The sequence below is a fragment of the Prionailurus bengalensis genome, chromosome B1 (assembly GCF_016509475.1).
Source record: "Prionailurus bengalensis isolate Pbe53 chromosome B1, Fcat_Pben_1.1_paternal_pri, whole genome shotgun sequence".
NCBI lineage: Eukaryota > Metazoa > Chordata > Mammalia > Carnivora > Felidae > Prionailurus > Prionailurus bengalensis.
In genome coordinates, this window is record NC_057344.1 from 196,772,276 (window position 1) to 196,916,454 (window position 144,179).

Sequence of the window (144,179 nt, forward strand, 5' to 3'; positions counted from 1 at the left end):
TTGACTCTTAATTCTATCCATTGAATGTTTTATTACCTATTTTACCTGAATCTAAGATTTTCCTGTTGATGTATGAAATATCTGTGTTCCTCCTTGGATTAGTTTCCTGTGGCCATTGTGACAAATTACCATAAACCTGGTGGCTTAACACAACACTTATTCTCTCATAGCTTTGGAGCCCATAAATGCTAAATCCGCATTCACTAGACTGGCGTCAAAGTGTGGACAGGGCTGCACTCTCTCCAGAGGCTCTATAGGGAGAATTCCTTCCTTGCCCCCGCCAGTTTCTGGCGGTGGCTGGCATTCCTTGGCTTGGGGCTCTATCATCCTAGTTACTGTCTCTGCGGTCACATTGCCTTCTCTTTTTTGTTTGGGTCAAATTTCTTTCTGTCTCTCTTTCATAAGGTATGTATGATTGCAATTAAGACCCAACCCAATAATCCAGGATTATCTCTTCATCTCAAGATCCTTAATTTAATCACATCTGAAAGATACTTTTTCTGAACAAGGTAATATTTATAGGTTCCAGGGATTGGGACCTGATAGCTGTAGGACAGTCACCATTCAGTCTACTATACCTCTCCACCAAGTTGCAGGGACCATGGGAGCAGAGCCCTTGTATATTTTGGGTGCTCTCATTGCTTAAAACAGTGCAATGAGAATGTCTGGCACATAGTAGTCATTCACTTAATATATGTCAGGTAAGTAATCATAATGAGTAAATTTGAAGATCTTCTTTTAGAATAGAGGAGATCTGTTTTACTCCAAAAGATAGCCAATACCATTAGTTGGGATTTATAGTGAAGGGCTTCAGTTCATCTCACAAAGAATATTCTAATAACTAGATCTATCAGTCCACAGTTCGCGTTGCTTCATGAGGGAATAAACTCCTTGTATCTGGATGTATTCCAACAAGGTTTATCATCTGTTAGGGAGGGATGCTACAGAGGGTATTTTAAAATTAGTTGGGAAGGTGGTAGCAGAGAGCAGTCAAGTTTGTCTTGTGTAAGTACTTTTACTTCTTCATATCTAAAGAACCCTAATCTCCTGAAATTTCTAGAATTCTTCTTTAAGCATTTTGTTAAATTGTTGGTTTTATGACCACTGAAAAAGATTCCCCTAGTTTATGGCCCTGTTGTGGCTGTTTTACAGAGGCGCCACAGAAATATTTTTTTTTTCCCATGGATCAGCTCTATGTCTCTGTAGACTGGTAACACCATACTGGAAGTTTTCAGTGCTAGCTAGCCTGAAAGAGGAATTTTTTTTTCTCTTTAATTTACAAATATGGCTCCAAGTCTTCAAATCTAATTTTCAACCTGGAATCTTGCCACTGATGTATAAAATATGGTCACTAAAATAATGCAATTGGCTTGTTTCATGTAGCAACACTGCCCAGGGATGAATCCATATGCAAATAAGTGAGGTCTCTCCATCAGGACAGTTGTCTCGAAAATTGATGATAGGAAAATGCAAAGTTTTCTTCTAAATTTCCTCTCACATGAAGCCACACACGATAACTGATCTTATGATCTTAACTAAATCGAGCTTTTGGCCAACGTAGTTGTGCCAGTTGGGATGTTTCTATCTGCAAGTAATGGAATTCATTGCCAAAGTGCCCCATGACAAGAAGCTTGGAAGATGGGCTGAAGCAAGTTGAGGCAGTTCCAAACATTATGTCCTCACCCAAATAATAACAGCAAGGGAAAGGAGGGGGAGATGTTGTTTCCCCGCATGTCGTCGTCGTCTTCTACTTCTTCTTCCTCTTCTTCTTCTTCATCAGGGAGGAAAATCTTCTCCAGATGTTTCCCAAAGCATATCCTTTTCTGTCTCATTGGTCAGAACTGGGTCACATAATCATTTCCATTAAGGATGAGTAGAAAAGCAAATTTCTATAACGTTAACTCCCTTCATTGACAAGAAGGGGTTAAATCTGTCCTCATTAGAAACAGATGCCTCAAACGAACATTTAAAAATAACTTTGCAGATCCCTTTGAGGTACTTTTTCTGATTCTCATTAACACACCTAGTAATGTAGGAAGTTGTTGTTAGTGGTGGTGGTTGGGAGTAGGGAAGGTACTGGGAACTACTACTAACTGGGTATCATGGACTAACCGTATCTACAGATGAAGAGACTAGACTCTACATAAGAAACCTGTCTAAGGTCACATGGCTAGGAAGCAATGATGCTCCAATATGGACCATCGCTAATGATGATGATGAAGATGGTAATTACATCAGTTAATATTGAGTGCTTACTAGTATATGCCAGGCATTGCGCTGTTACTTTACATTGATTACTTCACTTAATTTTCAACCTTATGATGGAGGTAGTGCCTCTGTTTTGTAGATAAGGAAACTGTGGTTCAAGGTCACACATTTAGTAAGTGTGGGTCTACGATTAGAACTCCAATGCTCCCCTTAGGGCTGGGCACTTCTTAAAACTGTACTGGTTTCCTATTCTACTTCCTACATTCTTTCCAGGACCACTGCCTCTGAGCTAGGCTTTCTGTCCCTTAAGCTCACTCATCTGTAAAATGAGATAATTCTACCTACTTTATGGGGTTCCCGCGAGGAATAAACCGTGATAATCCCTGTAAAGTAGTTAACAACGAGACAAGCATAGGAGTAAGTTGGCATTATTATTGTAGAATTTATCCTACTATCTTGAAATTTTCAGTTATGTCTTTTTACCTACCCTAATGGACTGAGATCATCCAGGACAGCAGTTCTTGTACTTTTGGGACTCAGGGCCTGTCTACACTCTTAACAAATTATTGTAGGCCCCAAAGACCTTTTGTTTACGTAAGTTATAGTTATCATGACTGCTTTGCAATTAATACCAAGAAATGTTTGAAACTTCGTAACAAGCACACGCTTCCTTAACTGTCCGAGCAATGATATCATACACATCATGCATCCCCTGGAAAACGTACACTCGTGAGAGAAGGAACGCAGAAAAGGCAAAAAGGTGTTTGTATTGTCATGAAGATAGTTTTGACTTTATTGGGAACCCCCCAAGGGTTTCTCGTACCACACTTTGAGAACTGCTGTTCCAGGGTACTTGCTAGATTAATGAAACATCGGATTCTGTTCGTCGAGAAAATCCATGGTTCGAGAGGTCAGAATAAGCGCTAGAGCTCCGTTAAACGGCAAGCCACTATCGCTGTGTCCCCGAAGGCAGCGCGATCCCGAGCAACGTCCGCGGCGTCCACGCTCCTCTGGGGTCTCCACCCCCGGCGCCCACACCACTTTCAGAGGCCCCGCCCCAGTGCGCTGCCCCTCGCAACCGGCTTCCCGGGCGCCTGGAGACAGGCCCCGCCCCACCGCCTTCCATGGCAACCGTGGCGCGCAGCCCAGGCGTCTACGCGCCCCCCTCCCCTCGGGCTAAACCATTTGCTTCAGGGACCTTCTCAGGAGGTGACGGAAACACAGGAATATGATACGACGTCTGAGAGCTCCTCAGCTTCCACTTTTCTACCTGGTTGGGACGCTATATTTTAGTTTTATGCTTCACAGCTGCCCCTGCGAGAGGAGCAACCATCTCTCCCTGCTCGGTTCGAATGCCTCCCCCATCCCAGGCCGGCGGATGGGTCGGCTCGCCAGGGAGGCTCGCGGTCGGCGCGGGTTGGCCCCGAGGAGGGGGGGGCGCGACCGACGTAGCGCGCGGGGGGCGGGGCCGCGCTCAGGGGGGAGGGGAGGTAGGCAAGATGGCGCCCGGCGAGTGATTCACCCCAGATACGTCCAGCGGCCGCTGAGGCACCGGGGCGGGGGGTCCTGCCCCCACGGTCGCCCTTCCTCCTCTCCCCCACCCCCGGAGACCCCCCCCTACCCTTCCTCCCTCTACCTCGGGGTGGGGGTGGGGGGGCGAGCCTGGTTCCCGGGACACCATGTCGGACTCTGAGGAGGAGAGCCAGGACCGGCAACTGAAAATCGTCGTGCTGGGGGACGGCACCTCCGGGAAGGTCAGTCCTCCAGCGGGCCCGCCGTCCCCGGCCTGCAGGAACCCCGGCGCGGCCCCGGCACCCCCCTCCCCCCCAGCCTTCTCCCCGCCGCTCTGCGTCGCCTCATTACCCCAAGGGCGGGGGCCCACCTGGTCGTGTGGCCTGGGGCCAGACACGAAGTAGGCGCGGGGTGAAGGCTGACGGAGCTGTCCAGCTCCCATTAAATTAAAAAAAAAAGAAAAGAAAAAAAAAGAAAAGAAAAGAAAGAAAGAAAGAAAGAAAAAAAAAAAGTCACTCCCCGGCTCGCTCTGCCTGGATCTCGAACTCCTACTTCTTCAAGAGTCGGGCCAGCATCGCCCTCCTGGGAAGCTTTCCAGCTTCTCGCCTCCGACGACTGGCAGACATCTGCCAGGGCCTCTTACTTGTTCTTCCTTTAGTCCAGGTCGCACTTTGCCTCCGCGCCCCCCGCCCCCGCCCCCCAGTCTCCGCGCCCCCGGCCGCTTTACGGTTTCGGATGCCAGCACTGAGCTGGCGGCTGCCAGGAACTTGGCTCTGGAGTCAGATTCCCTGGGTGCGCCTCGGGGCTCCATCGCTAACTGGTCGGGGCAGCGGAGGGCAGATTCTTAACCTGTTTGGGCTTCATCGGTCAGGTGGGTATGGAGAGGGGTCGCCTCAAAGGGTGCAGTGTGCAAATGCACATGAGATGGGAAAAGCCACGTAAAGCTTTCAGAACGCGGCGTGCACCCAATAAACGCCAGTTGCTGTTTGATGGCGTCATACCTCGTCGTCGCTGCTGCTCATGCAGCACCTGTCCGCACAAGCATTCATTCAACAAGTACCTGGGCGCTCCTAGTGAGGGCCGGGTGCCGAGGGGTACGGCCGCTCTCCTGCCAGAGGGGGTCCTTGCTTAGGGTCTAGTCTAGCCTTTGGGGACGGTTGGTTGAGCCCGAGTGCGTGAGAACATCCGACAGCCAGTCTCCTGGCTTGTTAGGCTGAGGCTTTTAACTCTGGGTCGTGGAGCTCCGCAAATGGTATAAAATCCTCTCGGTGCTTGCTCTTTGGGGAGGGTCCACGGGATCCCGAAGGGTCAGTGACTCTCCCCCAAATAAAGCGAAGAGCTGCTGCCCGCGGTGCCTTCACACCTGTCGCTTCTGTCAAAGGCGCCCACAGTTTCTGGAGTCTTGCTGCAGCCTGTCTCCGCTCCTCCCCTCTCCCTGTTCCCAGCCAGAGTCTGCAGAAACGCAGGTGGTTAGTGTCCGGCTTCACCGACCCGTGTGACTGGTGTAGCTCGGACCCTGGCTTCTGTGGCGACGCCTGCTCGTTGCATCTTCCCTGGCAGTCGGCCCTGCAGAGCTGCCCCTGGCTTTTGTGGGATTCGAGTTCCCTGGGGCACCTGGGAGAGGTGGCATCCACATGCAAAATGTGCAGCATTCCGTTGATTTCCTTCTGCCTTCCCGGGTGGAGATTTTGTTACTGATTTTTATTGCTGAGGAAAAGCGTCCTCGTACCCTCTAATGACCTTTGAAGGTTTTGGGGAAGCAACGTTTTGAATAGTTCGACTGTTTTAAATAAATCGGCATTGTTTCTAACACTCTTATTTAATAAAAAAAAAATTTAAGTTGTGTATTTGTATGGTTTTATTCAATTTCCTTCTGAATACCTTCTAAGCTTTCGTCTCCTAAATCTTTTACAGTCAGCTCATAACTGAATTTATTTCCTGTTTCAAGTTGTAATGACAGTCTATAGCCCCAATACACTTGTTTAAAGAGACAAAAATTGCCCTTTATCCTGCATTCTATCATAAGTCTTTAAACTTTTGCTCATTTTTTTTCCCTCCTAGTATATATCAGTCTTCATACATGTGTGACTCAGTTGAAGTTTGTTCATCATGTTGTATGTGGGTTTTTTATTTAGCCTGCCATATGTTTTTTTTTTTTTCTTATTGCTAATTTAATGTGAATAATTGCAGTTTTTCATCTCTTTATAAAATTCCGTCTAGTGTAGGACAGGGCATACTTTCTCTCCCTTCCATACTGTTGAATTAGTACTATCATTCTGCTTCAGAGGGTAACAGTGGTAACTCTTTATGGTGTTCTGATTGAGCCTATCATCTCGACTAATCTATTTGGAAGCTGTAAAGGCATTTTCTGCCCGAGATTCTCAGACACAAACATCAGGAACTGAACTTTTTTTCTGTTGGTATACCAAGCTTTTTTCTCCTCCATACCCTGTCCAGCCCTCAAGTTACTGGCTGCTATCAACATCCCCATTCTGTTTCCTTTACTATCCTTTTATGAATTCGGCCTCCCTTTCATTCTTATTTGTATCCTGATTCAACGCCTGACTGTTTTTTCTAGCATTATTTTTTCTTGTTAGTTTTAACTCCTGGGATTTAGATACACATGGACGGAGGCAGTGGAATATTGAGATAATCACTAACAGTTTCTCCAGGAGAAATACAAGCTCCTCCTCCTAATAACATGTGTTTCTATTTCTTTCTGTTTTGATTCATACTTTTGATTTTATTACACATTTCTTAAGATTTTTTTGAGGCAAAATGTTCTTTTTTGGTCCCTTTTTTTTTGGTTTTAGTAAATGTAATATTGGTAAAAATTATAAGCAGAAGTTCACCCCCAAAAAACCAATATAAAGAATCAGATAAAAATGTTTCAGATGTGGTAGATGATTGTTTAAGAATGATATTTATATAATGACTTGTGAGAACTTATTTGAGTATGAAAGAGGCAGAAAGTCCAGAGGATTGAGGAAGTGCCTACCACTGATTCAGCCGATTCTCTGTCCAGAGATGGTATAAGAACACATGTTAATATTCTGTGTTCCCAGTGACCTATGCTTTTGACAGATTATACTTTATTCCAGTAAAAATCCTAGCTTTACGTTTGCCTCAAAAGTGTGAGGGTAGGGCTTTCAGAATCTTGCAGTCCTGTTTCCAAGAAAAGAACCTTCGAATTTTTCTAAATACTCATCAATGTAAAAATACTGAACTTTGAAAACCCTAAATGAATGGGAAAAATTACCTTAAATGGCACGATGCTAATGCTATATGTGCCTTGAATTTCTCTTTGTCTTATAAAAGTATATCAACCATCCCTGTGTTAAACACTTTGAAACATCTGTACTAAATAGTGGTATTTTTCTCTAGAACTATGAGCCTCTTAACAGATTTTGCACTCTAAGTTAAACAAGCTCGGTGGCATAAATAAAGCTAAATGAAAAACAAGCTTTAAAAAGGAATGCTTACCTTTTTCATTCTAATCTCTTAGTTTTTATACTATTGTTCAGGGAAGCCAAATAAATTTTCATTTGGGTGTAGTGAGTTTATTTCTCAGTGCCTGGCAGAACCTCTTTCCTATGGTGCTCAATAAATATTTGACCAAATATCTTAGAAATTTATTACAAGTTCTGAGTGTTTAAATAATAAAAGAATTGGAGTGAGGGTGTGCAAATTGTTCTTTGTGTGAAAAATCTGGTTCTTGTGTCAAAAGGAATTTTAGGTCTTTTTGTTTGAAGGAATTGAAATGTGGCCAAGTTTTCTTTTGCATTACTGCACTTATGTCATAATTAATTATACTAAGTTATCTTCGAAATTTTATTTTAGTTTTCGTTATTTTGGGAGTTGACATCTAATTTTAACTTTCAGAGTAAAAAAGGGTAATTTTCACTTAACTTTGGGAGTCTTGCTTAAAGAGCATAAAAGCTTCGCGAAGCTGCCTTTCTCCTTTTTGGTGAAGTGTACAAATAAATAGTGCATTTAATGTTTAAGAAGCCTTTAAGTTATTGAGTTGTTTCACTTGTTACCAGAGTGATGATTCTACTTTGATATGAAATGGTACTCTAGAGTTTTGAGTACAACTTTGAGTTTTTATTTAAAAAAAAGTGTATATATAGATATAGATATATATATATCTATATATATCTGTTCTGGTTATAATAATCTTGTGACTTTTAATCTTTATGGTTGTTGGATTGAAAATACTTTTTTTTTGCCTATAACATTAGTCTCAAAAATGCTTTTTAATTTTAAAGATAAATATTATCACAGTCATTCTATAGGATCATTTTCATTTAACATCTTTAATGTAGAGAAAATTAGACATTTAAAGACACTTTTTTGTGGGGGAAAAAAGAAATTATATAAATAGTCTTTCTCCCTTTTAAATTAGTACTGCTTGTTATTGGCTGAGGGCACAAATACTCAGAATATTTAACCTCAGAAATGAAACTTAGAATTCTCTGAAATTTGTATTCAACTGATATCTATAGATATACATATCTTTAGTCGTGTTGTTTTAGTTTTCTTGTTGATATATCTCAAATTCTGATTTCCAGCAAGAAGGAGCTTGACTATCTGGGGATTTAAAGAGATCCAACCCATTAGCCTGTTGTCCCCACTGATAGTAGTTGCAAGTGAATTTACCTGGTGGAGTGTTAAGTCCCTCCTCCCCTTGCAACTGATTAGAACTGCTTAAAGTTGCTTGTTGGATTAATGGGAGTGTAAATACTAAGATTACTTAATAAGGTTTAGTAGTGATTTTATGTTTACATTTCTAAAACAAAGACATTAATTTTGGTTTTCTATGCATCAATTTTTTAGACCTCCTTAGCTACGTGTTTTGCTCAAGAAACTTTTGGGAAACAGTACAAACAAACTATAGGACTGGATTTCTTTTTGAGAAGGATAACACTGCCAGGTAAGAGACTAAAAAATCTTAACATAGTAAATTGTATATATCTTACAATAAGAGACATAGGGAGACATGCAAAATAAATTTGGGGGTCGCTTCTGTGTGAAAATATATATAATTAGCAAATCTATCTTCAGAGGTTAACTTTCATCAGCATCTACCATGAAGACGAGTTGTCTAGGGGCGTGAGAGAAAAGTTTATATACTCCCCTACTCTCCTGCTATTTTTGACCACTCTACACATTTTTTTGAGGATACATAATAGGTGTTTATAAAATTCTAAAAAGTTAAAAAAATCAAATGCTGTACAATTATAAACAGATATTGTATAAACTAAATGTGAAAAGACTGGAAAGGATTATTTTTTTTAAATATTATTTTGATTAGCCTCTGCTTCAGTTTTTTGTTCGAGAGAAAGTTGGAACAGAAGTATAATGTAGCTATGGAACTTCTGTGCTCTAATATGTGAATGCTGTTTTATGCAAGGCAGCATGAAATTGCTGGCATTTAATAGACCACTAAAATTTAGGGTCCCTAGGCACTCATAAAAATACAGTTTGAGCATTCAAGATGTTTCAGTTCACCATGCAAAGAAACTATTTAGATGCCAGTTGCAGCACATTTTGTGGGAAATACAGGGAAATAATAACAAAAAGAGAGTGGTTTCTGTTTTAAGTTAGTTTCTGAACAATTGGGGCTTTAAAATGCTCTGTCCATTCATTTGTAATGGTTAAATTATATGTTTAAAGTATTTTATTAAAACCAGTTTATCTTGATTGACTTTCTGAACCAGTCCATCCCTCTCCTCTCTGAGGAAACACATTTGAGTAAAAACGGTTGCAAGTATAGCGTCAGATTCATATACTGGAGCATGAGTGATACAGTGGGCAGGGGTTTAATAAATTCCAATATTATTGAAATATGTTAACCTCTCAAGCATCCCATCTATCAGACATCTCTCCGTGAAAGTTTTAGAGCAGCCAATGAAAACTCTTGGTAATTGAAGGTATTCTGCATATCTCACTGGTAATATGCTCTGTTATATTTTGTGACTGAATGCAGCTACCAATGAAGAATGCATTAAAAGATACAGTGTGACAAAAGATTTCCAACTTTCCATTCTAAGTTATTGTTCAGCAAGAGGCTTAATGAGAAACATATGCATATTTTGTTTCGATTGTATTCACTTTTAATCTATTCAAAACTGAAAATCTCATTTTATTATTCTCACTAGTGTGGATAGGTCAACGCTACATTCAGAATTTTTACAGTAGTCACTAGCAGAATACATGCTCAAATCATGTAATATACGTGCTGGAAGCTTATTTTTTGCAACAGTGTTTTCAGGGATGCCAATTGTACAGAGAACTTTAATATGCATATAATTATTGACTGTTTTTGATGCTAATCGGCAAAAGCATCAGCTTTCTGTACCATTAATGTTAGTTTTTCTGACTTTTTAGTTCAAAGGCTTAAATAAAGGAATAAGCACCATGCAGATATTAAGATATTTTAAGACTGGTTTTGGACATATTATATATATATATATATATAATATGTATGTGATGATTTCGGATTTGTTGCACAGTGTGACCCATTTTAAAGTTTTGATGACTTTGTAAAAATACTTGGTATTTTTTGAAATCATTTATAGTATAATATTTTAGAGTTAGAGAGTACTTCTATTAAAAATGATGTTAGGAAATTGATAGTCCAATGAATGTGTATTTTAATATTCCTGATTAAGTTTTTATTTTGATGGGTAGAGTTCCAGAAGAAAAAAAAAATTTTTTTTTAAGGCAGTTGGTTTTATGCTGCTTAATAGACTCAAAATATGTTAGAAATTTCAGCAGGAAAAATTATTTTAATATAACTTGATTTTATACAATTAATAGTATATTAACAAATGAGATAAGTAAATTACAAGGTTCATAGTATATCCTTTATAACTTCAACCTTAATTTTAACTGTGTCAAATGTAGAATGATTAATATTTGTATCGTTAGCTAAAACATTATAGACAGCATTATTGAATTTATAGAGTGTACTAGGCAAATCTAATGTTTGTTAAGTATTCTGGTAAGTCTTCTGTCCATTCAGATTGTTAGAGGTGTAATACCTCCTGTCCATCTATTGACATTCTCTTCATGCAAGTTTTCAAGGTCATTACTTTGTAAATATTCATCCATTTTAGTATATTTCATGTTCCGGTATGCTGTATAGTCTGGATGCAACCACTGTGCAGATTTTACTGCTTAAAATAGTGTATCTGTTAGTCAGAGATTCTGCTGATAGAGCTTCTTAAGAGCCTTAGTCAAAATACTTTCAGGAAGCTTGTGGGTACAGTCCAGTAAACAGCGTTCTACTGTGAAAAGGATTTCTAAGTCTTTAGTACAAGAAGTGGGCAGACTTGTGTTTTTAGTTCCATCTTGACTATGCAGCACTTTAAGTAAGGTTAACCAAGGCTCCAAGTGTACTTTCACAAGGTCACTGTTGAATCCTCTTGGTGGCTTTGATTCATACCAAAAGCAACTTACCTGTATTTTGTCACCTCATTTATTTTATTTTTTTCCTTGGTTACATGTCATTTCTTACTGAGGAGCAGGAATTTTGTAGCATTTTACATTCAAGATTAGATTGCTGACAATTTCCTTAATGTTGTTAGTTGGAAATTTATGTTAGATGGATTTTTGGTTTTTAAAATTTTTATAGTATTGATTACTTGAATACTCATACATAGGTTATTAGGTATGTCACTTTGAAAATATACTTACTTGGAAGCTTTATATGTTTATGTTTGGGAAAAGTAAAATGAATATTAACTTGAATTTCATCCGTATATGACTTTGTCTCCCAAATAGAGGACTCTCATTTATTTTTATTTTTATTTGTTAATAAGCCTAAAATTCAAATGTGGAAGTTAAAAATATGTTTCTAGATATATGAAATGAGTATGAAATTAGTATCATTTGTTGAAGCTATACTGATAGCAAAAATGTTTTTTTTTCCCCCCCAGCTTTGGCTAGCATTGTGGGTTATCAGTAATGCGTAACTATTTTTATTTCTGAGGCACTAGAATATGTATATTAAGGAAATAAGAAATAGTAAAGAAATAAGCCAACAACAACCAACACTGTTTATTTGGAAAGGTATGGATTTAAAAAATACCTGCAACACATGAATATAAATCAAAGCTTCTTGGATGGGGGACAATTGAATAAACAATGTAGAGTCTTGAAATGATGTTGTCAGAATTTGGAAACGTGTAATGAAACTCATGTTCCTAAAGTTGTAGTTAAGGTGTTCACAATAACTAATTCAGATAGGATCTCGCTATTAGAATTTAAAGAAAGAAAAGCTTTCTATTTCTTGATATAAAGTTAAGTGATAGGAGTTATTGACCTTGAAGAAAATGGGATTAAATGCCTTTTATTAAGTGTTGCCTAAAATCCTGTAAGAAAGTTAATTTTGTTAAGCACTGTTGGTTTGAAGTAAATAAATGACTGTAAGAGTGTGCAAGTAAACTGGATAGAGTACTGCCTGTTTATCTAGGGGCTTCTGAAGCTGTCTGACATAGATCTAGTGACTTCTGGCCCTTTCTCACCTGCTTAATTTGAGGCCACATCAGAGGAGAATGAGTTCAGCTTTGAATCTTGAAAAATTTAGATTTTTAAGTAAGTGGGTTTATCCCAGTTATTGGATACAGTCTTAGTTTGTGACATTTTGGTTTACACATTCATAGAGCTTTAAGAACATTTTTGTCATTACTCTGTGAGCCTTGACGGTGTATGTGGGAATGATGACGAGTGATAAACTCCAGGAGCTCTCATTAATGCTCATGGAAGTTCCCCATGTAAATCCTTTGCCCATTGGCAGATGCAACAGACCCACCTCAAAATAATGGAAAGACTGTATTACAAACCCAACAAAACTTAGAGTCAAGGGTAAAACTTGGCTGGTTAATCCAGTGTTATACTTGCTTTTCAGTGGAATGGTGAAACTGACATTCTCCAAGTTGAGTGTTTTGCATTGGTATAAAAATTCATGTCTTTATAATCTTTTTTATTGTTGCTTTTGAAGCAAGACCATTTTTTGCTGTCTTTAAGTTTTTATTTTGAGTTTTCCTTATTTGCAAATCATTCAGAAAGATACATTTGTAGTATGGGAGTTCATTTTGAAGGTACTAATTGAGACTTTGTCTAACTTTGGAGAAAACTGTATGGTTTTCTTAGGAGAAACAGTTTGAAATGTTAAAAGCATGTTGGACATGGTCTTTAACTTCTGGGGTTCTGCATTGATAAGAGAATAGCTTATCTCATAAATTTTTGGATCAGCCGAATATTTTGCAAAATAGAAAAAAGAAATTTAAAGATTGCTTTTTAGTATTTTAAAATGCTTTCATTATGCTTGTGTGGGGAAGATTTACACCATTTTATGAAGGCTTCGAAGCACATGTAATAGTTTGTTTCACCGGAAATTCTTTGAACAGTTATAAATGTATAATAATATTTAGTGAAATACTGGGTATCTATCCTGTCTGTTATGAAGATAGCTATCATATGTGTTTATATTTTATAGCTTAAATTTGAAAACATGTAGTTTTAAAAAAATGTGTTTACTATTGCATATAATAGGTGACATTCAAATTTTAAAGGTCCATTAATTTGAGTTGAAACTCTGGGTCCATTTTTGTACTCTATTATTAATCTATGAGTATTAGAAGCTATGGAGTTTAGATTACAGCAAAATTCATTATGTGCTATAGGGTAGGTTAGTATATACGGCTCTATTTTTATTTTTTAAGTATATTTTTTTTACCCCACATATAAGTGCTTTATTGTTCTATTCTCTGTTTAAGGAAATTACTGTTTTTTTAAGTTTTAAGAGGTTTATGAAATTAAATCTTTCTTTTGTTTTGAAGGTGATTATAAATACGGTTCTATAGAAATGGGGTAAAAGTATAAACCTAAATTCCCCCACTATAATATCTTTTGGCAACGTTTTTTCACAGTTCCAAATATCTGACCATAGGAACATGCAGAATAAAAGGCAAAATAGATTCATAGTTTATCATTGTGACTTAGTGTTCTCTGAAACTGTATTCACTTATTTTGTTACTTATCTTTTCTGCATTCTTATTTTTATATTCAAGGAAACTTGAATGTTACTCTTCAAGTTTGGGATATAGGAGGACAGACAATAGGAGGCAAGATGTTGGATAAATATATCTATGGAGCACAGGTATGACATTCTGTGATTATTCCAGTATTAAAATATCCTCTCCCAAGCACATATAGCTGGGTACACGCACGTGCACACACACACGCACAGACAGACACACACACACACACACACACACACACACACACACTATAACTTGATTTTTATCTGATATGTGGAGATACTGATTTTATCTTTGTGCTAATCCTTTGGTTTCATCGTCCCCAAATTATGTTTGGAATGATTTGGGTCAGGGAACTGGTGTGACTGTAATACCTTTTGTATGCTTACTTATATTGTTAGGTATTATGTCAGCAGTTAAATAAATGCATGATAAGTGATATATTTATTAGCTGATTTGGTTATAGTGACTGCTTTCAGAATATTCAAACTGAATGAAAAATATAGAAGGGAAAAATTTAATTTCATTTTAAGTTGTAAGGACAAAAAGCATATTTACATATTTTTGTGCTATAAAATGGTTTACTAAATATTTATAATTCTTCAGATTTAATACATATATGAATCTATTATATGAGCAAACTAAGTATGAAAAATTATATATATGAAGCACATACAATATCTTAACATAATATATGATATCTTTTCAGAAGAAAATCTATATAGAAGGAGAAAAATCACTCAAATAATTATATAACACTTTTTTTTGGCGACATGAGCTTATATGGACATAATTTATAAGTTGCTAAATTATTATGCAAATAGAAAACGTGCATGGTAGTGATATACTTTAAAAAGTTAATTATTGACATGCTATTTAGTTTTGCTTTTTCTTCCACTCTAGTGTGTGTCTTTTACACCATCATGAAGCATTAGAGGGGGTAATAGCCATAACCCTTATTTGGTTCTCTATTGGAGTTTAATGTTTTAAGTGGGAGGATTTTACCTTGGTTATGTGGAACTATGTTTATAGGAAGTGACAAAGACAGGAGACAAAGTCGGACTGTTAAGCACTGTTCTGTACGCTGATTCTTGGCATATGCCATTGCCTTAATTTTGGATGGAAAATAGATTCTGAATTATTTTCTAAAATATTCAGTGAAAAGTACATGAAGCTCATATGGTTCTGAATCATTTGTGAAGGCCCTAGAGTATTGGTTTTTGCACTATTAATATATAGATTTGGATCTTAGAACTATTTTTTCTATGCCTTTTCTTCTGCATTGTTCTTTGTCTCCTGAAACTCTTGTTGGTTATTTAGCATTTTTCACTTGTAATGTATGACTTAATATTTTATGCGTATTCATTTTTCTTTTAAAAGATAATCAAGATTTTTGTGTCTGGCTTTTTGTTGTTTAATTTTTTCTGTTTTAAACTGATTATATTTGAGGTAGGTATTAAGCTAAAGAAAAATTTGTGGACAGAGATGTGTGGGAAGCCATAGTTGTTATTTTACTCCCCTTTTTGGTAAAATTGGTTTCGAAAATAGTAGTCTCTTTCCTCTTTGTCCATTAAAGTATACCTTCAAGGGTGCATTTTGGACTTAAAAAAAAATAAATATTAGATGTGTCAAGCTTCTCATAATATTTGACTCTGAATGTCAAATAAAATAACTTTTTATTATTTAGATTTATCTAGAGAACAGGAAATTTTATGACTCTCAGGGCAAATAATAATATGAAATTCAATTAATGAATTTTTTTTGACTTAAAAATTGAGAGAATATAGTGCTCATGATTTGGATTCTCTTAAATTTACCTTCAGATCATTAAAAATTTATTATTTGATTTATGTAAATTAATTCAGTTTATTAATATAAAATTATATATAAAACTAATGATGTGAAATTGACAGGATATAAAGTTAACCATTTTAAAAGTATGTAATCAGTGGCATTTAGTGCATTCACAATGTTTGTGGCCATTCTTTTAAATCATTTTTTTTTACAGTGCATATTTTATGCTATTATGTAACTGCTTAAAAATCAGATATTATTGGTTAAATTTGTAGAAATTAAAAAATTTTCATCTTTTCTGAGAGGACCTGACTTCAGTAGGATGTCTTCATTCTCTTCTTGTACCTCATATCTTGTGAGAAAGAGCTTGTTATATTTTATATTCCTTCTTAGAACTTGTCAAATAAGATTTCTGTTTTGAAGGTACATGGGACGTTTTTTTTCCTTTGGATGGTGCCTTATATTTATATTTTACAATTTCTGTGAATGTTATAAGCGTATGTCTTATTTCATTAAACAACAATGTAGTACAGTATTTCTGAGAAGTTCATGGACATTTCCATGAAATTGTGCCAGGAAATGGGGAATTCTGAGGTGATAAAATGAATTATCATAAATTAATGATAACATAGTAAATTTTCCCTGCTTTCCAGAGATTCTAAACTAAATTATGCGTAATACATAAACAACATTTACTAGTAGTTTCTTTTGTAAGATGTATGTAAATTAAAAATTTTTTTTAAATGCTTATTTATTTTTGACAGAGAGAGAGAGAGACAGAGCATGAGTGGGGGAGGGACAGAGAGAGAGGGAGACACAGAATCCGAAGCAGGCCCCGGGCTCTGAGCTGTCAGCACAGAGCCCGACACGGGGTTCGAACTCACAGACCGCAAGATCATGACCTGAGCCGAAGTTGGATGCTCAACTGACTGGGCCACCTAGGTGCCCCAATATATGTAAATATTTTATCTAGGCCAGAGAAGCTCAGACTACAATTCACTACTATAAATTGGAGGAATGTTACTTTTTAAAAATATTCCTTTCAGAAGCATTCTAAATAGTATTTTAATATACTCAATCACTTTATATCGTGTAGTCATATAATTATTGTTCAGAATGAATCTGTACTTTTTCCAGAGTTCTTGTAGATGCTTATGTTGGTTATGAATACTTTGTATTTTGGTATACATGCTACAGGATAGAAATCTTTCAGAAATGATGTTTTGATTGGCTGTTTTGAGGAAGGACATCAGTTTACTGTGTATTTAGGATTTTCTTTTAGGTTCTCTAACTTCTGTATGGTGTATGGAAAGCCTCATCTTATACATACCTGGGCTATTAAGCTAATGAATCTATTTTTCTTTTTTTTTTTTAATTTCTTTTAATGTTTATTTATTTATTTATTTATTTATTTAACATTTATTTATTTTTGAGACAGAGAGAGACAGAGCATGAACAGGGGAGGGGCAGAGAGAGAGGGAGACACAGAATCTGAAATGGGCTCCAGGCTCTGAGCTGTCAGCACAGAGCCTGACACGGGGCTCGAACTCACGGTCCGTGAGATCATGACTTGAGCTGACGTCAGACGCTTAACCGACTGAGCCACCCAGGCGCCTCAATGTTTATTTATTTTTTGAGAGAGAGAGAGAGAGAGAGAGAGAGAGAGAGAGAGAGACAGAGAGAGACACCGAGTATGAGCGGGGGAGGGGCAGACAGAGAGGGAGACACCGAATCCGATAAGCTCCAGGCTCTGAGCTGTCAGCACAGAGCCGACTCAGGGCTCGAACTCACTAACCGTGAGACCATGACCTGAGCTGAAGTTGGACGCTCAACCAACTAAGCCACCCAGGCGCCCCTTGAATCAATTTTTCTGAAAACATTTCTTAACATCAGAAAGAGGTTTACTTGTAGGCTGGGAATGAACTTAGATTCAAATGGAACTGATTATTTCACCCCGTTCACATTTTTCCCCTAGTAGCATTAAACTTCAGCAATCGTCTGTTGAACAGTGTTGGTTGAAACAAAATTGGATTGACACCCAAGAAAGAATTAATGAGGTATTTTGACAAGAACTAGTTCTAAGAATTGAAGTATTTCCCAGTTAAATTCCCAGATTTTAAATTAACTTAAAATTTTCTAGGAGTCTTCAGAAAGATGTTATAGGCTATTTTTCATAGTGGTTACGAGCAAACACACAGTACATAGTGTTTAGTGCCCTGTAACCTGTGGCTAACAGAGGCTAATAACAAACCTCAGAGAAGGACTGGGTGTTTCATTTTTGTAGCTCTTTCCGTCCTGGAATCTAAGTGGTTTGCAAACACTGCCCTACTGAGCATAAACTCAATGAAGTGTAGTCACTTGTAAGGCAGAACATAACTACTATTGTGTGCCAGTGCCCCCCACAGATGAGCTTGCCTGTTAACCAGCTACAAAAGGATTTGGTTGCCTGGATGGCAGCTGGGGAGAGAGCGCATCTCAAAGATGGACTCTCTGAGACCCTCTGCTGTCTTTTACTATGCATTTTTAGTTGGCTATTTGCCAGCTTAGAACTGATTATACACCTTTCTTGGATTAGTGTTCCTTCTTACACAGCAAAGTATGTGTTGTTAGGACTGTGGTATAATCTGTATGATCTAATCCATTTCTGCGTATAAAAGGCTACTGTAGATTATTTGTCATATAAATCAGGGAGAAAAAAATACCTGCTTTGTGGGATTTGGGACCCTTTCACTTTTGGGAAGGTTAAATGGTGTACGTACTGTGTGGGTTGAATTTTAGAACTAAATCTATGGAGTCACCTACAGGACTTAAATGTTGCCACCAGTGCTCACGTTTCCTTGAAGACTTCAGTGTTCCTTGGAGAATGGTTTCGGCCTGGTTAATGACTCGTCGTGTTCATCAGATATGATGATCAGTAGAGAGATGAAAACAGAGTGCTGTGTGAAGAGACTTTATGTAATATTTACCAAAAGTGTTGAGGTTTATGAAGAGAAGGGTGATAGTATCTTCTGGGGAATTGTAGGTGGAAAAAGTGAAGTGAAGGCATAGAAAATATAGGGAATTTTTGTTGAAGAATTTGAAACTATAGAAGAATGTATTAAACTTGAAATCTGATTTCCAAAAGTCCTGTCAAAAACGAAGAGGAGCAGTTGGAGGGTAAGATGGGAAGAGCAAGCATGGGGCATTGTGGGGAAGAGATGGAAAAAGATGAATGGTAGATAGGAGGGTGATAAAAGCCCATCAGGGACAGGAGACGTGATGATGGATTTCGATGGCCACCGGCTTGCCAAGAAAATGGCTTCCAGCAGTTCCTGGTAGATTCTTCATGGGTTTCCCCTGTTGCCAAGATGTGTTGCATTTCTGAGGGAGTTACACCTTCTTGTGGCTGAGAGGATTCTGATAGTTTTCTGGAAGCAGTCAGAAGAGGTCTGGATTGATGGATGTGGGGAGATACTTAGGCATTGGGGGTGCTTGTGTTCTAGGCTCCTGAAGAGGTGAGTACTTAGAGGTCTGGCTCTGGGGTAGACTACAAAGGAATTAAACTGGAAATCAGTAATTGAAAGATAGCTGGAAAAACTCAAAATCTATGATGATTTAAAAACATGTTTTTCAATAACACAGAAGTCTCCAGAGAAGTTTTAAAATATCTTAAATTAATAAAAATTGTGGGAGATAGCAAAAACAGTGCTTAGAGGAAAATGAATAGCAGTGAATATATATATTAGAAGAGAAGAATCATCAGTAATCTAAGCTTCTACTTTGAGAAACTGAGAAAGAAAAGCAATTTAAGCTTAATGAAAGCAGAACCAAAAAATAATAAAAACTAGAGGAGAGCTCAGTGAAATTTAAAAAAAAGAAAATAATGGAGAAAATCAATGAAACCAAAAGCTGGGAAACCTCTAGCCAGGTTAACAAAAAAAAAAAAAAAAAAAAAAAAAAAAAAAAAAAAAAAAAAAGACAGAGAGAGAGAGAGAGAGAGAGAGAGAGAGAGAGAGGAGAAACACAAATTAATGAGGGACCATCACTACTAATCCCATAGGCATTAAAAGAAAAATGAGGGAGTAACATAAATAACCCTATGGCCAAAAATTTGCTCATGTAGATGAAATAGACCAGTCCTTTGAAAGACACAAACTACCAATACTCATACAAGCAGCCTGACTCCCAGGCTTGGTATGATTTCCAGTCTTATAAATTTGTTAATGTATGTTCTGTGGCCCAGAATGTCATCTGTCTTGGTGCATATTTCGTGTGAGTTAATTGTGAGTTAATTGATTTTCTCCTTGCTTAATGTAAAAGTCAATGAAAAAGGGGCATTGAAGTCTCCAACAATGCTAGTGGATCTGCAGATTTACAGTTCTATCAGTTTGCCATTACATATTTTGATAGTCTGTTGTTAGGTGGGTATACATAAAGGGTTGTTATGTCTTCTTGGAGAATTAACTCCTTTATCATTGTGCCAATTTCTGTACCTAATACCTTTCCTTATTCTGAAGTCTGCTTTGTCTGAAATGAATACGAGTACGCCAGTTTTGTTTTCATTAGTGTTAGCATGGTATTTCTCTATTCCTTTACTTTTAATTTGTGTCTTTATATATAAAGAGAATTTCCTGTAGTCATCGTATAGTTGAATCTTGGTTTTTCATCTATTCTGATGATCTGTCCTTTAATTGATATATTTGGATCATTCACATTTAAAGTGATAATTGATGCATTTTGGTTCATTTCTATCATATTTGTTTTTTATTTATGTTTGCCTTTTTCCTTTTCTCTTTCTCTTACTGTTTTATTTGAGCATTTTACCTTCTCTCTTAGCCTATTAGTTATACTTGAACAATTTTTTTTAGCAATTGCTCTAGCGTTTCCAGTATACATTTTTAACTAGTTTAAGTCCACCTTCATCTGACAGTGTATTGTTTTTCATGTAGCTCAGATACTTCGTGAACGCATATTCTCCATTCATCCCTCTTGTCCCTGTGACATTGCTGTCATTCATTTCACTCACCCATATGTTATAATCACTCAATACATCGTTAGTATTGTTACTTTAAACTGTTGCATTTTAGATTAGTTAAAAATAAGAAAATAAATGCTTTTGTTTTGTCTTTACTTATTCCTTTTCTGAAATTCTCCTTTTCTTAATGTAGAAATGAGTTTCTGACCCATATCATATCATTTCTTTCTCCCTCAAGGGCCTCTTTTTTTTTTGTTTAAAAAAAATTTTTTTTTAATGTTTATTTATTTTTGAGAGATAGAGACAGAGCATGAGCAGGGAAGGGGCAGAGAGAGAGGGAGACACAGAATCTGAAGCAGGCTCCAGGCTCCGAGCTGTCAGTACACAACCTGACGCGGGGCTTGAACTCATGAACCATGAGATCATGACCCGAGCCCAAGTCAGATGCTCAACCGACTGAGCCACCCAGGCACCCCCTCAGGGGCCTTTTTTAACATTTTCTTTGGGGCAGTCCTGTTAGCTCTGACTTCTCTCAGGTTTTGTTTATCTGAGAAAGTCTATTTCTCCCCCACTTATAAAGGATAATTTTACATATAGAATTCTAGATTGGTCTTTTCCTTTCTTTCAACACTTTAAATATTTCACTCCATTCTTTTCTTATATGGTTTCTGATAAGAAATTCACTGTAGTTCTTATCCTTGTTCCTCAGTAGATAACATATTCCCTCTCACCACCCCTTCCCAACCCCTAGACTTCTTTCAAGATTTTCTCTTTGTGTTTTGTTTTACACAGTTTGGATGTATGCTGTGCCTACATGTAGATTTTTTGGGTATTTATCCTACTTGGTGTTTTCTGAGATTTCTACATCAATGGTGTGGTGTCTTTAATTGATTTTGGCAATTTCTTGGCCATTATTACTTCAACTATTTCTTAAGCTCTGTTCTCTTTTCTCTTCTGGTGTTCTAGTTATACGTATGATATACAAATCAGAATTGTCACATAGTTTTTTAATGTTCTGTTTTATTCATTCTTTTTTCTCTTTGCATTTCAGTTTTGGAAATTTCTATTAGCTTATCTTCAGGCTCATGGATTCTTTCCTAGGCTGTGTCTAGTCTACTGATGAGACCCATCAGTGGCATTCTTCATTTCTGTTACAGTGTTTTTGATAGCTAGCATTTTCTTTTTGTTATCCTTTAGTGTTTCCATCTCTTTGTGTACCTTATCTACCTGTTCTTGCGTGTTGTCTACCTTTTGTACTAGAACCTTTAAAATATTTATCATTGTTGTTTTAAAGTCATCATCTGATCATTCCAAAATCTGTATCATATTTGAGTCTTACTCGTATTCTAAGGCTTACTTTTTCTCTTCAAAGTGCCTTTTAATGTGCCTTCTAGTTTTCTGTTGAAGGCTAGATAAGAACTCAGGTAAATAGGCCTTTAGTGTGGAGCTTTATGTTAATTGGGCAGGAGTTGGTCTGCGTTTAATGTTTGCTGAGGCTCTAGGTTCCAGAGACGTCAAATTCCTCTAGTGTCCTTGTTTTTTTTCTCCCCTGTCTTTTTAGACATCTCAAAGCACTCTTCCTCAGTTGAAGTTTATGTTTTGCAGCTCTTTCAAATGTAGTGTACTACTATTATGCTGGAGCCCAGTTGGTGTCGTGGTGAAGTGTAGGGAGGGGGAGGGAATTCTCTCATTCTGTGCTCTTATGACTAAGTCATAGCCTTATGGTGGGCCTGTGTCCCTGGGCTGTGACCTTCACAGGTATTTATTAGCTCTTCCCACTTAGGAGACACAGGATGGCTAGAAGGAGCTAGAGATGGGAACTTGTCCTACCCCCATGTGATATAAGACACTCACTAAGCTTTATTCCTGGACAGTATGCCTTTTTTATGGCTAATACTCTGGGCATATTTACAGTGGTAATTTCTCCCTCCCCATGTCAGAGCCATGTGGGGATCTTTCTTGATTCTACCGAGAGGATGTGGTAGGGTTTCTGGAGGTAAAATCCATGAAAGTGTGGGGGTACCCCCACAGACTGTGTCGCCTGGTAGTTGTTCATTCTCACAGTGGAACACAGGCAGCCTCCACCAGTTTATCAAAATTACCATTTTTAAAAAAATTTTTTTTTCAACGTTTATTTATTTTTGGGACAGAGAGAGACACAGCATGAATGGGGGAGGGGCAGAGAGACAGGGAGACACAGAATCGGAAACAGGCTCCAGGCTCTGAGCCATCAGCCCAGAGCCTGACGCGGGGCTCGAACTCGCGGACCGCGAGATCGTGACCTGGCTGAAGTCAGACGCTTAACCGACTGCGCCACCCAGGCGCCCCTCAAAATTACCATTTAAATGTTCCCACCGTTTCCTGGCTGTGGTGGCTTCTGCGCCAGGTTAGCATATTTGGGCTGTGACTCTTTGGATTCACCTGTCTCCCCAGATTTCAGGGTGGCGATTTACCCTGCAAACTCAGCTCTCTGTTTTGTCCAGAAGAGTCATTGATTTTGTTTGTTTGTTAGATTTTTTCTTACTGTAAAGACAGACATGATGACTTCTTGGGTCTTTACGTGTCAGAATTGAAGCTGACAGTTCTAGAACTTTTTTTGTGTTTTAATGTCTTTTTGGTTTTCCCATTTCCCTTTTTGGATTTTGACCACATTGGTATAGGTTAGAACTGATGAAAAATTGCCATATTAGGAGCAAAGATGGAATCATAGTTTTTACATTAAGTGGTACTGAGAATGGGGTATATGACGTTTGGTTTGTGGATAGCTAGATTAATGAAAGGCATTTAACCTTTTGCCTTTCTCATGACTTCTGGAAGATTCATACTTATTGATCTCTGAAAAATACTGACACACACTGGTTTAGCCCTGGAATTGGCCAGCTTTTCCTTAGAGAGCCAGACAGGAAATATTTTAGGTGTCACAGGCCGTACTGGCTCTGTTGTAGCCACTCAACTCTCCAGTTGTAGTACAGAAGCAGCCCTTGATAATACTTAACCAGGTAAGTATGACTATATTTCAATAAAAGCTTATTCACAAATATGGGCTTTGAACTGAGTTTGACTTGGGGACCATAGTTCACTGACTTCTGGTATATAATAGATACCTATTCTAAGCTTAGTGTTTAGTTTTCATTCTAAGCTCTGGTCTAGTACTGGTCATTAAGGGATTGTGGCCATGTTTTATTTGCATCATATGCACGTACTGGCCCATGTTGAGATGAAGATTTTCACATATTGATTTAGAAGGGTTCCAAACATCTTAAGGTTTAAGAGTCATCGTGGGTCAGCAGCTCAATCTATGAGTTATAAAAACTATCACAGGGTTGCCTTGAAAAAGTGATTCTTACACAGAATAGTAAAAATTCCCAGTAGTTGTGTAGTATGTTAGTTTTTAAATAAATCTTTTTGTTACTTCCCATAATCGCTTAGACATGGCAGCTATCATCAAGGTAGATTACAGAAGCATTGCTCAAGATCAGTGGATGGTAGGGCCAGGCCAAGACTGCAGTCCAGCGGCGATCTGACTTTCAGGGCAGAGCTCCTTCAACACAATATGTGGTATCATTCGAGTCAACTGAAGGTGGAGTCAGTCGTTTGAAGATTAGCTTCCTTTCTTCCTCTCTTCCTCTCTATACGTGCTGCCAAAATGAGTACTGAAGATTAGTTTTCTTCAGAGGCCAGTTCTGGGGCGTTATTCTTAATAAGAAAAGTGGGCTTGTGCTGATTATTTCAAATAATTCTATTGCTGGGCATTATTTCAAAGCATTTAGGAAGACAGAAAGAAGTGTCTAAGCTACCAAAATGAATCAGACAAGTGATTTTGCATAAAAATTATAGAATATTTAAACTGGAAGGGATGTTAGAGACCATTTACTTTCAGTGATCTAATTTTAGAGGCAAACAACCTGAGACCCAGAGGAGCTAAGTGACTTAGGGGCCAGTGTAATTTAATAAAAGAACATGGTCCTAGAAGGTTATAATAGTAGTATGCTATTCTCTGGCTTGAGAAAGGCAGTTGTTAAATTTTCGGGAATTTTTGTGAGCCAGTCGTTAAATACATTCATGATTAAAAATACATAAACTCATCAATTATATTAAAAACGAAGATATATGCTCAAAATTCATCACTTACTAATCATTTTACCAGATATTTTCTTAAGTATGTTCTTGAAATTATTGATGTCTAATGTACCTGTATGGTTCAGATGCAATATGGCGATGTCCTACCCAGCTTTGTTGAGTGAAGTGACATTGATAGCTTGAAAATGGCCATAGGGGAGTATTTATACCACAGAAATAGGCAAATGAGACAAATAACACTCTACCCTTCCCGACCCCCACCACGGCGCTAGCCAGTTTATTAATATTTACCAGCATATCACTGGTCATTACTTTTGTGTTCTATACTTGTCTGTTCATGTGCCTGGCTGCAAGACTGAGTTTCTTGAGGTTTGGAATTTATATCCTTAGGACCCAGCACAATGCTTGGCATATAGTTGGCAGACAAATGCTTATAGAATGCATGAGTAGACTTTATATTCACACAGCCCTTGATTCAGATCTGGCTTCCTCACCTACCCTAGTGGTAGTGGTATGTGACCTAAGTATGGTTGACCTTCGTTATTGTAGCTTCTCCTTATTAGTAAAATGAGAATAAGAGCAGCATTAGATGATTATTGTAAGGACTGATGAAAAGATCTAAATATATGTCTAGATGGATAGTAGGTACAAAAATGTAGTAAAAGTTTGTGATTATATCCTAAGAAGGAGGAGACGTAAATGCTATTAGGGTCCAGACTTAGACTATATGCAGAGCTTTGTATTAAGTGTTTGACCACGAACTGGATGAGAATCAAGAATGTGGCACTGTTATTTTTGTGTGTGTACATACTTCTCCTTCCCACACAAAATAATGGGATATATTAAAAGGAATATGATATATAAGAGGCAGGAAGCAATCCCTCTGTTATATTTGGCTTTGTTCAGGCTCTTATTACAGTATCATGTCCAGTTTTACATTGCTCATTTTAAAGAGGATGTCAAAAAACTGTATGTAGTGTGTCCTGGGAAGAACCCAACAACTATGATTAAAGGGATAGAAAATAGGTCCTTTGAGGCAAGTTTAAGGAATTGAGTTTGTTTATTCTGGAAAGGAGATGGTAAAGGAGTCACTTAACTATCTTCAAGTACATGAAGGGTTATTACAAGGAGGATACCCCAGTGTTGTTCTCCAAATGCACAGAGGACCAAAAGAGGAAATCGACTTACTTCATTTAAAGAAAATTGTGTTAAACACTAAAATTGACTATCAAGGGATGTCATGGAATCTCATTTTTGAAAATATTTAGAAAGAGCAGCAGCAGATGGTTATTTACTGGAAGGTTTACATGTTTGACCTCATGAAAGTAACAGGCGGGATTGTAGACCTTTGCAGCCTTTTCACCCATGATAGGATTTTTTCGTATTTGTGGTGGCTCACCACGTCTATGCCAGGTATCTTACAAAAAGTTCTGTAACTCTTTTGTGACAGGGAATCCTGTTGGTATATGATATTACAAATTATCAAAGCTTTGAGAATTTAGAAGATTGGTATTCTGTGGTGAAGAAAGTGAGCGAGGAGTCAGAGACTCAGCCGCTGGTTGCCTTGGTGGGCAATAAAAGTAAGTCATTAATGCTTCTTTCTGTATCGTTGTTTATCTGCCTATCCTTTAGTCTTTACAAATTTATTTAGTCTAAACAAATTTTGATGTGTAGAAACATAAAAGATACAGCTTTCCTGGAGTAAGTAAATTGCTTGAAGAGAAAGTTTGCATGGATGTATACGATCTTTTCAGTGACAGTTCTGATGCTTGATCTCACTGCCCTGCTGCTTTGGCCGATTCCCGTTAAGGTAAGTTCTGTTCTGACAGTGTGTGTTTTGGCTTCCTGTGGTCTAAGGAAGCAGCACGGACTATTAAGAACAGCAACACAGCTGCAGATTTTATGATATTGCACTGCAGCTTCAGCTCTGCCCCAGAGATTTGGAGAGAGAGATTTCATTAAATGATCGCCCATTGTAGGGAAGAGAGCAGCGTCGGGTGGAGTTTTGGGTGTGTGGTTCCTTGCTCCTGCTTCTCGCAAACGTCTCTCTAAATTTTGAGATTAGTTCTAAAGTACAGATAATTTCTTGTGTTGTTTTGTTTTTTGAGAAAGAGTGTATTGGGGGAGTTGTCGTGCGTGGTGAAAAGGGTGGATAATTTTTGAGATCTGTCAGCTGGGCTATTATATACAGCATATAAAATTAATAAGGCTGAATTTTGTACAGGACTGTTGGTTCATAGTCCTGCAGTGCATTTACCTGGAAAAGGAGACCTTAATAAGGGTTTTTAAATATATAAAATATTATAATATGACCTAATCTTCTACAACTATTTGAGGTCACAAAAAGAGAAAATGAATTTAAATTATACCATGGAGGATTTAGGTCAGGAAGAGTTTCCTGACTACAAGCGTTGTTAAACCAATACCCAAGTATACTACCAAGAGAATTATCTTCTCCAAAGGTCTTTAAAAGTATAGTGCGTTTTTTTGGTCTGTAATTATTTAGGAAATAGTACTTCCTGAAGGACTAAACCAAGATTTCTTCATTATGTGGTTTTGCACACTTAGATGAACATTTAATAAATCCAAGCCTTACTTTAAAACCATTACAAAACAGGTGTGGACATCATTTCTCTGAAGAGTTAAAAATACAAATTTTATAATAGTGTCTAGAAAAATAGTATTACATATCATGAAATGGATGCCTTGGGTACAGTTTTTTTTTTAAGTTTTAGGTGAATTTTACTTTTCTGTTCCGTAAATAATTCTAATTGAGTGAATCTGATGCTTTTCAATTCATTGAAATTCCCCTTTAGAAATCATAAGTTTTGGTGACCTTACCTTCTATTTCTGAGTGCAGCTTTTCATTTTAGGAGACCCTTCCTTCCTTCCTTCCTTCCTTCCTTCCTTCCTTCCTTCCTTCCTTCCTTCCTTTTTACGTTTGTTTATTTTTGAGAGAGACAGACAGACAGAGAGAAACACAGAATCTGAAGCAGGCTCCAGGCTCTGAGCTGTCAGCGCAGGGCTCGATGTGAGGCTCAAACTCATGAACCCTGAGATCATGACCTGAGCTGAAGTCGGACGATTAACCGACTGAGCCACCCAGGTGCCCCTAAAATTGTTTGTGTTTTTATGAAAATACAGCAAACTGAAATTTGGACTGAAGATTGAGGATACTCTTAGGTAAGGATGAATTACAGGTTTATTTTTACTAAAAATTGTGTTTTATTATGTTTAAATATAAACAGTAACTAGAGTAGGTTAATGAAGTAGCCAGTAGAGGAAGAGACTTGCTTTAATGAAATAGAATTAGTAACGACTAAACTATTTCAGTGTATAATACTTAAAACAAGTTTATTTTTTCCATATTCTGAAAGGCTGTAAGACACTAGTTAGTGATTTTTTTTGTAGTATAGAAGACTTTAAATGAAGTATTGAGTCATGGTTAAGATCATAGGACTTTGAATTTAGAGACTGCTTTTACAAGGCCGGGTTTTTTCACTTAACAGCAGTGTGACATCAGATAGGTTACTTTATATCTTTATACCTCAGTTTCCTCATCTACAGGTAAAGATAGTAGTTTCTGTCTGATAAGGTTAAAGATTAAGTGAGATTTACATGGAAAGTGCTTAGCATGAGGTCTGTATACTGTAAATGCTCAGTAACTATTATCATCATTATTATTATTAATCATAATAGCCTTTAAAAAACACTAACTATAGCTTCAATTTGAGTGATCACAAATTACAAATTAGTACAGCTGAAACAGACATCTTACAAAAGTGGCCTGGAGGAAATGGTTCCTAGAGAATTCCTTTGTCACTATTTTATGCCTCATTTATTTCTTAAAAAAATTTTTTTTTAAGTTTATGTATTTTAAGAAAGAGAGGCAAACAGGGTGGGGGCAGAGAGAGAATCCCCAGCACTCTGTACTGAAAGTGCAGAGCCCGACGTGGAACTTGAACTCACGAACTGTGAGATCATGACCTGAGCCAAAATTAAGAGTCTGATGCTTAACCGATTGAGCCACCCAGGCGCCCTCCCTCCTTTTTTTTTTTTTTTTAGATTGATACTTCTTGTACCATAAGATGGGTAGGGCGGTTCAGTTCAGCAAACACTCTTGAGTGCCATTTATGTGTATTCAGTTAGTCATTGTTAATTTGCACAAAGTTTGAGCTAGAGTGCTTTTAAGTAGTGAAAGGGCCTATTAACCTTACTCTTAGTTTTTTGAGGTTGGTTTTTTTTTCCATTTTTTTTTTTTTTTTTTTTAGCTGACTTCAAGTTTTCTAAAAACTTGACTGCCTTTCTTTTGCTCTGTTTGGTTGTTGGGATTAATAAATACAATTATGTCCAAATCTTCATGGAAGGCCCTACTTTTTCCTAGCAAGGTAAATATAAATTCCTGCTAGGTCTTTTCCAAAATGGGAAAGAGGGTAAGTCAACTGTTTATTCTGTGTAGTTTACAGAAGTTCTCTGTTGAAGTTTGATCGTGTCTGTAGCCCGATGTGGGGGGAGATGACTGATAGGCACCTGGAAACAATTGTATTACCATCTAAAGGCAATTTCTGCAATTCACAGAGCTGTCTTTACCAGGTCTGATACCTGGTTTCCTGGTTTTGAAAGTCTTGGTCTCCCACTTGACCAGAGCCTATACACTGCAGAACCTGGGGGTTTTCCATTCATGTCCGCTTTATGGGCTTATTACAGGTGCACCTGGCCATGGCCTAACACTGCACCATCACCTCTCACACGAATACTGCAGTAGCTTCCTAACTGTCCCTCCTGCTTCTAGCTTTGCTCTCGTACTATCCAGTTCTCTAATGGCAAATCATGGTATGCCTCTTCTAGTGCTTTCTCATCACACCTAAAATGAAACCTAAACTCTTCATCCAGGTTTACCAGACACTAGGTGATCTGGCTCCTACCTGCCTCTTAGACTTCGTCTGTGTGTTCCCTTGCCCACTCTGTGCTAAGACACACTTGTATTTTTTCCTCTACTTTAACATTCCAAGTTAATTTGTATCATAGGGTTTCTTCTGCTTGAAATACTTTTCTCTTCTGGTCTTTACTTGATTGGCTCCATTTTATCATTTGGATCACATCTTAGGTGTCATCTCCTCAGAGCTGCTTTTCTTGACCACTCAGTGTAAACGAGCCATGTAGTCCCTTTGTCTCAGGACATTCTGTTTCACTTCTCTATGTCACCTCAGTGCCACCTGATGTTTCTTGTTTGTTTCCTGTCTGTCTTTCCCTGCTAAAATCTAAGCTCAATGAAGCATAGGGACCTCATCGCTTAGAATAGTGCCTGAATGAATGAATACTGAATGAATGAATAAAAGCCTTTTCATGAAGCCTCTGTTGGAATTAGAAGTGTTTATGGGCTGGGATGTGTTATTAAAGGCAAATGGTTTTCTTAATGAGGAAAAATACATACGTAGATACAGGGAATCTATTAGATGGCCTTCAGGCCCGGCTGGCCTACTGAATTCCACTTTGGTTAATAATGTCAGAGAGTTTCTTAGGAAATATTCTGAAGTTATATTATGCTGGATTATGTTCAAGATAAAATGTCATAGATTTTATATCATGATTTTAGGTTAAATAAATACAAAAGAATTAAGAATTTTGCTTTTTCCTAAAGTGACCTTTATGTAATGATAGAAAACCTACACTTTTGACTTTTTATTTATTTTTAATTTTTTTGTTTAATTTCAAAAACCATCTGCATTGAAGTAACAGTTTTCATGTTTCTTTCGGTGTTTCAGGGAAGGTTCACATTGAAATTAAATGAACATTCAGGAATATTCATTTTTTTGGAATTAATTTTAAATTCAATCCATGTTGTTATAAGCACATGGCATTTTAATTTGTCATTTTGTTATTTTCTATCTTTAAGCTGTTATGTTTTCCTACTATCTGATCCATCAGCTAGTTTCTCCCCTGACTAGCTAACATTCTCGGTTGGATAGATTGTAAACAGAAATTAACAGGGGTTGCATAGAAGCTGCCCTCTTCCTGATTTATAGTTTCTTAGTCAGTGGAGGGGTGGTGGTTATCAGTAACTTGTATTGGGGGTAGGAATTATCACGCTCCAAGATAGAGTGGATAGATGAATGATTTCTGCTCTTAAAGATATTAACCAGATCCTTTCCCAAATAAAGACTAATAACTCAGATTTTTAAACAATCTTCATGACAGATGAGGGCATCGAGAAGAGTGCATCAACACTAATTAACAATGTTGAGTGTATATTCTTCTTAACAGTGATTGATTGTTCTTGGAGTACTATCTCTGCCCAGGAAGTGATGTGTTGCACTGCGAGGTTCAAAGGTCACATTTTAATGTACTCTGTAGTTGTGTTCCCTGAACTCAATGGAAATGTATTAGTAAGACAAGTACATTTCAGGTTGGAAAATTTAACTGATACCCTCAATAAAATTATGACAATTTTTTTAAAGATTATTTTTAGTGATAGAGGAGTGTGAAGAAATGGTTATGCATCCGGCTTGAAAAGTTTCATGGGAATTTACATGAAAGTGCTTGCCTATACTGTGACTTTTTGAGTCTTCAAAAATCCTTATTTTATCTGGAGAGTAGAAATAGGAAACTGTGAGGTAGGTGACATTTACTCTGATTCCTAAGTTGAAGAGTTCATATCAACTTCTGTAAAATTTACCATCTACAGTATTATAACAAAGTGAACGAGTGAGTCCTTATTATCAGTTTGCTTAAGAGAATTTGTAATTTATAAAGCATGAATCAAAACTCTCGAAGATTTGAAAAATTCATTCTGTTTATACATTGTGAATTAAAACATTCCACCTCTTTGCCCATTTGTTTTAATACTTTTTTGTTCTGGGAATAGTAATCCCAAAGTATCAGATCCAAGTGTCTTTTTCAGATGGACTTTATATTTTTGTTTCTATTGCTTCTTCTTTTTTTTTTCCCCCTCTCTTTATATGTACATTTGTTTAACTAGAGCTATGGTTATTTGCTAGTAGGTGCTGATAGCATCTGATTCTGATAGTGACAGCATCAGTATTTTGTGTACTGAGAGTGAGCAGGGAAGGGGCAGAGAGAGGGAGAGAGAGAATCCCTGTGTTGACAGCCCGTTGCCTGACACAGGGCTTCATCTAACAAACTGTGAGATGATGACCTAAGCTGAAATCAAGAGTTGGATGCTTAACCAACTGAGACACCCAGGCGCCCCTAATACATGCTCTTAAAACTATTCTTTTACATGATACTTCACACTTCTGCTGAACTTTCAGAACATTTTGATAGTATTTCCAGTTTAATTGGTGGAGTTGTTTCCTCAAATGCATAAGCTTGCATTCAGACTGGTATTAGGACTGGTAATTATTGGGGAACAAAATGTCAGATGAGTGCTTTTTCATAATACTAATCAAAAATCATTTTCACCTGACAATTGTTGCAGTGATGTTACTATGTCATTTCAGAGTAACTTTTTTTTAGATAGTCTACTTCAAACCATTTGACAGTATTGTAATTTCCTTAGCCTGAGAAGTATTAAGATTTCTGTGGTTTTGCTTTGTTTGGGGCAATTATGTAAGCATTGTATATGTTATAACAATCGGTTTATATGATTTCTGTCCATCTTCTTGTCATGATAGAGTTTATTAAATGCTAAAGAAAGGATCATCCACTTTACTTTTTATTTCTTTTATGATGAATCTCTGATTTTAAAAATTAGAAGACATAAAATATTAAACTTAATTTTAATCTATTAAAAGTTAAAAAATATATATATTTCTTTTATGATGAATCTCTGATTTTAAAAATTAGAAGACATAAAATATTAAACTTAATTTTAATCTATTAAAAGTTAAAAAATATATAGTAAAATGTATAAATTAAACTTTTATTGGTATAAAAACAGATTTTGTGAAAAGATTTAAAATTTTCATTAATGTAATTTAAGTCCCTTTACTAATTTAAATTTATTTGCAGTGATTGAGGAACAAATCCAATACAGATTAAAGGAACATTTATAGGGAGGATCAGAAAACTTTAGCTTCTGTGCTAGGGCTGTCATTTTATCTGGTTATGTCACCTTGGGCAGTTTACCTAATCACTTAGGATCATCCTCATGTATAAAATGAAGGATTATACTCGGTAATCATAAGCACCTTCCATTCCTAAAATACAATGACCCAAACATGTCCAGTAATAAGTCTGCTTAATTGAACATATTTACTGCCATATATATTTTTTTATAATTTGTTTAATGTTTATTTATTTTGAGAGAGAGAACACTCACATACAAGCGAGCAGAAGCGAGGCACAGAGAAAGAGAGAGAGGGAGAGAGAGAGAATCCCAAGCAGGCCCTCCCACTTGTTAGTGCAGAGCCCAATGTGGGGCTTGAACTCATGAACCATGAGATCATGACCTGATCCGAAATGAAGAGTAGGATGCTTAATCGACTGAGCCACCCGGGTATCCCTGCCATATAATTTTTTTTTTTAAACGTTTATTTATTTTTGAGACAGAGAGAGACAGAGCGTGAACGGGGGAGGGGCAGAGAGAGAGGGAGACACAGAATCTGAAGCAGGCTCCAGGCTCAGGGACATCAGCCCAGAGCCCGACGCGGGGCTCGAACTCACGGACTGTGAGATCATGACCTGAGCTGAAGTTGGACGCTCAACCGACTGAGCCACCCAGGCACCCCCCTGCCATATAATTTTAAGAGAGTTTAATTTTAACTTTATGTGTATTGTAAACACTGTCTTCTTATCTTTGCAGAGATGGTTTCTTAGGTCATTTTATTCACTTGTTAGATTATTAAGCATCTATTTTCTTGATACATGGATAAGTGCCCATACCTAATAATAACAATAATAAATCTAGCTAAGATTTATTGACTTCTTACTACTTGCCAAGCACACCCTGGAACTATGGTCAACTTTGGAGTGTTTTGGGGGCTCTAAAAATAGCATTTCTTCTTAATTTAAAATTGTTCTTGAAGTTAGATTTAATTATTTTTTATATTCTATGACATTTTCTCAAATTTCACATGAATGTGTAGTTTTGCAGTATAAATAGAGCAATTCAGCATGTATTTCCTTTTTTTTGCTTTCTTATGTCTTCTTTCATTCATTTCATTTAAAAGTTAGTGATTGAGCCCATACCTGTCTAGGTGTTAGGGATACAGAAATGAAGAGACAAACTTTTTTTGCCCTCATCTAGCCTGGTTCCAGTAGAAGAAGATAGTAAATAAGTGAATCAGAAAATATATAATATGTTAAATGATGGTAAGTTTTGCATAGACAAAGCAGGAAAGGGAGAAAAAGGAAGACTTGGAAGAGGGTGTTAAAATTTTAAATATGGTAGCAAGGAAAGTTTGAGAAGATGACATTTGAACAAAGAGATAAAGGAAGAGACAGTGCCATGTAGATATTTGGATGAAGAGTTTCCACGGCTCCTGCGTGGCTCATTCGGTTGGGTGTCCGACTTTGGCTCAGGTAATGATCTCATGGCTCTTGAGTTCGAGCCCCGCGTCAGGCTCTGTGCTGAAAACTTGGAGCCTGGAGCTTGCTTCAGATTCTGTGTCTCCCTCTTTCTCTGCTCCTCCCCTGCTCACGTTCTCTCTCTCTCTCTCTCTCATTCTCTCTCTCTCTCTCTCAAAAAATAAATAAATAAATAAACTTAAAAAAAAAAAAAAAGATTTTTCCAAGTAGGAGGAAGAGTAGGAACAGAGCCCTGAGGTAGTATTTTGTTTTTGATTTTGTTTTTTCTCCCTAGGAGCTATAAAGAGGTGTGTGTGTGTGTGTGTGTGTGTGTGTGTGTGTGTGTGTGTGTGTAGGTAGCAATTAGTAGGGAATAGTCAGCAAAAGAATAGTGTAGGACATGAAACTAGATATAAAGAGGGAAGGATCTAGGAAGAGGACAAATCAGGAACAGCTTTGTAGGCCATTGTCAGGGCTTCAACTTTTACTGTGTGTGAGATGGAAACCCACTGAGGGATTGCAGCAGAGTGAAGTGATTTAACTTGAAAGGATCACTGCAGTTCTTGTTTTGAGAATTTACTACAGTGGGTAAGAATGGAAACAAAGTAAACAGATAGGAGACTGGACATATTTCAGGTGAGAAGTAATGGTGGCATAGACTAGGGTTACAGCAGTGCAAGTGGTGGAGAAAATGAGTTGGTTTCTGGATATATTTTGAAGGGACAGGTGATGGATTTTCTCATAGGTTGGCTGTGGAGTAGAGGAGAGGAGGCAAGATAATGCCAAGAGTTTTGGCCTAGGCGTTTGGAATGCTGAAGTTCAGGTTACTGACGTCAGAAATTGAGTGCAGGAAGAACAGATTTGGGTGAGGATCTCAAGTTTCCTTTTGGACATGTTAAGTGTGAGGTACTTCTATTAAGCATCTCTGTGGAGCTACTTAATAGGTAGTTGGATATATGAGTCCAGAGTTCAGAGGCAAGAGAAGGTCTAGAGATAAAAGTCTGGGAGTCAACAGCATATTGATGATATTTAAATCCTTGAGACTGGATGAACTTTACATAGGAGTGAGTATAAAAAGGGAAGAATTACAGAGATTAATCCTTGGGTTACAGCCATGTTTTAAAGCTTGGGGAAATAGATCAGCAAAGGAATTGGCATGTGGCTAGTGGAGGTACGAGGAAAGTCTGAGAGTGAAGTATCCTGGAAGCCACATGTGAAGGTGTTTTAAGAAGGGAGTGATCAACAGGTGAGCTCTAAGAATGGTTATTAGATTAAGCAGGCTGAGGTGATTGGTGATCACCTTGGCAAATGGATTCATTGGAGTGGTGGGGGTGAGAGCTGAGTATAGTGAGTTGGGGAGAGAAAGGAAGACAATGAATTGTAGATGATGAATAGAAGCAACATGTATATGTAATGCCAGTCTACAAGGGAATTGACACATGGGGCAGCAGCTGGAGGGAATGTGGGTCCGAACTCTTTGGTGTTGTTTTTAAAGGTTGGGAGAGATGACAGCATGTTTTGTGTTTATGGGAGGAGAGAGACAGAGACAGACATGGAGGTATGTGTGCAAACACTTGATGATTAAGCGCGTCTTACGTCTTCTTTTGTTGTTTTAGCACTGATTCTATTTTTAGATATAATTTTGAATGAGTCAGCTCCACTCCTTAATCTTCAGTCTATTGCACTGATTCTGATTTAGTGAAAAAGTAGAACATGAGGGGTTTGTGAGGACTTTCCCAAATCTTAAACTCATCTTAGAGGGTTGAGAGACACGAACAAATAGAATAGGAGTAGGACAGAATGCTAGGTAGTTTCTTGCTTGATTTTAATAATTATTAGCTATTTCTTGCTTTTTAAACTCTGAGATTCTTCTGAAAAAGTCACCTTTTTTTCGAATACACATTTCCCCCCCTACCCCTTTGCAGTTATCCAGGTGTTCTGTAATTGAAGCTCCATGAAAGCAGAGACTGCTTTCTTCACGGCTGTCTCTTTAGCATCTATCTAGCTTAGTCCCCGAACACCCGAAGTGCTCAGTAGATACTTGTTATGAATGACTTGAAAAGTATTCATTCTCTACCTCAGTGAAAAACGGAACTATGGACTTTTTGAGATGATACAGTGAAAATAATACTGTTCTTCTAGCTTTTGTGTAATGCTGAGCCCAGGTTTTTGAATCAGAAGAGGAGTTTAATAATGACAGACTCATTTCATGCTTATGAGTCACTATCACATCAGACCAGGCAAGACACCTGCTACGTTACACATGTAGTTCTTTTGAAAACCAAACTCCTAACTTTAATTAATCTCTTAATTTTCACACAAAATTTTAGTTTAAAAAAGATGAGAAATTGTATTTTCCCTTATAGATATTTACTTTATAGTGCGTTCTGGCACTTTAATATTGTCCATACAGTGGTTAAGGGCACAGACTTCTAAGTAAGACCACTTAAGTTCAGATATGGGCTCACTTATTAATTGTTGACCATGGTAAGGTACTCACTTCTTTGTAGCTCGATTTTCTCATCTGTTAAGTGGGAATAATTTACAGGGAGGTTGTTGCAAGACTTATTTATATAAAGCTCCCAGAACCAATGCCTGTATGTAACAGGTGCTATGTGTGTTAGTTGTCATTATTGTGTCTCCCACTGTGTCCTCAAATTCTGTCTTCTAATTATGGATAATGGAAGTATTGCTAAGTACATATAATTTTTTACTTTAAGGATTTGAAAGTCAAGACCATTAAAAATCATGTGAAATGTCTCTGAAATACATAGTGATTAAAATTTCAGTTATAATTAATATTTGGAAGCCAGTCTTCATTTAGCTTCTATTTTAGAAATACATTTTTCTGAAAAATTATTTAAACTTGGTGGAGGTGATATGATTTTGATATCTAATCTCAATGGTGAAAGCTGGTGTATAGTTGCCATGAATTTTATCTCAAGTTTATTTTGCTATGTAGACATATGTCTAATAAAAAAAAAGATGCTGCATAAACCATCGTTTGAGTTTCAATGTGCTTCTGTTTTTGGTGGAGGTATAAATGTTATTTCTGGCCGTGTCCTTCATACTTAGCTCTTCTTACAACAAATGGAAAGGCCTTAATTGTACCTAAGGGAATAGTTAATCCACAGTGGACATATGGTGGACAAAAGCCGAGTCTAGTGAATGAAATAAAATTATAAATGGTAAACATGTGAATGCTTGCAAAGTCTGGCAGCCATGAAGGATGGAGTATTGTTTGAGATTAGCAAATTTGTGTGCAGCATAATTCTTTTCTTGACATGTTTGGATTGTACAGGTTTATAGAAATTCGATTAAAAGATTCTTATATATAAAGCATATTTGTCTCTTTTATTGTTCATTAAGCTTTGTGATATGACTTTGGTGTCAACAATAGAGGCTGATGATCTCACATTTTTGGAAAGTTACTGCTCTTTTGATTGGGGGCAGTTAATTAGCATTAACCCAGAACAGCTCTTGGGCTTTATGGATTTGAGCATTATATGTGGTTGCACTGCTCCAGCAAAAGGTTAAGTATTAATGGAAAACGGTCACAGCCCTTTTACTTAAAGAAAACATGTTACTTGTACGTTTTCTTTTGATTTTACTTTTACAGTTACATTGAATGTCTTCATTCATTTAGCCATCCATAAAGCAAATATTGTTGCACACGCAGTGGATAATAAGTCTTTTTAGGACTACTTGTGTGGTATGTCACAGATCATTAACTGCAAGTAACCACCTGACTTGAGGGAAGCCTGGAAGCATCATTATAGTGAAATAAGCTTTTATTTAGGTATCACTGCAGCACATTGATTTATTGAAATGTCACCAGTTGCTACTGTGAAAATATATTCTCATTATCATTCAGGGAAGGGTAGAGATTAACTGCTGTAGACTGTAAAAGAGATATATTGCTGACAATGAAAAAAATAAAAAATGAAAAAAATGTGGTCTGTATTTGATCTGATAATTACTTTTAAAGAAGTAATTAGGTAATTAGGCTAAATTAGGTGATTCTTTAGGATGCTTTCAAGTCTGTGTGTGCTTCTACATATGTTTTGCTTTCTCCCTAATTTGAAATACCTTTAAGTTAAGCAACATAGAAAGGCAGCAGCAAACTTCATTACAACAGTCCATAAAGTAGTAAGTTCTTTCTGTGAGCACATGGCTGCTTTCTAGGCAAATATATCATGGATCCTACTTTCAGGAAATTTCAGGTCTTGTTGTGGAAGTGAGATTAACATAAAAAGTACAAAGGAAAGACAACATATAATTTGGTACTGTCGTATCAGTGGGAGGGAAAAATTGCCACCTAAGGATTAAGAGGAATGTGTAACTCACACTGAGTCTTTGCAAAAGTAGTAGGGTTTGGATATATAAATGGAAGGACTGAAATTCAGGCAAAATGTTAACATTTTAAGATAAAGTGTAGTTAGGGAGAATTTGACAGAGTCTTGAATCCTTAATTATTTGATTCATTTAATAGAGTCTATGCCAGGTATTTACTATTTTTCAAAGCAGTATAAGCTATGTGTCAATTTGATTTTATTTGGGCTTTATTATTTAAATTATAGTAAAAATTACATTATAGGTTTTGGCATTTTGCTGCCATACACACACACACACACACACACACACACACACAGTGCTTAGGTGGGTAGCTTACTGTTCCTTTTGGACTAATGCTGAGTTGTTTAAATATAGTGATGGTATGGTGTTCCCTTTTATAGAACATTTGTTATGTGCCAGGCATTCATGCGAAGTGATATCCCTTTATGACTGAGGAAGCAATCTCAGAGACGGTAGATTGGTTGTTGTTAGATAGCTAGTAGGAGGTGGAGTTGAGAGTTGAACTCAGCTGTTTTCCTCTTGAAGACCTTCACTCCTTTCCATTTTGTTACAGCTGTTTTGAGCCAATTCAAGGATATCTATCCATATGGAACTTAATGTTGGCTCTTTTGCAGTTAAATAAAAAAAACACTAAAGAAACATATGTATACGTATACCATAACACGAAAAGCTGGTAGAAAGTTAACTTTTGCTTTAGGGATGTGGAATTTACTATTTCTAAAGCCCTGCTGCACCCAAAACAATTCAGCTTCTTGGGAAGGATGTCCAGAGCCCTTTTACACACTTATATCTCCAAAGAACTCATTTTAGTTTCTTGAAATAGGAGTTCTATTTCTTTATTTTGTTTTTGTTTCCATGCTAAGAAAATCTAAATAACTGAAAAATATTAGAGCCTGGGTTAATTTGGCAGGGTTGCCATAATGAAGTACATCGGACTGGGTGGTTTAAGCAACAGAAACTTACTTCTTCACAGTTCTGGAGACTACAAGTCCAGAATCAAGGTTTCCTTTTGAGACCTGTCTCCTTGGCTTGCAGCTGGCTGGCAGTCATCTCCCTTCGTCTTCACACGTTCTTGCCTCTGTGCACCTCTGTATCTTAGTCTCCTGTAAGGACACCAGTCAGAGTGGAGTAGGGTCCATCCGTAGGACCTTGATTTTACCTTCTTACTTTACAGGCTCTATCTCCGAACAGAGTCACATTCTGAGGAACAAGAGAATTAGAACTTGAACATATGAATTCATGGGGATGGGGGTGACACAGTTAAGCCCCAAACAGAACCATTATGTTTAATATGTTGGAAGTAAATCTCAAAGTAGGAGAATCTAGAACTTTTAAAATTTTGTTATTTTACTTACTAATGAGAAAACCAAAATTAGAGCTCTTTTAGAAACATGAAAATTAGTGGGAATTAAATTTACAAATTACCTTTGAATATTTAGTATATAAAAATGTGGTTTATTGTGGTGATGAATCAGATTATTTAAATAACTTTTTTTTTTGGTATTAGGAGAATCAAATGCACATACTTTGCAAATTAAGGAAGAATACTTCTAAAAGTAAATGGTGCCCTTCCTCTTTTTTTCTGTTCCAGTACTTCTAAAAATATAATGGAAGCCAAAGGAAGGGTGATACAGTATTACATATGACTTTTAGAAACATATTTAACACTCAAATGTACTTTTTTTTTTTTTTAATGAGTATGTAGGTTTAATTACAGAAGCTTGGTTCTTTTACCTCTTTTTGAACTAATGCTTTTCTATGGATTTCTCAAATTTAATAAATGTGTAATATGGAACTATAAATTTTAAATAACTTTTGGCAGATGATGAGGTACAAATGAACTATACAAGAAGCTACTGGGTACTTACTAAAATTTGTAACTGTGTTTTTAAGAAGTACTTCGTATTATAATCTATCAGTTTCTATATGATCAAAGATTCTGATGTTGATCCCTCCCCTCCCCTCTCCTCTCCTCTCTTCTAGTGTAATGTGTAGTGTTGTATAACTGTCAGGGGTACAGTATAGCAGTTCATCCATTAGTGCCCATATGTTACTCAGTCCCCATCAGGGTACGTGTACGCTTAATCCCCTTTACCTATTTCACCACCCCCTCCCCCATCTACCTCTCCTCTAGTAACCCTCTGTTTGTTCTCTATAGTGAGGAGTCTATTTTTTTGGCTTGTCTCTTGTTTGTTTGTTTGTTTGTTTTGTTTCTTAAGTTCCACATATGAGTAAAATCACGGAATTTTCTTTCTTTGGCTTATTTCATTAAGCCATCTGTATAGACCCACCCATGTTGTTGCAAATGGGAAGGTTTCATTCTTCTTAATGGCTGAATTATTTATGTATGTGTGTATACACACATACACACACACACACACACACACACCACATGTTCTTTATCCATATTCATCTATCAGTGGGCATTTAGGCTGCTTCCGTAATTTGGTTATTATAAATAATGCTGCAGTAAACATAGAGGTACATATATCTCTTCAAATTAGTGTTTTTATATTCTTTGGGTAAATATCCAGTAGTATGACTATTGGATCATAGGGTAGTTCTATTTTTAATGTTTCAAGGAACCTCCATACTGTCTTTCACAGTGGCTACACCAGTTTGCATTCCCACCAGCAGTGCACAGGGGTTCCTTTTTCTCCACATCCTCACCAACAATTGTTTCCTGTGTTTTATATTTTAGCTATGTGCGATATCTCATGTGGTTTTGATTTGCATTTCCCTGATCACAAGTGATGTTGAGCATCTTTTCATATATCTGTTAGTCATCTGGATATCTTCTTTGGAGGAATGTCTGTTCATATCCTCTGCCCATTGTTTAATTGGATTATTTGGGTTTTGGCTGTTGAGTTGTAAAAGTTCTTTTTTTTTTTTTAAGTTTATTTATTTTCAGAAAGAGACAGTGAGTGGCAGAGGGACAAAGAGGGAGAGAGAATCCCAAGCAGCCTCCCTGCTGCTAGCATAGAGCCCAATGTAGGGCTCAATCCCACGAACCATAAGATCATGACCTGAGCTGAAATCGAGTCAGATGCTTAAGCAAGTGAGACACCCCTAGTTGTTTAAGTTCTTTGTATATTTTGAATGCTAATCCTCTATCGGATATGTCATTTGTAAATATCCTCTCCCATTCGGTATGTCATCTTTTGGTTTTAGTTAGCTTTTTATTTTGATGTAGTCCCAACAGTTTATTTGCTTTTGTTTCCCTTGCCTCAGGAGACATATCTGGAAAGATGTTATTATGGCCGATGTCAGAGAAATACCTGCCTGTGGTCTCTTCTAGGAATTTTATGGTTTCAGGTCTCACATTTAGGTCCTTAATCCATTTTGAGGGTGTGTGTGTGTGTGTGTGTGTGTGTGTGGTGTAAGAAAGTGGTTCAGTTTCATTCTTTTGCACATAGCTGTCCAGTTTTCCCAATGATATTTGTTGAAGGAACAGTAGTTGTTTTTTCAAGTAAATCATCACAGAAAACATTTTCTGGTGCAATAAAGGCAGTCATGGCACACTTGATGTAATCAGTTGTGCTCTGTATTACAAATAATTTAGTAATAATAAAGCAGACCTATGTATGTAATATATGATAACTATATAATGTACTATATGTCTATATAAAGTATTACCTTGTATTCTGATTGGCTTTCTAAAGAGAGAGAGAAATGAGTGGAGATTCAGTAAGTGCTTTGGGAATTGTGCATACATAACTGTGTTTGATGGCATTATTCATCGCATATTGTATTGGAAAAAATTTGAGGATTAAAAGAGGCTCTGGGAGTCTTGTATGCACGATTTAAAGTTTTGTTGTCCATGTATTAGTTCAGATTGTTAAAATAGGAATCAAAACACCTCTTATTAGTCCAAGAGACCATATAGTATCTTATGCTTTTATAGTTTTTTTCTCTTTTATTGTTTTAAGATGCTGTAGTTTTAGGATCTTTTTTTGTTGTTGTTGTTTTGAGATATAATTCATATACCATAAGATTTGCCATTTTAAAGCATATAGTTTTTAGAATATCTACTAGGTTATCCAACCATTGTCACTATCGAATTTCGGAACATTTCTGTTACCCAAAAAAGAAACTCTTTGCCCATTAGTACTCATTGCCCTTTTCCCTTCTTCCCCCTTCCATTCCTAGCCCCTGGCAAGTACTAATCAACTTTCCATCTCTGTGGGTTTGCTTATTCTGGGTATTTCTTATAAATGAATCATGAAATATGTGGCCTTTGTTTCTGGGTTTTTCACTTAATGATGACGTTTTCATGGTACTCTGTTATAATGCGTATCACTACTTCATTTCTTTTTATGGTTGAAGAATATTGCTTTATATGGAGACACTTTGCCACATTTTGTTTATTCATTTATCAGGTGATGGACTCTGGCTTGTTTCTAAGTTTTGGCTATTATAAATAATGCTGTTATGAACATTTGTGCACAAGTTTTTGTGTAGACCTGTTTTTCATTTCTCTTGGGAAGATCCTTAGGAATGGAATTGTTGGGTCATATTTGAGGAAGTGTTTGAGGAATTGCCAAGCTACTTTTTACAGCAGCCGCCCCATTTTACACTGCTACCAGCCATGTGTGAGGGCTGCAGTTTCTCTACATCATTACCAGCGCTTGTTATTATGCTCATTTTTTAATAGCCATCCTAGTGTGTTTTCTGAAATGAATTTCATTGTGGTTTTGATTTGCATTTCCCTAACGATTAATGATGTTAGGTATCTTTCAATGTACTTAATGTCTATTTGCAGATCTTCTTTGGAGAGGTACATATTCAGATCATTTGCCCATTTTTTAAATTGGGCTAACTTTAAAAAAATTATTTCTTTAAATTTAAGTGAGTTAACATACAGTGTAGTCTTGGCTTCAGGAGTAGGACCCAGTGAGTCATCACTTCCATATAACACCAGGTGCTCAACTCAACAAGTGCCCTCCTTAATGCCCATCACCCATTTAGCCCATCCCCCCACCCGCATCCCCTTCAGCAACCCCCGGTTTGTTCTCTATATTTAAGAGTCTCTTATGGTTTGCCTCCCTCTCTGTTTTATCTAATTTTTCCTTCCCTTCCCCTATGTTTATCTGTTTTGTTTCTTAAATTCCACATATGGGTGAAACCATATATTTGTTTTTCTCTGACTTATTTCACTTAGCATAATGCACTCTAGTTCCAGCCACATTGCTGCATATGGCAAGATTTCATTCTTTTTGATCACCAAGTAGTATTCCATTTGTTTATTTATTTATTTATTTATTTGTGTGTGTGTATGTATATATTTATGTATTTACGTGTATATATAAATTTGTATGTATATATTTATATATTTACGTGTCTATATTTATGTATTTATGCGTATATGTTATATATTATAATTATATATAATATATTCACATACATATATACACATAAATATATATTCACACACATATATACACATAATATATATTCACATACATATATACACATAAATACATAAATATTTACATACACACAAATGTTATATCACCTTCTTTATTCATCAGTCAATGGATGTTTGGGCTCCTTCCATAATTTGGCTATTTTTGGTAGTGCTGCTGTAAACATTGGGGTTGCATGTTCCCCTTGAATCAGCATTTTTGTATCCTTTGGATAAATACCTAGTAGTGCAGTTGTTGGGTCATAGGGTAGCCCTGGTTTTAATCTTTTGAGGAATCTCCATACTGTTTTCCAGAATGGCTCTACCAGTTTGCATTCTCACCAATAGTGTAAAAGGGTTCCCCTATCTCTGCATTCTCGCCAACATCTGTTGTTTCCTGAATTGTTAATGTTAGCCATTCTGGCAGGTGTGAGGTGGTATCTCATCGTGGTTTTGATTTGTATTTCCCTGATGATGAGTGATGTTGAGCATCTTTTTATGTGTCTGTTAGCCATCTGGATGTCTTCTTTGGAAAAGTGTCTATTCATGCCTTCTGCCTGTTTCTTTACTGGGTTGTTTGTTTTTTGCGTATTGTGTTTAAGTTCTTTATAGATTTTGGATGCTATCCCTTTCTCTGATGTTTCATTTGCAAATATCTTCTCCCATTCCATCTGTTTGCCTTTTAGTTTTGCCGGTTGTTTCCTTTGCTGTGCAGAAGCTTTTTATCTTGATGGGGTCCTGATAGTTCACTTCTGCTTTTATTTTCCCTTGCCTCTGGGGACATGTCTAGCAAGAAGTTGCTGCGGTTGACTTTTTATTATTGAGTTGTTAGTGTCCTTTATATGATATTATACCCTTATCAGATACATGATTTGTAAATATCTTCTTTGATTCTGCAGATTACCTTTTATTTTCTTGTTAATGCCATTTGATACACAGAAGTTTTAAACTTTGATGAAATCTGTTTTATCTTTTTTCCCCCCCTTTGGTTGCTTACACTTTAGGTGTTATATCTAAGCAATTGTTGCCCTATCCAGGGTCATGAAGATTTATATCTATGCTTTCTTTTAAGAGTTTTATAGTTTTAACTCTGTAGGTTAGGTGTTTCATCCATTTTGAATAAGTTTTTTTGTATTCTGTGAATAGGAGTCCAGGTCTATTCTTTTTTGCATATGTGTATGTCCCAGCATAGTTTGTTGGAAATACTCTTTCCCCATTGAATGGTCTTGGCACTTGTTACGGTCAATTGACTGAAGATGTATGAGTTTATTTCTGGACTCTTATTTATATTTCATTGATCCGTATGTCTGTCCTTGTGCCAGTACCACATTGAGTTATTACTGTAGCTTTGTTTGAAATTAGGAAGTGTGATTCCTCCTATTTTTTTTTTTTCTTTTTCAAGATTGTTTTGACTATTCTGAGTTCCTTGTATTTCCATATGAATTTTAGGATTTACTTGTCATTTGCTACAAAGAAGTCAGCTGGAAATTAGGTACATATTGTGTTGAATCTGTAGGTCAGTTTGGGGAGTAATGCCATTTTAACCATAGTAAGTCTTCCAGTCCATGAAATTGGAAGTTTTTCATTTATTTAGTTTTTCTTTAATTTCTTTTTTTTTTTTTTTTTATTTATTTTTGGGACAGAGAGAGACAGAGCATGAACGGGGGAGGGGCAGAGAGAGAGGGAGACACAGAATCGGAAACAGGCTCCAGGCTCTGAGCCATCAGCCCAGAGCCCGACGCGGGGCTCGAACCCACGGACCGTGAGATCATGACCTGGCTGAAGTCGGACGCTTAACCGACTGCGCCACCAAGGCACCCCCTCTTTAATTTCTTTCAACAATGTTTTATAGTTTTCAGAGAGTAAAATTTATACTTCTTTTGTTAAATTTATTCCTAAGTATCTTATCCTTTTTAATGCTATTGTACTATTATAAGTAGAAATGTTTTCTTAATTTCATTTTTGGGTTGTTTATTGCCAGTGTATAGAAATGCGATGATTTTTGAATATTATATTCTACAGCCTTGCTGTGCTAGTTTATTATTTCTAATAGTTTTATGTGTGTGTGGATTCTTTAAGATTTTCAACACATAAGATCATGTCATCTCTAAGTGGAGATAGTTTTACTTTTTTTTCTTTCCAACGTGGATGCCTTTTAATTCCTTTTCTTGTCTAATTGCCCCAGCTAGAATTTCCATTGAACAGAAATGATAGGAGCAGATATCCCTGTTGTGTTTTTATCATGAAAGAGTGTTGGATTTTATGAAATGCTTTTTCTGTATCTGTTGAGACAATCATCTCTTTTTTTTGTTTGTTTTAGTTTTTGTTTTTCTGTATTCCAGTTTGATTATGAATAGCCTCAATGGACCTGTCTTTAGGTTACTCATTTTTCCTGCCTGCTGGAATCTGCTATTCTGTTGAATCTGCTATTTTATGACTTCAACTTCTCTAGTGAATTTTTCATTAGTGCTTGTTAATTAACCCCATGATTTTTATCATTTCTGAATCTGTTTCTCTGACTGGCTTTTATCCTAGTATTGCTCAGATTTTCTTGTTTCTTTATATAAATACTTATTGGGCTTGGACAATTTTGAGTGCTGTATTTTATTACCTTCTTTTGTGCTTTGGTAGGCACTTAAATTTTTTGTAGCTTGAGTTTTTAAGCTTTGTTAGAGTCCCTGTACTCTAGGGCTAACTTAGTTCCATTCCTAAGGTGCTACCCTGTTGTGTTCTCTACTTAATGCCCTGGGTATTCAGTGAGTTCCATCCTCTGTAGTTGGTTGGAAGTTGAATATCTGCTAGATCTAGATCTGTGCATTCTGGCAATCTTTCTGGTTCTTCTTTGCCCAGCCTTATGGAATTTTGCCCTATACACATGTACCTTAGTCCAGAACAGGCTCAAAGAGACTCTCCTAAAGATTTCTGGACTTTTTCTCCTTGTAGAATTGTCCTTTTCGGTAGTCTGTTGCAGAGTCCCAGGTGCTTCTGCTGATTTGAACTGTTTTCCCAGTTTTCACTCGTCAGTGAGCTGATGGTGCTTACTTCAGTTCTCCCTTTCCTTTCTATGGTCCAGAAAGTCAAAGTGACTGTAAACTCACTTTATTTGTATCTCATCTCTCAGGGGTCATCCGGCCTGATGTTCAGTGTCTGCTGAATGTATTTTGTCCAATTTTCTAGTGGTTTATGGTAGGAGAAAATCTCGTCCCAAGTATTCTATCGTAACTGGAAGTAGTAGTACTTTAAGAAAGTCATCAAATATTTTATATCTTCAAAATGTTTTGTATTTTCAGATTTGTATATCAAATAAAACATAGATTATACTTACCAGTGTTTTATATTAGGTTTTTTTATGAAGAGAGTTTCAAGATTAAAAATAATTAGAGAAACTCAAAACTAGACCAGTTCAGGGGCACCTGGGTGGCTCAGTTGGTTAAGCATCCAGCTTCAGCTCAGGTCATGATCTCACAGTTCATGAGTTCGAGCTCCACTTTGGACTCCCTGCTCCACAGCTCCCTGCTGTGCTGAGCACAGAACCCACTTTAGATCCTGTCCCCGTCTCTCTGCCCCTCTTCCACTTGCACTCTCCCCACTTAAAAAAAAAAAAAATCAGTTCATTTCAGAATACCAATCTATAGGGAATTTCACTCATTTGGGTCATGAGGCTGAGCCATTTTCTTACACCATACATACTTGATTTCATGGAAAGTAAAGAGAAAGACAGTGTTGATGATGATTAAAAAAACCACACAAACTGATGTTTTCTTTTAAGAAAGTGGCCTTGAAAATCAAAACCTCTGAAGTACATGTTGTTACCCATAGGGTAAAAATATTCTTGTTAGTGATACTCTTTAGAGTAAAGGTTACTAAGACTAATAGTTAAGTACTTTAAAGGTCAGCCAAATATTTTGACTAATACTATTGAATAACATGAGTATCATCTCAGCAGTGCAATATGGTAATGTGCTTACTTAGCAAATATCTGTTAAGGGCCTGTTATGCCTAGGAATCATACTAAATACTGGGAATACAAGAAGATTAAGGTGTGGTCCCTATCCTTAAAGACCTGATAGTTTTCAAGATATGGTCATAAAATTACAAGGAAAGTTGGAATCATAAGGTTGGAAGTATGGACAGTCAGGGGAAGGTGGGATATTACATGGAGATCAAGGTGAAGGATCAGTACTATGTGAAGACTATGGAATAAAAAAGGCATAGATGTGGATGACATATCATTTGGGGTTTTATGGCATCACTTACGTTTTTTTCCTCATGGTTCTCATTGTATTGAGGCCTCACTTCAGGTTCTCCTCCTCCGAGAGTCTTCCCCAAGGTTGCTTCTTAAATTGCACAGGATTCCTGTGAGATTAGGTGAGACCAGATGGTGACCTGAGGTGAAGAAGAGGATGAATTCTGCTCTGTCCTCTCTTCCCCATTAAGGCCTTTGCACTGAATCTTTGCGGAGTCTCCCAGGAATTTTTTCAAAAGATGGGAATGTCAAAGAGAGGGGCTCCAGGTTGAAACAGCAATCAGGGCAAATTTGTGTCCTCTTCAGTTTGAACATTATCTCAAGTTTAAATCTCTAGAGAAAATAGATTTGATAGTAATATGATAGTCATGAAACTTAAGCCAAAGTTATCAGTGTGACATTTTAATCAAATCTTGCCTTTAACCTAAGTTTTAATTTCTTCTTTATTAAAAAAAATATTTTAGTGTTTGCTTATTTTTGTGTGTGAGAGACAGAGAGAGAGAGAGGGAGAGAAGGAGGGAGGGGGAGAGGGAGGAGACACAGAATCTGAAGCAGGCTCCAGGCTCCAAGCTGTCATTACAGACCCGATGCGGGGCTCAAACTCACGAACCATGAGATCATTACCAGAATCAAACTCAGACCCTTAATCGACTGAGTCACTCAGGTGCCCCAAATTCTTTTCTCTTTTATTTATTTCGCTACTGTAATACAAGTAGGTGTTGAGTGGGAATGGAAGGGGAAAGTAGTATCTCAAAGTGATAACATTATGAGGATAGTCATGTATGTATTGTTTAGAATTGATTCAGCTCCAAAGTATGACTGTTGTACTGTTACGTTTTTCTTGCCACAGAACTTCGTATACATGTGGTAAATTAAAAAATCAAAACCCAGAAAACTTCCAGGATGTATTAAAGCCAGGAACTTTGCTAGAGGTTAGAAATTTCTATTGATTTGGGGCACCTGGACGGCTCAGTCAGTTAAATGTCTGACTTTGGCTCAGGTTATGGTTTCACGGTGTGTGAGTTTGAGCCCTGCATTGGGCTCTCTACTGTCAGCCTGGAGCCCGCTTTGGATCCTCTGTCCCCCTCTCTCTCTGCCCCTCCCCTGCTCACTTTCTCTTTCTCTCTCTGTCTCTCTCAAAAGTTAATAAACTTAAATAAATCCTTAAGAAAAAGAAGTTTCTATTGATCTTCCTATAATGCCAAATTCAAGATCTTGAAAAAAATATATGTGGATCAAATTTGGCTTTCTCTAAGAATTCCTCCTGCTCAGTTGCTTGTGTATACACCCCCTGCAACCTCCACACCAACAGCTTTAATGTAGGATCTTGAGTGCTTTTCATATTGTTTTTAAGTTTATTTATTTTGAGAGAGAGTGCAGTGAAGGATGGGCAGAGAGAGAGAGAGAGAGAGAGAGAGAGAGAGAGAGAGAGAGGGAGAATCTTAAGCAGGCCCCATGCTGTTAGCGCAGAGCCCGACACAGGAACTTGATCCCATGACCTGAGCCGAAATCAAAAGTTGGGCACTTAACCAACTGAGCCACCCAGGCACCCAGTCTTTAGTTTTAGTAATATCCACGGAAGCTTATTTAATTCCGGAATCAGTTGCCTGCTTACTGATACTCTTTTTTTTTTTTTTTTAATATCATTAAGACTGATTTTTTTAGAGCAGTGTAAGTAAGATTCACAGGAAAATTGAAGGGAAGGTACACGGCTAGCTTCTCCCATTTTTCACACTCCAGAGTGGTACATTTGTTACAGTTGATAAAGCTACGCTGAAACATCATAATCACTTAAAGTCCGTCGTTCCCTCTGTGATTCATTCTTGGTATTATGCCTTCTCTGGGTTTGGAAAAATATGCAGTGACATTTGTCCATCATTATAGTGTTGTACAAAAGCCATATTGGAATCAACAAGTTTAGATTATTCTTCTGAGGAGTTTTAAGAAAGCAGAGAAATAGAAGTAGGGGATGCTGAAGAGTTTTAAAATTATTTTTGCTTTTGTTTTTTCAGATGGGAGAAATACGTTTGTATGCTGATAGAAATGAAGTAATAAGGTGGAACTGATGATGTAGGGGAGCGAGGTTAGAATCGCTGGAGTGATGTCATTAGATGGTTGAAAAGGGGTAGGATTTAGGGTGCAAATGTTTGGCTTGAGGTATGAGCATGGACCGTTTATCAGTTCATAGTAACAGGAGTATAGGCAATTTCTTATACCACGTTTGTGTGTGGAAGGTCTCGGCTGTTTCCAGTTTCTCAGTGAAATAGGAAGCATAGTCTTTGTTGTGGGTTAAACTGTTTCCTTCCAAAAAGGTATATTGAAATCCCGACCTCCAGTACCTGTGACTGTGACCTCATGTAGAAATGGGATCTTTGCAGATGTAATCAAGTTAAGGTGAGTCACACTTTGATTAGAGTTAACTTTAAATCCAATGATGTATCCTTTTAAGGAGAGAGAAGTTTGGACAGAGACAGACAAATGAGGAAGAAAGCCGTGTGGAGGTGGACTCAGAGTTTGCAGCGATGCAGCCGCAAGCCAGGGAGCGCCAAGGTTTGCTGGAAACTTCAAGAAGCTAGGAAGAGGCAAGGCACCGTTGTTCCCTGTAGCCTTCAGAAGGAGCACAGCCCTGCTAATACTTTGATTTCTGGCCTCTAGCTTCCAGAATTGCGAGAGAATGAATTTCTGTTGTGTTAATATAAGCCACCTAGTTTATGATACGTTGTTAATGGCAGCTCCTGGAAACGACCAGCCTTTAACTGACGGGGAGAATGGAAGAAGCCCTGAGGTTTTGATTTCTTCTGGATGTCTCTTAACTTTTCTTTCTTTGACCTAAGACTTCATATGATGTCAGGCTGCCTTGACATTTTCATTGGCTGATGGGTAGAATGTTTCTCCCCACTTTTAACGGACAAGGCATCTCTTCAGGATTCTCAGCTTCACACTAGAGTCTTGGTACTAGTTTTCTCTCCGTTTGCATCTCCAAGCACATGAGTTTTCTTCTGGGCAGGTTTTAGAAAAGCTGACTGCAGCACTTAGAAAGGATGGAATCTCCCTTCCCCTCCTGGTGGGCTAATGTAGAATTAGTTTAGAGTCAGTTAAAAGACTGATTTTATTATTTTATTTTTTTAGCATTCTGTTATAAAAATTTTCAAACACAGAGAAGTTGAGAGAAGTTTTCCGTAAACACTTGTATACTTACTGTCTAGAGCAAGGGTTAGTAAAATTAAAAAAAAAAAATTTTGGGGGAGAGAGAGAGAGAGAGAGAGACAGAATGTGAGTGGGGGAGGGGTAGAGAGAGAGGGAGACACAGAAGTCAAAGCAGGTTCCAGGCTCTGAGCTGTCAGCACAGAGCCCACATGGGGCTTGAACTCATGAACTGTGAGATCATGACCTGAGCTGAAGTCGGACACTTAACCACCTGAGCCACCCACGTGCCCCAAGCTTTTTTTTTTTTAAAGATCTAGATAGGGGCACCTGGGTGACTCAGTTTGGTTAAGCCTCCGAATTCAGCTCAGGTCATGATCTCACAGTTTGTGGGTTTGGGCCCTGCATCAGGCTCTATGCTGACAGCTCAGGGTCTGGAACCTGCTTCCGATTCTGTGTCTCCCTCTCTCTCTGCCCCTCCCCTGCTTGAGCTCTGTCCCTTTCTCTCTTTCTCAAAAATAAATAAACATTAAAAAATTTAAAAAAAGGGAAAGATCCAGATAGTAGATATTTTAGCCTTTGCAAGCCATGCAGTGTTTGTTACAAGTGTTCAACTGGCCCATTGTAGGGCAAAACCAGCCACGAACGATATGTAAATGAATGTGTGTGGTTGTGTTCCAATCAAACCTTATAGATGCTGAAATTTGTATTTCATACTTCAGATTCATGTCATGAGTTATTCATTTATTTTCAACCTTTAAAAAATGTACAACCATGTCATTAGCTCATGGGCCATAACATAAACAGGTGGCAGACCACATGCGGCCCACCGGCTATAGTTTACTGACCCCTGATGTAGAGTTTACAATGACTGTCTTGCTGGTTTTGCTTTACCACATATCTGTCCATCTGTCCATCCCTCTATCAGTCTAGCAGTTCAGCTACATTTTGATGCATTGCAAAATAAGTTGCAGACGGTGTTCTTTAAACCTAAACATTTCATTGTATATATCGTTACTTAGAGTTCCTTTTTTTTTTTTTTTTTTGGTGGTGAGATTTAATGACAGTGAAATGAAAAAAATTTCAAGTACCATTTGTTGCTTTTGACAGTTCACACACCTGTAAAACCTAAATCCTTATCAAATACAGGATGTTACTATCCCAGATGAGCCCGGTCTTCCTCACTGACCTCCACACCCCGCTGCAGCCATCGTCTCTACCATGATGCAGAAATGAAAGAAGCAGAATCAGTAGCAGCAGCCCCCAGAAGGCAAACAGGAAGAGACTGGAGATGAGAAGGACAGGATGCTTGCATGTTTTATCTTTTGCATTGTTCTTCATTTTTTTTTATTGACTCTTTCTTGAGAGCCAATAGCTCTGTGGCCTCACATTCATGTTTTTGATTCCTTACGATCTATAGATGCTTGCTTCTTCCTATTTAAATGTGTAGATAGAATTGAATAGTATTAGTAGCTGATCCGGGTTTTAAAATGTATGATGAAAGCCAATTTGGATTTTCTTAGCAGTTGTTATGAATGTGAGGACAGATCTCGGGGCTTGCAGTATATTTCACCCTGAACATAGTGTATTGGTAGGATGTTGAAAGGTCAGGCTTAATTTAATTTAGATACACAGGCAAGCAATAGCTGAGACACCCCCCCGTCCATTTTGAAGTTGAGGAATTTCTTTGCACCGATTTACCACTGATTTCCCAATCTGTATAGCTTTCTTTCACTCTTTATATCTTTGTAAAATTTGAGGTTATGTGGAGTTACTGATCTGTTTTCTCTCTCTGGTGGTCACCTTGGCTGACCTGAAAATGTTTCCCCAAATTTCCTTCCGTGTTTTTCTTTGGATAGTACTGGTTACATTTTGCACAGGAAGTGACAGGCATGCTGCATGTTTTTTGTCTCTCGTAGGGTCAGTGCTGAGTACCAGGCACTGTGTCAGCTCTCTTACAGTGTAGTGTCCCTGATTTGTTTGCTCACGTTGTAGGTATAGGATTGCACATGGTTTTCTTTCTTTCTCTCTCTTTCTCTCTCTCTTTCTTTCTCTCTCTCTTTTTCTTTCTCTCTTTCTCTCTTTCTCTTTTTTTTCTTTTTTTAATGTTTATTCGTTTTTGAGAGAGAGAGATTGAGACAGAGCTCAAGCAGGGGAGGGGTGCAGAGAGGGAGACACAGAGTCCAAAGCAGGCTCCAGGCTCTGAAGTGTCAGCACAGAGCCCATTGTGGGGCTCAAACTCATGAGCTGTGAGATCATGCCTGAGCTGAAGTCGAACGCCTAACCCGCTGAGCCACCCAGGCGCTCTGGTTCCAGTTTGTTCTTGTGTTTATCGGTTCTAGCTCATCCTCACAGGTTCCAATTTGTCTTTGCTCCTCTTCTTATCCAGTTCCCTTGCTGACTGCTGGTCTGGCTGACGTGTAGTGACTTCAGGCTCAAGATTAGATGCAGAGGCAGCATACTGCACCTACTGCTCCAAAAGCTTCTGCACCCAAGGTCTAACTCCTACAACAAACACTTCTTTATCACCAGACCGGTTCTGCCTCTTTGATCCAACCCTGATTGATACACTTTACCCGTTCTAGGATTCATATAGAAACCTTTTATATTAGATCCCGTACTTAGAGAGTTGTTTCTACCAGCTCATTTTATCTTCTAGGAATTTTTTTTCTCTTCTACTCTTGGCACCTTTTCCTTATTTTTTAAAAATACTGCTATCTATTCTCATTTTTAATATTTCATCTGGCATATCAATGGTACTTTGAGCCTTAAATAACAGTTTGGATTAAAAAATCCTTATTGTGCTTAAGGGCTGGTTTTAAAAACATTTAACAGGCATATTTTATTTTATTTTTTATTTTATTTAAAAAAATGTTTAGTGTTTATTTTTGATGGAGAGAGAGAGAGAGAGAGAGAGAGAGAGAGAGAGAGCGAGCATGAGCACGGGAGGGGCAGAGAGAGAGGGAGACACAGAATCTGAAGCAGGCTCCAGGCTCCAAGCTGTCAGCACAGAGCTCGACGCGGGGTTCGAACTCACGAACTGTGAGATCATGACCTGAGCCAAAGTCAGACACTCAACCAACTGAGCCACCCAGGCGCCCCAACAGGCATTTTTTAAAGATAGTTGAAGTCTTTTTTACCAAAAAGACTCATGTAACAAAAACGTTGAGCTGGGGAAGGTACAAAAAACCCAAAGAAGTCCTCACATTTAAAGGGTCTAGAGTGAGACACAAGTGTCACTTTAAATCAGCTCTGTGTGGCAGAGGTATAATGAAAGATGTTTGACAACTGACATTCAGACATAGCTTTGCATTATGCTATAGCCATATAATATAATGTGATGTGATGATCAGCATAAAGTTTTCTTTTTGGCAGCTTTAAAGTTTGAACAGCTTTCAGTGACATGTGATTGATTCTTCATTGGAATTGGCTTGCATATCTTTTTTTAGCATGATTATTTAGTATCAGAGGTTGAATGTTTTGACTTTTGAGGTTGACTTTTTTGTTGGCAATAGAATTGTTTCTGACCACTCAAATTAATTGATGCCACTTTTGCCCCACGTGAGATCTTATTGTAATGCTTTATTTTTTTCCAAGACACATTTAAAAGACAATGTAGTAAATAATTATTGAATGAATTAATTCCAAACGGGGAGATCTGAAAATATTATTAAATTTTAATAAAATATATTATTAAATATTAGTGGAGTAGCTTCATAACTTCTTACAGTGCCATTGATGCCAAAGATGCCATTGATATACTTATTTAAAAACTCATTTTTCCGTACATTTATGTCTCATATTGAAGTTTTAGCATAGTGGAGTATTTAATATATGTCACTGTGTAATGTATTCTAAGGTATTGTTATAGTGTTATTCTAGAGTTATTCTACAATTACTATGTAACAGATATTTTGTAGGATTTTAAAGTAAAGAATGATCATGCCTGGGTGGCTCAGTTGGTTAAGCGTCTGACTTCAGCTTAGGTCATGATCTCACTGTTCACGAGTTCGAGCCCCGCGTCAGGCTCTGTGCTGACAGCTTAGAGCCTGGAACCTGCTTTGGATTCTGTGTCTGCCTCTCTCTCTGTCCTTTCCCCACTCATACTGTCTCTCTCTGCCTCTCAAAAAATGAATAAATGCTAAAAAAAATAAAAATTAAAAAAAAATTATCATTACATACTCGATTTAGAAAATGTGGAAAATGCAGAAACCTATGAAGACAAAAAAAAATATCACTCATAATTCTGCCTAACAGAACCGACCGCTTATTAATATGTGCATGTATTCTTTCAGTCTCTTTCTGTATATGTATTTTTTCACTGACGGTTTTAAACCTATGTATTTTTCTTGAATGCAGACCTGTTTTTTAAAGCTGTGTTTTGAAGAGCTACCTAAAATTTTTACTGATTGGATGCCTTGTAGGTTACTTATTTTTCTATTTATGATTATTTCTTTGTGATTATTTCTGAATTCAAGAAACATGACTTTTATAATGTTCACTATTATAAGAGAGACAGTGAATCAAGAGTCCAACTTAAATGAATAATAGATCCCAGTAAACTGAGAAAGTGATAAGAGGAATGGAAAATTCTTATTAGGTTCTCTCACCTAAAAAGCTTTAATGCTTATTCATTCTAAATTCTCAAGGTGTAATCTTCATTTATTTTTGAAATAGTGAGTATTCTGAAAAAGGAGAATCAGAGTTCAGTAGTTTCCTTTTCATTGCTCTCCCATGATTACAATATTCATTAAGAAATCTCAGAATTTTATCCATAAATATTGGTTGCATTACTGATATGTAATTAGAAGGAAGGCTGTCAGCTTTTCTTATTAAAAGTTTTTCTTTTAAGGGGCGCCTGGGTGGCTCAGTCGGGTGAGCGTCCGACTTCGGCTCAGGTCATGATCTCGCGGTCTGTGAGTTCGAACCCCGTGTCGGGCTCTGTGCTGACGGCTCAGAGCCTGGAGCCTTTTTCGGATTCTGTGTCTCCCTCTCTCTCTGCCCCTCCCCTATTCATGCACTGTCTCTCTCTGTCTCAAAAATAAATAAACGTTAAAAAAAAAATTAAAAAAAAGTTTTTCTTTTAAAAGAAGTCTGTTTTTTGATAGTCTCAGAATCAGATGATTCATTAACATAAGTAAAGTTACCTATCTAAAGATACACTGTAGTTTTCAGTTGGATTTTCTGTAATCTCTAACTTACAGTATAATTCATATAGGCTGACAGCTTTCTTTTGCCTCTTTTGGGTGTAAACACATATGTTTATTGTTTCAGCTTCATAGAACATATTGCACCCATGAGAGATATTTCTGAGATTATGTTTTTTTTTAAGATTAAAAAAATATTTTTTAAATAATCTCTACACCCAACATGGGGCTCAAATTTACAACCCCAAGATCAAGAGTTGAATGCTCCACTGACTGAACCAGCTAGGCACCCCTCTAGGGTTTAATTTTGAATAAGAAGTACCCTGTGCTGTATTTGTATGTATTTGAATGTCTTTTATTTATTTTTATTATTTTAATTAAAAAAAAATCTTTATTTATTTTTTTAGAGAGAGAGAGAGAGAGAGCACAGGGGAGGAACAGAGAGAGAGGAAGACACAGAATCCGAAGCAGGCTCCAGGCTCTGAGCTGTCAGCACAGAGCCTGATGTGGCGCTCGAACTCATGAACCGTGAGATCATGCATAACCTGAGCCTAAGTCAGACACTTAACTGACTGAGCCACCCAGGCACACCATATTATTTTAATTTTTTTAATGTTTATGTATTTTTGAGAGGGAGAGAGAAAGAGAGGGAGTGGAGGTGGAATAGAATGAGAGAGGGAGACACAGAATACGAAGTAGGCTCCAGGCTCCGAGCTCTCGGCACAGAGCCTGATGCAGGGCTCGAAGTCACGAACTGTGAGGTCATGACCTGAGCCACCCAGGCGCCCCTGTTTGAATGTATTTTCATGTTAGGATGTATCATTTAGTTACATACCCCAATAAAAGAAAGACTGATAGTTTTAAGTCAGATAGTCTTAGATTTGAGATTTTGCCTAGGTGGTTTGTTTTCCTCCTCAGCCAGAAGATTTTCACTGAATCTTCCAGTACAAGCATTGACTTCTCACATATGGGTTTACATTTTTATTAGGAGACACAGATTTTCTACACAAAAATGATAAATTTTTTGAAAATGAATACCTGAACGTAGAGTTTTAAGAATCTTCAGGAGTGTTTATTAAATCCTACTTTAGAATTTTTCTGTAATTTGGGACTAGCCAAAAAGTACAGAGTGGTCTGTTCAGTCGTAACAAAAAAAAAACCCAAAATGGCAGGTGTCTGAAAACAAAAAACAAGTGAGTGTTGTTAAAACTTATCAACTGAATTTGCCCGTTTTAGTTTCAGTTTAAAAACGTATTTTTTGATTTAAAATTGAACACCAAAATGATTGTATAATTTTGTTTCATTTTTTATTCTGTCTTCTTCCTCACCACTGCTACATATCTCCATAGAGTTACACCTTGATCCACCAATATATTGAGACTGGACTGAATTCTTTGTCAGTGGAGATTAGTGTTTTCTAGGTTTGCAGTTAAGCTCCTTGTTTCTTCGGGATCTCTTTTTTTTAAGCATTAAAAATTACTGATCACTATTCTGTATGTAAGAATTTATACGAATTGATTAAACTTTACATTTAATCTTAGGTTTGGGAGTGAAATTTTCCTCTTTCAAAGGAAGTTTTCTGTTAGGAATTATCTGTATTCTTGCTTATTGACATTTGGGCTAGCACCACCATCTGAGAGTTTGTTATAGTTTAATATCAAAGTCAAAGGGACATTTTATAATTAAGAAAATGCTTTCAGCTTTTATGAGAATTAAATTTTTTTTTCTAAAATCAGTTTGGTTTTTTTTTTCTAAATCAGTTTGATTAAAACACATGCTGATGACCATTAAAAACAATTGTGTGTTAGAATTTGACTGTTATTATTGTAAGTATTTGTACACATTCAATTTCTACTTACATTTAAAAGTATCCATTCATTCATGCCTTTGCTGTACCAAGCACAATGGTGGAGGAGCCATATGATAGTGTTGTCCTAGAGTGATGTGCTTGGCACACAGGGGCACTTTACAGCAGAAGTAAATACGTAAACGGAATCTTAAGGGGTATGTCTCATCCCTTAAGGAATGTACCATACAGAGAAGGCCAAGAAAGACCAGTCCAGGACTTTAGAAGCTAGGAAACAGTCTGAAATATAAGGGAAATTTACATTTGTCCCAGCTGGAAGTTAGGGTGTAAGGCAAGGAGAGTTGAGAAACAGAGATAATGTTTTAAGGAGTTTAGATTTTCTCCTGAGAGCTACAGAAGAGTGATTTGACCAGTAGTGTAGAGCAGGGGTCAGCCAACTATGGCCCATATCCTCTTTTTGTATGGCCACTAGCTAAGGATGTTTTTTATATTTTTAAATGGTTGGAAAAACATCAAAAGAATGATATTCCGAAAATTATATGAAAATCGACCATTAATAGTTTTATTGGAAGAGAGCCACACTCATATTTTACTGTGTTTGTGGCTGTTATTTTCACGACAAAGGCAGAGCTGAGTAGTTGCTATGAAGAACGTATGACCCACAAACTCTAATATATTTACTGTCTGACACTGAACAGAGAAAAGTTTGCCAAAACCTTGTCTAAATATATAAATTAAAATATAAAGATATTCAAAATGGATAAAGACACAAGGACCACTTATGTGCTATCTGTAAGAAACCCACTTTAAATATGAAGATATAGACAGGTTAAAAATAAAAGGAATGTGGGGCGCCTGGGTGGCGCAGTTGGTTAGGTGTCCGACTTCAGCCAGGTCATGATCTCGCGGTCCGTGAGTTCGAGCCCCGCGTCAGGCTCTGCGCTGATGGCTCAGAGCCTGGAGCCTGTTTCCGATTCTGTGTCTCCCTCTTTCTCTGCCCCTCCCCCGTTCATGCTCTGTCTCTCTCTGTCCCAAAAATAAAAAAAAATAAAAAAATAAAAAATAAAATAAAAGGAATGAAAAAGATATATTCTGCAAACACTAATCAGAAGAAAGTTGGAGTAGAAAATTAATAACAAGGAATTTAGTTCAGGGATTAAAAAAAGATATTACAGGGGCGCCTGGGTGGCGCAGTCGGTTAAGCGTCCGGCTTCAGCCAGGTCACGATCTCGCGGTCGGCGAGTTCGAGCCCCGCGTCGGGCTCTGGGCTGATGGCTCAGAGCCTGGAGCCTGTTTCCGATTCTGTGTCTCCCTCTCTCTCTGCCCCTCCCCCATTCATGCTCTGTCTCTCTCTGTCCCAAAAATAAAATAAACGTTGAAAAAAAAAAATGCTTTAAAAAAAAAAAGATATTACATAATATTCAGAGGGTTACTTCACAAAAAAGTAATCATAATCCTTAATCCTTAATGTGTATAAACCCACAAACATAACTTCAAAATACTTAAAGCAAAAACTGATAGTAAAGAAAAATAGGCAAATGAACCATTGCAGCTGAGATTTCTTACTACTGGCAAGACTTCTCACTCCTCTCAATACTGACAGGGCATATACACCATTAATCAGTCAGGACATAGCGACATGAACAACATTGACCAGCTGATTGGCGTGATTGACACTTATGGAACATTCCATCTGACAATGGCAGAGTAAATGTTGCTTTCAGGCGCACACGGAACAAGACATTATATTTTGGCCTATAAAAAAAGTCTTAAAAATTTAAAAGAATTGAATGTGTTTACTGTCAATAATGGAATGAAACTAGAAATCAGTAACAGATATTTGTAATATCCCCAAATATTTAGAAATTAACTCACTAAGTAACCAATGGGTCAAAGAAGAAGTCACAAAAAATTAAATATTTTGAATTTAGCAAAAAATGAAAATACTGAATATCAAAATTTATGGGATGCAGCAAAGTGTTAGTGTTTAGAGAGAAATTGTTAGCATTGTTAAATGCTTATATTCGAAAAGAAAAAAAATTTTTCAAAAAACCAGTGATCTAAGCTTCCTCCTTAGAAACTAGAAAATGAAGGGCAAATTAAGCCTAAAGCAAGCAGAAGAGAGGGAAAAGTGAAGGCAAAAGTAGAAATCCAAAGCAGTAGAGAAATCTATGAAACCCAAAACTGGTCCTTTGAAATCAGAGCAGTAAAATAGATAAACCTCTAACCGAACTGAACATGAAAAAAAGAAGACAGAAATGACAAAAAAGTGAAGAATTTACTACACATCCTGCAGGTATTATAAGGAGAATAAGAGAATATTAAGAAAAATTTTATTTCCATAAATTTGGCTACTTAGATTAAATAAATTCCTATAAAGATACAAACTACCAGAGTTCATTTGAGAAGAAACAGGTAAACTGAATACTGCAGAAATCGAATTCATAGTTTAAAATGTTCTCACAAAGAAAACTACAAGCCCAGATGGTTTTACCTGTGAATTCTACCAACACGTATGGAAGAAATAATACCTGTTGTATGTAAAGTGTTCCAGAAAACCAAAGAGGATATAACACTTCCCTATTCACAACAGCAGCGTTAATCTGGTACTGAAATCACGTAAAGACACTGTAAGAAAACTACGGACCAATATTCCTCATGAACACAGATGCACACACAAAAAATCTTTAACAAGATACTAACAGTGAATTTAGCAATATACAGAATAAAAAAGATACTACGTCATGTCCAAGTGGGGGTTTGGTTTATCCTGGAAATTCAAGGCTAATTCAGTATTCAAAATCAATTAATATAATTTGCTCTATTAATAGGCTAAAGGAGTTTAAAGCCATTTGATGATTTCAATAGATATCTAAAAAGCATTTAATAAAATTCAACATCCGTTTTAACTCTGAGCAAACTAGGAAGGAGAAGGAACTTCTTCAACCTGGTAAATGGAACTTATGAAAAAGCTGTAGTCAATATCATACTTAGTAGTCACAGGGTGAATACTTTCCTCCTGAGATCAAGTACAAGGCAAGAATGTCTACTCCCACGACTCTCGTATTCAACATCATTCTTAAGGTGTCCTGGCTATTGTAAAACAGTAAGAAAAAGATGTAAAATGTACAGGTTAAAAATGAAACAAAATGACCAAATTCTGAGATGTGATTAACTATGTTGAAAATCCCTGTGTTGAGGGTCACTCTGACAGTGTGGAGCCTGCTTGGGATTCTCTCTCCCTCTCTCTCTCTGCCCCTCCCTTGCTTGCTCTTTCTCTTAAAATAAATGTAAATAAACCTAAAAAAAAAAAAAAGAAAGAAAATCCCTGTGTTGAGAACAGTGTAGAAGCATAAAGAAGACCCAAATAAGAAAAATTCAAGGATACAAAGGCTCAGTATTATAAAATTGTCAGTTCTTCTCAAATTGATTTATTGATCCAGCATCATTTCAGTAAAAGTCAGATGGTATTTGTGTGTGTGGTGTTTAAGTAAGCCAAATCTAAAATGTATGTGGAAGAGAAAAGGACCAAGAATAGTCACTATACTTCAGAATTAGGTGAGGAACCTTTGCCCTGCCAGTGATCAAGACTTTTTATAAGTAGCTTTTAATAACGACAATGTGGAGTTCATTCCAGGAAACACAATAGAGGTACTGGCAACGAAGCTCACGTAAATGGAACTTTGATGTTATTTTGAAAATGGTCTTGGAGACCTTGGAGAAAGAGTAGAGTGTTTAATAAGTAGTCCTAGGACAGTTGTTTACTTGAAAAAGAAAATGGATCGCTATGTTATTCCCATACACAAAAAAACTGTTCACTTGGAATGAAATGTTAATGGCACAACTGTTTATTTATTTATTTATTTATTATTAAATTTTTTTCTTCTTTTTTTAATATGAAATTTATTGTCAGATTGGTTTCCATGCAACACCCAGTGCTCATCCCAACAGGGCACCCTCCTCAGTGCCCATCACCCACTTTCCCTGACCTCCCACCCCCCATGAACCCTCAGTTTATTCTCAGTTATTAAGAGATTCTCAGTTATTGAGAGTCTCGTATGGTTTGCCTCCTTACCTCTCTGTAAGTTTTTTCCCCCCTTTCCCTCCCCCATGGTCTTCTGTTAATGTTTATTCATTTTTGAGAGACAGAGAGAGACAGAGTGCAATGGGGGAGGGGCAGAGAGAGAGAGGTAGACACAGAATCCGCAGCAGGCTCCAGGCTCTGAGCTGTCAGCACAGAACCTGACGCAGGGCTCGAACCCACGAACTGTGAGATCATGACCTGACTCGAACTGACTGAGCCACCCAGGTTCCCTGGCACAACTTTTTAGAAGAAAAAAATAAAGGAATTTCTCTCTTACCTTGGTACATAGAAGGGTTTCTTAACCAAGATGCAGTTAAATATTGAATATATCAACCACATAAGATAAACACGTTTGCCTCTCTCAGGTGACACATTAGAGAATTCAAAAGATGAGCCACAAACTGGGAGAAGGTATTTATAATAAAAGTAAATGACAAAAGGTTAGTATACTTTACAAATATATGAGGAAAAGACAACTCACTAGATAAATGGAAATGAAACAGAAATAGGGATTTCACAGAATAAGAAAGACAAATGACCCAAAGAGGTGAAAATAAGTGCAGTCTCATCACTAAGAAGGAAATGCAAAATAGGACCACAGGTAAGAAATGAGATACAGATCAAGAAGCCTCAGAATAACAGTGATGGAGACATAATATGAATCTATAAGAATTCATACTCATTACTGGGTGGATTATAAGTTGGTACAATCGCTTTGAAAATGACTTGGCGTTAATCTGTGAAGAACATTCATAGACGATGCTTGGTCTTAGCCAAAAGGCTGAGAAGCAGTGAACATTCGTAGACTATGATTCAACAGTTTTACTCTGCCGTGTATCTTAGACTGCTTCCCATGTGTGTCAGGTGACGTGTACTGTGAATGATCACAGTGCTTCATTGTTGGTAATAGCCAACAACTGGGAGAAGCTTGCGTGTCCATCAGCGGGCGGAAAGATCTCTAAGTTGTGTTGTGTCTGTCCAGAGGTGTCCTCTGTGGCGGTGAAAACAAGTGGACTGTTCGACTTGGGATACCATGCCTGAAATGACGCGGTATGAGAAACAGACCGTCTCGGAACACTACACGTGTGAAGGGCAAGTTGTATGGGAGTTGAGAACGCAGACTCTGGAGCTGGATTGCCTTGGGGTGGAATTCTGGCTCCCCTCCTCGCTAGATGTGTGTCCTTCCAGAAGTCCTAAACCCTTTCCGTGCCTCAGTTGTTTCATCTGTCAATGACGGTAGCTGTGAGGATGAATGGATACGATATAGGAGTAAAGCACGTGGAAAACTGCGCTGCTGTGTGTATGTTAGCTGCTCCTACTGCTCTCTGTTCTTTTACTGTTTCCTTTTTGTTCTTATTTGAAATGATGTTCTTTCATTGCGCCTCTCTCGGTAGATCTAGTCTGTGGTGGGGAATTGGAAAATATAAAGAAGAATTGGATAACCATAGTGTCATTGCCAGTTGAGGCAATTCTCACTGTGGCTTCTGTTCTTTGCAAGATCCCAGGGTATGCTGGTATCTAGGCAAGACAGGTACACTTTTTTTTTTGTCCCATGCAAGTCTGTGTATGAAAGGCATAAGTGAACTTGGACCTTATTGTGTCTATTATACCTATCTATTACATATATATCATGCAGAATTTTGCAAACAAACCTATATAGTTCTGTGCAGGTATGCGATTCCCTAGTGAGAATTCCTATGGAGAATGTTTAAAACGTGAATTAATTTCCCAGTTCCCTTAGGCTTTTGGCATGTGGGCTAATGCTAATCTTCATGATTTATGCACACACGTTCTAGAAAGCAACAGTAAGTTGTAGACAGCCACAGATGTAGAAAGATTTACTTACTCTGTGGTGCCGTGTTCTCATTTCGACCTATTATTTCATTTTAGCATGAAGTTAGAGGAGAAGTAGTTATCCATTATCTATCGCCAGAAAGAATTTAGGTGATCTAATGAAGCTAAATAAGTTGAGGAAATAATATGAGTTCTCACATACTCCCTCCTGTCCTGTTGATTCTGGCTGCTGTTGGTGTTGGTCTCGTGACTCCACGGAGTTCACGTTCATTATCACTTCAGAATTCTTATACGTTGCTTTGTGATACGTATGTGACTACAATACAAATGCAATGCAAAGGGATTAGGCAAATTCTGTAACAATATAGAGAATCTGTGAACGTGTTGCAGGATTATTAGAAGCAAAGTAGGTAACAAATGAGGCTCTGGCAGAGTCAGGTGGTAAATAATTGAAGAGAAAATCCACAGGACTCATGGCGCGTATAGGAGGTCAAAAGAATAGGCTTTGATAAAGGATTGATAAAGGTCCTTGGGAAAAACTATGAAAACTATCAGTTGTTTTGCAGCAATGAACCTTCTTTATGATCATATGAAAAAATAGGTTTGAGGAAAAGACTGTCATGATTATCATTTTAATAGGAAGTTTTATGTAGTGAGATCTACGTACATAAGAATATGTAAAATCTACGTACAGATGAGAGAAGAGCCATTCCTGGGTTGGGAGACAGAGCATTGTATTGCCAAGCACCCCAGAGGCCCACGAAGTGTCTTTATCAATCCTCTTTCTAGCTCTGGAGGCATCTATTATCCTTCGTCCTAATCTTTTCCTTGCTGTTGTTTGTGGTTTTGTCATCTGATGTTCTTCACCGGCATCACTGTCCTGGGAAGTGTGATGTGCAGGCAGGTCCGCTCCTCGTAGTGCCGAACAGGTGCCAGCGCTCAGACACCTGGCGAGGCTTAGCTTCTGGTGTCTTCAACATTGCGGGACAAACCTTAGCTGCCACTGCAGCCCAGGCCCCGTGACCCCTGACTGGGATGCCCTGGCTCTGCCACTGGCCAGAGCTGACTTAGCCCCCATCCCCAAGGTCTCTGGGACTTGGTGAGACATCATTACCTGATGTCTCCTCTCTGGTGCCCCTAATACCACAGCCGGGACTGCCGAACCTGACGGAGGGGTGTGGGGCACCCGTGTGGGGAGCACAGTGTGACTCAGGCACTGCTTCCCTTCCACCACCCCTCCCCCATTCCCCCCCGCCCCCCATAGGTCATACTACTTACTCACCTCTTACTCCAGCCCAGCCTCCCTCTGCTGTGCCAAGGCAGTGGCTTTGGTTATTTAAATAAAAAGGAAGTGGGACTGGAACTCAAAAAAGAAAAAAGAAAGGCCAACATGCAAGTGGACGCATGCAGCTCAAACTCAGTCCTTCGAGGGTCCACTGCGTTTTATTCTAGACACAGTTGATACTTTGTATTTCTTTTAAGAGCTTAAAACTGTTTTTGTCTTTATTCAACACCTACTTTGTCAGTGGCTCTTGTGTTCTGTGCTTTCCTGTGCTCATCTGCTTTTGTTTTTAGCTGCACATAACAAAAGAACCAAATTAGCAGTTTGCCATCTCAGTGTATTTGATTTCATGAAATCCGAATTTCTGTGTTTCTAAAGCATCATGAAACAATTGAAAGGAAAATCCTAACCTGAGGGGAATGTTTGGAACAAATTTGGCAAATGTCCTTATCAAAGAAAGTGCTTATACACATTGATAAGGTTAAACACTTAAATCACAGTAGAAAATGGAAAAGAAAGGAAGAGACATTTGATAAATAAATATAAAAACTAGTATACACACACACACACACACACATATACACACACATATAAAACATCTAGTGTACAGGAAAAATGGTAAACTGCGTTGAGGTCTTTAAATTTATACTAGAAACTAAAGTAGTTTCTTTGATGACACCTTTTTTCTTTATCTGTGGAACACAGTGATTTCCAGGCAGTTATGTTTTTTTAAGAAGGTTGGTTGGTTTAAGAATCTACAAAGTCAAGTTCTGATAATTTTTTATTTTGTGGCATTAGCAATTCTTCTAATACAGTATGATTTACTGTGTCATCAGAGAAAGACAGCATTAGAGAGTGTACATGGCAGGGTAAAATTAAACACATGCTCACAATCAAATTAATGTATTTCATCTGTCTTCAACTAATAACAATCTGTCATGTTATCTATCTGAGTAGGGGCATAAACAGTTTATTTTGTGTTTGGAGTAACTTCCTGGAGGTAGTTAATGTGACAAGTAGTTTGTTTGAATTGAGTATAACCAGATCAACACTCTAGATGTTTCCTTGATACCCTAAAAATTACTGTGAAAATCTGTGCAAGTGCTGTGTTTCTATTTTGCTTTTACTTCTTTAAGTTAGACAGCAACATATTTTACAGTCATTTCACGGAGAATATTCTGTTTCTGCCATCATATATGAACTGAGGGGCAAAACCAGTTTATCCTTTTAATGCTTTCTTTCCACTGATAGGGAATAGACATTAATATTTAGCATCTATGTAGACAATAATAATTAGCATCGTAGAGCGCTTTCCCTTTTTGTAAAAACCTGTAGTAATACATTCTGGCTTGGATGAAAAAGTCATATTCATTATAGAATATGTTTTTATATCATGTTTAAAAATGAATATTAGGAAAATAGGAATATTGTAAAGTTTCAGACTGAAATAAAAAAAAATACTATTATGTTTTTTAGATTTTAAAAATCTTAAAATTTTTCATCACCTAGTCTCTTATCAGTAGCTCTGATTATTATACATTTGATATGTTTTTTTTAATATACCTAGTTTTTAAGCTATTTATTACATTTGGTACTGTAACTTTGAAGACTGCTCTGTTCATTATATCAGTAATCCTATTGGTAGATGTAGTGGAGGTCCTGAATGAGGATGCCTGAATGCCAGTAAACAAATAGGGCTTACAAAGAGAAGTTCTCATATACTTGGCTAATTAATATTAGTGTGTGTGTTTTAGAAGTCAAAATATATACATATTTTAAGCACATGTAAATCAAATTTAGTACATTATTAAAGGTATTTTACTTGTCATATTTGGGCTAATCATGATGGATCATTTTTAAACATTATGTAATTTCACAATTTGTACAGCTGCAAGTACTTTGTAAAAGACTTTCTATAATCAAGTGCTAAGGCAAAGAGTATCTTAGTTTATAATGTTGATGGGCTCAATTTTATGATTTACTGTTAGTAATGAATATTTTTAAAGTACTAATAAGTAGTAACCAGGTATTTAATAGTTTACTTTTTTATAATGATGAGAATTTAAAGTTTGTATATCTATATTCTTTTAACTAAATCTCTGTTAGGTTGATGTTAGATAAAATAAGGAAACATCATCCCCAAGGCTGATGTTCATTCTTCTTTGCAAGACCTTGAATGGCTTGGTTCTAATTCTGGTGCTACTGACAACTAGCACTGGGTCTGTGGTTAAGTCACCGTGAGCCTTGGTTCTTTTATGTGTGAGTTAGATGAGTGCTTTACTTATTTGCCAGGAGTGTTACCAGGTCCGAGTGTTTTGCAGATTTTGAAACGGAGTTTAGATTGTTTCTGGAGTCTCGTAGAATGCTTTCTCTCTGTTTTTGCCCTCCCATCCTTTCTCCTCATCTTTTCTATCCAAGTAATATTTTCAAAACACAAGATCACATCGTGTCATGGGCTATGACCCTGCAAGGGCTTCATGTTGCTGAATTTGGCTCCTATCCTCCTGTTACACATGCCACATGTCCCCACTCTTGATCATTATGTTTCTTGGTTTTCCTCAGTTGCACACAGTCATTTTCCTCTGTTTGGTTTTGTCCTAGTTCCAGTGACTGCAACATTTCTCTCCTCCAGCCTCCTCTTAGCCTGATTGGCTTGTTCTCATCCTTTATGTCTCAGATGAAAGAGGTCTCCTATAGCCATCGTATGAAACTGTCATCATTACTCTCTTGGCTCCTGTCACTCCCCATCTGCTCCTCCTCCCCCAGTGAGTCATCTGTAGGTTGATTAATGTAGGATTGTTACAACTTTGGGGAGGAAGAATCATCAGCTGCACATGTGTAACACTTGCCACCTTCTATTTTGAAAGTTACAGATAATGGTAACTATATCCATATACAAGCTGGCTAAACGGAAAAAAAAATGCCATATTCATCAAATCTGTAGGAGTGCACCCTTTTTTATCATTTGTAATTTTCTTTTGAATGGTCTCTGAATTTGGAAGCAAGGAGTTGTCACTGTATAGTGAATGGAAGTGCTTTGAACCCAACAGGGGAAAGATGAGGGTTTGCTAATATATGTCACCCAGAGGGATTTCCTTTTTGTGCCTATAGTTTTGCTCAGGTGGACTGGAATACATAAGGTAAGATGGGTGAAAATGTGGCTGTGTAGATGGAACCTATATGTGTATGAACTCCTTAGCACCCCATACAGGATCCTCATGTCCCAGCCCTGCTGATTTCACCAGTTCTTGGAAGCCAGGTTCTTCCAGATGCTCATGCACATTTTTTTTTTTTTTTTTTGCTGATGTTGTTAAGGAATGTTCATCCTCTCTATCCCCGGGGTTGTGTGATTGTTTTTTCCCCTCATAGTTTAGGAGGCAACTGAAGCATCATCTTCTCTGTGACATCTTTCCTAGCCCTCTGAGCAATTCTAGAAATTTCATTTCTCTTTTCTCTTGCTGTACCTTGTCTTATACAGACCACTATTGTTCTCTTGGTCTCAGAATTCCATTGTATAATATCTGTCTACATGTGTTTCTCTTAGCCTTCCTAGCAGTTATAGCACTTACAAGGTGCTGAGTAAATAATTCACGAATAAATGAATGGATAGACAGACCATAATACACTAATACTTACTGAGTATGTGCCAGTCACATAGTATGCGCCTTTCCATGTACCAATCAGTGCTGCATGTGCTTTATACGTATTTCCTTATTTTATCTATCACAGTAACATTATGAGGTAGGTATTGTTATTGCCTCCTCTTATAGGTGAGAAAACTGAGATAAAGGGATTGATTTGTTCAAAATTCCACAAGTGGTAATAGAATAGGAAATCAAACCTAGGCAGTCTGGCTTTGGAGACTGCATTCTTTACTTACCATGTCTTACTTCTTGAGGTAAATCAGTTAATTTTTGAAGAACCATAGTTTTTTTTTTCTCCCCTATATTTGCCTTAGTGCAAACAATTGAGAATTTCAGAAAAGTTATTTCTTGTATGAGAGTAGTTCTTATATGTAATATATCACTCCACATCAATAAAATACTAACAAAGATCATCTACTGGTGTATGAATAATTTTTTGTAATAACTCTTTATGATGATATTTGATGTGATGTGACTTATTAGAATAATTGTTTATTAAACATCATTTACTTCTTGTTACTCATAAAATCGGTCTCTGTATCCTCATATACAGGCCACTTTATCCTGAAAGTTACCCACGTGGATACATTTTGAACCATCACATCAACTTATGGAGTTAGTATTCCATTGGAATTAGGGCCAAATGAAGGATGAAGTGACAACTTTAGATTCAAGATTGGGTCTTGAGTTGTTAGCTCAGTTAACTAATGATTCAGGACCCAATACCTAAAGACCCATTATCTACCTTATCAGTAAGGACTGGAGGTGGGATAGGTGGCCTTGTTCATATGCCTCTTTTCAGACCATTCTCCTTTGTCTTCCCTAAAACCCTTAGATTTGAATATCAAGCCATGTGATTATACCTCTTGGTGCTTGTATTTGTTGGCCTTATCAGCCAACCCCTGCCTGAATCATTCCTTGAATTTCTCAGAGAAATTTCTCCTGGATTACAGTCACACCATTGCTGTTACTGTCATCATTCTTGGTAGTTTCAGTATCCATATGGACTGTCCTCGGTCTCTCATGTTCCATGAATCCTTACCTCCAGTCATCTTGCCCCCGATCGACACCAACAGAGTTATTCTGAAGACCTAGTCATTAACAGTTTCTGAGCTTTTCCCATAGTTATTGATATTAATTTCGTATATCCCAATCTGTCCATTATCTCCTGTCTTTCCAACTCAGCTTCTTTAGTAACTCAACTCCAGTAAATTTTCGACCCACACAAAACCTTAACATCAGTTATCAATTACATCTTAACAGTTTTCAATTTCCTGAACCTCTCTTTACCCAACTTGGATTTCATGCTTCATCAAAATAATCACTTCCTTACGTTTACTGTCCTCAATTTACCTGGCCTTCTTTGCAGTAATTGTACGTGGTACAGTTTCTCTGTTTAATTAGTAAGTAATTTCTCTGCTTGAATGCACCCCCACCCATGTAGCTGAATGTGGCTGGAATAAGACCTGTAATATACTGTGTCTCATTTTAAATCCAGGTTACTATCTGCAAGTGATTTCTCAGAATCTCTCACATCCCACATCAAATCCATTAGTATTTTGTATTTACTTTTTATTCCAAAAATATATTGAGAATCTGCCCTACTTTTTATCATCTCTACTGCTACCAACTAGAGTATTGTCCAAAGTACCATCTTCTCTTTCATATATATATATATATATATATATATATATATATATATATTTTTTTTTTTTTTTTTGGACAAGATTAGAGGGAATTTTATTGCCTTACATAACTGAAAAACCCAATAACTATGCTGTGTTCAGGTGTGGTGTGATCCAGGGACTTAAAAAATACGTACAATCTCTGCAACCCAGTCTCTCTTGGCTCTGCTTTCTTTCCTGGTGGTTTTGTTTGTTTGTTTGTTTGTTTGTTTTCTTAAATTTTTGCAGTGGCTTCTCTGCTTTACATGTGACTCTGTAGTTTATTCTCTGCAGCAGCCCGTATTAACCTTATAAAATGTGACCTGCACACCCTTTGTGATCTGGTTCCTAGCTTTTTAAACCTCATTCCCTACTGTTTCCCTTTCTTGTTAACTCATTTCAGCCACTCTGGCCTCCTGGCTTTTCTTTCACTGCTATGCATAATCTTCCTTTAATGCCGTTGCCCTTACAGTTTCTTCTGCTTGGAAGGCTTTTCCCAGATTTCCTTGCCCCTTAGCCTTCTGAAGGTCTTTGGCTTACCTGTTTAAAATAGTACTTCCCCTCCTGTGCCCTTTATTTTTCTCCATAAGATCTATTAGCAGTTGCCATACTATGTTATTTTATTTGTCAGTCTCTTGCCTTTACTATAATGTAAGCTCCTTGGGTCCCCAGCACCCAGGACAGTGCCTGGCCGTAATAAGCACTCCTATATAACCAAATGAATGAATGATCAATAAAGTGGCTCTCCTTAGAAATTGTTAAGCCCAGGGGAGCCTGGGTGGCTCATTTGGTTGAGCATCCAGCTTTGGCTCAGGTCCTGATCTCACGGTTTGTGGGTTCAAGCCCTGTGTCGGGCTCTGTGCTCACAGCTTGGAGTCTGGAGCCTGCTTCGGATTCTGTGTCTCCCTCTCTCTCTGCCCCTCCCCTGCTCTCACTCTGTCTCTCTCTCCTTCAAAAGTAAACATTTAAAAAATTAAAAAAAAAAAGGATTGTTAAGTCCATGTTTAAGCAGAGTTGTAGTGTGATTGAGGTGAAAGGAATTGCACGTATGTATGATGTTAATGCCTTTGTCCTTCAGTTGCTTAGATATTGGAAGGATATATGCCAGAATGTTTGGGAAATGAGTATGTATTACTGTTATTAGGAAATTTTTATTCCATTTTCAAAAATAAAATATGAGAACTGGAAAGATGATGTAGCTCACTGAAGGACATAAAAGAAATTAAACGGTAGCAGTGAGAGTATTATCGCATGTATGATAGATGACTACTGGATAATAATCTTAAGGATGCTCTTAAAAGTGAAGAAAGGAAAGATTTTAGCATTGTCTCAACATAACTTTATCTTCAGGGTGTACATTTCTGGGTTATTTAGAATTAAGTATTCTAGTAACTGTGTCCTCTTCAGGGTTGCCCACTAAATTCTAACAGAACAAAGGGAAACTTTGTGGTGAAGTTCTGTGAGGGCCTTTTCTTGATCTGTCTCCTTTGTCAGACTCTCAGTTATTTAAAATAACGTTTCTGATGGTCTTTTATGTTCTTAAAGTAGGGTGGTGGCTTTTTTAGGACCTGGATTGTATATTTTTCTTTTTGTCTTTTCTTTCTTTTTTATTTTTAATGTTTATTTTTGAGAGAGAGAGAGAGAGAGAGAGAGAGAGAGAGAGAGAGAGAGAGAGGAAGGGGCAGAGAGAGAGGGAGACACGAATCCGAAGCAGGCTCCAGTCTCTGAGCTGTCAGCACAGAGCCCGATGTGGGACTCGAACTTGTGAGCCGTGAGATCATGATCTGAGCCGAAGTTAGACAGTTAACTGACTGAGTCACCCAGGTGCCCCATGGCTTATATGTTTTTTATCTTTGGGTTCTCACTGCCTCCCACAGTGCTTGGTATATAATAGGTGCTCAATAAATGTTTGTTGGATAAATGTTGCTGCTGTTTTCAGTTGACCAGTGATAGTACTAGCTTCTTTAGTATCTTTATTAGGAAAAAAACTCGTACTTGGGTGGTTAATTCCCCAATGCTATAGATAAATGTAAGTGGTAGTTAGGGAGTTGGGGGGCAGGTGGTAGGGAAGAAGAAAGAGAAAGAAAAAACAGAACACTGATAGACTATTCCATTTGAAAAGACAAATGCACACACACATTAAGTGACAAACTTCATGTTTGTTTCTTTTTAATTGGACAGTGATTTCATTGGGTAATTTTCTTAGTGACATGATTTGTTCTTACTCATGTTGCATTAGGAAAGCATTTTAGCCTCAATATTATGATAAACTAGATGTATAAATGTCAGTGCTAATAGCTCAGTATTTTAGTCTTCTACAAATTGATGCCTGTGGTATCTGGACATTTTTTGGCTTGTTCTTGTAAATAAGGTCTCAGTGATGTTTAAGGAACAGCACTTGTGGCCAGAAAGGAAAAAAGCTCCACATTATCCAAGCTAAGCAGTGTAAATGGGACTCAGAAATCCCCCACTAGATCAGAAATCTCCTAGAGAAAGATCTGTTGAGCCTACAAACTAAAGACCTTCGATATAATATTAAATAAAGCCTTTTATGTAGTATGAGAGCATTTTTTAGTTGATAATCAATTGCCACTATTATGTAGGCTTAGTAGATTTGCAAATTTACAAGTTTTTACAAGTCAGTTGGGTCCCTTCCTCAGGAAATCAGTTTAAGTTTTTTTTTCCTATATTGACTCAAAGAGCCTAGTTGTCCTTAAATCCTGTGAATATATTTGCCTTATAATTTGACGGCATTGAGTCAACACCCTTATAGGGTCTGTAGTGTTGTAAAAGGAGAAACTGTTCAATAAAGGATCACATTTGAAAAAATAGACTGTGCTGGATAAAGCCAGTATTGGCTTTGGTACCGTGCTTTGCTTTAAAGTACCTACAACTTTCAAGGAAATATTCACTTGCCCATTACTTTCAAAATGTACACTTTAGATTTGGAAAGCAACTGAGCTATATCTTTGTGAATCAAACTGTGGCTATAAATAAAGTAAACATGCAACAAAATATTGTTATCTTTTGGCACAAAATTAATTTTGAATTTGTGTTAACATTAAAGTTTCTAGGGATTATAGAACTGTTGTAATTATTAAGGTAATTTAGTTGTTTCAAACTAAATATGCTTGGGGAAGTGCATCTTGCTTTCAATTACAGTGACCTTTGAACAACATGGGGGTTAGGTGTGCCCATCCCTCGCATAGTCAAAAATCTATGTATAACTTTTGGCTTCCCCAAAACATAACCACTAACAGCCTGCTATTGACCGGAAGGCTTACTGATAACATAAACTGTCAATGAACACATTTTTTATTTGCTATATGTATTATATATTCTTTCAGTAAAGTAAGGTAGAGAAAAGAATGCTATCAAGCAAGTCATAAGGAAGAGAAAATACATTTAGAGTACTATACAGTAGAAGTCCACGTGTAAGTTCAAACCCATGATGTTCAACAGTCCACTGTAATCATTGTGTTTAAACATGTGATGCCAAGATGAGATCTTTTTCGTGTCTCATCAGTGTGCCTGAGGCTGTAGATAATAGGAATGAGTACTTTCCGTTTTTTGAGCACTTTTCATATGCTGGTCATTGTGCAATGTTCATGGAGTCATTCTCAAATAACTCTATATGAGGGAGGTCTATTTGTTATTCTCCGTTTTTAGATTTATAGACTCAAGCATAAAGAGGTTAAAGAAATTGCTCAAGGTTACACAGATAGTGTCTAAGCTGGGATATAATATTGGAAAGTAAGTCACAGTTAAACTTGTTAACAATGTATTGATTGACTCTGATACTGAGTTTTGTTCTGTTTGTTTTTGTTCACTTTTCTAGTTGATTTGGAGCATATGCGAACAGTAAAACCTGATAAACATTTACGGTTTTGCCAGGAAAATGGTTTTAGTAGCCACTTTGTCTCAGCAAAGACAGGAGACTCTGTAAGTAAAATAATGAATACTGCATATTATAAGTGATCTTTTGTTTATTACTAATATTCATAGGAAGTATACTTCCTAGACATAACTTTTGGAACAAATTGATTCCTGTTGAAGATATAAAATAGATATAATGTTTAATTGGTCTGTATTAAATTTGCAATTCATTTAACGTAATTTTATGGATATTTTAGGGAATTTAAAAATATGAGAGTTAAAAAGAACATAAGAAAAGAAAAAGAACGTATAAATCATACATTATCTCAGCATCCAGAGGTGACCACTTACAACCTCATATGATTCCTTATAGTTTTCTTTTTCTGAGGCGCACAAATACTCAACATTACTGCTGTTGCTGCTAGCGAATTGAACTCACTGAATGCTTGCTTCGTGACTGCACTGTGGTTCTCTCATTCTCTTGCTATCTCTGTGCTAAGGATGAGTCCTGGAGAGATGATGTAATGGGGTCCAGGGTGCACAGCTAATGAGTGGTGGGGATAGGATTTGTAAACCCAAGCGGTGACACTCCAGCGTTTTGAACTGCACTAAATGTTTATTTAAAAAATTAAGATCATAATGTAGAAATAATTTTGCGTTTTACTTTTATTTAAAAATTTATATGCAGAAAGTTTTGCCATGTCACTTAATATTACTAAATAGATTTAATAATCCATACTACCACCAACATTTGTATGAGTGCCATATCATGGCACTATTTTTTAGCATCCAGGATTTATGTATTTACTTTTAAATCTTTGTCAATTTGGTAGGCAAAAAAAAAAAAAAAAGTATTTTCCTATTTTAAATTTCTTTGATTTATCAAGGTTAAACTTTTAAAGATTTCATTATGTATTTATTTTCTGATTATTATCAGAACCCTTTTCCCCAAGATAATGCAAACATCAGCACATACCCACACATGCCACTTAAAAATATACAAAAATCAGTACTCCTTGGTAAGTCTATCCATGGGCTGGGCTTCTACTCTCATTTATCTTCCTTGGAGTCTTTTGTCATTTTAGAATTATTTTAACTTCCAGTATTTTAGTTTGTGTTTAACCACTCAGTACTTTTGTGTACTTTTTGTGTACTTATGTTGAGCCACCACTAAAAATCCTCATTATTTTCTTTTTAAATGCAACTTTGAAGTCATTTGTTCTTATGGAATCACTTTGACACTTGTAGTCCTCTCCATCTCGAGGTTATTCCCCTCGTCGCTTGAGGAGTTGCACTCCTAATTTACTGTACTTTTCTCTAATACTACCTTGGTCATAATCCTCGGTGATTTCATGTTCTTTGTCCTCCACTCCACCTCCACCACTGGCTCCCATGCTCTGTCATTACAAATCACTGCAGCTCTTTTGTTATCTCTGTCTCAGTGTCAGACGTCCTAATCACTGACCACCCTCCCATCTTTCCAGCTCATACCCCTGACTGCCCTAATCCAGTCAATCTGCAGTCTGGGCAGGACCTATAGACCCTGATCTGAACATATTTTTAATGTTCCTCACCTCCTGTCATGTTCTCGTTTTCCTCTTTTCCTAACTTAAATCTCAGGTGCAATCAAAATTATGTCGTGCATATGCCCTTAATTCCATTTCCCCACTTTGAGAGTATCAGACTCACTTGGCTAAGTCTTCACTCTGGTTTAAAGCAAGCCCCCACTGTTTTGTGGCCGTACCCAAGTATTTGAACAGAGGCATGCTAGCTGTTTCACTCAAAATTCATACTCATCAACCTGAGGTAGGCCCTTAATGCTGCCCAGTAATTATGCCACGTGTCCCTAGGCCATGTCTCTGCTGCTCACCTAGGACGAGCTGTTGACTGTTTTTATCACTTCTCTTCTCTCCTCAAATCTTCAGCATTTCCTCGTCCATTCTCTCTGCTGATGGCCTTTTTTCCTAGTTTATAAGGAATTTGAAGCCAACAGAAGACAGCTGCATACTCTTGCCACAGCTACCCCTACTTGCCATGTTTGCTGCCTCTGTTCCCATATTTCCTGTCTTCTCTACGATTACTGTGGGAGACCTTCTGTGCTCCCAGGCTCGGTGTGTGTTAGTCCCATTTCTCCTTGCCTAGTGAAGAACACTGCTCAGCAGTTCTCTCTTCTTCCTACATCATTGCTTGTTTTCTGTCTATTGGATTATTCTATCTGCATATCAAATATTATGACTTCTCTTATCTTAAAGACAAGGAACTGTGGAGCCTACATCCTTCTCGAGCTCTAGCTTTCTTTCTTTCCCCTGGTTTCAGTGGGATGTTTTGAAAGAGTAGCTCCCAGTTCTCTCTTTGCGGTTTCTCTTGAACAGTTGCGGTTGGACTTTTGCCCCCAGTATTTGATGCACACTACTGTTATTAAAGTCACCAGTGACCTCCTTTTTGCTTAATGCGGTGGTCAGTTCTTAGTCCTCATCTTACTGGACTTAGTTGTGGCATGTAAAATAGCTGATCACTCTCTCTTCTTTGAAATACTTTCCTCATTACCTTCCAGGATACTGCCCCTCCTGGTTCTCCTCTTCCCTTCCTAGCTACTCTCTTTCATTTCATTTTGCTGATTCCTTTTCTCTCCAACTTCTGAATATTGGAGTGCCCTAGGGCTCAGTCCTTGGGTATCTTTTTCTAAACTTACTCCCTTGGTCATCTCATTTAGGCTCAGGGCTTTGACCAGACCTCTTCCCTAAACTCAAGACTCATATATCCAATTGTCTGCTCAGCACCTCCACTTAGATGTCTAATAAGCAGCCCTAACTTAATTCAGGTTCAGAACTGAACTCTTGATAGTCCCTCCTAAAATCCCTCATTGTCTTCCCCAGTTCAATAAACGGCAGATCTTCTACTGTTGCTAAGGCCGAGAAAATTTTAGAATCAGTCTCAACTCCTGTCTTTCTTTTACATCCCACACCCCACATCTGTCTATTGCCAAGTCCTGTTGGCTCTACTTTCGTGATATGTGCAGGATTTGGTGACTATTTTTTACCCTCTCCTTGCTGCCACTTCGTTTCAAGCTGCCATCATCTCTTACATCAGTGTCCTTGCTGGCTTCTCTTTTTGTACCCTTGATCTTCTACAGTGAGAATACTCAATACAACCATCAGATTGACCGCATTAAAATAGAAGTCACATCAGGCCATCTTCCCATGGCTTCCATTTAACTCAGAGTAAAAGCCAAAGTCCTCCATAGCCTGCCAGATCTTGTGATTTGTATTGCCTTCATCTCTTTGCTCATTTTCTTCCACAAACCCTCTCTTTGTCTCCATTCCAACACACCAGCTTCCTTGTTTTCCTTGACTGTTGACCATCAGACTATAACGCATAATGCTTTTTAGGATGTAAACAACATATGCCTGTTGGGTAGATGTATACCTTTTTTTTTTATTAGAAATCAAAATTAAATTTGTTGCAATAAGTATTCAGTAAGCAATCATGAGATAAGTAGGAGTAAGAATATGATAAGACACTTAGGAAGCAAGACAAGTTATACATCATAGTCAGTGTGCGATTGGAGCCCTAGGAATCATAGTGGGCCCATTATAAGTCACATATGTATGAAAGGCTATTTATAGAAAAGTATTGTTGATTTCTGTTTAGTGATAACAGTTTACTGTTCTTTTACTCTGCACTGATAAAATACAGTAGACATCACTAAGTTGTTTTGCTCAAGATATACGGAGGATTTATTGAAATCCATGAGAGCCACAAAGATTATTAAAGGGTTGGAAAGTAAGACCTTTTGAGATAGGCTAAACCTAGACCAAAAACGGATACAGAATTGGCAGTGAAAAACCTGGGTACTGAAGTATAGGCTAATTTATTTTCATCTTCTCCAGGACTTCTAGGAGTTTGTTATACTAGTAGTTTTTGTTTGTTTGTTTTGTTTTTAATGTGGTATCTATAATTAATTGTTTCATGTTAAAATCTTAAAAATTAAAATTTTTAGGGATAAATGTCTTTATGTTTAAAATCTTTTTTTTTTTTAACGTTTATTTATTTTTGAGACAGAGAGAGACAGAGCATGAACGAGGGAGGGTCAGAGAGAGAGGAAAACACAGAATCTGAAACAGGCTCCAGGCTCTGAGTCATCAGCACAGAGCCCGACACGGGGCTTGAACTCACGAACCGCGAGATCATGACCTGAGCTGAAGTCGGACGCTTAACTGACTGAGCCACCCAGGCGCCACTTTATGTTTAGATCACTTTAGTGAATTGTATGATTTTCAAATTATGATTCAATATTAAAAAATATTATTACTCTTAAAATGTTAGTGTATTTGACAAAGCTATTTTTGGAATAACCTGGTACATCATATTTTTGCAATTCTTGCTGTTTATCATTTTTTAGAAAATTCAATTTATTTGAAGGAACTTAAGCATGCCTGTTTTAAATCATTTAAACCTATTTTTGTTATGTAGGTCTTCCTGTGTTTTCAGAAAGTTGCTGCTGAAATCCTTGGAATCAAGTTAAACAAAGCAGAAATAGAACAGTCACAGGTGATTATATTTGAACTTTATATTTTTAAAAAACAATTTATTTCCTAAAAGGCATTAATTTTCATCACTGACTCCCTTCACAATTATGCATTCTATGTACATATCCCTAACAGCCTTAGGAATAAATTGTGTGTGTGAATCAGTGTTTATTGTGGAAGGTGGAAGATGTGAATAATTTTGCCAAATTATGATGCCCTTCAAACTCCATTTTGTCCTAAAGTTGAGATTATTATAATACAAATTTCATCAGTGATTAAATAATGGGTTAAGATGTTGATCATATTGTTTTATACTTCCTTATTTAAGTTCTTCCAGGATTACTGCACTCTAATATTTTTTGTGTTTCATATAAAATGCCAGAGATTTATCAAAGTTCAGTCTCAGCATTTACTCCATGTTTGCTTTGGTAAAACATTATGTTTTCTTTATGTCTCTGTTCTCCGTTCTTCTCTAAAACACCCCCCCCCCCGTAAAGATATTAATTCTTGATGTTATTTTATCATTAATTTAATACACAGTTTAATGATGGTATTAATTATTGAGAATTTCTGAATTCTTTCACTATTTCTAGAAATTCTTAGACTAAGAAACAAATGCGAATGCCAACAATCAAGCATTTAAAATACCACCATAGTATTATGCAATTCACATGTTTGATAGAATGAAAAATCAGAGAAAGAGCCTATCGTATAACGTTAAGCTTTTGGTTTGCTGAGAAGGCAACAAATAAATTACATTTTTCCTCAATCCCCTCCGCTCTGTCCCCAACCCATACAGCTAAAAGGGTATAATTGTCCTTTTCCCTTTTTATATTTTTCTTTAATTCTTTCAGTGTTCTGTTTCTTATTTTTATGGTCACTCTGTGTGCGTGCGTGTGTGTGTGTGTGTGTGTGTGTGTGTGTTTTAAAACAGCAAATATCAATTGAAAATTGTCACGCTGATGTGGCTGTTTCTAGGATTTGATTATAATATTGAAACTGTGGAAATCTTTTATTTTTTAGCTTTCAAGACTTATTATGGTAAGGCACAGTGTTAAGATATTTTATGCCATGTAAATTGCTCTCAGACATATAAAAATAGCTACAGTTGACTCTTGAACAACACGGGAGCTAGGGGCACTGACATCACCCTCTGTAGAGTCGAAAATCCACGTGTAACTTTTGGTGTACCCAAAACTCCAAAACTTAACTACTAATAGCCTAGTGTTGATTGGAAGCCTTACTGATAACATAACCAGTTGATTTTCGTATGTTATATGTATTATATACTATATTCTTCGATAAAGTAAGCTAGAGAAAAGAAAATGTTTTTTTAAGAAAATCATAAGAGGAAATACATTTATATTACTGTATTTATAAAAAAAAATCCAGTATAAGTGGACTGGTGCATTTCTTTTTTTTTTTTTTTTTAATTTTTTTTTCAACATTTATTTATTTTTGGGACAGAGAGAGACAGAGCATGAACGGGGGAGGGGCAGAGAGAGAGGGAGACACAGAATCGGAAACAGGCTCCAGGCTCTGAGCCATCAGCCCAGAGCCTGACGCGGGGCTCGAACTCACGGGCCGCGAGATCGTGACCTGGCTGAAGTCGGACGCTTAACCGACTGCGCCACCCAGGCGCCCCATGGACTGGTGCATTTCAAACCCAAGGTCAACTGTGCTTGGCTTTGGCCCAGGAGGATGGCTACAAGAAAGAGGAATGACCATGACTTGCTTGATTGAACAGAACTTGGCAGACTCCAGAGCTCGAATGATTTCCTCTCCTTTTTAGCTCCTGTTTTTTTTTGTTCTGTTTTTTAAGTTTATTTATTTATTTTGAGAGAGAGAGCACACAAGCGAACACGTGCGCATACATGCACAAGTGGGGGAGGGGCAGAGAGGGAGGGAGAGAGAGAATCCCAAACAGGTTCTGCCCTGTCAGCGAGGAGCCTGATGTAGGGCTTGATCTCACGGACCATAAGATCGTAACCTGAGCCGAGATCAAGAGTCAGATGCTTTACTGACTGAGCCACCCAGGTGCCCCTAGCTTCTCTTTCTAAATGATGTTTGTCTCTGGTTAATTAGAGAGTCCATGAGTGATTATCATATTGATCATACAGATGTAGTATAGTGGTGGGTCTAAAGAAGATTTAAAGGAATTTAGTTTCTGCCTTAAGTGAAGAAAATTATGATCATGTACTAGGCATTGTGTTACCTCATTCAACCATCTTCCTAACTCTGTGGGGCAGGCAGTATTTCATCATTTTATGGGCAGGGTATGGAAACTGTTGAGATTGAGTAACGTGATTTCACTGACCTATGATTAGGCAGTGGTGGAGGCAGGATTTGAACTCAGGGTCATTTGAGAATGACGCTGCTCTATTGGAAGATTTGCTGGGCAGGTTGAAGTAGGAGGAAGAAAATGACAGAAAGAGAAGCTCGTATGGACAAGCTGAAAAGCGCAAGTTATATTTTAGAAGCAGAAGGGCAGTTTGGTTAAAATGACCATTGCATTGTAGAGTGAAAGGGATTTGAAAAACGATTATGGAGATTTATGAATGCCAAGTGGATACATTTTATGTAACATGTAGATAGTAGGAAATCATTTTTTAAAGCTGGGAAATAAAATGAAAGCAGTTTTTAGGTGGGAGTAATCGAATGGCTGTGTGCACACACGTGTGTGTGAGTGTGTGTGTGTGTGAGAGTGTGTGTAGTTGGTAGGAAAAGAGATTGAAGCAAGGAGACTATACTGCCTTCATGTGATAAGGACCAGACTCAGAGAGGAAGGGAAATAATGGATGTAAGAGAGCAGAATCAACAGGGCTTGTGGATCGACAGGATGAAAGAGACAAGTCCAAGATTACTTTGCAATTTCCCTCCTAAGGGGATGGACAAAGGAGAGCCCTGGTGACTGGTGGGCCCTCCCTAGAGTGGAAGGTGTGCTGATACATCGCAGGCAGCCACTCCGGGAGAAAGTTCTCTGTACTGCCTCATCTTCACAACAGTGGTCAGTTTCAAGAAAAACTCCAGAGAGATGGACTAACTTGGGATACTTTTGTCGGCAAAATTTTAGGGAGGCTTTAAGGTTCTTAGCTCCCTCTCAGTCACCAGAGCCAGATAGCTACTATTTTGACGTTAGAGATGGATTTAACATCTAGGCATATTTTTTAAAAAAATTTTTTAATCTTTATTTATTTTTGAGAGAGAGAGAGAGAGAGAGAGAGCCCACCCAAGTTGGGGAGGGGGAGAGAGAGAGGGAGACTCAAAATCCGAAGCAGGCTCCAAGCTCTGAGCTGCCAGCACAGAGCCCGACGTGGGGCTCGAACCCACGAACCGTGAGATCATGACCTGATCTGAAGTTGGATGCTTAACTGACTGAGCCACCCAGGCACCCCCTTTTTAAAAAAAAAAAAATTATTGTTTATTTTTGAGAGAGACAGAGCACAAGTGGAGGAGGGGCAGAGACAGAGGGGGACACAGAACCTGAAGCAATCTAGGCATATTTTAACTGCGGAGGTATCCAGATGTGTAAATTACATGGCTCTCTATACTTCCTGTACACCTTGTAAACCTTGTTTGTTTAGTGCACCCTGTCATCTTGTTTATTATGTGACGACATTTAATTCAATCTTCAGTTTGTTGGTGGCGTTTACTTTGAATTCATTTCTTTGAGAAGGAATTCAAGTTACTAGAGCCCTCCTTTGTTGTGTTTGTCAGAATCCTTTGTGTAGGGAAGCCTCATTTTTCTTTCCTGAACCTGATGAATTTGGTGTCTTTGCCAATTAAATTACTGATTGCACAATGAATGTTTCTCAGTGGAAACATTTTTGAAAGTTTATTTTTTAAAAAGAGATTTCTAAGAACCTTACTTGCAAGCCAGCCAGCTGTGGTGAGCCCAGAGTTCTTTCTTTCTTTCTTTTTTTTTTTAATTGAAATTTATTTGGTCTATAACATTGGATAAACTTAAGGTGTATGACACATTGATTTGATACATTTACATATTGTAATATGGTTGCAGTTGTAGTGATAATTAGCACCTCTGTCACATTACATCATTATCCTTTCTTTTTAGTAGTTGGAATAATTAAGTTCTAGTGTCTTAACAAGTCTCATGATTATAATACAATACTGTTGTCTATCCTCAAGGTACTGTGCGTTTCATCTCTAGAGTCTATTTACTACTTGTTGAAAGTTTGTACCCTTAAACGACATCTCTTTGGTCCTCCCCATCTCCTATCCCCTGGCAACTACCATTTTATTCTCTGTTTTCACACGTTTGACTTTTTAAAATTTCACACATAAGTGATACCACACAGTGCTCGTCTGGCTGACATCTCTCATTTAGCCTAATGAGTTCAAAAGGATATCCATGTTGTTGCAAATGACAGAATGTCTTCCTTTTTCGTGGCTTAATAACACTCCATTATATATATTTTCACTACATTTTTTTTTTTATCCATTCATCTATTGATAGACACTTGGGTTGTTTGAGTATCTTGGGCTATTGTAAATAATGTTGCAATGAACATGGGGATGCATATACCTTTTCAAATTAGTGTTTTTCTTTGGCTAAATACCCCAAAGTGGGATTACTAACTCATATATATGGTGGTTCTGTTTTTAATTTTGGGGGGAACTGCCATACTGTCTTTCATAGTGGCTGTACCAATGTACGTTCCCACCAATAGTACAGAAGGGTTCCTACTTCTCCACGTCCTCACCAACATTTATCTCTTTCTTCTTGATGATGGCCATTCTAACTGGTGAGTGAGAGAGAGAAGGAGAGAGAGAGAGAGAGAGAGAGAGAGAGAGAGAGAGAGAGAGATTGAGAGGGGTGGGGCATGGAGGCAAGGCAGGGTGGGAGAGCCCATGTACACTTGTTTTCTGTGTTTTTTATGCCATTTGAAGGATACCTGGGGGAATTTAGTATAACATTTGATAGTGTTTTGTATTATTTTATGGAGAAGGAGCTGGATGGTAGACTCACCAGACACATGGGAATTGATACTTTAGTAATTGAGTTTGTGACATAGGTATTTATAATCAGATTAGAGTCTTAGTTCCATTCAGTGATTATGTAAAGAGATTCTGCTATTTTAGTTCTAACCTGCATTGTTCCTCTCAGGAAGTTCTAGAAAACAAGTTACCAGCACGTTTTGCAAGCTTTGCAAGGAAGGGAAAGGGGAAAAGGGAGGAAAGAAAGGGCACACAGTTCATTAATACAGCAGACACTGTTTGATGGCCTCCTTCATGCCAGGGACCACAGCAGTGTTCGGGGATACAGAGAGAAATGCATTAAAGTCCTTGTCCTCAAGGAGCTCCCGGAATCAGCGGGGACAGACAGCTATTTAGACACTTAATGTGCACTCTGGATGCCTTTTCCACAATCCCTGATTTAAGCAATAGCTGCATTTGTATCCTTTATCTGTTCTCTGCCCTGCCCCACCCCTCCCCTCAACTCTTCTCCTGTAGCATCCTATAAAAGTTAGGACTAGTTGTTAACAGATGTCCTCATTTCCCATGTTGCTTAAGTTTTTGGTTTGTTTGTTTACAAAGTAGTCAGACCTTTAGGGGAAAGAACGAATTTCCAATTGCTCTTCTCTAAAACGTACAGCATTTAGCTTTTCAGTAATCCATCAGATCATCTAAGAAGAAAATACATCGTCCTGTGTCTTCCCTCTTTCAGTCTGAATTGCAGGGAGGCCTTGCCATATATACTTGGTGTTAAGTGTTGTTAATACATTTTTAAGCCTTGACATTTTTCACTTGCCAGTTAATAAACTGTAGTATTTCTGTTTGGTTCGAACTTGGTAAGCATTAGTTTCTTTAAAACAAAAATTTCTCTCATGTCTGAGATACTAAACTTGCTAAAAATATATGTATTCCTTATGTCCCCTCTGAGTATTTTCACACTATATATGAACTTACCTAGTATAGGACCTGGTATGTGGTAGGCATGCTCAAGACTTAACTAAAGTCAGCACATGACTGTACGACTCAAGCACTGTTTGACCCCTGGTCCTAGGGTCCCTCTCTTCAGCTGTATCTGAAAACTGATCTTCCTTAAGGAGCCATGAGGAACATAGATTCTTCTTAACCTACACGTTAATCTTTATAAATTTTTTCAACCTGTTCACAAAAACTGCACTGGGATTCTTTTCTTATCCTGAACATCCTTGTCTTCCTTGTGAAACGTATTTACTCACTTTGTACATACTACTCTAATTCTCGGATACTGAACATTGCTTCATGGATCTCCATATCATATCCCATGTTTTTCGTTCTCTCACCTTTTAAAGTTACTTTCTCGTATGGTGTCCAGATCTAAAGGTGGGACTTTAGAGACCATGTATATAAACCTTGTGTTTTATAGACCAGGAGGTTGTGAGCACCAAAGCGGTAAAGTAACTTTCACCCAAAGTAATGAAAGCTACTGGCAGCATCTGATGGCACATTGTATGGAAGAAAAAGAAAAGTAGTTTCCTTAAAATTCTTACGGTGTGCAAAGTACTGTGCTTTAAAAAAATGCAATATCCATGCTTTAAATGGTACTCTACAGTTTTGTTCCACTTTGAGTGTTTATCCATCATGATATTCTTTAATATTTTACGTACCTGTGTTCCATGCTAGACTCTTAGGCATCTCAAAACCAGAGATTATATATTATTTATCTGAATGTCTTCGATATCTAGAATAGTGATTGGCTTTGAATGAGTGATAGTGACAGGTGTTTTAGCCTTCAGGGTATGTTTACTCCACATCCTGAACATGACAGACTACGAGTTTTACCATAGTAAATGTGTTGCTGCTGTCTGGATTAGGACACAATTACAGAATTGGCCAAATTTATCTTTAGTGTCTTCCCACGAGTCTATCTACTTCTTACACCGTATGGCCCCAGCTCCTGGGTTGCTTTCTTGCTTGCCCTCTACATAGCTACAAGTTCGTTTTCAGTATCCACTCATAAATACTCTTCGACAAATAAGGGTTAAGCTGGTGTTCTTTCCCCTTAGGGCCACTTCTTTATTTTGACTCCATTGATTAATAGCAGAGAATAATAGCAGAGTGTACTTTGTGGCTCCACAAGTAGAAGTTGATGTTTTGTAGGTAACATTTTCTCTGAAAACATCACTGAGTGGCTTGTAAACAAGCTGACTACTATGAAATCACCTACCATGAAGTTTACTGCATGGAAGTTATGTTTTTCTCCTCATAGAAAGCAAAGTTTTGAATCTGCAGAGCCTTGGTCTAACTTCCAGTTCAGAAACTTCGTATAAAGCTTTATGTCGGACAGCCAATGCCTCCGAGAAAGATATTGCCCTGTTAGTTCTCCGTTAATTTGATGAAAATTAATGGTGAAAATCCAATTCATTTATGTTAGTCAATACTTCAACCAAAATGTTTTGACCACAGGTCAGTAACCTGGTTGTGTTTATAGGATAGGTTTTAAACAACATTGCGGAGGATTAATGAGTTGCTTACTGATTATGAAAATCCCTTTTCTTTATTGTAACCCATAGTTTGGCCTGAAACGGTTAGGTTTGAGGAGGTCAGATAATGGTGTTCAACGTTAATACCTCATGTGGCAGTTGGTAATGCTTCTGTTGATAGCATCAGGCCAAATGCCTAGTAAATCACGAGTCTTGTCCAGAAGTTAATGCTGCTTGCTAGAGAACTGGAGCGGAGCCCATCCAAGGCTAATATACCAGAGCGCCCTCTTTGTTTGCTTTCAGTTGTTTGTCCACAGTCTCTAGAAATGTCGTCACAAACAGCTGCCCAGATTAACGTGCTTTTCAATATGTGTTAATAGATACTATTATAAAGAGAGTTCTTCTGAAATCAGGTATTTGAAATCATGAAACAAGAGAGGATAATTTCAAGTCTACCACACTCGAGGGGATGTTTATCATACTTGCTTGTGATACGTTCTCTTCTTATCTTCAGGGTCATAGCGATCCAAACCGAGCAAACTAGTTGTGCTTTTTCATTCAACCAAACACTTAGATATTTGAAACAACAGCTCTTGGGCTTAAATATTGTATGTCAGGAGTTTTTTTTTTTTTTAAATGATAGAAAAGTATGCTTTGCAGCTTGTTTACTTCTATATGGAATTTGGAAGCGTGAAGGTAAGGGTTGTGTGGGATGAGGGAATGAGCCTCAAAATTAAATCTTTGACAAGGAATAGACATTATTAAATGTAAAGATCGTGACCCATGGCTTCCTCGGATTTATGCATCCTCTCCCCACCTTCAGAGAAAATTAATTACTCCTTCCCCTGTGTTCCCACAGCGTAGTATAAGTCCACTAGTAGAGCACTTATCTTGTATGGCAATTAGCTGTGTACGTGTTTCTCTGCCCATTAAGTCCAGAGCTCCTTGTGAACAGAGCCTGTGAACTCCCCCACGCATTCCCAGTACAGGATGACTGGCACAAAGAGGGGTCTTCAGGAATGTCGAAGGAGATGGAATTAAGTACTTTCACTGCGCTTAAGCGTAGAAAAGCCCTGTAATTCCTTGTTGTCCTCTGAAATTCTGGGCACTACGTATATTATGTGTAACTGTGACACCAAAAATAGAACTCACAGCCCGTCTGGGAGGGTCAGTAGCCATGTCTATTTCAATAACTAAATAGAGTTGCAAAGAATTACGTTTCCTGGGTCTTTGTTCATTTTCTTTCTTTTTATATGCATATATTCTGCTGTTTCGTTTGTGACGTGTTGAAAGTTATGTGTGTATTTCTTTTTCTTCTTTGATGCCCCCTTCTATTATCGTCATTGAACATACTTTCCATTTTTTTCTTTCTTTCTTTCTTTCTTTCTTTCTTTCTTTCTTTCTTTCTTTCTTTCTTTCTTTCTTTCTTTCTTTCTTTTTGTTTTTCTTTCTTCCTCATCTTGTTTGTATCGTACGGAATTGGCAGCATATTGTCAGGGCAGAAATAGTGAAGTACCCGGAAGAAGACAATCAACGTACCAACTCTGCTCAGAGTAGAATCTGTTCAGTACAGTAGTGCAGGTATTAATGGGCAAATGATTGCAACTTGGGGGAGGAGGGCGGGAGAACTAGTGGTTGCTATCTTGTTCTTTATTCTGAAGTTCAAATGATTATTGTACATTATTGGGAATTAATATTGTGTGAGTTCTGTTTTAGAACTTTAGAAAATTGATTCTTTGCCAGGAGACCGACAAATTAAACAAGGAATTGGAACAAATTAAAATAACATTTCGGTTACTTTCAAACATATTTGTGTTTATAGTTGTGTTTATTGCATGTGCAGTAAAGTGGAGAATTGAGACAGTTATTTCATTATTCACTCCTTCCCATTTTTCCTGAAGTAGCGTGGTAATCAAAAGAGTATTTTTAAAATTTGCCTTGAATTACCTTTCTTTGTCTGCTCGTGTGTGCAGACTTAGTAATAGAGTTGAGAACAGTAAAGGAGCTGTTTTAATTTAAATTATTACTTAGGGCATAATTGCTAAATTCATCATTGAAGATATTCCTTGAAGTGTGGGTTAGAGGGATGGAAAGAAGAGTTAAAAGTGTCTTTTGGTTGAAATTATTTTAAAAACACGAATCTGAGGTAATCTTCTAAATTTTTCTTTCTGTATTTTGTTAGAAACATTATTCATAACCCAATAGTGAGATCTTTGGAAGTAAGTTAGGGATTTGGGAGGAAAGTTTTAAAAATTGGACTGCTCAAAACATTTCTCCTTTATATGTGACTCCTATTTAACACTTACACATTTTCTTACTAACTCACAAATTGCTGCAAACATTCTAAAAAAGTTAACGGCTGCAAATAATGGTCTATTTAAATATTAATAAATAATGACTTTTTTACTTCGAAATTATGAGGTCTTACCTATGAATTAAAATATGCTGAATGATTAATTTTAATTCTTTTGCCTTAAATTATAAGGCATGTTGATTTGTCAATTTTTTATTAGACTTTTGGTGACCTCAAGTTAGCGTCATGAAACCGGGGAAGACTCGGCAAGGGAATTAATATTCCATCCTTAAAAAACAAAAAACAAAAAACAAAAACCCACATCCCTCTCTCCCCACCGTCTGAGCTCTACATGAGTTTGTTCTCTGATTGATTCTTCTAATATCCGCTCCAGCTTCATTTATGATGTCTGTCATCAGGAGTTCACCAGAGTTCAGAAAATAAAAATATACTTTAAGGAGCTCTTTCTAAATGGTCTGATGTCCTGATAATGACTCTGTTTTCTTTTATGACAGAGAGTGGTGAAGGCAGATATTGTAAACTACAACCAGGAGCCCATGTCAAGAACTGTTAACCCTCCTAGGAGCTCTATGTGTGCAGTTCAGTGAGCACAGCTTGCTTTTGTCCCCGTAGTCCTGGCTGCCCCTCGCCTCTGTGTGGGCCCGGCGCCTCTGGAAGCTTGTGTTCTCCGTGGCCATCTCTGTTGTTCAGTTAACGCTTTCCTCTCAGCTCCCTCAGTCAGCCGCAGGCCGCTCCCTGGCCCGGACGGAATTCCACTTCTGGACGGCACACTTGGAATCCGAAATGGCCCTTCTCTGGACTTAGACGGCTTCACTGGAGAAGAATAACGTTGGTCCTCTTTACGTTCTCCCTTCTCTCTCACCTGATGTAAACTTTTTTAGACAAATCTGAAAACTCCACGAGTCTTGGTCAGCAGCCAGGATTTGGCCACGGCACGGTTTCATTCTCTTCTCTGAACTCCTACCTGGCAAAGTACGCGTCAGACTGCAAACATTTAAACAAGTAACGTATTTTGTCTACAGATACTTCAGAAGGCATTCTTTTGCTATCTCTTGTGAGTGAAAATATCTAAAGTTGTATCCACCTGAAAATGCTTGAAATAAAGCTCTAATAGATCTATTTTTTTTCATTTTTTTAAAAAAGGCCTAAATGGTTTCTATAGTAGCTATAGTTCACAGAGTAGTGAGTATTTGATATTGTATTTTTATTACTGTATCATGCTCATGCTATATTATGTACTACTCAGGTTAGATGGCTTTGTGAATTTGGAGAACTGTCCAGCTGGTGCTGCACGCGGACGTGGTCCGGCGACCGTGCAAGAGCCCTCCCAGGACGTGTCACGACTGCTGTTGGATCATTGTGGGTCGGACTGTCCCTGATGTTCAGACGTTCTGCAAATAAACTCATTCCAGTTACTTTTTGTGGGGGTGTTTTCCTTCTGCCGTTTGCCTTGTAGTGACAGTAAACGATGTGTTCGGGTACTGGATGAGCGATCACGTCGCGTTTCCTAAGCGTTCGGTCACTTCGAATTGTTAGGTTGTTCCGTTGGACGGATTCGGGTCCAGACCCTGCAGCCTGGCAACGTCAGGGGCTCCACCCTCCACCCGTCTGCCTTTCCTCCCGCCGTTGGCCCGTGCCCTGCCCGCCTGCGCACAGGCTGAGCGCGGGCTCGCTCCTGTGTGCTTCTGGAGGCCCTGCCCTCCCGTCTTGAGGTCCAGGTCCCTCTGCCTGGCCTCCCTCCCGCTCCAGATGTCTGCCTCCTGCCAGCCGGCCTCAGGCACTGTGAGGGCCTGGCTCTGTTTCTCTCAGGCCTGGTTGTGTGGTGTTTTTCGTACTGAGACACGCTGTCTGGCGTAATGCGTGCTTCGTATTCGCCACCCGGAGACAGGCACGGATGCCACCCCGCCACGAAGCTGGCCCTCGTTTGCACGGCCCACATTCCGCGTGAGCGCCTCTTGGATGGCCGTTCCCCCTTCCGACCTTGAATCACAGTCACTTGCATCCTTGTGTTTTATTGCTTACGAAGCCATGAGCCTGTGGAAGACAGTCCAGGTCTGTCCCGGGAGTGTCTAGCGGGGGGGTGGGGGGGAGGGTGCCTCTCTCGGGGGAGACTTACTGCCACAAGTACTCGCAGAAGTCTTGGACACCTAATTTTACAGCTGTAAGGGATTTTAGAAAACTTGTTCTTCCGTATCCTGTGTGGTTGAGGAAACTGAAGTTTGGAGAGAAGAAGGAGCTTTCCCAGAGGTCATGGAATCAAAGCTAGACCCGATAGGAAACCTTGTGTCTCGAGGCCAGGGTGACCCTTTCTCAAGAGTGATTTGAAGTTGAAGAAATTTAAAAAAATCGTGACTTCTGTAGTCATCAGGCAACAAGTCCACGCTTTCTCAACGGTGGTTTCTTTGTTTTTTATTTTCTAGCACTTAAGCAGCCTTTTCAGCCTTGCAAGGCAATAAGCCCTTCAAAGTATTTCATTTTATCCTTCCCTTCAGCCTCTCCTACCATTTTGGCCAGGCTTCGACAGAGACTGTATTCTCCCTGTGTTCCTCAGGAGAATGGAAGTTTGAATAAAAGAGAGCTCAACTCTCAAGGATCTTACAATCTAATAGGAGAAATGTTTGTTGTTGCTGCTGTTGTAAAAGCTGTGATTAAATCTACTATTAAACTAAACTTGCCCAAGACGGTACGTTCAGCAGGAGATGAAGCCATGCTCCTGCCGTCATTTCGTGTTGTTTTTACGTCCGTGTGAAAACTGGAAGATTTTTCAGGTTTTTTTCTCCCCCTAATCCAATTACTGCAGCACTAAAAGGTATGACTTGAAAAATATATATGATTGTACAAGCTGAGTGCTGCACGCATTCTAGCAAAGGCAGAGAGAAGTTACGAAAGGTCTGTGATCACACCAAAGCACTTCAGTTGTATGTTTATAAAGTTAGAGCACTGAAGGGGACTGAGCCGGGGCAGGAGGGAGAATGGTCTTTGTAGGGTTCGCTTTGTCCTGGACATTTTCAGGCACTTGTCACATGAACTATTTTTTTTTTTTTAATTTTTTTCTCACATCAGTCTGCAACATGAGTATCATTGCCCTCATTTTGCACACGAGGGCCCCAAAGCTGAGAGGGAGTGGTTACAACCAATTTCCTCCGTGAGTACAAGGGAGAGCCAGGATCCGCACAAACCATTTCTGAGACGGGATGGACAAGGCTGGGTACTGATTTTGGCTGCCTTCCATTCGTGCAGATCACAAAGCTGACCTCCTTGTGGGGAGTCGACCCGGCCTGAGTGTCTCGAGAAGTAGTGATGTCCACCGCTGGTCCCTCCACCTTCGCACACCGACCACCTAGACCACTAAAGAGGCTGGTGGCGGTTCAGTTTGCCCTCTGATCCCTGACTTGAGGACAGAAAGTGTGCCCCCCACCCCCACCCTGCGCCTTTGGTCCCATCGGTTTTGTCTTCCCCACCTAAGCTTGACCCATCATTGAGAGCCTTTTGACCCAAGGAGAGCAGGCACAGCGAACATGTAGTGTAACATATGGCCAAAGCAGATTTCTGAATTCCATATTACAATTTTCCCCATACCTCGGGTTTTATTTTTGAAAGAAAAAAGTAGGATTCATGCTTATTTTACTTTGACTGTTACCTCTCCTGTCTACAGTTTTTAATTTAAAAAATTACAAGTCTTTCCATCTAGTTTTAGGCACTTCGTCTCCTGAAGACACATGCTATAAAGTTTCAAACGCATTGTGGTCACTTCTGTTGCTTATTGAACTTTCAAAAAACACAAAAGTTTTCAGCCAGAACTGGTCATTGGATGCTGCTTTTCAAGTGCACCCTCTATTATGTGTGGCAAACCGCTCTGGAGTGGTTTTTGGAGTGGCCCAAAGAACTCCTGCGACTGCTTTATTATTCCAGGAGGAGGTAAGCCAGGGCCCTTTAAAGTCGATCGCTGAAACAATGTGATGGAGCATAATAATTTGTGTGTCAAATTTAAAAATAGAAAAGTTTTCTGGCCATCGCCCAGGCTAGTGATTGCTGTAATGTTGGCCATCCTGGAAGACCGTTGCAAGACTCAAAGGCCGCGGAAATGCAGACCTACCGAGCATTGTGGTAGACATCTGTTCGCTGCCTCCCCAGCAGCCACGCCACCACACCTCCCACAGTATTCCCTGGTTGCCTGGTGGAGCCCTCCTCCATTTCCAGTCACGCAAAGCCCTAGGAGTGGATCCTCACTGGCTTGAACCCATTAGGATATTAATTTTTCCTGGCCTCGGGGATTGGCTCAGATATGAGTGGATAACTCCATGAAAGTTAATGAAACTGGAGGGGACATTTGCTGAGGTTTCGGAAAGAGAAAAGAAAAAAGTTTCCATCCCCTGAGGTTTCCAGATGACTCTTTGCCCACTGGACTTGAATGAGCAAGGCTATGGCCCCGAGCGGCCATGGCAGCCGTCTTGAGAACACAGAGCGGGGGCTGCCCAGGTACAGAGCTGATGTCAAGGGAGCAGAGGTGACGAGCGGGAGGGTCCCAGTCCCGGAAGCGGAGCCCTGGATCCAGTCATGCCACGAATTGTTTTAACAGCGTGACTCAATTTCCTTTCTCATTTCAGCTGTTGATTTATTCTTTTCTTAATTCTTACATAAGCAACTGTTATGTACCGGGGCCTTTGCTTGGAACCAAAGACAGGGGTGAACATGATCTGTGTTTTGTCCTCAAGACCTTAGTCCAGGCACATGTACGACTCTTCAAAGTGTAATGACCCTGTTGAACGCTTCAATGAAGCCAATATAGGAAGATGTGGCTTAGCAGTGTGTGTGGCAAAATGAGGGTTTCAGATAACAGGAATCAGAGTCAACGGTGGGACATAATCACCTTCAAAAGCTAATGTTATCTTAGGCTACATTAATGCCAAGAGAGTTTGTTCTCAAGGTGGTTTGTGCATACAGATCATCCGGAGGATCTTGATCCAGGAGACCCCAGGTAGGGTGGTTCAAGGTTCTGCATTTACAACAAGCTCCTAAATGGTACTTCATGCTACAGGCTTTTGGATTACGCTTCGCACTGTAAGGCATTAGACCATGCCTGCAGCATTTTCCCCCTTCCCAGTACCCCTCTTTAAGAGGATGACAGGGCATGTTCTGATAATGGTGAGGGGATCCAGTGTCCTGTGAAACAGTTGAAGGAAGACAGTATGCTTAATATGGAAAAGGGGAGGCCTCAGAGAGACTCTGATCATACTAAGTAGGTGAAACACTGTAGTTTAGAAAAAGATGAATCTTCTACTGTAGAACCTATAGGACCTCAGAAGTAGGATGGGTAGGCAGAAGCTATAGAAAGATTTCAGTCCACGTCAAGAAAGAACCTTGCAAACAGCTGCTTCCCGAAGAAGACATTGCTCTGGGGAGTGTGCCACATTGCAGGGCTGCAAATTCGTGGGCCATCAGGGACTAGGTAGATAAATAAATGAATAAAGAATGATTAAGAATGTATGACAATAGGGAGTGGGTATTAAGCTGGGGTGCTCTGTCTAAAGCCATTCCAATCCAATTTTTAAGTTCTATCTGCCCAATAAAACCTAGGTATAGACAGGGCCACTTCTAACCCATCATAGAATTGTTGGGCCAATTGGACAAACAAAATGTTCCTTTCTCAAGTCACTTTGCTTCCGTTTTAAAGAAAGTTGCCACACTATTTTGTTAGAACAAGGCATTTTACTGTCCTGGAAAATGGGTGATAAATCTACTATACTTGTGATGTGAATGGCAGCTCATGGCTGTGGTACATTCAGTCCTTTGGTGGCCAGATGGCCACCCTTGTGACTGTAAACCTTAGCATCTGGATGTAAAACTGACGGAATTAGGAGGGAGAATTATTTGTCAGACTTCTACTTAGCAAAACCCTGGTGTTCATACTGGGCCCTAGGGACGTGCGATGCCCAGGGATGCGTTCTCTGCCCTCAAGTTACCAGGGCGTCATGGCATCCTGGGTGTCAAGAGAGAAGCCGTGCTGCTAAACAGTGTGAGGGGCACTGAGGGTAATTAAGTTCTGTCTGGACGGCGTGAGGGAGCGGTCAGGACAGATCTGATAGGGGAGGTGAGGCTTGGACTGACAGCCTGGCCTGGGGCACCCTCCCTCCCAACACCATCAGCCCGGGGAAGTGAACCTTTCTGTAGAGTGGGGCCTTTGGGCCGAGCTCAGAACCGCATACATTCCATTCTGTCTGGTCCTTCATCGCATCAGTTTTCCACCCCAGAGAGCTGGAACCGAGAGGAAAGGCAGACTATTTGTTTTAAAGTGCTGTTTCCAAGTTGTATTGAATGCGCCTGGGCCTCCCACACTGTAGATTGAAGTGAGGCTCAGGGCTGGAGGTTGGGCTGGAGGGGCAGACGTCACCGGTACTGTGCACAGGCCAGCTCAGTGAGCCACCGTCACCTAATCCTGGTGACCTGGCCACCTCAGTCCTTAACTAACCTGAATCCACAGGTGACATGTGGCTAGGACTCCTAGCTACCGTATCTCATCCCCTGATGCCCGGATTGCTCCAACGGCCTGCTTCCTGCAGAGACCTCCACAATGTGCTGCACACAGCTGTGAGAATGAACTTGACCCATGGGTCTGAATTAAGTTACTCTTGTTCCAAACTCCTCAGTGGCTCCCCATGGCCTCTTCCATGAGAGGACAATGACCTCCTCAGCCTGACATTCAGAACCTCTGACTGCCTCCCCATGCTTGCTTCTGTGACATCTGTTCGTCTTCAACTCTGGTGACTGCTTCATTCTAGCAAGTGGTCCCTCTCCTCTGGGTCTCCACTGGGATTTTCTCAGTGGAAAGAGAGACCCCGAAGAGGCAAGTTAGAAAACCCGCGGCTTCTGCTGGCTCAACAACCAATGGGCTGTGTGATGAGTGGCACCACTTGACGTCTCCAGGCCCAGTTTCCTGGGGCCCATTTGTGAAGCACGGTTCTGTTTGCTCTTTGTTGTCACCATGGCTCATTATGGATGCAGAGCAGGTATACTGAGCTCTTTGTAGACATCTTCTCAGTGCCCTGTGTGGTAACCAGCCTTTCAGATGGCCCCATGACCATCGCCTCCTGGTGTTCACATCCTGTGTTCTCCCCTCCTGTGCCGAATCGGGGCTAACCCATGTGACCCGTAGAATACTGCAGACGTGATGGAGTTCAAGAGGCAGTACAGCCTCCACCGTGGTCCCTCGAGTTGTTCCTTCTGAGGGAAGACAGACACCATGCCATGAGGACGCTCAAGCAGCAGTGTGGGGAAGGCCACTGCGAGAAGACCTCCCACCCACAGTTAACCGCCCCTTGCCAGCTTGGAAGTGAATCCTCTGGCTTTTCATTTGGCTGCAGCCTCACCAGACACCCTGTGCTAGAAGCACCCAGCTGAGGTGTCTCCAAAGTCCACAGAAACTAGGAGAGATAATAAGTCATTAATGTTGTTTTAGGCCACTAACTCTTGGGACAATTTGCTTCACAGTGCTGGGCGACCAATACTGTGGGTATTTGTATTCTCTCTGACAGATGGAGAAAGTGAGGCTTAGGGCAGTTTAATAACTTGTTGGAGGAGGTTGTACAGTTGGGGAATGATGGAACAGGGATCCAAACCCAGGTCTGCTGGGCTCAGAAGCCTGACTTCTTTTTTCTTTTTTAATTAATTTATTCTTTCCACCTAATGTGGGCCTCGAACACACAACCCCAAGATCAAGAGTCACGTGCTCCTCCAGCTGAGCCAGCCAGATACCCTAGAAGCCTGACTTCTTAGGTATTGTGTGATACTCCTTACTTATTAGCATCCCTGTGGCTGATTCACAGTACGTGCTTACTAAGCAATTTCAAATGAATGAACAAACTTCTTTCATGACTGAACATTTAAGTGGATTGCATGTATAGATATATTAAAAATAATGAATATTTTCAATCTCCATTAAGTCAGGTTGGAGTTTCTTATTGCCTAAGACTAAGTTTAGTCTCCAAATGAAAAGACCTCTGTCATTTTTCTGATTATATAGATATTCTAAAATACTCATGCACTGTTGGTGGGAATGTAAATGGATGCAGCCACTGTGGAAAACAGTATGGAGGTTCCTCAACAAATTAAAAATAGAACTAGAATGTAATCCAATAAGTCCACTTCTGGGTATTTTTCTGAAGAAAACAAAAACACTAATTTGAAAAGGTATATGTGATCCTATGTTCACTGCATCATAATTTACAACACCCAAGATCTGGAAACCAGCCAATGCCCAGTCGATGGATGAACGGATAAAAATGTGCTATGTATATATGTACATACAGTGGAACATTAGCTGTAAAAAAGGATGAGTTCTTGTCATTTGTGACAGACCTACGGGGTCCTATGCTAAATGAAATAAGTCAGACAGAGAAAGACAAATACCATATGATTTCACTTTTGTGTGGGATCTAAAAAAACAAGTGAACAAAACAAAATAGAAACGGACTCTTAGGTGCAGAGAATAAGCTAGTGGTCGCCAGAGGGGAAGGGGGTGACAGGATGGGATAAATAGGTGAAGGGGATTGGTAGGTACAGACTTGCAGTTATAAAATAAATAAGTCGTGGGGATGGAATGTACAGCATAGGAAATACAGTCAATAGTGTAATAATTTTGTATGGTGACCGATGGTAACTAGACCTGTCACGGTGATCATTTCATTGTGTATAAAAATACCGAATTGCTATCTCGTACACCTGAAACTACTATAATATTGTATACCAATGGTAATTTTTAAACAATATGAATAACCTTCCTATTTCTCAGCAATAAGCATTAGATGACTTTTCAAATCAGTGGGGAAAGGGTGTATCACTCAAGTAATATTAGGAAAACTAGCCAGCAGTAAGGAATAAGTATAAACCTGGATCCCTGCCTCACAGCACAAGTCCACTCATATAAGATAGAATTTTAAGAATTATTTTAACATACTGTAAAATAATACAGAGGAAAATAAAGAGGTTACAGTCACCCCTGCCCTGCTCATTATCGTTGACATTTTGATGAAAAGCCACATTCTAGATCTCTCTGTGCATCAGTCCACAAGTCCAGAGGCTATACTAATAATGAGTTGCATTACATTAAATAACTCGCTTTGCGATGTATGTTTTTCACTAAGTGCTATCATAGGTAAACATCCATAACATAAACACACATCAGTTTTAATGGCTCCCAGGTCTTTGAGTGGATAATCCAATAACTTATGTAATCATTCCTCTATCTATGGACATTCGTTGTTTTCCCAAGTTTTCACTGTTACTGGAAACTATGCTTTGTTGAGCATCCTATGTATAAATTTCTGTATTTGCCTTTATGTTATTATCCACGGACTAAATTTCCAGAAGTAGGATTCTGGCTCAAAGGGTATTTTGAAAACAATTTTATATTCTCATAAATTTTGCCAAACCGCGTTTCGGAAATATTGTACCACTTTTTCTGCTAATGGCAGGTGACACTGTCCACTTCCCCATGACCTTGGCAACATCAGAGTATGATGAGTTCCTTGTGTAAATGTAGCGGGTTCACTGACCTGCCTAGTGCCCTCCACAGCACGGGTGTGGACAAACTTTCATCAACAACCGTGAGCAAAGGCAGATCTGGTCTGTGTGCGACAGCGAGGACTCACGTCTACAGGAACGCTTCCCTGCTGCCTCTATTTCGGTCCTGTTTTAGTATGTCAGATTGTTCCTTGTATACCCAGTAAATATCCTTAGAAAGCTTTCATTCCGAATCGTTTATCCTAACTCGAGTTGTATAAAATCACGGCACGCAAGTGGCTTTATTAAAACAAAAATAGCCAGCCTTCCATAGAAGGAGCCTTTGTTTCCTTGTTTCTCTCTGCCTTCCTCTGAAGTCTTAGTCCTCCCTGGCCGCAACCCCCTGCCATCCGGCAGAACTTTCTAAGCCCTCGTGCCCCTGTCTTGTACATGGAAGGGAATCCTGCAGCTTTTCATGGGACCGCGGCCCCAGCAGAGACCCCGGGCTCAAGCGCCCGGCCAGCTCCGAGCAAAGTAGGAGCACCGAGCCATCCCACGGCCAAGTCTCTCCTGTTCACTCCTCTTCCGACCTTGAGCTCTCCTTGTCTGAGCCACTCGCCAGCTGTGTGACCTTGGGCAAATTCCTCCACCCCTGTCAGGCTCCGTTTTCTTCATCCACAGCAAGTTTGGTACATGCCGTCCGTGGTTCCCAAACCTGGCTGATTGTCAGAATTACCTGAGTGGCTTCACAAAATACCGATTCTGGGGCTCGACCTCAGCTGCAGGGCCCTGGATTCTGTTTGGAAATCATCAGACAGGGGCGCCTGGGTGGCAGAGTCGGCTGAGTGTCTGACTTCGGCTCAGGTCCTGGTCTCATGGTTCATGGGTTTGAGCCCTGCGTCGGGCTCTGTGCTGACAGCTCGGAGCCTGGAGCCTGCTTTGGATTCTGTGTTCCCTCCCTGCCCCTCCCCCACTAATTCTCTCTCTCTCTCTCTCTCTCTCAAAAATAAATATTAAAAAAAAAAAGAGGAAAGCACTGGACAAACTCATCTCTCAGTGTATCTACTGCTCCCTTATGTGACCCAGAACATACTGCCAGTTTTGAAGCCTCAATCTGCAAATCTGCAAAATGGAATGATAATCATGGTGACTGTCCTAGGAGCTTCTTGGGGCTGACGTGAGACCCTAATCATGGGAGGCAGGACTTCAAAAACTTACAACAATTCCAAACAAGCATGTGAACTGTTGGTCTTTTCTGTGTGCTTTTCTTGGTGCAACTTGGGAGTCCAGTTTTGGCTCACCAATCCTGTGAGGGGCCCCCCTTGTTACGGATAGGCAATCTGCTGAGGCCCCTCTTTGGCTTCTCCCACCAGCAGATTAGATTCCCTTAAAATCTCCTCATTTGTTTCTAATTTGGGGATGGGGGCGGGCGGTGTGGATTGTCTCCTCCTGGCTTCCCAAAGACTCTTGGCCGTTGAACCAGCTTAACCATTTCCTCTCACGGCACCCCACCCCCTGCTCTGTCGCTTGTTCTTATCCTCTGACACTTTCTCAGATTTGTCTTCCAAATTGGCAGGTGGCCCACTAACGGATTGGCTAGCTGCCCTGTGTTTGGGTCAGGGTGGAGGAAGATGCCATCGAAGCTGAGTGAACCAAGATGTGCACCCCATCCCACACCTCCTTCCCCAACCGAGAACAGGGGGGACCTAGCCTGGCTCATCTTTGGAGGCTCACTCCTGAAGACAGTGGAAGATGAGGGAAGGTAGAGGGAAGACATCAGAGGTTTACTGAGTAGCTACTCTGCACCAGGTACCGCGCTCGGCACTTTGTACGTATATTTCATAACAGGCGGCCTTTCTATTGCATCTGCTTTGCCAGGCAGTATTACATAGGCCATCTGGTTTAATCCTCGTCCCAGGCCCGCAGTGGCAGTTGTGACTGTCATCTTACCAGGAAGCAGAGACTCAATGGAGCGATGGGTCCTTGTCCAATATCACGCTGTCAATAAGAGGCAGGACCAGGATTTGAACCCGGCTCTTAGTGACTCCAGTCTGTCCCGCCCAACGGCAATGGAGTTCATTCACGCTCCACATTTAGCCTCTCCATTTCCAGGGACATGCTTGAACCTGGAATGGGGTTTCTCTTAAGTTTTTGGAGCCAAAATTATTTTAATTTTATGGCTAGGAAAAATGTAAACTTACATTTTCAGCAGACCAGAGATGATAAAGTATGCATTTGTCAAATAAAATTCTTTGCTGTGATAAAGTAAATCATTCCTTGGCCTTGTAAAAAATGAGGCCTCACTTGAACTGTTTTCACTTCAGCCTTTGCTAATATTTCTGTTATCTCCATTAGGGATTACAATGATGAATGCCTTTTATTCGCGTCGTTAAGCACTTCAGCGAATGTGTGAACACACAGGGCATCATAAGTCATAGGGAAATGAAACAACATGGTCTCCTGGAAAGAAGGAAAGTCTCGAGAGTCTGACAGATCGGGGCGGGCATTCTGCCCCCTGCCACTCTCTAGCTATGCAAACTTGGTCAAATTCCTCAGCTTCTCTGGGTCTCAGTTGCCTAATGTGTAACACATAGATAATACTTATCTCACTGGGTAATTTTAAGGATGGAATGAAATGGCATACTTCAGGCACTTTGCACAGTTTCTGGCATGAAGTAAGTGCATAATAAATGTCAGGGTTATTATTGGAACAGCTCTCAAGGTAACTAGTTATTTAATGACACGCCCCGGGGCTCACATTAGTTATTAGTCTTTTGGGCAGCAAGACTGGGTCTCACTAGACTTACTGTCTGGGGGGGCCCAGCTGCTGATGTCCTTCTGCGCCTGTTAGAAATGGCTCAGGCAGTAGGCAGGGGAAGCTCATTAGTGGGTATATCTGTGGAGATTTTTTGGCTGCAAGTAACGGAACGTTTAACTTCAAGTGTCTTAGACAATTAAGAATATTAATCGCCTCTTACCACACATATTCTCAGGGTAAGCTGATTCCAGGATTGTTGAACAAAGCTGCTCAAAGATGCCACCAAGTTCCCAGATGCTTTCCTTCTTGTCTTTGCCATTCTTAGCCTGTTGGTGGTTAGGCTGGCTACCTCATGGTCCCAAAATGGCTGCAACAACTCCAGGTTTTTATGTCTTTATACTGCAAAACCCAGGGGTCAGAAAGAGGAAAGGGGATCCATCTTGTTTTCATGTCTCCTTTAAAGAAAGAAGAAAAATTTCCCCAAAGCCCCACCTCCCAGAAGACTTCTCATTCCGTTTGTTGGCCAGGATTTTATCAAATGCTCATCCCAGAGCAGTGGTAGGGGGAATGGTTAGGGCCGGTGACTCTCAATTCTGGTGGAGAGTGAATTGGGAAGTCTTTAAAATATGTTCAGGTGTCTAGGTTATGCCCTTAGAGATTGATTTAATTGGGCTTTGTTCATGTCCTTTTGTACACTCAGGTGAGCGTGTGTGTGTGTGTGTGGGGGGGGGCACACGCATTCCAAAATGAACATCTAGGGTTAGGAATCATTGGTGTAATTCTACCAAGTTTTAGCTCCTGGTATGGGGGGTGCCTTTTTGGAAAGGGAAGTGTGGCTATCTGAGTAGACATCCAAAAGAATCTACCAACATAGGTACAGTTCCAGGGATCTAGGAAAGCTCTGGAAAGAGGGACTGGCATAAGAGCTGAGAGCCCCTCCCACCTGAGACACGCACGGGGCCCTCGGCAGGGGTAGGTGGTGGAAGGTCTTCGATGGCCATGTAGAAAGAGCAAAATGTCGATCCTGGGTGGATTCTAAGCTGTACCAGAGCCTGAAGAGTCCATGCTTCATGGCTTAATGGAAGCTCTGGGCATGGCCAGCCTCTCCTGTGTCAACCCGGCAGCCTCTTTATCAGCCTACCATCCAAGAAAAAGAGTCAAGTGTAAAGTAACGGTTCATGGAAGTGCACCATCAGGTCACTGAACCAACATGTTATAACTGGTTAAAAACAGCAAGCTCCCTTCCCCGTTTATAAACATCTCCTCGATCAGCTCTTTATAGCATATACAACCAAGGAAAACGAATGTCCCTGTGCCCGTTGCCCTGGAATCACTGTCCCCTGTGCTTGTCCAGATGACCCTCCGATTCTGCTCAGTCCAGCACCCACCCGACGCTGCTCACACGGACTCACCTGAGCAGAGTTCTGTGCTGCTTCTGGGCTGAGGGCCAGGGATTTCCCAGGAGGGACAAGTTGGGTCCTCCAGGTTTAAACGGCTTAGAAAATGGGGAAAAGCCAACTCTGGGAGATGGCGGATAGGGGAGTGATAATGGACTGAGAAGTCAGGCAACCCTGGGCTCAGATTCTGGTTCTCAAGTTCAATGTGGTGTGACTTTGGCAAGTTAACGAGTCACGTCGTAAAAGTGTTGAATTTCTGAAGCTTTTAAGTAAAATGGCATGAAATAAAGAGAACTGCTCTCAATAGGGTGGGCGATGGTGGGTGATTGTGCCCGCCGGTCCCTTCAGGGAGACCGTACCCTGAGCGAGAGGTGGGAGGTATGGATCTGTGCTGAGTCAGTTTTGTTCTGGGGGTCTCCTGCTTCGACAATCTTGTTGTGTTGGGTGCGATTCAGGTACTTAGGGCAGTCATACTTGACCACAGACCTTTTTTGCTTTGCTTACTAACTTCAGAATCCAATCCAATCCCTGTGCAAGAAGAGATTTCCCCATGGTGGTGGCACTGCTTCGGCCCTATTAGGTCACTCTCCCTTCCAAAGTGGGAGTCTCCTGGAGAGAGGAATCTGTTTCCTCGCCAGCGTTTTGTTTGCCTTACTGCTCTTCTCTTCCAGAGCCTATTACAGAGCCCTACACTTAATAAATACTAAAATGAACACTTGGTGCTTGTCTGTTCCCAGCTCATCCTTAAACGACGGCAGAAGGCATTTAATTGTGACTCACCCTCTCTAGCCAAGCTGGTCAGCTCAGGGTGAGTTCTTGATCCAAACAGACCAGTGAGTTCCTTTTCCAGGATTACTGAATTGAGGAAAGGAACAGTGCCTTAGAAATGCAAGATGGAGACAGAGTTTTTGATGGCATTCAAACCCCTAGTTCCAATGCATCCTGAAACCCAAAGACGTGTCTGGTCTTGAGCGAGAGCCAGAAACATTCTTATAAGAAACTCACATGCTGGGGGGCCTGTATTGGCTCAGTCAGTTAAGCATCCAACTCCTGATTTCGGCTCAGGTCGTGATCTCACAGTTTGTGAGTTTGAGCCCCACATCGGGCTCTTTGCTGACAGCGTGGAGCCTGCTTGGGATTCTCTCTCTCTCTCTCTCTCTCTCTCTCTCTCTCTCTCTCTCTCTCCGCCCCTCCCCTGCTTGAGCTCTCTCTCTCTCTTTCTCAAATAAATAAACATTTAAAAAAATATAAGAGGCTCACATGCTTACCTAAGCTAGTTCAAGGCATGTACTTTTGGCCAAAGTAATCTTAAGTCACACAGTAATTTAGGTAGAAAATAATCCAAGGTCACTTGGGTTGAAGGTGCAGAGATTCTGTCACATTGGCAGACATTCTCACTGGCAAGCCCCTGCCTTAGGAATGAATGCTGCTGAGCAAATTGTGACATGAGTATATACTCTACAGATGATAGTCTATTGGGTCAGTCAGTTTGGATGCACTGGTTATGTGTTCTCAGATGTAACTGAGGAGTCAGATGAACTGTAGAGACTGTCGGCTTTGCTTTTCTCCTAATGACTCTTCCTTCAGGCAACTGCAATTTGGGCAAATGGGTCAGCTTCCGGGCTTTGGTTCTGCCCAACCTAGGGCATCCCGTTCCCATTCTGTTGCTTTTGGTAAAACCATAACAAACTATTTCAGCAGGCAACACGAGCCTGAGATTTGGAAGACCTCAATTCTAGTTTGCTCTGTGATTAAGATCAATTTGCTTCATCTGTCTGGGCTCCCACTGAATGCTTTGTAAAATGAGAATATTAGATCGGGAAGGAAACATAGGCTTGTCTTGCCACCTTCCTCCACACTACTAAGCAGCTAAGTCCACTTCTATCTTCCCACCCAAGTTACCATGCAATGTTCCATGTGCAAACTCAGGAGTATTAGAAATATACCTTTATTTTTCTATTACAATGAACTTAACTTTGTTTTTTTTTAATGTGTATTTTTGAGAAAGAACATGAGTGGGGGAGGGGCAAAGAGGGGGAGACACAGAATCCGAAGCAGGCTCCAGGCTCTGAGCTGTCAGCACAGAGACCGACGCAGGGCTCGAACTCATGGACCGCGAGATCATGACCGAGCCAAAGTCAGGTGCTTAACTGACTGAGTCACCCAGGCGCCCCAACAAATTAAACTTTTATCTCAAGCTCCTTTTACACTTGAGTCATGTGTCCTGTCTTTCACCAGGGTCACGGACAAGTTCTGGAACCTTTTGAAAGAGACTGGTCGATTTGGTCTTTACTACATCTATCCTCACCAGCATCCATAGAGACGCCCCCCATTATCCTGTCTCGTCCTCAGTCACTGGTAGTTAAGTAACATGCTCAAAGTCTCAGATGGTTTGTAAATGACCGCATGGAATGGCAAGCCCCAGACTGTGAAATTCTAGGTCAGTAAAATGTAAATATAGACATTTAGATACAGATACTGTCATATGTAGATATAATAAATACACACACATATGTGATGCTTTTTAACAATTCTCCAAAGTCACTGAGGTAGGTTTCATTACCCCCAGTTTACAGATGTAGAGACTGAAGGTCCGTTTTTGTAAGTAGCTTGTCCTAGTAAGAAGAGGGCACGGAGATTCTAACCCAGTTCTGCCTCACTCCGGTACCTGGGTTCTCCCCGTAAGGTGCCTGTCTCAATTACGTTTGCAGAATTAGGTGAGACCTTTGGCAAAGTATCCAATGGAACACAGGCTGACTTCAGGGCTGGCTGGCACATCTGTCCCATGGTGAGGACAGAAGCTTTCCTGTGGTCTGGATGCAGTTCTTTGGACACAGCAACGAAAAGCCTGTGTTCATGGCAGGGGAGGTCTTTGGATTCTCCAGGGGAAGGGCAGTGAAGGAAAAGGTGAGAACTAAATTATGAGGCAGATGGGATGGTCCCATCAGGTGTAACTTGAAGAATGGGAGAAAGATTTCTAGCAGAGGTCAGAGGTATCTGGAGCTCTGATTCTTGGGTACATTTATAGAAGGATGAGAATTATCACCTATGGAAAAACTTAGCTGTTGTAAGTCCTACTGTATTATTTAAAAAATTTTCAGAATACATTCAATGAACTTGTAGAAAATCAAAGACACGGTACTAAGAGGCACCCACAAAACTTCCATACCTTAACATGATCACAGTTGATGTTAATAACTTAGACATATTTCTGAAGTTTCTTATAAAAGAAATGTGACTTGAATTAGGAATCGTTCATCTTTTTTGTTCAGCATCGTTTTATAACTCCTTTTTAAATATGGCCACATCATTTCACGACTATATGTGAGCATAAGATATTTTGTTTTATTTTATGTAGATATAATTATATAGCCCTTTCCCCCTTTTTGGACATGGAGGGATTCCCCAACTTTTAAGCTCTAGCAAATGGAGCAGTTTCTGTCCTCTGCTCTTGCAAAGGAATCTCTATGCCTCACCTTACCTTCTCACAGTCTCAGATGAAGCCACAGCACCTCTTCTGTACACTTGGGTTGCCAGTCTCCTGCCTGGGCACCTTCTATGGCATCTTAGAGGGTGGATGACCCCATCTCTCTCCCATCTTTTTTTTTTTCCTAATGTTTGTTTATTTTTGAGCATGAGTGGGGCAGGGGCAGAAAGAGAGGGAGACATAGAATTAGAAGCAGGCTCCAGGCTCTGAGCTGTCAGCACAGAGCCTGGTGTAGGGCTCGAACCCAGGATCAGCAGGATCATGATCTGAGCTGAAGTCAGACTCTTAACTGACTGAGACACCCAGGAGCCTCTCCCATATTTTCAACCCATTAACACTTCCAACCATGTGTAAGTTGTTTTTTTTTTTCCCTAAAATATCCCCCCTTGACCTTGAGTCCGCTGATTATCCCACCTATTATCTCTCTCCTCACCCAAGAATACCCAGGGTATTCTGACTTCTGTCTCCTCCATTCCACTGGAATTGTTCTTGCAGAGGCCCCTGGATGGTCCCTGTGGACTTTTCTCTGGGTGTATCTTTAGGACCCTGCTTCTCCACCTGATTTCCTTGGCTTCCATGACATCCCTGTCTTAGTCCCCCTCCAAGTTCTCTGTGCCTTGGTCTCCATCCCCTTGTACTGGTATGTCTCATCCATTCCTGCATGTTGGTGTTCCCAAGGATCTCATTCTTGGCTCTCTTGTCTTCTCACTTTAGAGACCCTCTCTGCCATTTCATTTATTCTGAGTTTTAATCACTTTCAGTAGTTGCTAACCTCCCCCCACCAAACCTCCGTTACTATCTTGAACCATTCTCCTAAGCCTTATTCAGGCTTCCATCCTTCCAATTTACAAACACTTGTCAAGATCTTTACATGTGCTAGGATTCACTCTAGGTTGGATTAAAAAATGAATAAAGCATGGTCTCCGAAACTCATATGTCCATTGGTTACTAGATGTCTCCACTTGGATGATGCACACATTCTACAACTCTTCTCTTCTCCAGATCCGCTCCCATGCCTGTGCTTAGTTACTGGTATCACACCCAGCTAGGTGCCCAAGCAAACTCAGGGCTTATCCTAGACTCAATCTCTATATCTTGTGACTCTGTCAATGAATGTTTCTGAATCTATATGCTGCCCTTTTCACTTCTCACTACAGCCCCATCCTTGGCCCTCATCTCCTACCTATTCTTTTGCAGTTACCTTTTAATGGACTTGGGGGCCTTCAAGATGGTTTCTGATAACAAATATGGCTACATCATCCCTTGGTTGAAACTTCTGGTGGCTTCCCATTCCATATGGAGTACACTTCAAGTGCTTTCCTGGAATATCCTTGTTCCCTACTCTATTGGGCATATCTAAGGGCATCCTGGTCCTTACCCCTTTAGCTATTTTTAATGCCACTCTGCATGTTACACTCTATGCTTTATAACACTGAACTGCTTGTAGTTTAACCATCTTAATTCCTTAGTAGAGGCATTACTCTCTTTACCTGTAATCCCTTACATTCCTGTTTCATTTCTCCAGCTTCATTTTTTCCTTAAATCTAACCTCAGTCTTCGTCATCTCAGAAAGCCTTGCCTGGCCTCCTCCTCTGCATCTCATAGGCTTGGTCACCCCAGGTTCTGTGCAATCCTAGCAGCCTGTACATGTCTTCTTCACTATATACATCACACTGTTTATCTGTTCACATGACTATCTTCCTTAGGAATTCAAACAAATGTTGAACAAATTAATTAAATATCCCATGTATGTACCTAGAAATTCTGTGTTAGTTGCCGATCACTCTAGTTCAGAATAATTTGTGCAGCTTCCCATCATAAAACCAAGGGAGAAATGTATCCTCAGGATTCTCCAAGGTCCCCAGTTGGGCCAAGAACTGGGATTTCACCTTTGACCTCCTGACTTGCCATTTTAGGTACTGACTTTTTGACCACAGCAAAGCTCCCAGAATTTCAAGGCACTGGACAAACTCTCTGCCCCACAGATTAATTTTAGAGTCATTGAAATTCTGCCAGCTCTGGGGGCAATGATTGGGAGCCAGGCTGACAACCAGCAATGGAGGAAATTGCTCTGTGTCTATTTCAAGATGAGAGAGTTGTAACCACGGTCCCTCCCCCAGTGATGCTGTTCGAAAAAACATAAATTTAATACTTTCATGAAACTCAATCTTCTAACCATAAGAGTTTCAGGGCTCTCTTTGATGTTCAGGAAAAGTAGCTTAGTGCCAATGTCTCTTGCACATATGGTGTGAAAGCCGCCTCGCACATGAGCTCAGCATCTTGGGTCCCTAACTATTTGGAAGGAGTAGTTAATATCTGTTTCAATAACTCAACAAGTATTTATTCAGTGCGTGCTATGTTCAAAACATATTGTGTTGCTGGAGAATGAGTATAGATTTCTGGGTCAGATGAAAGGGTGTTCACATCCTATCTTGGCCCCTAACTGGCTGGACATCGTTGGCAAACCCTGCTTCCCACTGAGCTTTGGTTTTCTCATGTGTGTGAAATAGGGGTAGAATATTTACCTTTCAGGGATCTAGGAAGGATTATGTGAGATAGAATAAAAAAGAATCTGCCTAGCATAGTGTCTGGTACCTAAATGGTCATTTAAGAGAGAGACCAGGAGAACCCAGTTTCCTACAAGTATAATTCGAGTTGACAAGTTGAGGTCCTTATCTTATTACAAGTAGCATGAAAAACCATTAGGGATGCATCCATTAGAAATGTGTTTGGCTGTGGAACGCAAAACCAGTGGCGAGCCAGTAAATGATTAACAAGTGACACTCTGGGGAAAATTAAATGCTGATTTGTAGTTTTTGCTCATTTCTATGGTGGAAATACTCCCACCATGGCTGATTTCAAGCTCCCATTATGATGTCAACCAATGTGGAGTTGAAAAGATATGTAGTACCTGGTAGAGTGTGTACTATCACGTATAGTATGGTGTAGGGAGATACGTGCCATCCCCACACTCAGATACAATACATGTCCATAGCCTCATGAGCGTGGATAATAGCAAAATTTGTAAAATATTTGGGCATTGATGAGTTTTCAGTATTTACTGCCGTCAACCAATTTATTTGAGTGTAAGATTACATAACAATTTTTTATGAGAGTCTTTATTTTTAATGTTTATTTTTGAAAGAGAGAAAGAGAGAGAGAGAGAGAGAGTGCAAGTGGGAGAGGGGCAGAGAGAGGGAAACCCAGAATCTGAAGCAGGCTCCAGGCTCTGAGCTGTCAGCACAGAGGCCGATGCAGGGCTCGAACCCGTGAACCAGGAGATCATGGCCTGAGCCGAAGTTGGACGCTTAACCGACTGAGCCACCCAGGAGCCCCTATAACTTAATTTTTAATAATGTTCAAGTTTAACTGGCTCACTAAGTTTCTGAAAATTTAACGATTCTCTCTCAGGATCTGGTTCAGTCAGTTCCAGCACACTGCTGCCCAAAGTCCTACTCTAGTGCCTTACACACTCACATTTTATTTGTGTTGTGATGAGAAGTTCAGGGATGGGCAGCCCAGGGCTAGTGGCTTGGTGAGGTCGTCAGGGACCCAGACACTTTCTGCTCCACCATGCTGAGAATGGGTCCTTCACCCTCATGGGTATTGCTGCAAGATTGCAAGATGGCTGCCATCCCTTCAGACTCCGCATCCACATCCTATGCAGCAAGAAAGGGGAAGGAGAAAAAGGGTGACGTGTTTATTTGGGAAGAGACTCAGTATACTTGCCAATTGCTGCTGTAACAAATTATTACATGTTTAACAAAAAAAAAAACAGTGGCTAAAATCAGCACAAATTTATTACCTTCTACTTCTGGAGGTCAGAAGTCCTTAATGATTCTCACTGGGCTAAGGTTGAGGGGCCGGTAGGGCTGTGTTCTTCTGTGGAGGCTCTAGGCAGTCACTGAATTTCTTGGCTTATGGTCTCATTCTGTCCTCAAAGCCAGGAATAGCCAGTTGGGTCTTTCTCTCCTCATATCACTTGGACTCTGCTCTTGTCACATCTCTTTCTCTGATTTCCCTGCTCCCCCCTTGTTCATTTATGAGGCCCTTGTGGTGACATTTGACCTACCTGGCTAATCTAGAATAAGCTCCCCATCTCAAGATCCCTACTTTAATCCTATGTGCAGAGTCCCTTTTGCCAGAGAAGGTAACATTCACAAGTTCCAATGATTAGGACATGAGCAACTTTGGGGGCCATTATTCTGCCTACCACAGACACCTTCCCAAGGGGCTATTTCCTACCTCCCACTGCCCAGATCTGAACTGTCACAAGGCCATCCTGAGTACAAGACAGCCTGGAAGATCAAGTTTTAGCTTTTAGAACAATATAGAAAGTTTGAATAAGGAGGCAGCAGTTGGAAATGACAATTGTGTCCACCAACCAACAATGTCTTCCATACTGGGAAACAGAAATTAATAGCCAAGCAGGTCTGTCCGGAAGTCTGCTACTTGACTCAATGTAATTATTATTATTTTTTAAATAGGCTGCTATCCTAAATTAGTAATTGGTGGGTTTGCTATATGAAAGATCATTGTTTGAGCATACTTCCTTGCTTGCCTTTCCTTTTCTCTTCTTCTCTTCCTCTGTGGGTTTATCTCAGGTTTCTAGCCTATCTCTTGGCATGTAGTAGACAAAGGAGATGAGTTTCCAGGCTCACTTTCTTGTCTTACCCAGGATGGGTGAGAGGTTGACCACTATTCTCTTCAAATCAAGGCGGAGGGGATAGGGATGTAGCATAATCCAGTTGCTCTCGCCTATCCATCGTCAATCTTGTTGGACAATTTGTCCCACGTGGCTCTTCCATCCATTTTTCAATTGCTTAGACCCTGTAATGGGAGGAGTCATGGGCAAGGAGTTAGGTAGTCAGATATGTTGACATGGAGACTAGAGTTGCCTACGGGGAGGAAGGACTTCCTGGTGCAAGAGGACACAATGGCTCCTCACTGGCTTCACCACAGTACCTGACGGGAAGCAGGTCATAGAAAAGTTTGTAACTGGGAGACCTGTTCCTCCCCAAGTTGGCCACTGCAAAGAGGATAGAACCCAAGAGCAAATAGTCTTGTGGTGTCACTCAGGTAAACCTCCAATAGGCAAGCAGGGGAAGTTGGAACAAGACCGTGTCACTCAGGGTCCCATTTATAAGGTAAGAAGTGACAGAACTTCACTACCCTCAAAAGCTTTGTTGCGCTTAGAAACTTCTAGGCTTTTTCATTTTGACAGAGATAGCTAATGTGACAGTGCATCTCTGAGGTGAAGCTACAGCAGCTATGTTTTTTAGAGTTTAAGCATTTTCGTTCTCCTTCCACAGTCCTGATTATGTGTACTTTGCTAACTTGCGTATGTATATGTGCTTCACCAATCTTTTGGGTGCACAGGTGAAGTAAAAATAAATGTGAAAACGAACAAGAGATTGGGCAAGCAAGAGGCAAGCTAGGAAATCAGCTCTGGGCGTCCGAGGGAAGCCAGGACGGTCAGAGGGCTGGGGGACTGAGAAGCCACAGGAAGCAGGGGGCGATTTGGATAAACACTTGATGTCTCTATATGGTGCTGAGGTCGGAGGAGGCCCGGAAGGAATTTCAGGGAAGAGATATTATAGACTAAGAACTTCCCTTTTGAGCCTCTCTAAACAAGGGCTTCGTATGCATATGGAGTGGTGTGGTTTTTCTCGCTGCTGCTTCTCCTTTCTGTAAACCGCATGTGCTGCATAAATGAAGCCTGGCGTCGTCCAGATGCCGTTGAGCTGGCTGAGAAGCTGCCCGAGGACACCCGGGAGCCCTTGGAATAGGCTCCATGCCTCTCTTTGTCCCTTCCCATGCTCTGCCTCATGGTAGTAGCCTGGATTGTACAGGATCTTGTGAATCCACTTACTCCTGTCTGCCCGCGGGAGCCTTTGGAGGTAAACTTGATTCATCCAGGTGATTCAAGGCATGTTTTGTAACAGGGCATCTATCTTCACACATGGTGTGGGGCCAGCACAAACCAAAGGCTCTCCACCTCAATACACAATCATTGTTCAGACACGCATGGGAAGCACACGTTCTTTAAAAAAAAAAAAATGTGGTTAAGTGTATATAACATAACACTTGCCATTTTAAATAACCTTTTAAAGTTGATTTATTTTGAGAGAGACAGAGAGCGTGCATGAGCGAGGGAGAGGGGCAGAGGGAGAGACAGAGAGCATCACGAGCAGACGCTGTGCCCAGCGCAGAGCCCAGCGTGGGGCATGACCCGTCGCATGACCATGAGATCATGACCTGAGCCGAAACAAAGAGTCAGGCGCTTCACGGACTGAGCCACCCAGGCGCCCCCCCCCCCATTTTAATCATTTATAAGGGCATGGTTCAGTGGCATTAAGTACATTCACGTCGTTGTTCAACCATCGATACTGTCAGTCTCCAGAACTTCTCCAGCTTTCCAAAGGGAAACTCTGTTCCCATTAAACAGTGGTTCTTCCTGTCCCTTCTTCCTCGCCTCTGGCGACCACCATTCTGTACCATCCCACCGTCTGTTGCAATGAACGTGACTACTCTTGGCACATCATGTCAGTGGAATGGTGCGGTATCTGTCCTTTTACACCTATATTCTTTCACTTTGGGTAATGTCTTCAGGGCTCATCCATGTTATAGTACGTGTCAGAGTATGTGTACTATGTGTCCACGCAATTGTATGTATATATCCTATTTTGTTTATCCATTCATCTCTTGCCAAGTGTGTCTCATTCCAGTTTTGATGTCTGTTTCCCTAAAGATGAGTCACTTGGGGTATCTTTTCATGCACTTACTGCCCATTTGCAGATCTTTGGAGAAATGTCAACTAAGGTCTTTTGCCTCTTTTTATTCTTTTTAACCAAGTTCTTTATTTTTTGTTGTCAAGTTGCATACGTTATGGAATACTTGCATAACAGACCAGGGAACAGTGACAAGTGTCACGTTCAGAGTCCTCACTCGCCAGGAAACGGGCCTGCCCACCCTTCCCTCATTTTAGGTCAAGGTTTTAAAGTTTCATTTACAACCGTTTGTATCTGGAATATTCCAGTCTCCTGTTGTCACCTTGGCAATCACTGGGCATTTCAGTGAGAAGATATCCATGCAAATGGCATAGCATTGTTTTAGAACTAAGGAATCCAGAGAGAGGAGAGTTGGAAATCTGGCAGCTGGTCTATTGACTCTATAATGTCGACTTGGGCAGAGGGCCTGAAATGGTAGAACCCAACCCAAGTTTTCCATGTTCTAATTATCTTTTGACCACTGTTGGGCAAAGCTCCATTTGGCTTACCTTACTGGCACTTCTGCTGCCCATGCCGTCTTGAGGGAAAATAGGGTGGCTCTCTGAAGAAAACGCCATGGAATGTTAAAAAAAACAAAGCAAGTCGGCCTTACGGCCAGGGGTGGGGGATGTGAGAGTGGAGTGAGAAGGAACTCCAGCCTCTGAGTACCCCTCCAAGTCTTCAGAGAAGCCCAAGAAGTGACTACATCTTCAGTCCTCCAGGAATTTGCCCTGTCAGCGTTGTGTGGCTTCAGTTTTATTCCTCTGCCACTCTTGATTTCTGGAGCCATCCATCTTCTGGGCATTGCTCGTCGACGCTGGCCCCAGGGCTGCCGATACCTACTAGTACCTGCTCAAGGCTGCTGGAACTGGCCTCAAACACACCACGTCCACTTGGTGCTCTTGGCATCAAGGTTCGCAGGTACCCTGCCCTGAAGCTGTCCCATTCTTCTCAGATTTGCTTTTCTATGGCAACCCCCTTACTGCAAATCCAGCCCGAGCCCTGTGTACAGGACCTTCTGGCTCTCTGTCTACCTGACAACAGGAGCTCTACCCAGACCCACCCCACAAATGCAGACAAGTTGCTCTCTCACCACACTTGTGTCCAGGAGCTCACTCTCTTGAGGGCAGGCTTTGATCTTCCAGGACAGTCTTATCTCTCTTCCTTATTAAAATATATCCCGTTGGGACCCCACTATGACTCCATCATTGCCAGCTGTGAATAAACCTCAGGGTGGGCACAGATGAGGCTCAGACTAGGATTCCAGTGTATTATTATTCTTAATTAATTAATTAATTAAAGTTCAAGTTAGTTAACATACAGTGTAGTCTTGGTTTCGGGAGTAGAACCCAATGGTTCTACTTGCATATAACACCCAGTGCTCATCTCAACATGTCCATCACGTATTTAGCACATCCCCCTACCCACCACCCCTCCAGCAACCCTCAGTTTGTTCTCTGTATTGAAGAGTCTCTTATGGTTTGCCTCCCTCTCTGTTTTTATCGTATTTTATCTTTCCTTCTTTTCTCCTATGTTCATCCGTTTTGTTTCTTAAATTCCACATATGAGTGAAATCATATGGTATTTTTCTTTCTCTGACTGACTTATTTCACTTAGCAGAATATACTCTAGTTCCATCTATGCTGTTGTAAATGGCAAGATTTCATTCTTTTTGATCACTGGGTAATATTCCATTACACACACACACACACACACACACACCAGTCTTATCAATCTTCTTTATCATTCATCAGTCGATGGGCATTTGGGCTCTTTCCATAATTTGGCTATTGTTGATAGTGCTGCTATCAACATTGGGGTGCATGTGCCTTTTTGAATCAGCATTTTTATATCCTTTGGATAAATACCTAGTAGCACAATTTCTGGGTCATAAGGTAGTTCTATTTTTAATTTTCTGAGGAACTTCCATACTGTTTTCCAGAGTGGCTGTTTTCCGGTATATTCTTTTGAGGAGAAAGACACTATATTTCAGCTACAGTTATTCATTCACTCGTTTTCTCTGGAGATGATTCTAACAAAAAAGTACTTCCATGTTTCAAGTTGCAAAGTCTAAATTTTATTCCTTCACTGAGAATACTTGGGCATTGTATCTTAAAATGTTTTGCTCTGTTCTTAAGTATACACACACACACACACACACACACACACACACACCCCTACTAACGTATTCATTTCTGAATCCTCCTGGGGAGATTGAGGAACCTAGAGAATTTAATTGAGTTTAGAGTCTTCCTGGAATAACTAAAAGAACAGCCATTAAAGGCTAATGGGATGCATTTATTATTCTGCTAGGCTCTTCTGTATACTCTTTCAATAAACAACTCCAGTGGAGAAGAACCCAGAGCTAGGCTGTATAACATTGGGACTCACGGACGGGGAAGGCAAAGTGCTGTGCTCATTGAAGAAATATTTCCTTTTTTTCACATGGCTTTAAATGGCATTATAATCAAAGATGGAAGAAGCACTTGTGGTTAATTTAACAGATCCGTTAGTGAAAGGACCTTTGGACACATGTCCAAACTTTTCATTATATAAATAGGGAAACCGCTCAAATGGGGAAAATAACTTGCTTGAACTCAAATCCTAAGAGCCAAGTGTCACTTGTCCATCATCTGTGGCCAAATAAGCCTATGCGGGTAGTTCTGAATCATAGTTATTATCCTCAAACTGTTTGTAAATGGTTGTTACTGACTAGTAATGACTCGTGGTATTTACCTTTCCAGAGTCTAACATTTTAACATGTCACAGAAACTTGATGCCTAGGAAGAAGGTTTTGATGGTAAAATCAGCTCTATTCTAAGACCATCTAGAAAACGGGCTGGGCAGGGCTCTTTACCTAGGGTCTTTGGAAGGACTTCCAAATTTGGAAGGACTTCCAAATTCCACTGATATTATATGAATTATTTTATGCACGGGTAGGTTTGTGTGTTTTCTTTAGGGAGAGGATCTGTTTATCCTGGACTCTCTTGGTTGTATAAGACAGAAACCTTGAGCATAAAGGTAATTTATTGGCTTATTTTTCATGGGCTTATACCCAGGGCACTAATAGCTCCCAGAATGGCTGAATATGGTTATTCTGTTTCTCTTTTCCACCTCTCAACTAAACTCGCCTGTCACTTCATTTCTGATTTGATGTTCTCTCTCCTTGGTGGACAAAAAAAAGCCATCAACAACTCCACACTCAGCCCTCCCAGCTTAGTACTTCCGGATGGTAAGAGAGTGACTGTTAGTCCTCAGCATGGGTCACATAGACCAGCCTTCACCATCCCTGGGGCTAGGGCCTTGAGCTCCTCTGGCTGATCACTCTGGGGTTGCACACACTGATATTGACAGTCTTACTTCTAGAGCCATATGTGGGGAGAGGTCCACACAGAGGGCAGAAGGAGGGGGCCGGTAGTGCACATGGAGCATAGGCTGCCATTCACCAGATTTTCAAAGGGTCTGTGGTCGAAAAGTTGAAAAACTGTAGGCATTTCTAAGAGCAAAGGCCATATTATGGACCTCCTCCTAAACACTCTCCTGGTCTAACTTAAGGAGATAGGATGTTTTATTTTTATCCAAGAACACATGTTTTGCTTCATCCACACAGGTGTGCTTTGAGTTCTCACGCTGCGATGTAAATGTGTTTGCGATTTCAGTTTCTTATTCGGAGACATTTTGTGTCTGGCTTGGCTTCCTCTGTGCAGTCTACAGATAGGGTCCCTGCCAATTTACATGGAATAAATAAAACAGTTCTGCTCTCTGTAAGATGAAATTTGCACACCATGTGATTTTGTCACAGCCTGACCGCTGTGACTGTCATCCCTGGAGGAGCTACACAGTTCTCGTCCATCAGGACCCAGGAGCATCCTAATCACCGGAGATCTCACAGCACAATCTTGCTTCCTTCAGCCTCGGGGCCTGGGAGTCCACCCAACTAAGTGCTGTACTGCGGGCTCAAAACCTTTACAGAATCCCATGAACGTTCAACTTGTTTGGTCTTCCTTTCTTGGGGAATTAAAAGAAGGAATATTTGGGGCCGTTCTAAAGAGGGGAATCATCCTCCCCCGGATTGATAGAGAACACCTACCCAGGAGAATGGAAATTAGACAAAGTGTGGTGCTGATGAGGAACAGAGGGAATGAGCTTTCATTAGGTGTACATTAGAGAATTTGTGTTAGTGTTCCCCTGAGGCTCTTTCTGATGGCCTATCAGGGTGTATTGAGGGGCTATTAAACTCCAGGGCTTTCCGTGTGGGAAGTCAAGTGGGACGGGGGTGGGGGGTGCCGGAGGTGCAAGGAGTTTGGGACAGGAGGGAGTCCTGCTCAGCTCTCTTGTCTCAGGGGCCATCCTGCTGGATCAATAACCCTCCACCGACTACCCTCCTAGGGAGCTAAGTTCTGCCACAGGGAGTATTCTTCCAGAATTCTACCTGCTACCTTCCCTCAGGTCACCTGTGAGGCTCCAGAGACCTAGGAAATAAAGCTCTAGTACTATGCTAGAAATGTTCACCTGAGCCTATCCGCATGCTTGCCCAGGGCTGAGATGCTGGGGTAGGGATATTACACGAGTCACATTTGTCAGTTGAAGAGCACGGTGAGTTGACTGTGCAGAAGAATGTCTTGTCAATGTGAGCACCACCATCTCCCACCATGAAGATTTCATGCTCCTCCCTAAATCACAGGGCCTGGAGCCTGGGAATGACCCGTCCCAGAATTCCTTGCAGCAAGCCTCCAGCTCGGATTTCATTATCGACAACGGGCCCCAAGGGGTGACTTACAAGGGGGAACAGAGGCCAAATCAGTATCATTGCTTCTCTGGCAGCAGTGAGGGGTGGGTTTGGGCAAGTGGGGGGCTTTGTGGTGGCTTCCAGGTGTTATCCTGGAGTTAACCCTTTGCTGCCTGTGGTTTTCATCAGTGGTCATTCTTTGACTCCTTCAACTTTGGCTCCTTTCGAAGTTAGTAGTGAAGCAGGGGGCTGGTGGAAGCCGTCCCTGGCTCTCTCTTCTTCAGGTCTCCCTGTGGTTTCGTTAGAACCGATTTCCCTTTCTGTGTGAACTACCTGCAGTGTATTTTTCTGGCTGTTCCGTGACTGCTACTGAAAAGCGTTTGTGTATGCAAAGATGTCTGTGCGTGAGAGGGAGTGTGAAAATTCAGAGTTTTTGAAAAGCCCAAAGCCCGAAGTGGGCTTGGGAAGAATACCACGTGCTGTAAGTGTTGCCTCAATAAAGCAGTTATTTGGGGACCGAGTCTGATGGAATTTCTGGGCAGTGGCTGTTTGATTTAAGAGAGGATATTTAGTATTGTAACATACTATTATCTTCAGAATGCTAAGAAACCAAAACAAAACAATCCAAGATACTATTTTGTTAATGTGAATTCCTTGAAGTGGAGCTCAATGAAATCTTGGTTGGTGGCGGTACTTGGAAGACAGGAGTGATTCTTAAGGATTCGAAGGAGAGAGGCCTGAGCCCCCCAGAGGGAGGAGCTTCAGGTTCTCCACTGGGCTTGGGCTGCTCCCTCACCTTTGTGGGTCTATGCTCAAATGTTATCTTGTCAGTGAAGTTCTCTATGAGTGAATGCCGTTTCAAACCACCTTCACCTCCACCCTTCTGAGCCTTGCCTTTTCCCCATTTCTGCTTCCTTGCTCCCTTTTTCATCATGGTGCAAGGTGTCTGACAGACTGTATCTTACCTGGTTTGCTCTTACAGTGCAGAACCGGCTTGGGATTCTCTCTCTCCACTGACTCCCATAAAGGCAGACAGGTTTGTCTGTGGTGTTCACGGCTCTACCTTCAGTGCCCGAACTCTCCTTGGCACCTACTCGACACTCAAGAGGTAGTTGTTGAACAAGCGAGTCTCATTACCCACACGTAACCACAGGTAATACTTTCTTTTCTTCTTCTTACATGTATATTTAATATAGCTCTATATGGGATCTTAGATTCTTGTTTATTTATTTTTTTTATTTTAGTCTTTTCCACTTAGCCTGAAGGAGTGCATCTCAATGGAAAATAACATGAAGATGCACACGTTTTTCTCCAGGATTTGAGGTGTGGAGGGCGGGATGGGTAAAGCCTGGTATGTAGCACTTGGCTAGTCTACTGGCTCTGCCTCCTGCTGGGGGCTCTTGCTGGTGTCTGAAGGGAGGAAAGTGCCACAATGAAAACAACAGTCTTCACCGCACATCACTGAAATATCTGAAAATGTCACTGAAAGAGACAAAGCCAAGAGGGTGGCAGATTTTCCCCAGACTTCCCTGGGCTGGGGAGGGGGCAGCACAGTGGTCTCCCGCTGCTGGGGCAGTAAGTGGCCCAGAGATGTCACCTGACCAGGCCCAGCGGGAGAAGACAAAATGGCAGGTTCTGTCCCTCAGCCAAGAGGGCCTTGTTTCCGGCCAACAGTGTGTGTGTCCTCGGGCACACAGGGGACACCAGGTGGGGACTTTCTGAATGGATTGGGAAGAAGTAGGAGGCAGGGGCTCCCAGAGAGCCTGACAATACTGTTTTTACACTTGGATTGTGGACTCTGTTTTACTCTCAGGCTGCGACAGCCTCAGAAGCCACGGATTATACCTCTGCTCCTCCAGATCCCTGGTTGCAGAGACCATGACAGGGACCCCTTCTGTTCTTTCCTGTCCCTTCTCCTCTGTGCTGAGACGACAACTTCAGTACAAATATAGGACGGCTGTCACGCCTGCTCGGAACAGGCATGTATCACATTAATTAAGTTGTTTTTTCAGCCTTAGCCTTTGTCAAGTGGTATTGGGTGGCTCTGATTTAGTGGTAAAGACAAATCATACTCAGAAGTCTTAAATCTTGGGGCGCCTGGGTGGCTCAGTCGGTTAAGTGTCCGACTTTGGCTCAGGTCATGATCTCACGGTCCGTGAGTTCGAGCCCCGCGTCAGGCTCTGTGCTGACAGCTCAGAGCCTGGAGCCCGTTTCAGATTCTGTGTCTCCCTCTCTCTCTGCCCCTCCCCTGTTCATGCTCTGTCTCTCTCTGTCTCAAAAATAAATAAACGTTAAAAAAAATTAAAAAAAAAGAAGTCTTAAATCTTATGAAAATACTTGTTGATGAGACAGTGATCTAGAACACCATCATCTAAGAGAACTTTCTATGCTGTCCACTGTGGTGGTCATGAGCACATGGAGTGAGGCTGGCGTGACTGAAGAAACGAACTTCTAAATTTCTTAAATTCTTATCAATTTGAGGGACGCCTGGGTGGCTCAGTCGGTTGAACATCCAACTCTCAGATCATGATCTCATGATTGGTGAGTTCGAGTCCTGCATCTGGCTCTGCGCTGGCAGCCTGGAGCTGGCTTGGGAATCTCTCTCTCCCTCTCTCTCTCTCTCTGCCCCTCCACTGCTTGTGTGCTCTCTCTCTCAAAATTAAACATTAAAAAAAAATTATAAAAAAAAAAACTTCTTATCAATTTGAATTTAAAATTTTAGTAGTCTAGGGGCACCTGGGTGGCTCAGTCGGTTAAGCGTCCGACTTCGGCTCAGATCATGATCTCACAGTCTGTGGGTTCGAGCCCCGCATCAGGCTCTGTGCTGACAGCTCAGAGCCTGGAGCCTGCTTCCGATTCTGTGTCTCCCTCTCTCTCTGCCCCTCCCCTGCTCATGCTCTGTCTCTCTCTGTCGCAAAAATAAATAAAAACATTAGAAAAAAATTTAGTAGTCTTGTCTTGATGAGCACCAGGTGACACAGGGAAGTGTTGAAACATTGTATTGTGTACCTGAAACTAAGGCTGTATGTTAACTAGTTGGAATTTAAATAAAAAGTTAACAGAAAATTTGATAGCCACATATGATCGATCTAGAATATACTTATATGCTTTTAAAAAGACTATCATGAAAATCAAAACACAAAATTTAAATGAAAATTTAATCCTCAGAGAACAGTAGTCTCAATGACATGTAGATTCAGCCTTTCTGTACTTTTGCTTTCATTTTGCTTTTTATGTGATGATTTTGATGACTAACCCTTGATATTTAGGCAGGGATCCCAGGGAAGGATTGACTTCTTATATCCTCTATCAGTAAAAGATTGATCCTCTGGGCATGCTGAACCAGACTAAGGGCCAGACCCTGGTCCAGATGCATTCTCAAAGGATGTGCCCACTGAGGGCCACAAACTAGCTGGCCATCTTTTGATGTCACCTCTTCCACCTAGAACCTTCTTTCCAAAGGTCAGTGGTACTCACTGTAACTAAGAAGACAGGAACAACCTATTGAATGGTCATTTTAGACCAGACACCATGGTAGATATTTCTGTAGGTATCATTGCATTTCATTCAACTTTGCATGAGCAATATTTTCATCCTTGTTTTATATATGAGTAAACTGAGCCACTCTCTTCTGGTCACATAGCTAGAATGGGACACTTGGCCTTGAGCTTAGGACTCTGTTTCCCAAAAGACAGTGCTCTTCCTCTGTGCCACCCTGTCACCATAGCTAGGCTCAAAGCAGCCTGAGGTAAGGCAGGAAATGTAACTTGACCCACATGCACTCAAATGAAAGGGATCTTCCTAAGCAGCAAGACATGAACTTGGGTGATTCTTGAAAAGCTTATATCCCTTGGGCTTCTGGCTTCCACTTTACAGAGCACATGTTTAAAATGAAATCCCCTTCCACGTCTTCTTGTTAAGCACTATGATTGTCTATGTGAGATACTTGTTTCTGTTGGGGTCTTGTCTGCAAAGGAAGCCTTTGTTCACAAAGATTCTCAGGACTGGGGACCCACAGAGTCACATTCTAGATAATCTAAGTGAGCAGAAGCTGGTTCCCTCCATGCACAGGTTACAGCCCATCTCTGGCTTCACTCAACTGTAGAAACACCAGAGCAACAATAGTGCCTTTTGCAGCTGTCCAGTCAGAGACACAGGCCAGATCTTCAGTTTGACTGAAGATTAGAGAACAAAGCAATTGCTATTTCCCAGGAATCCTGGCCCCAGGAATTGTGGGTGGTGGTTGGCAATAACAGACGATGCTGTAGACAAGAGGCATTCCCAGAGCATCACACACGATGTCTTTGCTTTGAAGACAAGATCAAGTTACGTTGGTCTTCATTCTGGGAGAATCCCCCCTTTGACACTCGATATGTGATCATGCTTTTCTTTTTTTTTTCCTTTTTTTTTTTTTTTTTTGGTAAAGACCTGATGAGAGTTTATTATAATGCAGTTGGTAAGCAAATTCAATTATTTAGCAACACACAACATTTTTCTTTTTAACGTGTATTTATTTTTGGGACAGAGAGAGACAGAGCATGAACGGGGGAGGGGCAGAGAGAGGGGGAGACACAGAATCGGAAACAGGCTCCAGGCTCTGAGTCATCAGCCCAGAGCCTGACGCGGGGCTCGAACTCACGGACTGCAAGATCGTGACCTGAGCTGAAGTCGGATGCTTAACCGACTGCGCCACCCAGGCGCCCCTGACACAACATTTTAATAATTATAGTGTCGAGTGATGACATTATACCAGGACATATTCAAACTTGAGGAATTTCATATAATGTTTGGAACACATATAGCATCTACCCCCGTAATAAAACTTCAAGTTTATCATTATTGGTCTGACAGTTCTTCTCAGGTAACTCAATGTACCGAATAAACTAGATTAATTAGTCTGATTAATTAGGAAGCTCCTTTGTGCTTCCTCTGAACAGATTGTGGGTGGTGCCCTTGGAAGAGCTTCCCACTCAGAGTTTACACAATAGCCAGTTGGGGCCTGAGAGGAGTTTTATTTGCTAAGGAGCCCTTTGTAGCTGGGTGGGATGTGGTAGCATTTTGGAGGTGGGCAGACCTTGTGTCCATCCTGTCTGTCCCTGCTTAGCCATGTGACTCTGGGAAAGTCATTTCTTTTTTTTTTTTTTTTTTTTTCTGAAATTTATTGACAAATTGGTTTCCATACAACACCCAGTGCTCATCCCAAAAGGTGCCCTCCTCAATACCCATCACCCACCCTCTCCTCCCTCCCACCCCCCATCAACCCTCAGTTTGTTCTCAGTTTTTAACAGTCTCTTATGCTTTGGCTCTCTCCCATTCTAACCTCTTTTTTTTTTTTTTTCCTTCCCCTCCCCCATGGGTTCCTGTTAAGTTTCTCAGGATCCACATAAGAGTGAAACCATATGGTATCTGTCTTTCTCTGTATGGCTTATTTCACTTAGCATCACACTCTCCAGTTCCATCCACGTTGCTACAAAAGGCCATATTTCATTTTTTCTCATTGCCACGTAATATGGGAAAGTCATTTCTGAAAGGACTTCAGGTAGCTACTTCTGGTGTCACCCACATCTGAATTTGGGCCCATGGACCAGTCTGCTGGTAGGCTGTAAGCCCACGAGAGATGCCTCACCTCCAGGCTAAAGCATTTAACCACCAGCATGAGACCGTCCTGCGCTCGTTTCCACAGCTGTGCCCACTCTGGAAGCACCCTGTGAGATGCACCTTCCAGACAACTGGGCAGGATGAATGTCTGAGCCACCACAGGAGGCCATCCCTTCTGGCCATCTGAATCCACAGAAGACTTTATGGGAGGAAGAAAAGCTAATGAGATGTGAGGGTGTTTCCTACCAAAGCATGATCTTAGCCATTTCAACAAATACATCTTTTCCTTTTCTGTCCTGAAAACACTGAGAAAGGGCCAGGAGTTGTGTTCTAGATCATGCTGCACTGGTACTGAACCTTGGATGAACATGGTTTCCTTCTGCCTCAGCATCGCTTTGCAAGTAGTGGGTGCTTTTGCGTGGAGAGGCTATTTTGATGATGAAATTAGATAAGGAAGAAAATACGATAGAGATTCTCTACCTGGCGGGCCCAACAGCCCAGTGCCACATGGAAGGAACAGCCACATCCTGGGGCAGGCCACTTTCGTTGGAAAAAATAATTCAGACCAAACTTTGGGAACCACTGTTACACTATTTCAAATCTGTATGTGCGTCAGGGCCTTTGCATAGTGTTCTCTCTGCCTACTTTGCTCCTACCAGGTATTTTAATAACTCGCTCTGTCAGCACTTTTGGGTCTTTGCTAGCTTTCTTGATGAAGCCTATCCTGAGTGCCTCATTTAAGTCACAGTGACTGCTGCTTACCACCATGGCCATTCAAATTGTTCCTTACTGTGCCCTGTTTTTTTTTCACAGCACATATCACTTTCTAAGATCATATTATTTACTTATTTTCTAATATTATGTAATTTATTTATTTACTGTCTGACTCCTCCATTAGGACACAAGGTTCATGATGGATTATTTTGTTCATATATATGTTCCTAGCACCTAGAATGACGTCTGGCATATAGTAGGTGTTCAACAGATATTCTGGGAAGGAAGGAAGGAAGGAAGGAAGGAAGGAAGGAAGGAAGGAAAAAAGGAAGGAGGAAGGAAGGACAGAAGGAAAGGAAGGAGGAAGGAAGGACTGAAGGAAGGAAAGAAGGAAAGGAGGAAGGGAAGAAGGAAGGAAGGAAGGAAGGAAAGGAGGAAGGGAAGAAGGAAGGAAGGAAGGAAGGAAGGAAGGAAAGAAGGAAAGGAGGAAGGGAAGAAGGAAGGAAGGAAGGAAGGAAGGAAGGAAGGAAGGAAAGAAGGAAGGAAGGAAGGAAGGAAGGAAAGGAGGAAGGAAGGAAGGAAGGAAAGGATGAAGGAAGGAAGGAAGGTAGAAGAGGGAGGGAAGAAGGAAGGAAGGAAGGAAGGAAAGGAGGAAGGGAAGAAGGAAGGAAAGAGGGAAGGACAGAAGGAAAGGAGGGAGGGAGGGAGGAAGGAAGGAAGGAAGGAAGGGAAGGGGGAAGGTAGGAAGAAAGGAAAGGAGGAAGGAAGGGAGGGAGAAAGAGCTCTGTGGGACCAGACACTGGCTTATTAACCACTAGACACTTTGATTTATTAACTGCTATTACCTCCAGGACCCAGAACATTCATGAACAGATTGGCGGGCAAGTGGATAAATCCAGTGGATCTCCAGACTCTTTATGTTGCCAGAACTCCCCCTCATGACCTCTAGGTCTTAGTGACAATTTGGGATGTTCTTGGGCATCACACCTCATGCCTCCCTAGTGACAGGATAGACTAAAAGGGTTTCGGTGTGATTTGCGTGTCTTATTTTATTTACTTATTGATTTATTATCAAGGGAGCTTATACTGAAAGGCTGCATAGGTCTGCAAGGGAGCCTGGACCCCAGTGGTACCTCCCTTTCTCCTCCCTTCCCGCCCCCTCCTCTCTCAGTGCCTTGTGCTGAGGACTGCATCCTGAAGGGGTGCAGGCCTCTTTAGGAGCTAATGCCTTTGAAGGCTGAGCAGTGAGACAGGTTGAGTCTTGGGTGTCAAGACCTGTTGCTACTGCCCATCTGAGTGGTCTGAGCCCATGTTGAGAAGCAGTTGGGAGGAGTGGAGAGTGGCAGAGCCAGTCTACCCCATGACCTCTCCCTGTTCATCTCCCCCCTGATCCTGGGGGCAACTCCCAGCAGAAGCCAGTGTTGGCCGGTGGGTGTCAGGTACATAGTTCTGCAACCGTTTGTCAATTACTGCCGTGGGTGTTGGCCATGGCATTTCCATGTATGTTAGGTGCCAGGAGCAAGGACCCTTTTGCAAAAAGCTTGTTTAAAATCCCCGGTCTAATTTGATCGTAGCTTTTATGATCCTTAGATTCTTGATATTTATCTTTTTTTTAAAAATGTTTATTTTATTTTTGAGAGAGAGAGAGAGAGAGACAGAGTGTGAGTGGGAAGGGGCAGAGAAAGAGGGAGACGCAGAATCCGAAGCAGGCTCCAGGCTTTGACCTGCCAGCGCAGAGCCCGATGCAGGGCTCGAACTCATATCCTGTGAGATCATGACCTGAGCTGAAGTGGAACTCTTAACTGACTGAGCCACACAGGCTCCCCCACTTAACTACTTTCTTGATCTGTCTAGTATGCTGTAACAGAGTACCCTAGACTGGGGGGCTGAAACAACAAACATTTATTTCTCAGAGTTCTGGAGTCTGGGAAGTCCAAGATCAGAGTGCTGACAGATTCCCTGCCTGGTGAGACCTCTTCCTGCCTAGCAGCTGGCTGTCTTCTCACTGTGTCCTCACATGGTGGGAGGGGCAGGGAGCTTGCTTAAACCTCTTTATAAAGGCACTAATCCCATTCACGAGGCCTCCACCCTCATGACTTGATCACCTCCCAAAGACCCCACCTCCTGATGCCATCATCTTGGGGATTAGGATTTTGCCACATGAATATCGGAGGGACACCAACATTCAGTCTGTAGCAACTACCAAGGGATGAATAAATGAAAGACTTGAATTTCACTTCATTGGCAATCTGACTTTCACGTGGAAAGTTGTGGCACTGAAGATTATGACCTGAAAAGTGAGCAGGCTTGGACGAGCAGAGATGGGAGGACGAAGGACACTTGAGATAAGCATTGTCCAGTAAAAACTTCTGCAGTGTTGGAAATGCTCAGTAACTGTGCCATCCAATATGATAGCAAATAAGCACAGGCATCCATGAAACATTACAACTTCTGATTTCGTTTAGTTTGAGTTAACTTGAAGGCTACTAGCCACATGTGACTGGTGTCAGCCATACTGGTCAGTGTAGCCCTGGGGAGCTCCTGCATCAGGGTCACGGTTATGAGAATCACAGGGGATTGTGAGGCCTTCACTTCTGGGGGAGTGGGGAGGGGTGGACCAAGTGAAGGGGTAGAAGAGGTCCAAGAGAGATGTGAGATGCTTGTCAGGTGATGGATGTCACCAGAGGAACTGAGCTTTGTTGTGAAGGCTTGGAAGACCTGGTCAGAATTCTCAATCTGGGAAATAACTTGACAAGGGGAAAGAAGCAGAGGGGGCAGGATGAGTGGGCACTGGGGAAGCCGGAAGGCCAGATATTAAGCTATTGCAATCAGCATTCCTTATGAGGCATTTTAATACTGTTTTGAGGACGTTTGTACCAGCCAGGGAAAAATAATTAGTAGATAAGCTAATCAGGGTCTTCTTTGTGATGGCTTGGGTCAGGGTAGACTTATTTGCTCAGCTATGATTTTACCCTTTAAATTCTTAGCTCAAACTTTATTTGCGGCAATAACTGGGTTGAGCTGGCTTACATAAAAATGAGTCATGGTAAGAAAGACAGCTAGATGGCTCACGGTGTCCGGGTACCTCTGCGGACTGAAACCGAGAACCGGAAAATGAGCAAGAACAAGGAAGTCCTCAGTCTCCCCTGGTTTCTGCTTCTTCGTGCATCCGTTTTGCTCTTCTCTCTGCAGACTGCTTGCTCCCATGATGGGAAAACACTGCCTTCAGGGGCTTGAGTCTGTATCTCCTCAGCTGCAGCCACATCTGAAGACTCATGGACTGTCCCGGAATCCTCAGAAACAGGGAGTTTGCTTATTGCCCATTTGTCAAGGGTTGTCCCATGGGTCATAACATCCTGTACAACTTCAGGTTGCACATGCATGAGTCTCAAACAGTTCCTAAAGAAACCCCAACGCAGGTGATTTGGGTCACAAGCTATCAGCTGGATCTCTAGAGGAGGTAGAGGCTGAGGTCAGCCATGTAGACAGTCAACCGTGTCTATATAATGGAGACTCTGGACACGAAGTCTCAGGTGGCTAACCTGGTTAGCAACACTACATTTGTTTTGTCACAGACTGCTGTTGAGGAAATCAGTGCTGTCCACAGTTCCACTGGGAGAGGACAACAGGAAGCCCTATACATAAAATTTTCCTGGACTCTGTCCTATGGGTCTCTGTCCTTGGATGATTTTAATCTGTATCTTTTCACCGTAAATAAACTATAACCATAAGAAAAAAAAAAAACCAAACAAACAAGGAACTTGGGTCAGGTGCCCACTTTGATTCAAGTGGCCACGGCCAGAGGGCAAACAATAGCCAAGGGCAGCTGGGCGGGGAGAAAAATTTCCAGAAGCACAAGGTCCCTGCGTCCTGGACAGATACACAAAGGGTGGCCATCACAGTTAACTCTTGCCACCCTCATGTGAAAATATGGGCGGAGTGGGTCCCATTTGAGAAATGCAGAACCGACAGGCATTAATGCCAACAGTCAAACCGTGATTAGAGTTGACAGTCAGAATGTAAACAGAACCCTGACTGGTCAGCTCTGCTGATTTTTCTTTCCCGTTGAGCTCATTAACTTCTCTTGGGCCCACCTTCCGTTAACATGCGCTCCAGACCGAGAAACAGCAATTTCCCTGGGCTAGGATAAAGAGGGCTCCTTCTGTTCTGTAAGGTACAGGGAGAGGTTCAGGGCACTTAACGGCACAGCACGACGAGAACGGAGATGACTGGTCGTCGTTTTGTAACAAAATTGAAGAAGGGGTAGTGAATTGCCCATGTTGGTAAGCATACCTTATGTTCTTGACTGCTTTTTAAAAGGTGCCGAAAATTAACGATCTAGTAAGAGTAGTTAATAGAGACAGAATGGTGGGTGTTTTGTGACATTAATCAAAGAATGGCTATAGTGGAGGCCACTCTGGTGTTAATATATACCGTGATTCCCCCACTCCCCATTTTGGAGAAGAGACAGTCACTCTCCCATTTGGATGATGCCTAAATCCTGTAGAATACCAGCTGGCAAAGAAGACAGATCATCTGGCAAGGTGCTACCCTTGCTGCTCATAGAACTAGCTTTTTTTTTTTTTTTGGTCAGAGAACATAGATTCTCAGGGTGTGGGCTTTGTAAGTGTGAGGTCAAGATGGGAAGGGTCCGAGAACAAGGAGAGAAGGTTAAGGGTAAAGGACCTGCCTTTTTTGCTCTGCCATATCCGCATAAATGTTATCTATACTTTGCTTTACCTCAATTGCTTTCACAACCTGTATCTATTGCCCATGTCTTGAACATCCACTATGTGTCAGGCACTGTTCTAAGTAGTCGTGAGGGATCAGTGAGTAAGACAAAAAGACGCCCACCTTCTTTCTGCTTCCGTTCTAGCGTGTTGGCACAGTGGGAGAAGACAGATGATAGGTATAATAAGCAAATTACATAATTGGTCTCAGAAGCTAACAGGCCTGGCCAGTACTTTGATGGGAGACTGCCTGGGAATACCAGGTGCTGTAGGCTTAAAAGAAAAGAAAAAAAAACATAAATTATACAGTGTATTAAAGGTGATGCCGTAGAAAAAGAAAAAGGCAGGGCAGGTTCAGAGGCTAGGACTTATTGAGCAAAAACTGGAAAGAGTCGAGGGTGAAGCCTGCACTATTCAGGGAGATGCAACAGCCAGTGCAGGGGCTCTGATGTAGGAGAGTCACTAGAATCTTCCAGCAACATCAAGGAGGCCAGTGTAGTTGGAAAGGGGTGAAAGAGGAAGGGGTGAAGATGGTGTCAGGATGGGCAGCATGTGTAGGGAGTCATGCAGGGATTTGGGGGGCACTGAAAGGTCAGTTTTCATCTAAGTGACATGGAGAGTCACTGAGAACCTGTGAGCGAGAGAGTGGCGTGCTCTGACTGTGTAAGTTTTGGAGGCATATTTTACATGCAGTAAAATGCACACAGCTCTGAAGAGTCTTAAAAAATTTTTTTAAGTTTATTTATTTTGAGAGAGAGAGAGAGTGAGCAAGGGGGAGGGGCAGAGAGAGGTGAGAGAAAGAAAGAATCCCAAGCAAGCTCCGTGCTGAGAGTGAAAAGCCCAATGCAGGGTTCGATCCTATAAACCGTGAGATCATGACCTGAGTTGAAATCAAGAGTCGGACGCTTAACCGACTTGAGCCACCCAGGTGCCCCTGAAGAGTGTCATTTGATAAGTTTTGGAAAACAATGAAACCATCTCCCAGGTCAAGATTTAGAACATTCTCCTCAGTCTTGAAACTTCTGTCATGACCCTTTCATACTGATTACATTTATTATTTCCTTCTATTTTATTTATTTGGGTCTCGTTTTTTCTTTTTTCTACTTTGCGGAGGTGGTGGCTTAGATCAGGGGCCAGCAAACATTGTCTGTAAAGGGCTAGGCAGTAAATGTTTCAGATTTTGGAGGCCATACACTCTTTGTTGCATTTACCCAATCCTGCCCTTGTTGCACAAAGCTGTCTTGGCGGTCTGTAATCTAGCCAAGTGCGGATGTCTTCCAATAAGACCGTTAACAGCAAGAGGCAGCAGACTGGATTTGGCCCCTGGGCCATAGTTTGCCAGCTCCTGGATGTCATGACTGATTTTGAAGCTTCCTTCTTTTTTTTTATTTTTGCTATTGTGTTGTTCAATTCTAAGATTTTCATTCCTCTTTCTTTATTTCTTTGCGTAGACTCTGTTTTGTTTTTATTTTCATTTGTTTCAAGACCCTAATTGCTCACCGAAGCATTTTTTATCATGGCTGCATTAAAATCTTGGGGAGTTTTTTTGTCTTATCTTGGTCATCTTGGTGTGATTGTCTTTTCTTATTCCAGTTGAGACGTTCCTGGTTTTTGGAATAATGAGTGAATTTTTTTTTAATAGAAACCCCGACATCATGGGAATTAGGTTATTGCAAACTTGTGTCGGCATTGGCCTCCTCTGACTCTGCTCTGGTGGGAGAGGGTGGCACCGCCCGATGGCTCCTGAGTGGAGGGAGGAGTCTGGGCTCTCTGCTTGACCTCTGCTGATGCCATCCTGGCTGAGAGAGGCGAGGTGCTTAAGGTTCGATGTTCCCCAGCCACCCCCCACCCCCCGGGCATTGCAGAGAAGTGGCCTGTTACCCTGAGCAGTGGAGGAGATCCGGGTGTTCTTCTGGCAGCCCCCCACCAGATGTCCCTTTACCTCCAGGTAGGGGTAGAAGTTCAACCTCCTGGAGCCCATTACTGCCTAGCAAAGATGACCATTCCGTTCTCCAGTTTGCCTTCTCTTACACCATCCTGGTGGTGGGGGTGGCTGTTTTGTAACAGACTGATGAAGGTAGAGTTCTTAGCTCCTCCTTGGCCTCTGCTGGCTGTGGTAGGAGTGGGGCTGTGGGCTTTTCTTTTTAGCTGGAGGAGAGCAGTTAGTGTCTGAAAGTTCCCTATCTGGTTAGACTGCACTTTACCTAGTTCTGTGTGTGTGTGTGTGTGTGTGTGTACATGTGCTTCTTTCTTTCTTTCTTTCTTTCTTTCTTTCTTTCTTTCTTTCTTTCTTTCTTTCTTTTCTTTTCCTTCCTTCCTTCCTTCCTTCCTTCCTTCCTTCCTCTTCCTTTCTCTTTCTTTCTTTCTTTCTTTCTTTCTTTCTTTCTTTCTTTCTTTCTTTCTTTCTTTCTTTCTTTCTTTCTCTTGTCTGTGCCTCTTGGAGTTTGGGATTGTTGGCTTCTCTAACCAGTCCAGAATATCCAAGGCAAATAGAAAACCCAGGGACCTCATTGTTGCATTGTTCCTTGGGGCCTGAGCTCTCCAGCCAGTCTGCCTTCTCTCCATCTTCACACGCCTCATTGCCTGCTCAGAGTTGAACTTCAGTCCCCATAACTCACATACATGCTTCCCATTCGGCCATCTTTACCTGGATCTCTTCGGCACTCACCACTTTCCTGCGCAGAACCACTCTTGTGGTTTTTAATGACTCCTAGATCTCTATACTCCATGTCTCTCACCTCCTGGTCATGGCTTAGATTATTTTGTCTGCCTTGGAGGGACTTCCTCACCAGAGAACACCTCATCTTTCAAAAGTCTGCTTAGTAGAGCCTTCCATGATGCCCACTATGAAGGAGGAATTTCTGTCTTTGCTCTTCCCCTGCAGTGCTGTGTAAATATCTCTGTTATTGAACCTCAACAGGGAGGCCAAGAAAGTCTCCACCATGTGGTGGGCACTGTGCCAGGGGCCAGGACTCACTGGTGAATACTGCTTGGTCTCCTCTCTCAAAGAGTTTGAGCCTGGCCTTCTCACCATGTTGTAACGGAGCTCCTAGTTTCCAACCCTGACAGGCTGTCTCCTGCTAGACCCAATGAGGACAAACCTATGTCTTCGACTGCTTCTGTTCTGCAACCATCTAGCATCAGACATGACATGTAACAGGAACTTCAATGCCTGAAAAATCAAGTCATACTAAGAGTAGGACCTTCACTCTTGGGGCTTGTTACCATCAGCAGTGGGGTTGGGATTCCACGGACACCAAGCAAGGGATTCATCACCGGGGATGTGCCAAAATCCCAGCCGCAACATTTGTATCCTCAGGAATTAAAAGTAGTTCCTCTATGTTGTGGCATCACACACTGTAGGAACTTATCATAGAGACCAACTAATTAATCCAAGGTTTCCACAAGCAGGCATATGTTGGACCGATGGAATACAAGATGACTTAGGGTATAGATTGATTCATTTTTTAATAGTTTTATATCTTGAAAATATTTTAGAAAAATATGCATAGCATACGCATGATAGTATTTAACAAGTGAATACGTTTAAAGGCAAACATTAGATAATCATGTGTTAAGTAAGAGAATAAGTAATATGAAGAAATGGTAAAAATTATGAAGGTGGGTACAGGAATGAGAACGGTTTGCTTATTTTACAGATGACTACAGCCAAGGCAAGGAAGAGTTTTGCTCAAGGTCCTACAGCTCGAGAGTGGCTAAGCAGGAATGAAGCCTCTGACCACTTTGGTCTCCAGCTGGAGAAATTTCTAGGTTGCGTTCCTTGCTCCAGGTGGTTGTAGAGAAGGACAGACTGGAGAGTAGGAATTTGGGTGTGGGCACCAGGTGGCCTGTTTGGAGCCATAGAAGAGTGTGGGAAAGGAGGAGGAAACCAAAGGGAACAGAGAGGGCTGGAGTGTGATAATAAGCCCTCAGTTGAGCCTGGGCTGCCGACAGCAGTGGGTGGCCTCGCTCTGGTTCCAGCTTCTCTCTGCGGGGGGCAGGGTGGAAGCTTCACTTCAAGAGAGGCTCCTGCCCTTAGCTGCATATTAATGCCAGTGGACCCTGGTACCAGAAAAGGGCCAAGTAAGGAATTTTTTTTCCATTCATGTCCAGACAGTGTCTCTTTTTTATTTTGTTATACCATGTAGTACTCTTTGGTGCCTTTGGATTGGAGGTATGTTTTCATCCCACTGGGGGAACTTTCTTTGGGGATTGGATTGGAAGGGACAGAAGAAAGGAATCCCGCTATCCTTCCATGTCCTGCTCCCCAGCCTGCCCTGACAAATACTGCAGCAAAGAACAAACTTGACTCTACCAAGAAATTAGTTCTTCAGAGAAATTCGACCTTGTCTGCACAGAGGACTGGGAGCTATCAGTGTGCTGGAGTTGGCTGGCTGTCCTTGGAATGAATGTTGTTTAGGGTTCCTTGATTTCCTTGGAAGGATATCTTCTTGAATGGTTGGATTTTTTATGCCAGGATTCAATGCAGAGAAGACTGCCCCCCAGGCTCCCCCACAGAGCATTAATTTTCCCTCTTTATTCAGTATATATATATATATATATATATATATATATATAATATATACACACACACACAATGTGTGTGTGTGTGTGTGTATTCAGCAGATATATATATATATATATAGGCCCCTACTGTGTGTCAGATGCTGCTTTGGACCCTCGAGACACGGTGGAGGCAAGGCAAGCAAGACCCCCACCCTCTTACATTCTAGTGGGGAGACACCAACACACGTGTAAAGGCAGATTGTGATGAGCACTATGGAGGAGAGACACTGGAGACTGCTAGAGAATGATGGGTGAGGCTTCATTTCAAGGGTTGGGCAGAGCAGCGCCACAGGAAGAAGTGACAGTACATTGAGACCCAAAGAATCAGGAGGCAGGCACCATGGGAAAAGCTGAGGGAGGAGCCCTGTCCACAGAGTGAGCAAGCACACAGGGTTGGGGGGGGGTGGACAGAGATTGGTCCCCTTCTGGAAGGCCAGTGTGGCTGAGTGTGGTGGTGCTGAGTGGATGGGAGGAGAAGCCTGAGGAGTGGGCAAGAACCAAATCATGCTGGTCTCTACAGGTCATGGTGAGGAGTTTGGACTTGCTTGGGAGAGCAGTGGGGAGCTCTGAAAAGCTTAGCACCAGTGGCCAGTGTCACGGATGAGGTGGCAGTCAAGGCAGCCCCACCATGGGCTGACTCAAGCCTGAGCATCAGCCAGACCCACCAGGGAGGATACAGGGGTGACTGCCCCACGTGTCATCCTGTCCTCTCTGTCTTGCCGGATTGTGATTAATACGTCCTAGAGGGACTCTCAAAGTAACAGCCTTGTAGACCTCATGATATACAACAAATATGGGCCAACATATAAAACTTTGTTTGAAATAACTCCAATGAGACATTTTCTTTACAATGCAATATTAGGAATAGGTAATCTACCTTCTGCAGAACAGCATGTGTTTCTTCCTTCTCTCCGACAGAAAGATTTATGGAACTGCCTCTGGTTTCCTTTCCCTTCTGGTTGCCAGCACACGCAGGGTAAAATCTCTGGACCTCAAATAGGTGGGTGTAGCCTCATGACCTGAACACTCTGATCCTATTTTCCATTCTTGGTCTTGATGTCCGCTTGAAAAAAATATAGTTTTCCTGGTCCTGACTTTTTTTTTTTTTTTTCAAATCCTTTCCATCTATACCAAAGTAGGTGTGAATTAAAACGACAACAACAGCAACAACAACGACAAAACTCACTTCCCCAAATGGCCCTCTTGATCAATATGCTGCCCTGCTGTGGTCCAGGCCAGTGGCCCACCCATTCTCTGGTTTTCCTGGGTCTCCTCTGGGGCCCAGGCAAGTCCCACCTCCTTCAAAAGCTCTTCCCCACTGTGACTCTTCTTCAGACTTCTGCAGCCCTTCCAGCGGGTATCACACTGTTTCTTCTCAAGCCCTGACTCACATTTTTCTTGCATGTTTGTCTTCTCTCTTTATTTATTTATTTTTTTAAAAATGTTTATTTATTTATTTTTGAGAGAGAGAGAGAGAAAGAGAGCACAAGCGGGGCAGGGGCAGAGTGAGAGGGAGACCCGGAATCCAAAGCAGGCTCCGGGTTCCGAGCTGTCAGCGCAGAGCCTGACACAGGGTTCGAACTCACAAACTGTGAGATCATGCCCTTGAGCCCAAGTCGGACGCTTAACAGACTGAGCCACCCAGGCGCCCCTAGTCTTCGCTCTTTAATTAGATTACATTTTTGACTTCAGGGACAAGAATTTAATAAAACTACCATTGACTGAGTGCCCATTGGGTGCCAGGTCTTTACAAAAATTTGCCTCCTAAAGCTCACAACTACCTATGAGGGAGGGGTCATTTCCATTTTACAGACAAAACTGAGGCTTAGACATTTGACCGTGAATGAGGCTTGAGGGCAAGTGGGTAGAGCCAGGATTCATCTCCTGTCTGGCTCCAGAGCCTGTTCATTGGGGCCAACTATTCCTTATGTTTCTGAGCACACTGGGCCCCTGATAAGAGCAGCCTCTCACACCACCATGGGGCCATCTCCCACCTGCTGTCTGTGGATCCAAATTCGTCCCATAGAGAGTAGGTTGCCATTTAGGGCAAGAAACTAGATTTTAATGCAAATAACTCTCCTCAAATCATATTCAGCACTTCAGCATGGAGTTATCAGGCATGGAATGGGCACCATCTCAGATGCCCGGGAGGATATAGAAGTGCCTGGCCCAGGGTTTCTGTCTCCAAAGAGTCCACAGTCAAAAGCTCAGAACAGATTCCTTCCCGAGCCTCGCTTTTTGGTCGGGGACAGTGCCTCACCCTTGTTCAAGTGGCAGAGAGACAGAGGAGGGAGAGAAGGTGTTGTTCAAGGCTTCGGCTTTTCTTTATTCATTCAAGAGAGATTTACTAAGTGCCCACTGTCACTGACATTGTTCCTGGTGCTGGGGAGCTGATGGCCAAAGTGCACACCCTCACACCTGCCCTTATGGAACTGATGGTCTAGAGAAGTTGTTCACGGAACAATTAGGTGGACCATATAGCATGTTGGGAGGTGATAATTAGATAAACTATATCATAATGGAGAGAAAGATTAGGAGGTCAAAATAAAGTGGGGAAGGGCTATGAGTAGTGATGGGGTGGCAAGTTTAAATAGAGTTTAGGAAGACCTCATGAGGACAGCGTTTGAGTAAAGATCTCAGGAAGGTGACAAAGTGGCCACAGGGATCTCTAGAGGAAGAGCATTCCAGGCAGAGGGGAGAGACCGTGCAAAGGGCCTGAGGCAAGAGGATGCTGGGAGAGATGGAGCAGCGGCAGGAAGGGCATGCGCCTGGACTGGAGGGAGGAAAAGAGCAGTGGGGAGTGAGGGCAGACGGTGTGGCCTGGTAGCCCCTGTTAGGAGTTTGGTTTTACCCAGAGTGGCTGAGAGTCACTGGAGGGCTTGGGTGGAGGCAGGACATGATGTGACTTACATGCCAATAGACTCATCGTGGCCACTGCATTGAGAATGGATCTAAGTGGGGCCATAGACTAAATTGTGTCCCCCATCAAGTTCATATATTGAAGCCCCAGCCCCCAATGTGATGGCATTTGGAGGTGGGGCCTTTGAGAGGTGACCACGTTTAGGTGAGGTCATGAGGCCCTCATGAATGGATTTGTGTCCTTATGAGAAAAGGAAGCAAGATCAGAGCACTACTCCCTCCCTCCTTCCCTCTTTCTCTCTCTCCCTTTTCCGGCCGAGTGAGCACACAGTGAGAAGGTAGCTGTCTGCAAGCCAGAAGTGAGCTCCCAGAAGTGAGGGACCAAACTGGCCAACACCTTGACCTTGGACCTCCAGCCTCCAGAACTGTGAGAAAGAAATGTGTGTTGTTTAAGCCACCCAGCCTATGGTATTCTGTTATAGCAGCCAGAGCTGACTAAGACACTTGGACAGGAGTGAGGAGAAAAATGATGGTGGAACAGAGTAGAGCGAGGGATGTGGGGGAAGTTTGATACTGGATATATTTGGAAGGAATTGATGTGGATTATACATGAGTAGATTAAGGATGGCTTCAAAGATTTGGACCAATGACACGAAGGGTGAAGTCACCATTAATGGCATGGAGAAGTCTTTGGGAAGAATCTATCTGGAGGTAGAACAGGAACTGCTCTGTGGGCATGCTAGGTTTGGACACACATGAGCTGTGCCCAGCAGAGATGTCTACAGGCTGGGCATCCGAGGCCTCATGTCACTACCCTGAGCCTTCCGTTCCTCTTTCGTCAAATGGAAATAGTAGTACCTTTAATGAGAGAGAGAATCAGAGAGGGTGGCATGGACAAATGGATGTGCAAGTGCTTGCAGAGATTGAGCAGATACAAAAAAATGGATATTTCCCCAACGGGTCATGTACTGGTGATGGCATGTGGGGACTATTTAAGGCCCTGCTGTTCAAAGAGCATCCCAGCTCCTTCCTCCACTGGAACCATCCACCATATGAAATGCAGATTCTTAGCCCACTGTCAATGTATAGAATCAGGATTTCTGAAGATAGGACTCAGGAATTTATTTTCTAGCTCTCCCCAGCTGAATCTCCTGCAGCTAGAAGCTTGAGAATCATAGGTAGAGCGGAAAAAAAAAAAAACAAAACCCTCCACTATTGGCCAGGCAGGGTATCCTGAGCATACCAGGAGTGGGTGGAATCCAAATTAAATTTACAAAGTGAGCATGAGGTTGGAGACTACAGGGGGAGATGTTGAGATGGAGAAAAAAAGCCAAGTCAGGAGCAAAGTGAGAGGGTCTAGAAGAGCCCAGAGAGTGGGCCTGGAGAGAAGGCAGCTGGTGGTGCTTGTGTTGGTCTCCATGGACACGGCTCACGTAGTGGGCGTGGCTGGTGTAAGGACTCGAACAGAAGTCTTCCAAGGGCCTAGTTCCACCTTTAAGGGATTAACCTGGGGTGATCTGTGCTGAAGGTACAAGTTTGATTCACTCTTTCCTCTCCAGCCCCAGGCTGGGAAGGAGGCCCAGTGGTTGGGGCCTCCCTCTGCAAGACCAGCCTTTCTTTGTTCTCACCAATCCCTGCCCTCTCACTTCTGAGTCCTCCTCACCACCATGTAGGTGGCAATCGATCCATAATGGACATGTTTTTATTAGAGTAATGGTACTACTTTCTGCAGAAAAGAGCAATGCAATTTTGTTAATCAAAGTCATGTGTTGAGACGGGGTGGATGGGAACTTCTGGGTCTGGTTTGGCCCTGGCTCAAAACCTTCCGGGAAAACACAAACTTTCAGGGCCACACCCAGAAAGTCCCATTTACCTCTGTCAGGCCCATCTGCTTTGGATTAGAGAAATAATAACAGTCCTCTCTCAGTGCCCTTTTGTAAATATAAAATGTATAATAAAATAGTTATTAGGAGGTAATCAATGGTACTTATGTTTTCTTTGGGGAAGACATTGATGGTGAACTTGCACATAATCCCATGACCAACTGCAAGGGATCATTCTGTGTGACTGGCCAAAGTCCATTTTGCTCTTTGGCCCTTGGAAGGGCAGAGGGCAGAACTCCTTCCTGTGCCAGAGAAGCATCTCTCTATGGATCCTGACACTGGAGAACAGAGAGATGATTAACTCCAGGATTTTCCCCGGGAAAAAACCCACACCTGCTTAGTAGCTTTAAGGTTGGGATTAAATCAATTTAAATTGATAAAGGGTATAAACCCAATGTGCTTTATATTGCCACAGCTTATTCCCTGTTCCCTCACCTCTCCATCTTACCTGGCTTGAATATTTCAGAGAAACTTGTACAATAGTGAGAAAACTAACAGAACTTTTTAAGAAAGTCGTAATCTTTTCCTGGAGAAAGCCCACATGATTTCCTCTTTCTCTCCTAAAGCATTCACTGGAGGGCCCTCACAATTTAGAACTTGATCAAATAAGATAACCTGGGAAAGCTAGCAGGGCCCGGTCTAGGTGTTACTTTATAAAAGCTGTGTTAGTTTCTTTTTTAAGTTTTCATTTAAATTCCAGTTAGTCAACACATGGTGTCATATTAATTTCATGCGTATGCTAACAACACTTCCATACATCTGGTGCGCATCATAAGTGCACTCCTTAAGCTGTGTTGGATGTTGTCATAAACTGATTAATTAAAAAAAAATTAGCAACATTTCTCTTTATCACCTGATCGCAAAATACCTTGGAAGTAAGAACTATGTATTTTTTCCACTTCTGCCTTTTTCAGTTCCCAGAATAGTATCGGGTGCTTATTTGGAATTAATAAGTGTTTGTTGACCAGTCGGTGATTGCAACATCAACGTTTAGTTACTAATTGATGGATTAACTGATTTTTTATTCATCAAACTTTTATTGCCAGGTACAGAAGAAACTGATACAGTAAGAGTAGCTTACTTCTTTTAGGAACCTACGCCATGCTAGAACTGTTTTAAGCACATTGTGTGCATTAGCCCTTTGATCCTTACACTAGTCCTAGGAGTGTCTCAGGTTTACAGACGGTGGAATGAAGGCGGGCTAACATGGTCCTGGTACTCTTAACCATTGCCACATAGCTGCCTCATGAGCAAATGATGCCTCGTCCCTACTCTCAAAGGGTTCCCACTAAAGGGAGGTTAGGGCGGGAAGTGGAACTGATGAGTAGTAGATACGTCAGGCAATGACCAGACACTGAGGGCACAGAATAACGAGGGAAACGTTGGACCAGGTGGCTTTCTAGAAGTTCCATAGAATGAAGCCCACACCTGCAGAGATTCATCTTTATTCGGTAGGGATGGGCCCTGTTCCTTTCTTCTGAAGTCAATTGCTATAAGTAATGGGTTTGCCTGGGCGCCGAGCTGGGACCACAGACTCTCAGAGCTGCATGCCTGGAAGGTGTGGTTAGGCTGCCACCCAGTTCCCTGGTCCTGGGAGAACGCCACCCATCTACGTGTACATGTACTCGCTGCTGCACCAGATGGCCCATTCCATTAGTGTTGAACTGAAATAGTTTTCCTCTCACATTGACACCATGGTGTTCTCCCTGTTTCCATAGGTCAGCCCTCTTTGGGTGCCCTGAGCCATGTCTTCTCCAAGATAGCATTTACAGATTCTTCCATTGTTTCTCAGAGTTCATTTGTTCACGTACTCCTTCAGTAAACACTGGGTGAGATGTGGGGGATACAAAGATGGCTTCAACCCTGGCCCTATCCTCGGACAGTTCACAGTACTGAGGGGGCAGCTTGTTGGGAGCTATAATAGAAGGTCCTAGAGGAGCACAGAGGGGCAAACATGAGTGTCAGAGGTGTTAGGTTCTGGGTCATTCTAACCTGTGGTTCCTTCCTCACCTCTTCCCCCCACTCTTCTGTCTATATCTTCTCCATGGGTGTGGCCGGGCATACCAATGGCTGCAAGAAACACATACGTGTAAATTAACTCCAGAATCCCTCTCCTTAGCATCCCCCCCCCCACCACCCCGAGCTCCAGCCCTTGTTGTCCATGTGTCTCCTGGGCTTTTCCATTGGCAATCCCAAAGTCACTTCCAACTCAACACCACCCTAATTCACAGTCCTTCTCCCAGGCCATTCTCAGAAAGGTTAGGGCAACTGACCTCTCATCCCACAGCAAGTAATGGTGACCAGAATCAAGGCCAACACTGTCAAAGTCCATTCTGGTTCTGCCACCAGCTACAGTCTTCGGGACAGGAAATTTGAGAAGGGATGTACAGTCTTTCTCTCTTGTGTTGTCTTTTCTCCACGGTGCCCTCTTCTACCATCTCCACTGGTGGCTTGGTGTTCCCTTCTGGAGGGCTCTTGTCTCAGTAAAGAACCTAGCTCTGTGGACTTCTTCCCTAAGGCCACCACACCTTAAGCCTCAGCTTTTACATGGGACTCATGACACTGGAAAGATTCATGCTCTGGGAACAGAGGTTCTCCCAGCCCTCATTGTATAATTAGTTCTATTATGTGATTCTGGTACCTTTCCACCAGAGATGGGGTTGGCTTTATTCTCGATTGTATCTCTGGGTCCTAAAGTAGTACTTGGCTTATGGTCGATGCTCAACATCTGCTGACTGATTGGATACATACCGTCTCTACATGAGGCCAGAATATTCTTTCTGGAAATTGCATTTAAAGATTAGCTGTAGACTGCTAAGTTTGAAAGTCAGTTCAGTTGTTCCAAATGCAACTAAATTCAACATCCATTTATTAAGCATCTGCAGTATACTAGGAATTGTGCCGGGCACTGGGGTCTCAGCCAGGAATAAGACACAGCTACAGGCTTCAGGCAGCTCGGCGGGGATGGAAGGTAGGAAGCAGAAGCAGCGGTAGGTGGTGGGACAGAAGCAATGCAGTCATGGCAGTGTCATTGGTATGGACATGAGGTGTCACATGGGGCAAAGTAGGGGGCAGCTAGCCCTGCAGGAATGAAAGGGGCAGGGGAGGGGGGGGTGGCAAGATTGGGTTCTCCAGACCCCGAGATCATCCGCTACCTTTCCAAGGACTAAGAGTGCCTTTCTTGATCTCTCTTGAGTGCAAGTGAAACTTCTTCCGGCACCTCAAAGAGAAGTAAAATACAGACTTGCAATATATTGGAGCTGAAAGAGTTATCAGAAACATCTAGCCCAGTGGATTTCCAACTTCCTTTTAGTAGCAGAAACTTCAGCCTAAATCTTACCAGGACACTCACTTTGTAAAACGGATCCGGAGTCTCTGATAGGTGGAAAACCATGATTTAGGCCAAGACTCTTTATTTTTAGGTGAGGAAACTGAGGACCAAAGTCCCAGAGCCCATGAGTGGTGAAGCCCAGCATGGGTCCCCGGTCTCTGCTCTGTGTGGCCGGTGTGGGCTGTTCGGAGGAGGGACTGTCCGACAGCCTGGCCGGCCTGAGATTAACCATCAGGTGCGGGAAGCAATTACATTCTGCACAGGCGAGATCTGCTGGTCCCATTCTCCCTCCCTGCAGGCTATGTCAAAACACTCCGGCAGGATCCTGCTTCTTCTCACGTTTTAAAAACACACACCGGACTTGTGTTTACAATACTGTGAAGGGGCGTGGCGTGGAACAGAAAAACCCACCACCCGAGAAGAGCCTCCCTGTCTTCACCAGCGGGCTCTCCGTCCAGACCGCAGGCTCTTGAAACGTGCCCCTCTGGGCTCCAGTTCAGAGAGTCTCACCAGGGGATGTCTCTGAGCTTCAGGCCTCAAACAACGTTCCACGTTGTGCAAACAAACAGCACCAACAATGATGTGACCCTTGGATCACAGCCACATCTGTCTGGGCCACTCAGCCTGGGATCCTTGCAGTGGTGCAGAGGGAAAACAGATTAGGCCTCTGATTTCCAGATCCAGACGCTGCTTTCCTGCTTCTGTGGGACTATAGGTGGGCTTTTGAGTTCTCTTTGCCTCCACTTTCCCATCTGAACAATGGCACAAGCGAGGTAGCTCTGAGCTCATTCCCTGGTGTTCATACGTGTGTGTGTGTGTGTGTTGCAGTGAGATTTCTTTCTAAAATAGAATCCTGCAGGCAAATCCAAAATATCAAATAGATGAAATCCAAGCCCTTGGGGCTTACACAGGAGCACTGTGCGAACCAGGTCACTACATCTCCTATGCTAGGGGAGCCCTTGAGGCTTCTCTGGGGATTCCTGGGGTCCTCAGCATGTGGTTTGATGTCACTTGGCTCCTTGATTTCTCGGGTATTTTGGGGCCCAAATATTCTGTGATCTCACAAAGAGAACTGTAAATGCTAGGTCACAGTTGTGAGTGCAAAACTATGTATGTGCTATGTGCAGGAAGAGGGATTACAATTGGGCATTTTATTTTACTTTGATCAACGCACTGTATCTTTCTTTCTTTCTTTCTTTCTTTCTTTCTCTCTCTCTTCCTCTCTCTTTCTTTCTCTTTCTCTCTCTCTCTCTCTTTCTTTCTCTCTCTCTTTCTTTCTTTCTTTTTAGGTTTATTTATTTATTGAGAGAAAGAGAGAGAGTGAGAGAGAGAGAGAGAGAGAGTGCACAAGCAGGTTAGGGGCAGGGAGAGAAGGAGAGAGAGAGCCTCAAGCAGGCTCCACGCCGTCAGCACAGAGCCTGATGTGGGGCTCAACTAACAAACTGTGAGATCGTGACCTGAGCTGAAATCAAAAGTCAGATGTTTAACCGACTGAACCACCCGAGCACCCCATCAAGGCATTAGATTTTTAAAAATGAAGACAGTTTAAGGTTCACAGCAAAACTGAAGGGGAGGTAGATTTCCTATATTCCCTCTGCCCTGGACCTGCCAAGCCTCCGTCCCCCCACGTATCAACACCCCCCACCAGAATAGCACATTTGTTGTAACTGATGACCCTACACTCATTATCATCACCCAAAGTCCATCATTCACATTATGGTTCATTCTTGGTGGTGGACATTCTATGGGTTTGGACGAGTGTGTAATGATACGTATCTACCATTATGGAATTGTAGAGAATATTTTCACCGCCCTACAAATCCCCTGGGCTCTACCCTACCTATTCATCTCTCCCACTGCCCCTCCCGAGAGACACATCATATCTTTCACTTATTTTTTTCTTGATTGTGAAAGTAGGACATACTCGTGAAAGCGCTATGAAATAAAAACCCTATGAAATCCTGCTCCTCTGAAGTGAAATTATATTGAAAGACCACTCGGCCACTCACAGAACTTTTCAGGTTAAATAAGCTTAGCTCAAAAGGCAAACAGGTGAAGCCACTTGGCTTTGCCAGTTAGGAGGTAGTCACAGTCTTTCTCATGTGTGCGTCACTTAATGGCACAAATAAATCTGGTCCACGTACTGTGCCGCACTGATAGTCAAACCAGAGGGAAAAGAAAAGTGAGGAGAAGTGATTTTTAGAGAGGCAGGGAAGATGCCTGAGACCTCTCTGTGAGGATGGGAGGGACCAGGAGTGAAACCCCTTGAAGTGGCTTTAATCTGAGAAAATAACATTTCACCTGCTCTCTGCAGCTGTGAGTCCATATTTTCAGCTCTCTTTCGCTTTTGCTGCAATTTTGGGAAGGAGCTTTGTGTCTTCATCCTGGACCCTGTTTGCCAGCTCCCACCCCAAATCCATCCCTTCACTGATTCTCTCCCCCATCCCCAATTCCCCAGCTCACAGACCCATAGAGTCCCGAGGAGACCTTGATAACCTCGTTGACCTCAGGGTGAATGATGAATATGGCCTTCGGCACTCAGCATCATTACCACCCTCCTTCTGGCTTGCCATCCTGTAGTACAGAGAATGAAAAGCCAAGAGAACTACATTTCCCAGACTCCCTTGCAGCTAGAGTTCTAGATCCCATTCAGTTAGTGGATGCACTTGCTTGAGATTTGGAAGGTGAAAGTGAAGCATGGGTTCCTTAGAATCAAATGCATAACAATGATTAAGTTTTCTACAGCCCTTTTAAGGTTTTTGATTGACCCCTTGGAGGTCATGGTGTTGAACAACCATCCTCCGCCGTATATGTCGTCTCTCTGAGTTTCCTCAGTTGTACTTCGTTTCCCAGGTGTGCAGTAGAAGTATGGGGGTTCTGAAGATTAAATGAGCTGATGGGAAGTGGGAAGTACTCACCATCCACCTGGCACAGCGCAGGGACTGATCCATTTCCTTCTTTTTCCGTCTGTTACTCTTCGTGAAGCCTTGACACATCTTACCTGCTGTGGGATACGGAACTTGCCTTAACGTAAACTTACAGTCAACGCTAGACTGGTGTTTCCCAAATGGAC

General features: G+C 40.8%; 1 protein-coding gene across 6 annotated transcripts; it reads left to right on the forward strand.

Annotated features, from left to right (window-relative positions):
- Positions 1 to 3,678: 3,678 nt before the first annotated feature.
- RAB28 (RAB28, member RAS oncogene family) lies at positions 3,679 to 91,467 on the forward strand. 6 transcript variants are annotated; one of them, XM_043572959.1, is made up of 8 exons: positions 3,680 to 3,962; positions 8,557 to 8,653; positions 13,800 to 13,888; positions 26,048 to 26,177; positions 74,476 to 74,579; positions 78,987 to 79,064; positions 87,959 to 88,053; positions 89,281 to 90,201. In XM_043572959.1, the coding sequence occupies exons 1-7, from the start codon at positions 3,888 to 3,890 to the stop codon at positions 88,046 to 88,048; spliced, it is 663 nt and encodes a 220-aa protein (XP_043428894.1). In that variant the 5' UTR covers positions 3,680 to 3,887; the 3' UTR covers positions 88,049 to 88,053; positions 89,281 to 90,201. The 6 variants fall into 6 exon arrangements, with proteins under 6 accessions (XP_043428896.1, XP_043428891.1, XP_043428894.1 ...); XM_043572960.1 differs by having other exon boundaries at positions 89,495 to 90,201; XM_043572961.1 differs by lacking the exons at positions 87,959 to 88,053; positions 89,281 to 90,201 and adding an exon at positions 91,279 to 91,467 and having other exon boundaries at positions 3,679 to 3,962.
- The last annotated feature ends 52,712 nt before the right edge of the window (positions 91,468 to 144,179 follow it).

Excerpts from the sequence above, each read along its gene's own strand:
- RAB28 (XM_043572956.1), top strand. The coding sequence starts at position 3,888 with ATGTCGGACTCTGAGGAGGAGAGCCAGGACCGGCAACTGAAAATCGTC. Across the intron at positions 8,654-13,799 it reads GAGAAGGATAACACTGCCAG|GAAACTTGAATGTTACTCTT; the intron begins GTAAGAGACTAA and ends TTTATATTCAAG. Across the intron at positions 74,580-78,986 it reads CAGCAAAGACAGGAGACTCT|GTCTTCCTGTGTTTTCAGAA; the intron begins GTAAGTAAAATA and ends TTTGTTATGTAG.